Source organism: Quercus robur, chromosome 6 (genome assembly GCF_932294415.1).
Source record: "Quercus robur chromosome 6, dhQueRobu3.1, whole genome shotgun sequence".
Lineage (NCBI taxonomy): Eukaryota > Viridiplantae > Streptophyta > Magnoliopsida > Fagales > Fagaceae > Quercus > Quercus robur.
The window spans coordinates 7,922,569-8,043,434 of NC_065539.1; the positions used below are offsets into that span (position 1 = coordinate 7,922,569).

General features: G+C 35.6%; 7 protein-coding genes and 1 pseudogene across 14 annotated transcripts; 2 read left to right on the forward strand and 6 right to left on the reverse strand.

The window, feature by feature from the left end:
- The first annotated feature begins 3,865 nt into the window (after positions 1-3,865).
- LOC126732567 (transcription repressor OFP7) lies at positions 3,866-5,231 on the forward strand. The gene has a single exon (XM_050435500.1). It carries the CDS (start codon positions 3,945-3,947, stop codon positions 4,977-4,979), a length of 1,035 nt encoding a protein of 344 aa, XP_050291457.1. The 5' UTR covers positions 3,866-3,944; the 3' UTR covers positions 4,980-5,231.
- A 9,013-nt stretch (positions 5,232-14,244) lies between these two features.
- Positions 14,245-17,869, forward strand: LOC126732568 (outer envelope pore protein 24B, chloroplastic-like). Its single transcript, XM_050435501.1, has 3 exons — positions 14,245-14,551; positions 15,050-15,412; positions 17,553-17,869. Exons 1-3 carry the CDS (start codon positions 14,342-14,344, stop codon positions 17,625-17,627), a joined length of 648 nt encoding a protein of 215 aa, XP_050291458.1. The 5' UTR covers positions 14,245-14,341; the 3' UTR covers positions 17,628-17,869.
- Positions 17,870-23,892: 6,023 nt separating this feature from the next.
- On the reverse strand, positions 23,893-28,594 carry LOC126732565 (uncharacterized). The gene is made up of 9 exons (XM_050435499.1): positions 28,361-28,594; positions 28,174-28,222; positions 27,416-27,504; positions 27,199-27,255; positions 26,961-27,023; positions 26,810-26,875; positions 25,144-25,230; positions 24,681-24,774; positions 23,893-24,587 (listed from the first exon to the last, which is right to left on the reverse strand). Exons 1-9 carry the CDS (start codon positions 28,463-28,465, stop codon positions 24,067-24,069), a joined length of 1,131 nt encoding a protein of 376 aa, XP_050291456.1. The 5' UTR covers positions 28,466-28,594; the 3' UTR covers positions 23,893-24,066.
- A 1,619-nt stretch (positions 28,595-30,213) lies between these two features.
- LOC126732569 (splicing factor U2af large subunit A-like) lies at positions 30,214-32,678 on the reverse strand. Of its 2 annotated transcripts, XM_050435502.1 has the most exons (4): positions 32,507-32,678; positions 32,220-32,288; positions 31,877-31,944; positions 30,214-31,038 (listed from the first exon to the last, which is right to left on the reverse strand). In XM_050435502.1, exons 1-4 carry the CDS (start codon positions 32,541-32,543, stop codon positions 30,898-30,900), a joined length of 315 nt encoding a protein of 104 aa, XP_050291459.1. In that variant the 5' UTR covers positions 32,544-32,678; the 3' UTR covers positions 30,214-30,897. The 2 variants fall into 2 exon arrangements, 1 of the variants encoding a protein (XP_050291459.1); XR_007659501.1 differs by lacking the exons at positions 32,220-32,288; positions 32,507-32,678 and having other exon boundaries at positions 30,214-31,160; positions 31,877-32,210.
- Positions 32,679-32,810: 132 nt separating this feature from the next.
- Positions 32,811-34,569, reverse strand: LOC126732564 (pentatricopeptide repeat-containing protein At4g36680, mitochondrial-like). The gene has a single exon (XM_050435498.1). It carries the CDS (start codon positions 34,373-34,375, stop codon positions 33,158-33,160), a length of 1,218 nt encoding a protein of 405 aa, XP_050291455.1. The 5' UTR covers positions 34,376-34,569; the 3' UTR covers positions 32,811-33,157.
- Positions 34,570-45,860: 11,291 nt separating this feature from the next.
- On the reverse strand, positions 45,861-47,273 carry LOC126732563 (uncharacterized; annotated as a pseudogene).
- A 7,172-nt stretch (positions 47,274-54,445) lies between these two features.
- On the reverse strand, positions 54,446-61,739 carry LOC126732562 (splicing factor U2af large subunit B). Of its 7 annotated transcripts, XM_050435490.1 has the most exons (14): positions 61,470-61,736; positions 60,217-60,518; positions 59,282-59,395; positions 58,673-58,729; positions 58,273-58,343; positions 57,567-57,637; positions 57,376-57,423; positions 57,217-57,276; positions 56,981-57,041; positions 56,784-56,896; positions 56,214-56,660; positions 55,908-56,046; positions 55,559-55,626; positions 54,446-54,797 (listed from the first exon to the last, which is right to left on the reverse strand). In XM_050435490.1, exons 1-14 carry the CDS (start codon positions 61,596-61,598, stop codon positions 54,660-54,662), a joined length of 1,818 nt encoding a protein of 605 aa, XP_050291447.1. In that variant the 5' UTR covers positions 61,599-61,736; the 3' UTR covers positions 54,446-54,659. The 7 variants fall into 7 exon arrangements, with proteins under 7 accessions (XP_050291447.1, XP_050291449.1, XP_050291452.1 ...); XM_050435492.1 differs by lacking the exon at positions 58,673-58,729 and having other exon boundaries at positions 61,470-61,735; XM_050435493.1 differs by lacking the exon at positions 54,446-54,797 and having other exon boundaries at positions 55,574-55,777; positions 61,470-61,739.
- A 10,890-nt stretch (positions 61,740-72,629) lies between these two features.
- LOC126732570 (uncharacterized) lies at positions 72,630-103,594 on the reverse strand. Its single transcript, XM_050435504.1, has 15 exons — positions 103,002-103,594; positions 102,843-102,911; positions 102,659-102,766; positions 101,939-102,007; positions 97,953-98,117; positions 91,419-91,466; positions 86,749-86,855; positions 86,129-86,197; positions 83,357-83,408; positions 81,711-82,324; positions 79,839-80,045; positions 78,408-78,528; positions 73,714-73,830; positions 73,110-73,295; positions 72,630-72,936 (listed from the first exon to the last, which is right to left on the reverse strand). The coding sequence occupies exons 1-13, from the start codon at positions 103,419-103,421 to the stop codon at positions 73,759-73,761; spliced, it is 2,121 nt and encodes a 706-aa protein (XP_050291461.1). The 5' UTR covers positions 103,422-103,594; the 3' UTR covers positions 72,630-72,936; positions 73,110-73,295; positions 73,714-73,758.
- Positions 103,595-120,866: the final 17,272 nt, after the last annotated feature.

Sequence of the window (120,866 nt, forward strand, 5' to 3'; positions counted from 1 at the left end):
TTTATTTTTTCTGATAAAAAATTCTATGGTTGAATGTAATATGTGCTTAAGAAGGGAGAGTATTAAGAGTTAAAAACTGTTCATTTAAATTTATTTCGAAAATAAAGCAAATTCAAATTCATTACTAAACTGTATTACATATTAAAGATTGGTTCTTTTTTTCTTTGTCAAACTAACTCGAAGTTGTTTTTAAGTTATTTGATTAACTTATTCTTTTCTCTCTTTTATATATATATTATAACTAAATTTTTATCTCTTCAAAAATCTATACTACTAATTAAAAATTAAATTACATTTGAAATTATACTATTTAATTTAAATAGATAGATTGATTTTTGTTTATAAACTTATAAAAATTAGTTTCACAAATCTTAAATTATTAAAAATTGTATATGTTTTTACTATGAAAGGTTAAGGAAGTTAGTGACCTGTAACAAGGGAGCTAGCGACCATATTCCTGGTCAACAATGGCAATAACTATAATAGTCCTAAGGTAGTGATCTCTTATCAGAAATCAATCATAAACCTGCCAAATCTTCCTTTTTTTTTATATACAAAATTTAGGATTTCATTAAATCGATTTGTAAGTAATCTCAAATCAAGCCATTTGGATTTACTTCAACAAAAGAAGCGTGGTCCTCTTTGATAGAAGAATTTTTCATAAATTTCATCTAAAATGTGAAAGACTCAATTTGATAGAAATCTTTAAACCAAAATCCACCCCAACAAGGAAGTTATCTTGCATGCATTTCATCTAGCTTCTGAAAGACATCATATGCACTGAATTAAAATGGTTGGTCATCCTAAAATTAGGATTCACACCAATCTTACAATGTGATCCAATGGTCGTGGTTGGTGTGGATCCAGAGTGGTGATCACACATTCCGTTGAGAGAGAGAGAAAGAGAGTTGAAAAATAAAAAATGCAAAGTTTAGGTAATTTTGACTATACAGTGTAACTTAGACATTTTTACTAGCGGTAAGTGTGTCGAAAAAAAATATTGATTTGTTCACATGCATTTTCCCATATCCGGTGTTTTGAGGTGAGCTCATGTAACTTACATGTGACACGTGAGGAGGTGTGTGAAAGACTGTGTGTGGAAAAACCAGTGTATGTAGGAGTTTATTAGTAAAATGTTAGATGGACTAATTATTTGGTCCAATGCTAATGCTATGAATTCAGCAAAAAAAAAAAAAAAAAAGGGGCTAATGCTATGAGGAGCAAAAATATGCCTCTAGGCAAATACCATTTCTGAGTCTGGCCCAATTTATAGGCCTTGGCTTATCCTGAGAATAATAGCATTCAAAATTTCAGAAAATCCCTGCCGACACGCTGAGGCATAGGGGTGGAGTGGGGTGATACAGAGAACGCACAATGTTGGAGACATTTGATTGAATAAAAGGGGCATTAACTTTGCGAAAGACCACGACCCAATTTGACAAAGAAAAAAAGGCCAAAAAGATAGGCACTTGCATGCAAAGATGATTTTGTTTCCTTGGATCCCCACCATGTCTTTGAGACACAGAGCGTCATTGGATTGACTTTTCTTTGTATGTCTACCCTGCCTAAAATCATTTATCCTTTGCCAAAAAATGCCAGAACCCTCTCCTTCCTTACACGCTTTGGAAGGGTTACAATATATGATAATGCATTTTATTGAGAGTACACGATTTGCTTTTACTCTTTTTGACAATTCGACTGTTCTTTAGTCAAGAGCAATAGGACATTACTACTCACTAGGCACTAGGGTCTAATAAGGCAGGCGATAGTCTGCAAGAGTTAAATTATTTAATCCAAGCTAAAAAAATCTAGGTCTCTGCCAGGGCCCCCCAAGCAAAACTCGTGCTAATTTATTATTATCCACCAAGGTATAGATTATGTGAAACAGTACAAGTGAATTCTTTGGAGCGGTTCGTAAAGTATTATAAATTATTTAGTACCTTCGAAATCAAAGCAAGAATTTCAGGCCTAAAGCAAACAATCTTGTCACCCCATGTTTGTGGAGCGGTGCAGTGAGAGCGGACTAAAACTGTTCTTTTACCCAGTGTATGTGTGTTTTTCCTTTTTTTCCTGAATTACCCAAGTGTATTTTTTTTGTTTCCATTCCTTGTTGTCAATCCATTATTAATTGGGAGGCAGGCCAGGGCCTGTTAATGGTACTATCTACATTTATATGGTAGTTAAATTTGTATTATAATTTATGATTTTGGAACATTTTTTTAAATCTCATGCAATGTATCTCTGCAGATTCATTAAAAAAAAATGTAATGTATCTGTACAATTTAATCATTACACTCCTTTACATCAGTCTAAGTGTGTAACAGTATATATATTTTTTATTTGTTTATTAACAGAAAATAAGTATACTCTTTTTATGGGAAAAATAAGTGAACTTTATAGAAAAGAAAATTGCTTTACATGAAGTCTTTAGCAATTTTCAGTATTGGGCAATCTATCAATCTGCCAAAGAATCCAAATAAGCGTACGGGCTGTGGATACATGCACCCTGATGATGATATAGTCATTTTTCAGGATCTATCTTGGAATGTCGCTATCTTGTCTATATATTTAGCTTCCCTCCAAAAATAATTTAAGAGAGGAAAAGCTAGTAGTAGTACATTACACAACATGGAAAAGGAAGAACACCATGCTAGCTAGCTTAGTTTATTTTTAGTTTTGAGTATACCAGTGGAAAAAGTTTGGAATACCCGGTTGAATATTTATATTATTGGTGAAGGCTACACCTACAAGTGAAACTGACAGTTTCGACCTGCAAGCATTGGACACGAGAAAGTATGAATTATTTTTTCAAAAGTAGAGAATTCTTACAAGCCTAGAGACGCTCTTGCCAGATTGCTCCATACCATATCAGCGTTTTGTTAGAGATAATTTGAAGTTTTCTTGTGTGTGTCCGAAACATGGTATAGATATAATCATTACATTAATGATTAGTGTCTACTAAAACAACATCAGTGTGTGGTACGTGTGGTGCATGCAACTGGGTTTTTTATTTAGATGTTGTGTTTTCTGAAGGCAAATTAAAGAAAAGAATTTGTCAATGAATTCTAATGAGAATGCAACTGCTTCCTTTCCTATAAAAGAATAAAATTAAAACAAATGATAAAATGGTAAAACTCGTAAAAATTCAAGGCTCATTGTGTGTAGGTGTGATTTGTCAATAACAAAGAATTTAAATATTTTTTAGAAAATACTAAAACTGCTATAAATCTTACTAAAAAACTTACAAATTAATGTGAAAATGGTTGTGATTGATACTACTCCAACACAATAACAAATGAATATTTGAATTAATTGTTGTAATTAATGACATATTAGTTGTAAGACATATGTAATACTCTTATAAATTGATGTATTACCAATCACAAAAAAATAAAATATAATAAAAAGTCAAACTGATATAACAAAAATATGATTAATATCACTTAAACAATATATTAATTTTTCTTGAAAAACTAAATAACATATTAAATGAATATTTAAAATACTTTTTTGTAATATAAAAATGGTAGTATCTTTAAAATTACTCTTTCATTAATTTTTTAATCGTATAATTATAACTAATCTAGCCCAACCTAATGAACCATAAGGAAAAAGAAATAACAAAAAGTTTAATACTACACATTTCACTATACGCTTTATCATAATCTTATGAGATTATGACAATCAATTGTTTTACTTTTTATTAAGTAACAATGATGAACTCGTACAAGATACTTATGTAAATTGTAACAAAATGGTTTTCAGTCTCTAAGAATAAATACCTCGTGAAATAGCTCAATTTTTTTTTTTTTTTTTTTTTTTTTTTTTTTTGTCCTTGTTTTGGGTGAACCAGCTCAAAAATTAGCACCAAGCTAGCTCCCTAGTCCCTATATAAAAACCACACTTTTCTCTCACACACATTAACAGTCGAAAGAAGCAGAAAAATGGCTAAACGTCTCAAGTTCCGAATTTCACGAGTGATCCCATCCTTCCAATCCTGCTGTTCCAAAGACCCCTCCACTCTCCCAGCTAATCCTGTCCCTTCAATATTCTACCGCCCTTCTCCACTCATCAACCTCCAAACCCAACAAACCCCCAAACCCCATCACTCTTCCCTGAGGCGCCACGTGTCATCCGCTCTCATATCCGTCGGCTGCGGCCTCAGATCCAAGCCCACTCTCTCTGATGACGACCGCACCGAATCAACCCTCGAGTTCCACTGGGAAAAAGAAGACGAGTGGCATGTCGTCGCCAAGGTTTACGACGACACCCCTCGCCGTAACAAAATCTACAACTCCTCTGTCTCCGGCGAATCAGACTCCGACGACGACGACGACGTTTTGTCTCTTCCGCCACCACCACCTCCTCCTCCTCCAACAGCGGAAAAGAAAAAACGACGTGCCAAAAAGAAGAAAACGACAACTAAAGTCCGTGTCAGCACTTCTAGCGTAGATAGCGGGTTGTTCAGCAGCGAAGGTTACGATGACGAAGAAACCGAGACCTTAGTTTCATCTTCTAGAAGCTTCTCCACCGATTCCTCGTCCGAGTTCAACCCCAACTTGGAAACCATACGCGAGATGCCACCAATGATGAGGCGAAAATCCACCAGGAAGTCTAAGAAACGGTGCGTCTCGAAGAGGAAGCTGGTGCTTTCGTCGCCGGAGAGCGAGTCTCCGGCGAGGCTCTCGATGTTCCAGAGGCTCATACCGTGCACGGTGGAAGGGAAAGTGAGAGAGAGCTTCGCGGTGGTGAAGAAGTCGAAGGATCCGTACGAGGACTTCAAGAGGTCGATGATGGAGATGATATTGGAGAAGCAGATGTTTGATGAGAAAGATTTGGAGCAGCTGTTGCATTGTTTTCTGTCTTTGAATGATAGGGAACACCATGGGGTTATCGTTCAGGCTTTCTCTGAGATTTGGGAGGCTTTGTTTTGTAGGAGAACATCGACTAGAACTAGTCAACGTGTTTCTACTTCGTAGGGCTCTTTGAATCATTTTCAGAATAATAAAGATAATGCTAAGATAACAAATCATCTTGTTTTACTTTTTTTCTAGTTATAAATATTTTTCTAGAAATTAGTCCCATTATCTTAGCCATAAATGTAGCCCTTGGGGTGTTTCTGCATCTTTATATATCTTCTAATCTAGCTCCTATGGTGGACATATCATTTCTCCTTGATGTAACCATTAGCAATTGTGCATAACCATTCTTACTCTAATACTTTTTCTCAACTCTAATACTCTTTCTATTAGTTTTATTGTACTTAAAATGAGTTGAGTGCGAACTATGGGCCATGTTATTTTAAAGAACCAAAATAATCAGATGAAAAGATGAACTTCTTTTTGATGGTCAAATGTAAAGATGAACTAAAGTTATAAGTAGTTTCCCTTTTAAAATACTCTTTGGAGATTGAATTTTTTTAAGAGTAGAATCCAAAACCAAAAGCGTGTTGCTTTTCTATATTTTCAACATCTTTTCTTCTAAAGAGCGTATCAAATATAATTATTAACTTGGATATATCTAATTTTTAAAAGTTAAACTACAATATATGAGTATTAAAAATAAATCAAAAGCTCTTCATAATATTTATTAGAATTAATAATATTATATTTTAAAAATATGAATTTAGCTTAATATTTTGAAATAATGACACTATTAGAATGCAATCAAATATGGATGAGAATTAATAATTATATTTTTGCCTTGAATAAAGGAAATCAAATAAATTTTAGCAATAACGAGATTAAATTTTTTTGAAAAAAATAGAGCTATCAGATAATAAACTTACATATTCTAAGTCTGTGTAGAATCTGTAGATATGAGACAAGAGTCCAACATTGATCAAACTTTTTTTTTTAAAAAGAAAAACTGAACTATCTTTTAATCTAAGTACTTGTTTGGATACATGTCCACGTCCACGTGTTCAGCTCTAGCGCGTTTCCAGTTTTTCTTTTTTTTTGGTTTCAGCCGCAGTTGTTGACCAATTCTCCTGTGAACAGTATACTGTTCATGAGACCCATAAATTTTAAATTTCAACAATTTTTTCATTAAAAATGGGTCTCACGGTACTATTCACATATTTAAAAATTATTTTGCTATAATGTTTTCAGTTTTCAGTTTCAGTAAAATAAGTTTTATCCAAACGGACCCTAAGTATAGTGCAAAAAATAATGAATATATTTGATTTTTTGGTTAAGTTAGAGAACCAAATTTAGTCACATATGAATTTTGTATCAGGTCGAATGCATTGGACTAAATATAAATAAAAGGTAGCTAATTATAGTTATAATAACATTATTTTCATGCAAGGGCCTTTAGTTTAATTAGTCGGTACTTCTTAATGTTTTATTGTTTTTAGTGGAAACATTAAATTCTCACCCAAATTATCTGTAAGTTAAAATTTTAAAAAAAATTAATTAATTAATTTTATATAAACTCATTATTAGAAGTTTAGAACTACTTTTATGACACATGAAACTAACAATAGGTCACGACAATAATTATGAAACAAATGGTGTACACAAACTTATGGGCCTTGTGAACAGAGGGGAACTATTGGGATTCAATGGAGCTATGTGAAGGTGTGACAACTGATTAACGAGTTTACGCTTTTACACTTTTGGCGGACAAGCATGGTCATTTCAAAGGAAGTACTCCGACATAGTAAGTATAGTAACGCGTGTTTGAAACATGAAAGATTGAGTCGGGACCCAAAACATCATTGATCAGGCATTTCCCATTTGACCAATGATCATAAGCTTTGATCAACCAGACATTGGCGGACGGATTGAAAAGCCGAGTTGCAATCCCCAACATTTTTACACGCTAATTATTTTCCTGCACATGAGATATGGGACTTTTATTCCAAGCTGTGGGGGCCTCCTGTTCACTGTTAGTCGTAAACTATCATGAGTTTTATAGCTATGAAGTAGGATTAGGCCTGTAAAGCTTTTTACGAAGAAGCTAGAGCTGTAGCAAAAAGTGCTTGTTTATGTTTGTTTGTTTAGCAAGTCAATCAAGTTCAAGTTCAAATTTCATAGATTTGTGAGAAGGTAAGACTTTTTAGTAATTGTTTTACTGTATAATATATTAAAAAAAATTAATTAAGTAACTCGTGAATAAGCTCGCGCTTATTTGCCAAGATTATGCACCAACCTTGAGCATGTAATTTAATTTGTTTGGTAATGAACTTGAACTCAACTCGTATTCGAAATAAAACTAAATAAACAAGTCTAAATTTTTAATACACAGCTCAACTCAATTTAGCTTGTTTATAACAAAAAATGCTTAGGTAGTCTCGGAGCACTGCTTCGGGCTCTCACAAAGGGGGTGGACCCCAAACATAGGTCCCACCATAACTCATCCACCTTGTGAGAGCCCAGTGCTTAGAGACTACTTAAGTATTTCCCATTTATAATCCTAAATAGGATGGTGTCTCATTATTTCCGTTTGGAAACAATCTCTTGTTATTGTTATCTTGATTGGAAATGACTATTTCTTCCAATTAAAGGGGGTCTTATATACTTTTTTTTTTTTCTCTATCCAATAAATATTTTGTATAACAAGGGAAACAACCACAAATGGTCTTTACATTGATTGGCTCCTTCATGACTTGTTATACCAAAATTATTTCAAATACAGTCTAGACTAGCACAAATGAGAGTTATATTTCATATCACCATTACACTTAATATCCTCTTATGGGCAAGAAGATTTGAACGAATGTCCCTTATTCAAAACAATAAAGTTGTTGTTGAACTAACTTTTTTTTTTTTTTTTTTTTTTATGAGAGATTAGTTAGTTAAGTTAGAACATGGAAAATCTAGTGTACTAACAGGTCTAATATCACTAACGGTATACTAACAATACGGCCTAAGTCTTGTTAAGGATCTAATTAATGTATATATGTCCTATGACATGCATTAATTATTTATTTAAAAAAAAATTCAAAAAAAATTAGAAAGGTTATCAAAATAGTTAGTTATTTTTTTTCCATTTTCATAAAACATTTCTTTAAATAGTTTATTAATAAAACTCAAAGTATAAAGCAAAATAAACTTACTTATTTAAAGACACACATTAATCTGACCCTAAAAAAAAATCCCTCCGGTGATTATTTCCACATATATAACAGTTAACAATAATCGGGTACCGATATACTGAAATTGGTCTCATTAGGTCACAACACACAAGTACATCGTAGATTATGGAATTCCCAATATCACATCCATTCAACGAAGTCCAACATAATAATACTAGATAACGAAATTGCTCTCATCGTCATTCATAAATGAAGCTTCAGGTGAATCAGGTTGTGCTCGTGTATTGTGCACACAGACATAGTACTGTGCACGTCTATTTGTTTCTTTGTCTCAGACTCAGAATGGCTAACATTAGTCAAGGCCTGACGGAGCACTGCACTAATAAAGGTGAGAGGTGAGACTTTATCTAATACTGTTAAGGGATAATAATGTTTCTCTCTCTCTCTGATATCTGTGACTGTTTCGTGAAGACCACGCCAAAAGTCCCCACAAAATTTACCCTCGGCCAAAGAGAATGAAGAAGTCTTACTGCTAGTGGTAATTTCAGTGAAGCATTGTGCACTCACGGTATCAGAGATTCCTCACCTGTCCAAAGAAAAGAAAATGCTCACTCGCTTCCCAAAGCAATTGAAGATTAGATCTTTTGGATCCTACTTATCTGGAATCTAGCACGCCCACTCTGAATGTTTCATCCTTTTCTTATTGAGTAATCACACGGTCACAGTTGTGAAAGCTCAGAACCACTTTCTTAAAAAAATTTAAAAAATAAAAAGAAAAAAAAAAAAAAAAAAAAAGCCCAAGTACCACTATGGCCCCGTTGGATTTTATCCCACCATACCTCGGGACTTATGAATAATTGTTAAGGTTTTTTTAACCAGGGTTTTTGTTAACAGTGAGTTAGAGCAGCATTTGTATTCAGTGGTGGTTCAGAAATTTTTTTTAAGTTGGTTATTTAAAAACTTAAATTATACAATATTTAATTAAAAATATAGATATATCTCATTATCAATATTACAAGCTATATCTTTTTCAAAATTTTAGTTAAATAAAAAAAATTTAGATTTTTCTTTTTGTTTGTAAAGGCCGACTAAAATTTGACTACTGTGGGATAAGCATGAGCTCACAAGTAAGGTGTACTTTTTTGTGGGAGGAACGAATCTTTCCCCAATCAAGTATTGTTCGCTTTGGGAATAAGCCGAGGAGGTCGATGCCACATGTGTAGTAGTGGTACACCCCATTTGTGACCTCATGCTTATAAGCTGCGGGTGGGAGGCGTTTCTCTCTGATGTGGGATTGAGCAAATTCGTGCGGGTGGTATCGGCCTCCTCAGCCCATTCCCAAAGCGAACAATACCTTATTGGAGAAAGATTCGTTCCTCCCACAACTACATATTTTGAAAATCTAACCGTTGAATTGTGTGTTTTTTTATGTTCTTAAAACAGATGTCAAGTTTCATATCAATCGGATATTATTTACTATTTAATCCATAAACTTATTTTTTGCATATAATTTTATATTACAAAAACTCAAAAATTAAACATTTGATTGATCATAAAAACTATTTATCTTTAATCTTCTTGAAGTTTTGCAAGTATGAAGGATATAAGAAAAAAAAATTAATCTAATTGCAGAATTGTTAAAATTCATATCTAATAAAAAAATATTGAGTAGAATTGTAGCCTTAATCTATAATCAAGTTTGTTGCTAAATTTTGTCCAAAGTTTAATTATATTGGACCTAAAAAAAATTTAGGGTGGTCACACCTTTTTTTTTTTTAAATCAAAAATATTTTAAATTTTATATATAATAATGATTCTTTCCAGGCAAAGGTAGTCCTGTGACCACCCTAACTCTAACGTGGAGCGGCTAGTGTTTGCATTAGACTAATTTAGCTAGTCCTAAGCTAGAAATATAGCCAAAAACCATAACAATGAACTCTACATAGGCTTGGCCTATTTTGTATTTTCATCTTAATATATATGTTTATCAAGTATCAAAAATACAAAAACCTCACACATCAGTTTTACCAAACTAACCTAAAAAAATATAACAATGAATAGTACCATGATGCTGTTCATAACACAAAAATTTATTACTTTTTTATTTCATTTTTTACACTATTTTGTTCTCTCTCTCTCTCTCTCTCTCTCTCTCTCTCTCTCTCTCTCTCTCTCTCTCTCTCTCTCTCTCTCTCTCTCTCTCTCTCTCTCTCTCTCTCTCTCTCTCTCTCTCTCTCTCTCTCTCTCTCTCTCTCTCTCTCTCTCTCTCTCTCTCTGAAAACGTTTGATCTTCCCTTCCCAACACCCAAATCGGCTAGCACAGAAGAGATGGAGGGTGATGAATGATAGTGGCAGAGTCACAAATGGTGGTTGATGACAATGGTTGGTTCCATTAAGGTTTTGGCTAGGTTTAATCGGTTTGGGTTGCATTTGTGGAAGTAGTTGTTGGGTTTTGTAGGTGGAGGTGGCGGTGGCAGTGGTGATGGCGTTGTGGTGGTTGGGGTTTGTGGATTGCTAGGCTTTTATGTGGGTTTTGTTGGGTTATGTTGTTTGGGTGTGCGATTGTGCAAGATAGGTGTGGATTTTGGTATTAAAATCCAACTAGGTATGTGTGATTGTGATGGATAATGGTTGATTTTGAGGTTAAAAATATGAATATGAAGGAAATAATATTTAATTGAAATAGTGATGCAGTGTTAAGGTTGATATATATCTTTGAAAAACATAAATAGTTAAACTAGAAATAGTGGAGTTTCTTTGGGTTAGTTTAGCTAAAATTTTGAGGATATTAATGTAAATACTTTTAGGACATTTGTTAATGAACCAATTTAGGAAAATTTTGACAACACTTTCATGAAAAAAGAAATTAAAAAAAGATAAAAAAGAAAAATCAGTTGTTTTTTACTTTTCCTATAAAAAGTTCATAAAAATATTTCCTAATCCAATACCTTTAAAACATCTGTTAACTTTTTCTTTTTAACAATGTGTGGCTACAAACTCCTCTATATATTTTCATTAGATGTGAATTTTGACAAGTTCATTAGTTTGCATTTTTTTATTATATCCTTAATATTTGCAAATTTTCAGTAAGATTAAATTAAGATAAATATCTATATCATCAATCAAATATTTAAATTTTATATTTTTATAATATTAAATTATGCATAAAAATAAGTTTATTAATCAAATAATAAATAACATCCGATTTAAACAAAATTTGATATATATGTTAAAAATATAATAAACATGCAATTCAACCATTATATTTTCAAAATATGTAATTATGTTAATTTTGTAACCATTATCTACAAACTAGTTTGTAGTGAAACTTTATTTTATCTTTTTTCCCCCCTTAACTTTTTTTTTTTTTTTTTTTTTGGAGAAAGTTTTCCCCCTTGACTTGAAACAATGAAACTGTAAAACTTATTTTAAGGTTGTAGAGGTGTCGCCCAAAGACAGTGACCATGGGCCAGGCTACTTGTTACTTCTTAGGCTGCTAAGGTCCAGTTCACTTTCTGTCTGTATGTTTGGACCATAAACCTGTTGGTCAGAATGGGTTCCAGCAAAGATGCATTTACAGATTCTGTTTTGAAATTGAATGGCTTTCAGCCCAAGAGCAAGCATACAATCGACCTGGGATTGGGCTCAATCTTGGTACGAATAAATTATCAGGCTTACGCATGGCCTTTTTTGCCCAACTGATGAAAGCCCTTCTAGCCAAAAATTAAGGACCCATTTGGCACAGCAGTTTCAAACGGCCCTTTTCAAATTTTTTTTTTTTTTTTTTTTAGTTCCATTTAGTTCAACTGATAAAATCTTTAATTGTTGAATAAGAAATTTGAGGTCAAGAACTGATTAATGTTTTGGCCTGATGATAAAAAAGTAAAAAACATTATTACGAGCAGACATCATAAGTTGAAATTCTCTTAAAAATGTTTTTTTTTAAAAATTTTTTTTTATAAGATAAGCATTTTTTGAAAAAATGAAAAATTAAATGTGCCAAAGGGAACTAATAGTTTCTTCTGCGACTTCGGATACTATAAAACGAGCTTCTTTCATCAGGGCCCCTACTTGTCTACCATTCTGATTTGCATGAAGTAAGTAACACATAAAAGAAAAGAAAATTGTTTTAGTTATAATTTTTATTAAAGGCCGTACATAATTTTTTTTATTAATAATACTATTAAAGGCTATACATCAATTTTTGATTAATAAAACATTTTTAAAAATTATTTGGCAACTAATACTGTTTGAGATTTATACAGGGAAATAGCCTATATTGCCATTTTGGAATTATACGCTAGACAAGTTACATGTTGAAGAGACGAGTTCCAGAAGATGTATTAATTTGGCTAAAAATTTGGTCCACCTAAACATTGTTTATTGAAAAGACGAGATCCACTCAAGGAAGAAATTAAAAGCAATGACTGCGTTGTAATAATTCACGAAGAGAACTTACATTTTTTGCTTCCGCCACTAGTCAAACAATGATATTTACAATCGATATAGTAAACCTAATCCAACATAATCCAACCTAGATCCAGCAAACCATCTGATGATGTGAAAATCGTCAGTAAGTTCGTCTAGATGGATCACCATGAATTTGTCCAAGTTCCTACAAGGTTTAGAAAAAAGAAGAATGGGATCCTCTTGGGGTGGTCATCGGTGTGATGCCGGCCACAGAGTCTCTGATGATAAAGTTAGTGAATATGGATTGAGAGATGTAGAGAACTTAGTAGTAGAGGTTTAAGCTGAGTAGAATGTCTGTACTTTCTCTTGAATTCTGTAAGTCTATATATATTGGCTTTCTTTAGTAGTCGTTGCTCTCCTTAAATGGGGATTTAAGGAGAGTTTGGGTAACATCTCAAGTCTTCAATTTAGCCTTTATTAGGGCCCCAACGGTCTTCACACTGACATGTAATCGTCAGGGCATTAAATGACAGATTTCATGACACTTTATCTTCATCCAGGTTAGTTTCCTAAGATGAGAGTAATTACTTGGTCCATCATCATCCACATCTTTTTTTCTCGTCACTTACCAAACAAGATCCAAAAAAAAAAAAAAAAAACAATTTAAATTCATTCTCGCACTATCCATTGATACTCCCCACAACACCTAATTGTGCCTCTTTCTCGTTGGGCTTCACCCTACCCTCAAATTGTTGTTTGATGATATTGCCTTTTGCTTCACCATTCTCATCCTCAAAAGGTCGTTATTGTTGCTGGTGCTTAGGTTTGGGTTTGGATTCGGGTCTAGTTTTTCGAAGTCAAGTGAGGGTCTATGGAGACCATCATGTTCATGGCCAGAGGATGAGGCTTTGATGAACCAATTGATGGACCACTTGTGGTTCGTTGATCCCTAGTGTTTCGAACCATGGAGGCAATATCATTGCTGCATGATGTTTATTTTTTTTTTTTTTTTTTTTTTTTTTTTAACCTTACTTTTATTCGCATATAAATATATAATATTAATATATTTTTATGCTATTTTTAAAAATAATAAAGAATAACATAAAATAAATAATCTAAGCTTTAATTTTAGAGTGTAGTTAATGGTCCCTTAAAGCATTAGTTAATGGACAATTTTAAGAAAATTTTAATCACTTTTATAGAAATATAAAAAACCTATTAGGGCACGTTTAGTACTTTAAATAGGGATTACAACATGATTGCTAATCTTTATTATTGATAATAATAATATGTTGTAATGAAATAAATAAATATATTCATAAGTTTGGTTGTAAGTTGTAATATTATTACATTAGAATAAAACTTAATATCTATTTTAGGAAATATTTTACTCATACAATATATTTTCTAAATAATAATATTTTTGTAAATTTGAGAGAGAAATGAATTATTTTTTTATAATTTTTTTTTTCATAATTATTATGTACATATAAAAAGTTTGTTTATTTGAAAATATATTAATTTTATAAATCATTACACTTGCTAAGGAATCGTTATTAGATTCTCAAAAAAAAAAATTTATTATGAATAATTATTTCTTATTTTAAAAAGTAGATATCATAAATAATTATTATACTGTATAATAAAAACTAACCATAGAATAACTACTATTGCAATTTACATTCTACCATACATGCCTTCAAAAAAATTTACTATTTTATTTTTTCATAAAAAAATTTATAAAAATACTTCTTCAATGATTGGCATTTTGATTTAAAAAATATTCTCTGGGCTTTGGCAGTTTGGCTGCCATTAAAACCCCCCCCTAAAACCCTCTCCTTGCAATTCTGTCCCTCTCTTTCTCTCTCTGCATCACGTAACAAAAGAGAGATGATGCTTAAGTCTGTTTCCCTGAGACAAAATTACAACAGCGAAAACAGAGGCTTCTCCGGCACCGTCGTTGTGAGCGCCGGAGATGTAGACCTTCGAGCTTCTCTGACCGACGATATCTCCGCCACCAACTGGCCCACCTTAGACTCCCTCTCTCTCTCGGTTGAAAAGCCTGGCTCCTTCACCATAGACTATGATCTCCCAAACAAGGTACTCGTACTCTGTTATTCACTTCTCTATCTATCAAAGAAAACTTTGGGTTTGTAAAACATTTTTCTTATCTCCTTTTGCATTGTAAAACAACTGGAGAGACAGTACGGTTTGAGGGACCTGAGTTGGAAAGTCTTAAGTTGAAGTGGGTCAGTGTGTGTTTCAAGAAATTTCTAGTGTGTGTAAGAACGTGTGTAATAGGTGTGTGTAATTCCAAGTTAGAAATCGGTCACTATTTCAGTGCATTTCTAAATGTGTGTAATAGGGTGTGTACTAGTATTTTCCCATGAAAAAAAAAACTGTGAGGCATGCCTGCCTAGTTGTTTAGACAGGTCTCAGCAAACTATTAAAAAGAAAGAAAGATTTTTTATATTAATATTTTAGAACCCAAAACTTGAAATCCGAGGCATCTAGTTTTTCCTGATTCCGAATTTCTTTGTGTAAAAGACTGAGAATTGAGGATTCTAAAAAGGAATAGAATGGGTAATTCTTGTGCAGGATGTTCGGTTTCAATTCAAAAAGAAAGTGAAGGTGTTGGAGAAACCATTAAAGTTGACTTACACTCACATGATGGGTGAGAACCAGACTTCTTTGAATGGAATGCTTGAGCTCAATTCAGCTAACAAGCTATCGGTTGATTATGCATTTGATTTTGGGGATTGCAAGTTGATGTATAGCTATGCACATGGAGGGATGACATTGGAGCCATGCTATGACTTTGGGAAGAAGTCTTTGGACTTCACTATGTCTCAGAGGATTCTTGATGGTGATTTGATCGGGGCTTCATATAAGACGTCAAGCAAGACTTTGGGATTGGAGTGGTCATCTAATTCCAAGTACAACGAAAATTTAAGATTCAAGGTATGGCATTATCATGTATTATTTATCTTTTTGTTTGTATTGCCTCTTAATGGTGCTATAAGTTTACTTTATCGTATAGTTTTCCTGACTATGGTGCAAAATTTAAATGAACTCAATCTTTATTAACATGAATTAGAATGCTACAAAAATATCCAATAGGCACAATAAATATCCTTAACTGGAAATTTAAAAACAAGAACTTGGCAGTTGCATTCATCTTTTACTTGACTGATTAAGCATTATAACTATAAGCAAGAGCGCTAGAAGGAATCCTGTTTTGTTATACCATGGGCTTTAGAGTTTAGATGACTCCATATGTGCACAAATTTTGCTCTTGGATTGTTGATTAATAAAATCATAAATTAATGTAGCTCAATAAAACTCATTTATCCCACAATGTGGCATTTCAGGTTGGAGCATTAGTTTTCTTCATTTCTGACTTAAACAAGTGGCGTACTTGCTGTAATAAACATTTCTTTGGTTTTTATTATTGTATTTACATTGCCAAAATGGTTTATGCGAAACTATAAACACAGGATTTGGTTTTTATATGTGTGCATGTATTTGTATGTATAAAATATGTGTTTGGCAATATAGTGTATCCCTGAGGCCTTCTATAGTTTTCAGTTTGTGGAGACTAATAATTTTATAGATGGTCTATGATAATGACTAGGGACGAATACAAGTGTTCATTGGAGAAAGACTGTTGATTTCTTTGCAAATGTCTGATATGCCTTTTCTATTATTATTATTGTTTATTATAAAAAATAAAAATAAAAAATGTCGTGCATATCAAAACCTCTCCTTTAAATGCAAATCTTGCTGATACCCTGGGTGGAGACTGCCTAGCAGCATTATCATATTGGTAATTGGAATCAGTTTTTGCAATCTACCCCATTAACCAAAGTTTAGTGAATTCGATCCCCTATCTTATCTTAATGGCCTAATACATTTCCTTTAAGCACACATGTTTATCTCTCAGAAGGGCCCTTTAATTACTTGGACTTGTAAAGCTTTATATATGTATATTCCTGATAACTAGCCATAGGTTGTGTTTACATATTTTTGGTGTTCTTGGCTTCAAAAGTTTGAAATGACTTAATGCCAAGACCCAAGCTCCAAGGAAGTTTGAATTTTAGTTAATTGGGGTTCTTTTTTTTTTTGGTCCCCTCTTGAGCCATGGTTGCTGTTCTGCTTCTGTTCCTCAGCTAGCTTTAGCGCTATTATTTTGTGGCAAATGATATTCACCCATTCTTCTAGCTGCCCCTACATATTTTCCTGCATGATATCCAGAAGGTTTGAGTTGGTTTGAATTTTTAGGATTAATGGTTTAGTCTGATTATTGTATTTCTGGAACCACTTGTGTTACCTTGTCCATGCCATGATGCACATATACATCTGGATTAAGTGACTAAGTTTTGGGGTAACACTTCCTAGTAAATGTTCCACAGCACTGAATATTCACTCATGCTCTATGATGACAAAATTATGTCAAAACAATTTATTTAAGATACAAGTGGACAACAGGGGCTATCTGATCGAGTCTACTTTGAGTCTCTATGTTTCCCACCTAGCACCAATGATCAGTATGTACCCACTGGCTTTTGAGCTATGGGCATCGATCAATGAGGATGATAAATCATGACGGAAATCTGTATAAAATATTTTTCAACTCCAATTATGATTTGTGCCAACTTCTAGAACAGATAAATTGTGCCTTTTGGATATGAATATACATTTTTCCTATTTTACAACAAATCTACTGTTTTTGTCATGGAAAATTGCTTAGCTTGTATTATTCAATTTGAGCTACTTTGGTCCTTGGGTGAATATGAACCTCTTTGACTTGTGTAGGGTATCATCAAATAAATGACTCCTAACAAAAAAGTTCTTTATTTTCTAACTTTTTCTCTTGTGATTTTTCTATCATTGTATTATTATAAACTCTTTCGATTTCTTGTCAAGAATTTTAAACTCCATCAGCTTGGTTAGCAAATGTTTCCCAAGTAAACTTTCTTCTTCTGTAAGGATGTTCTCCATTGTCCCATTGTCAGTGGATATATTTTACTGCTAATTTACATGTGAGCATATCTCTTGTACATGAATTAATCTTGATTTAAGTCTCTGTTTTACCTTTCAGATCTCTGCATCATTCGATTTGGCAAAGGGATTACACATACCGAAACTAAATGCTGAGAGCACCTGGGACTTCTAGCTGTAATGTTTCCACTTATTTGCTGGTTGAGACCCTTTCTATGAAAAAGTAGCTTCCTTGAGTTGGTTATGGTCCAAACTTAAAGACGCTTTTAAATACTCTTGATTAGATTTGAAACAGCTCTTCAGCATTCCATTGAAATTTTGACATGTTAAGTTCTGTTAACTGATGATATTTCCAACTAGCCTGCCTGTATTCTTGTCACCATGCAAATAATCAAACATTCTCAGGAGCTCCACCAATGAATGATTTCTTGGTTCACAGAACTGCAAGCCATATTCGATTTTTGGTTTGGAAGGTAATCTTGCACCTTCTAAGGGTTTGGGTTGGTGAATTTTATTTTGTGTCACCTACATGTGAGAGAAATGTTACATACTTATATATCCCCGTTACACATAATACCAGTTTGTCATACCTAGGAATCTGATTTTTTTTAACCTGTCAAATTTTGACTCAGGCTGATCCAAGTATCTAACATTAGTCAGAATATAATTTTGTATAGAATTTTTCTCTCAGTATCTGTAATAGCTTCAAATAAATATATAAATAAAAATTCTTATCTCTATACATAATACATATAACTTGATTCTCTGCAGTGAATACCACAAATCTTTTCCTGCCACTATTTGTTATCAAGAAAATTGATGGTAAACTATGGGTCCAATTTTATTGCACAACATAATAACTAAAACCAATGAAACATTAAATAATTGTTGGACGAAAGTTACAGAGGTGATGTACAACCTTTTTCATTATGCAGTGTTCAAAGAACTAGTTGAAGTATAATATTTCAAGCCACTTAATTAAAATCTTTCTTGTGTTTGCGCAAAACATCTCGTGTAGCTTAGGAACCTAGCTAGAAGCTTATAAAGACGTAGTTAGATTGAGTTATTGGACCACCACATAGATCAGTAGTTAAATACAAGCATATGAATGACATACATGTACTAGTACTTTTGATGTGGCACTACTTAGATCAATACTTAAATACAAGCATATAAATTACATACATATTGTTAGGGCCAAAAATAACAATTTATAGAAAACATGCTGCATGATAGGGGATGAATAGCTGGAAAAAGAAGGATGATGCGGCAGTCCAAATAAAATAAATTACAGTCAGAAAATGCTTGAAATGCTGACAAGTGGCATTATTTTAGTTTTCCAGAAGGAGTTACAAGAGATTAGAATTAGTTGCCTCGAGCAATTATAGGAGCACATAGATACAACAATGATATGTGCTAATTGACGTAGTCAACATGAGAACAATTGCCTCAAGGAAATTATAAGAGATTATTGAGACCAATTGGCTACATGACAAGTGATTGTGAGGGAACAACACATGAAAAGTCAAACATGAAGTAACTACTACGACCTCAAGTATAAATAGCAGTTCATTCTGCATGAAAAGGACTTTGTGAACACATAAGAGAACTTATTGAGATAAATTCTAAAATCATTTGTACTTATTCTTAGAAGATCTTTGAATCAGTACACTTCAATCTTAAATTTGAATTTATGCTTGCTTTCACTCAATTTGTTGTTAGAATTATGATTTAGGATTTGAGCTAACTTGATTTACTTCAAATAAGTTAGCTTCAAACCAACTCACTTTGATCTACTTTACCTCAAACTAGTTTACTTTGAATCAGTACACTTCAAATTAGTTTGCTTAGAAATGTTTCACTTCAAACCAGTTCACCTCGAATCAATTGACTTTGAATCAATGGCATTGGAAATTACTTAGAGCCTGTTTGGATCACACTGATTTTGAGTGATATCACTTAGTGAAAACTGAGTTTCCAAAACACGTGGGTCCCACAAAAAATCTTGTGTTTGGCTTGGTTTTGAGTACTTGTTTCCATCACTCAAAACTCAAAAATTTGAGTTTGAGTGAATTCAGAAACAACATTTGAGTGTTTTCAAAAATTGAGAACTGATTTTCAATGGGTGGGGTCCACAGTTTTGGCAAAAAGTTGAGTTATTAGAATGAGATATATGATTGAGTTTTTAAACCAAACAAGTGTTTTGCAGGTTTTGAGTGAAAGTGAGATTTGAGTTAAGAGTTATTAGTTTTGGGTTTGAGTTATGAGTTATGAAAACTGAGCTATTTCTAAACCAAACGAGCTCTTAGTCTCTTAGAAATTGTAATCACTTTAGTTTTTCATCTTTCATTGTTACTTGCATTATGACAAAAAAAAAAGTCTTCTTAAGTAAGGCATTTCCAAATCTTGAATCTTAATCCACAAAGTCTTATCTCACTTTGAATTGGGTTTTCAGCTCAAGTTTCATTTCAAGTGACTTGCACATGAGAAAGTTCAGCATGTTTCCGAAACATGCAATACCTTCTCCTTGCACACATGTACTAGACCTTTTGATGTGACATTCTCTTTAATACATTTTCATCAGGATGAAAAAAGTGTCTTGGAACAGGGTCACAATAAACCCTATTTCAGTATCAATATCATAAAATATAGAGGCAAGTTATTCAACTTCCTATAACCCTATTCCATCTCTTTTTTTTTTGCTAAATAAATACTTTATTTCCTGCAAAACAAAGATATAAAATCCAAATTGGGCCTGTGACCATCTTGATCCAAAGCCTGACTAATCACAGGCGACAGATTAGAGATGGGAACTGGCCCATTCCAATTCAAAAGGGCAGCCCATCTAGCTAAAAGATGAGCTACTTCATTACCTTCCCTACAAACAAAAGAAAATTTTACATTATCAAAGCCTTTAGCAAAATACAAAATATCCTCCACCACAAGCTTAGTACTCCAATAAGGCGCTGTCACTTGATTTCTCAGGGGCTCAATAACATTTCATGCATCTCCTTCTATCACAACGTTCTTAAAACCTGCATATGCTACTCTTTGAATGGCCAACAAGGCTGCATTAGCCTCACCAGATAACGGGCTACCTGGACACCTCTGCTCTGCCCAGGCAACAACAACGTTACCTTCCTAGTCTCTTCCCACTACTGCCACTGAAGTTTTTCCTTCTCTAATTGCAGCATCAAAATTCAATTTTATCCAAATTGGTAGAGGTGGAAACCAAGTTTTGTCCTTGGAGGAATTTTTACACTGCAACTTCCAAGCTTGCTTATGTTCCTCAAAGGATTTATACACTTGCCTTGCAAGATCAACAAGGGCTATTTTAGCTCCTTCCACCCAAGCTTTATTCCTACACATCCAAACTTGGTCACACATAATTGCTGCAAATAATTGGAACTCTTTAGAAGCTTCATCGTCTAGATCAAGAAAAGGTTTTGGGTTGATAATCAACTTCGCCCAATCTACTATGGATATAGATTCCAAAGTATTCAACCTCAACGACCATGGGCTTAGGAGCCAAACTTGAGCTGCCCAGTCACATTGCAAAAATAAATGCTCCAAAGATTCTGGAGACTTTCCACACAAGTGGCACTCAATTGATGGGAGGGTAAACCTTCTATTTAGAATCAAAGATGTAGGGAGGATTTCCCAAGCCAATTTCCACAACAAGTTTTTGAGCCTAGCATGAATTTTCATCCTCCACAATACCTTCCAATCCTTGCTTTGCATCACAGGATGAGAGATAGGGGAGGGAGTTCTAATAGCATTATAAGCTGATTTCACAGAAAATTCACCTAAGGAATTCAAGCACCAAAAAACTTGATCATTGACTAATTGCTGAGAGAGGTGAATGCTGAGGATTCTATTGACTATTGTTGGCTCAAAAAGATCTGAAAGTAAACCCATATCCCATTGTCTTGAGTCCTGATCAATCAAGTCAGCCACTAAATAAGCTTCACAAGTAGCTCCACTTCTAACTCGAGGGATTAAACTAGGCTCATTTGGAATCCATGGGTCTTCCCATATCCAAGTGTTCAAACCATTACCTATCCTGTGACATAATCCTTTTTTAATCACTTCTCTACCACCAAAAATACTTTGACAAGACCATGATGCTGCTTTTGGCACAAACATTCTCATAAACTTTTTACTTCTCACATATTTCTTATTGAACACTCTGACCTACATCTTATCAGCATTACTTGCAACCTCCCAAGTCATTTTAGCCACCAAGGCTTTGTTCATGTCTTCTGTTTTCTTGATGCCTAGCCCACCAACACATTTTGGGGTACATATAGAGTCCTAGCTCCTGAGGCAACTACCCCTTTTATTTTCCTCTTTAGAACCCCACCAGAAATTTCTGTTCATGGCATCCAATTTCTTACAAACTTTTTTTGGAAGGAGTAGAGATGAAGCTTGATAAGATGGAATAGAAGAAGCCACAGAAGAGATTAGAGCAGTTCTACCTGCCTGAGAAAGAGTCTTCATCTTCCAACCCTGCAACCTTTGCCTCACTTTATCAATGATCTCCTTAGACGTGGCTTTCTTATCTCTACCTGAAGCCATAGGAATGCCCAAGTATTTTTCTTTTCTATTGGACCTCTGAATTCCAATATAGTTTGCCAACTGAGATCTTACTCCTTGGTTCACATTTTTGCTGAAAATTATCACTGACTTCAAGAAATTCACCTTTTGACCAAACCAATCTGAGTAAGTGTCTAAACATGCTTTGATACTCCCATGTTCTCCTCATCTGCTTGAGCAAAGATAAACAAGTCATCTGCAAATTGAAGGTGGGTAATTGGCATCAGATCAGGAGCTAATTTATATCCAATAATTTTGTTATTTACTGCTTCTCTCTCAATGAGTCTAGCAAGAACTTCAGCTGCAAGGATAAATAAAAAGGGAGAAAGAGGATCACCTTATATCAACCCTCTCTTGGGCTTGAAGAAGCTAAAAGGGCTGCCATTAAGTAAGATTGAAAATGATGTTGTAGTTACACACTGCATCACCCATTGAGTCCAAATACCTGGAAAACCAAAACCATGAAGGACTTTCTCAAGGAAGCACCACTCCAAACGATCATACACTTTCTCCATATCAATTTTTAATCACATCCAACCTTTTTCCCACTTTTCTTCTTCATGTCATGGATAATTTCTTGGGCCAAAAAGGTATTCTCTTGAATTTTCCTTCCTAGAATAAAAGCTATTTGCCATGGAGAAATTAGCTCAGGGAGAACTAGCTTTAATCTGTTGGCCAATAGCTTGGATATGATTTTGTACAAAACATTACATAAACTTATTGGCCTGAATTGGGAAACCATCGCAGCATTATTCCCTTTATGGATGAGAACAATGAAGGAATGGTTTATTTCTCTCAACATGTACCCCTTTTGAAAGAAAGTGGTAATAGCTTCAATGACTTCACCTCCTATTATATTTCAATAAAACTTGTAGAAATGGGCTAACATTCCATCAAGACCTAGTGCCTTACTAGAATTCATGCTGAAAACAACATCTTTAATCTCCTCTAAAGTCGGAATTTTTGAAATCATCTCAATATCCTCCTCAGACAAGCTTGGGCTTATCAAATTTTCCATGTTATCAGGAATGGAGGGATTAGACGTTTTAAACAAATTTCTAAAAAAACTTTTTGAAACCCATGAACCTTGCTAGTTTTTTATAAAGTCAATTGAATTCTAACACCTTCTGATTATGGTGGTGAGATGGAAGAATTTGGTATTAAGATCAGCTGCAAACAGCCACTTTATTCTAGCCTTTTGCCTCCATAAAGTTTCCTCCCTTTGGAGCCATTCTTGAAAATCTAGGGTCCTATATTTAGGGTATATAATTACATGGAAAAAATTTAGGTCCAAATTGACCCAAAGGGTGCTGTTGATTACACACGTGGAAGTCCACACAACCAATCAACCATACACGCAATGGGCAAAATCATGAGTTCAAAACACGATTTCAGTTAAATTGTGAAATCTTGTTTTCAAGACACAATTTCAACAAATTAAAATTACAACTGAAATCATGTTTTAAACCCATGATTTCATCCCTTGTGTGTACGGTTGCGTGCACTTTCATGAGTGCAACAACAATTTCCCTTGACCCAAAAGAGCACGTAAATGGACAAAGGATGATAATTATTAGGATCAAGGGAGTCATCCCATTCCCCAAATTGTGAAGTGCACGTGCGCATTAATCAAAGCTGCTACACCAACAGACCCTTCCGACCTGGGTCTAAATGGTTTCCATGTCTCTAACTCGCACAAGCAGAATTTAGTAATTCGCCAGAATGTTTGACTTGACTTTAACATGAAGGCCAAATAGTGGCCGATGCAGGCAAAAATTACCTAGAATTGGGGATGCTTTAGCAAAGTAATTGCACTTTTTTCTGGCCGAAGATGCAAAAAAGACTATATTCCAAAAATAAATATCCTTTCTAGTCAAAATTATAGCTTGTTTTGTTAATTAGTGTGGTACATATTACAATCTGCATTCTCCTAATTCAGAACAAATAAATTGAGCAAGAAATATCCAAGACCTTATATGGAGTAACAGAGCCTTGCAGAATAATCTCAAGCTTTCAACTTAAGATGAAGGCATTGGAGGGTTATTGGGGTTATTCGGAGGGGGAGGCGGAGGCATTGATGACTGTGGCATTAGGGGCCTACCAGGCTGCTGCTGTAGGGGTGGAGGTGGTGGTGGACGCCACATAGGTGGTTGGCCTCCCATTCCCATTGGTGGTGGGAGAGGCCTTGGAGGAGCTTGACCTGCCTGTGGAGGGGGTGGTGGCATATTCGGGGGAGCTGGCCTGAACTGCTGGACTTGATGCATCATAGGTGGTGGGATTGTCTGACCTGGTTGCTGTGGCTGAACCTGCCAAGGTGGCTGTCCAGCTACTGGCATAGGTGGGAATGCTGCACCTTGAGGTGGTGGTGGTGGTCGGAATGCAGGAATTGGGCCTGGAGCAACAGTGCCATTTGCAAAGGGGCGTGGAGGCATGGTTCCATTGGACTGAGGAACATTTGAAAGTGTTGGAGGCCCACTAGCAAATAAAGTGTGAGGCCTGCTCTTTTGGGCAGTAGGATTGCTCGCAGCCAAAACTCTCTCTGCAATATAATTTTAGCATGTAAACAAAGCAATGTTCTTGATGACAGCATGAATTTTACCCTACTAAAAGCAGCAGCTTAAAAAATCCTAACCTGCTGGAGTACCATGACGCTCCCCTTTAGTATCCTTCTTATATGCATATGACACTGTAATTTGACGGTTGCAAAGATATTGGCCATTCATTGCCTGGAAGAAGATCAATACCAAATCAATTCATAAATAACTAAGACAGGGATGCTAGTGACATGGGTCACTTATGTCTTAGTATATGTCACAAAACTAGAATATCTTTCTCAATGTAATTAAAATAAGCTCATAGAAGACTAATAAAAACAATTTTTTTTTTTTTTTTAAATGTAGATCCAATCGAATTGTTGATCATGTAAGACTAGGCATCAAGCTATAACCTAGTGGACCTCAATTTAGATATAAAAAATAGATAATAAACCGGAGACTGAATAACAAACTAATGATTGATCTAAATCTTGTATTATTAAACCTCATGTTTCTCACACAGATTTGGAGGATATGAAAATATCAGCAAAGTACAAATACCTCAATAGCTGCATCAGATGCCTCAAAAGAGTCATAGCTAATGAACCCAAAACCACGTGAATTTCCTGACTCGGGGTCTCTCATGATCTGGAAAAGGACAAGTGCTAAAGATCAGAATCCTTGTAACAGTCAGAGTTATAATCAGTAGAATTCACACATTAGAAGAAAAATTATGCATTCAGTAGAAATGTTTGAGCCCAACCCTTGTGCCATGCAAAGAGAGGCAGGAAGAGATCGGAACCCACTTAAGAGTTAAGAGGGGTTCACATCCAGTTCTCCTAAAACAAAAATAAACCCAAATAAGAAAAACCAACACGGAGAGTTGAAGGCCACACAAAAATGCTCATCAAGTAGCACTAAGATTTCCATGATCGAATTACCATTAAACTTAACTTCAGGAGGATAATGGTCTAACTCACCAAGAACTTGGGTCATTGTGGTACCAGAACTGGAACAGAATGTGATACACCACTTACCCCATAACTTGGAACACTGGGGATAGGCTAATATACCAAATTATAGATGATTATGTCAGAAGTTAGAAAGTGACAAGGTAGACTTTAAGTAAAAATTTTATTTGTAGTATACCAAAAACCTTTACTTAATATGGTATTTCATCAATAGTAACTATACGGTCTTTCAAAAAATTTATAGGGGAATAAAGCAATACCAATATAGCTAAAGCTATCAAGGAGCAGCTAACAAAACCAGTTTCTGGGACGATGCAAGGAGTGAAAGAAGCAAATGTATAAGAAAATGACTTAGAGAAGACAAAGCAACTCTTCTTTTAAATAAATTAAAAAAAAAAAAAAAAAAAAAAAAAAAAAAAAAAGAAGAAACAGAGAAACTGTTCTCCAATTTTCTACAGATTATAGAATCGCTTCCATGAAAGAAGAAAGCAAGGCCTAGCGAAAAATAGCTGCTTCTTCCATTGATTTACCCTTTTCTGGATTTACCATATCAAGGATATCTGATAGATTCAGTTTCCTTTCCTATCACATGAACCAGACTAACGCTAATTTAGCATACTTTCAAAGCTTCCCCACAATCTCATAAAATGCATGAAGCTATGAAGGTAAAATAATGAATAAACCTACAATTTACAAAACTCTGACAATCTCCTTATAAAAAATAACTGATAGAGAATGGTCACATAAATGACAAGTGAAGTGATAACATACTGGCAGGAAAACTGCATCCTCCATGCATAGGCATATGAGATTATAGATGACTATAAGCTAATGGCACACTCAACAGTTGCATAAAAACAAAGGAATAAATGATATGCACAAACGAGGTTATATAAACTCTAGGGCTGAAAGAAATTTTATTAATATATTTTTTAGGTGGTGGATAAGTGAGTCTTGGACCCTAAGGGGGGAAAAAGGGGAGATTCAAACTAGTGACCTCCACTTCATGAAGTGTGGTTCCCAACTGCTTGTTGTAAAGGGAGAAAGATTTATTATCTTCCCATTTCAACTTTAAAATAAGAAGAATACATGTGGCCAACCCTGAATTTAATTTGTTGTTGTTGTGGTTGTTATAAGAACACCAACAGCCTTGTTAGTGAGTAGCTAGTTTGCATAAAATCATTCTACATTTCTGAAAATTTTAGAAACAGGTAAAAATATTTTTAACTAAGCAAAAGAAAAGCCAGAAATTTAACCTTAGGATTTGTAACAATGACTCCAAATGCACTGAAAGTATCATATAGAAGCTTCTCATCCACATCCTGTAAAGAATATCAATATAAGACAAAGCTATAATCAGTAACTTAGCTTGTGTTAATTGCATAACTCTGATAGAATTTAACTTACAGGGTCAAGATTCCCAATGAAAAGGTTTGCTCCAACATCCAAGCTTTTTTTATCTTGGGATGCCTAAGAAAAATAAAACAAAAACACAGCAATAGTTCATCAAATCAAATAAAACAGATACAAAGATGTCGGGATGGAACAGAACAGTAAAACCTTTCAAATGTAACAGTGCTTCATAACTTATATAGAACACAAATTATAAAAATGCCCTCAAACAGTAGTTGAGGAAAAAAAATACCTTATTCACACGTATTGGCTTTCCATAAAGTTTAATCATGTTTAGCACCTTGATTGCCTGCATGGTTGTTAACAGGGCAAAGTCATTGGTCAAAGACTCAAAAGTAAAGAACTAATGAAGGAAGCTGACAGTAAAATTTTGCAGCTACCCATACAATCTTAACATGAACTTGAAAATTTTAAAGATAGCATGATCACAGTAAGTGATCAACACTTACATAGTCAGCATCTTCTTCACTTCGGAACTCCACGAATCCATATCCTTGATGCAAGTTTGTCACTCTATCCTTGGGAACATAAACATTCACTGACATAGAAAAGAGGAAAGATTATATATGGGCAGTCTTACAAGCAGATTAAAGGAATATATATACAGTAACAAAAATAAAAGAAACACAGAATAAACTACTTGGCAAAGAATACCACCACCCATTTGATCGAAAAGGTTTATCAATAACATTTTCCCCAAAAATGAATCTTAACAGGCCCATTTATAATCTATTCTTCCCTTTCCATTAGGTGAGGCGAAATAAAGTTCCAGAAGAAGATTAGAATAATGGGGAGCTTCACATCTAATGGATGGCATAGAACAAGAAGCACGATGCCCAAAATAACAGTAAAACTATAGGCCCAAGCTAATCGAGAAGTGGATTGGGTTTCTCTTTCTTTGATAATTCAATTGTTACAACAAGTAGGGGGAGGGGGATTTGAACACTGGTTTCCCATATAAAGGAGACCAAAAATTGCCACTTAGCTAAGGGGGCTCATGGCGAAGTAGATTGGTAATTGATGCAATACCAAAACAAGCAAAAAATAATAATAATAAAAAAAAATTATGATCTGGAGTTTCAAATTTACAGAAAAAACAAGGTTTCCCAAAACAAAAGTAAAAACACAAAAAGCATGTTGCACAACCAATGTCAATAATTTCTATAGAACTAAATTAGGAAAAGAAACAAGTGAGGTGGACATATACCAACAGGGCCTGCTTGAACAAACAACTCCCAAAGTAACTCCTCCGACACCTGCAAACATCAAACACAGAAGAAACCAAGTTCAACACCAAAAATTAAAAACCCTAACTACAACCAAACCCAATAAAAAAGCAAAACTGAAATTCCAAAGATGGTAAATAAATAAAAAGGAGAAAGAGAAAGGAGGACCTGAGGGTCGAGATTGCCGACATAAGCAGTGGCGTCCTGGTTTCTCTCGGCAGAGTGTTGACCCAGCAAATTGGCTCCAACTCCGGGAGCTATTCGAGTCGTCATTGCTAGGCTTAGCGAAGAAGCTTCACTCTCTTTGTGAAACCCTCACCCTCTCTCTATCTCAGACTATTTTAGTTGCACACAGAAATATGGACTCTCCCTTGAAAGAGTTGCGAAGGGCTTCGCAGCGCTACCTCTCTGGGACTGGGAGTGATCACTGGTCATAACGTGATGTGCATGATCTGTTGGGCCAGTGGGTGGTGAACCCATTTAATATTGGGCTTACTGGATCACGTCAGCCATATACATTATATACCAAATTATGGACCATCTATCTACTATAGGTTTCTACAATACTTTGAGGTATAATTTTTTTTTTTTTTTTTTTTTTTTTTTTAAGTACGAAGACTCATGGAGCACAAGTGCACAACTTTTGTACCACAAGTTTGATATGATTGACAAAGAGTGATAGATAAAAATAATAAGAGGCCTATGTGAAAGTGATGATTAAGTGATTCACCATTCATAGTCTACCATTTTAACAAGTTGTGCAAGAACTATTTAGTTTTTTTTTTTAATATTTAATATAGAAAAAGCAAACAAGTTTTTTTTTTTTTTTTTTTAAGTTTTTAATATAGAAAAAGAGCGTGTTTTTTTAGTGATTGGTGACAAACTAATACGTCACCAATCACTAAAAAGTAATTCAATATTTATTTAATATGTTGTTAAAATGATGTCGATTACATTAATTGTTACTTCAATTTATAAGTTTTTTATAATAAAATTCTATTACCCCCCCCAAAAAAAAAAAAAAAAAGGTAATCATTTGTTCAACTTAGGATAACAATGTTATCAGCGAAGATACTCATGAATATGATATGATTGGTTGGATAACAATCAATGAATGCAAATAATAATAACAAAAAATAAAATCAGGTATTAAGGTGTGATACCTTGTTTCTCCTCATTTTTAACTATTAAAGATATTTTAAGCAGTGATTAATGGGGAACCATTTTTCTGAGTTTTGTTGTGATATTAAATTACATATAACAACTTGTAACCATTAGTGTTGATTTTTGGTCATATAATTATATTTGTGTTTGTATTGGCTCCTTATGTAGAGATCATTGTTGTTGGTTGACATTAAATGGCTCATTTGATGAACTAATATTATCGAGGTTAAACTAAGTAGGCGAAATGGTTTTGCCAAGTAGGTGATGTGGCTTTGCAACTACTAAGCTGACTAAATGTTTCATGTCGTGACTGAGTAGGGTGGGTTCTCTCTCTCTCTTTATATATATATAATGAAAATTGAAAGCTATATTTTGGGGAAAAAAAATGTAAATTATACCTTCTAAGTTTAGGATCATTTGACTTAGATCTCTATATTTTAAATCTCTAGTGTGGGATTGTTTGTAATTTCATAATTTTATATATATTCATCAATGACAAAGCCACTAAATGCCAACCACACATACAATTTCTATAAATGGTTTACTTAAATCATGCCATGTCAATTAATAGTCCAAAAAACATATAATAGGTAAAATAATCATGGTTTTAAAAGCCGAACCGAAGGCAAATCCAAATTTGCCTGCAATTCCTAGTCAAACCCGATATTTGACCAATTTTGGAGGTTTTTCCAAACCGAACCAGTGGTCGGTTCTCAGTTCAACTAGTCAGACCAATCAATCCGGTCCAATTTTTAAAACCATGAAAATAACTCTATAAAATTAAATAAACTAAATTTTAAAAAAATTCGAAGAAAACTAAGCAAAAATAAAGAACAAGGAGTTAACTATTAGATTGATGTTAGAGATGCTACAAATTTTATTATATAAAGTTTACAAACTGATGTGCCGTGAAGCATTAAAAAACAATTCAAACATACATTAATCCAGTAATTAAAGTTAATATCAATCACAATTATGGACACATTAATTTGTGAGCTTTAGGTAATAGTACTACATTTAGTATTTTCCTAACCATTGGCCACAAAGTGCAAAACCCATTAAGTCGCCCAAGCCATCAGCCACTGAGTTAAGACCACTCAATAACATGGGTGGCAAGCCATATGGCGGGGAACTTAGCAACATGTCAAACCTACACTGAACGAGTTACTCTAGGATCAAAATTTTTACCACACTATTTCCCACAACTATCCTATGTGGTAGACTTAAGTGGCTACAGGCTACCTATAGTTTTCACAAACATTTTTTTGTCCACCACTTACAGATAGCCATATAGGATTATTGTGGTAAAGTGTGGAATAAATTGTAATCCAAAATTTATTCATGTTGAACCAGGATCCATTAGCCCTTTCTCACAACATATGTCCTATCAACCTCAAGCAAGCCTCCAAGTTGCTTAGGTGTGTGTGCGAACAAACACCCACGATCATATCCAATCATCCATCCAACAGCCACACACTGCCATTATTCAAAGGATAGCAAAACTACCTCAAACCGGTTTCCTAAACTAACTGCTATGATACTTATGCAAATTGTAGGATGTAAACAGAGTGCTGCCTTGTACCAGAGTGAACAGTAGCTTCTTTCCCCAGCCATGCTAAACAGACCTTGTTAATGCTGCAAAAATGACATAACAAGATGTTGACGTACAATGCCTGGCAAAGCTGGAGGCACAAAAGTAACGAGAAGAAATAAGCAAAGGTATTGACAGGGAGAAGATAAAATACAACTAACATCAAACAGAGCATTGTGAAGCTCATCAGCATTGACAAAACAAAACTTCAACCTAGGAACAAGAAGCAGGTAAAAACATTAAAAAAAAAAACAAAAACAAAAACAAACAAGCTAGAAGAATTGTGTATTATAAATTATAAGCCCAACAAAGGGGAAGAAAAACTATCACTAGACATTTAATTATATTGAAGCTTTAACACCTATTCACAGCTCAAAACAGCTTCAAATCAAGTTTCCAGAGCCAATCACCAAACTAAAATTGCCAATCAGCATCATCCATCAACTCAAAATTAATCAAATTGAATCATTTGCAGCTATAGATCAAGCTACAAACACATCCAACTCAATCACCAAAACAATAATTCCACAAAAGCTTATGCTGCAGCCTCTTCATCCTAATCAGGATCAGCATCCACAGAAGCCAAACCAAGTTCCTCCTCAACCTTTCCATACATTAATAACGTTCACTGGGAACTTCTTAATTGTCCAGATAAAATATGTTACATAATTCCATTTCAAACATGACAGGTTCACAAAACACTGGATCACAACAGCCCATGGTTTCTCCCTCATCTAAAATTTTGGTCAATAGAAGAAGAAAAAAAGTAGAAACACTTTTCTTTTCTTTTCTTTTCCTTTTTATAATTTTTTTTTTAAAGTAGGAACACTTCATGACATCTAGGACTCCAAATACCAGTAGATTTCCTATCCCATAGTAAAGATTCAAAAGCAGGAAGAAGCAAAATGTAAGCAGGAAACCAAACAAACCTTCCCGACTCCAGGTGATGGTTCATCATTAAGTTGTGGGCATGGGATGATGATTTTTACCAGAGTACCTGCAAATCACATTAAAACTTCAAAATGCATAAAATCTATCAAAATGGACAAAGGAACATTTTTAGGGGAACAAAGATAGAAGGTTATGGAGGCTTCTGTTTGTGTAAATTAGGCCTGATTCTTTAAAGCAGAATGTGGGACTACAAAAAAGCTGTAAAACAGAAAGATATAACACAGAAAATCAATATACATGCAAAGAACCTTAACAGGTGAAATTGACTAAATTTAAAACAAAGACTACAAAAAATAATCAGCAATTAGATCAAGGTTTTACCAAGTTTTCTGCATTCCTCTCTCATGTCTTCCAAGATGTCTTGATAATCATCATCATCTATGAGTTCATCTGTAGAAATCACCGGAGTTAGAGATACAATTTTTGGTGGCCACTGCACCTTGTTGTAACATGAGCTTCGGCAAAACCAAGGAAATTAGTGAATGAACCTATAACTGAGATCCAAAATCAGAAGTTCAATTAAAATAAGATATTATATAAATACACACAAAATTTAGTTGCTAAATTAAATAAATCTACACACTAAGCAAAATCAGATTACAATTCACCTGCAATAAAGTCTGCTGCTGTGCATAAAACAATCATTCTCTCACTTGGGTTTAGGTTGATTAGCACCCTGGTTAGCACATCTAACAGTAAGTTTTATCATACAGAGTACTGCCTTGTACCAGAGTGAACAGTGGCTTCTTTCCCCCACCATGCTAGACAGATCTTGTTAATGCCGCAACAATGGCATAACAAGCTTGTCAAGATTTTGAGACATACAATGCCGGGCAAAGCTGGAGGAACAAAAGTAACGACTAGCGAGAAGAAATGAGCGAAGGTATAGACAGAGAGACAACAATATACAACTAACATCAAACAGAGCATTGTGAAGCTCATTGCCATTGACAAAAAAAGAACTTCAACCTAAGAACAAGGGGAAAAAAAACACTAGAAGAGTTGTGTATTACAAATTATTAGCCCAGCAAAGAGGAACAAAAACTATCACTAGATGTTTAATTATATTGAAGCTTTTACACCTATTCGCAGGTCAAAACAGCTTCACAGAATTAAATTTCCAGAGCCAATCAACAAACTAAAATTGCCAATCAGCATATCCATAAAACTCAAAATTAATCAAATTGAATCATTTGCAGCTATAGATCAAGCTACAAAACACATCCAACTCAATAACCAAAACAATAATGCACAAATGCCTATGCTGCAGCCTCTTCATCATCCTCGTCAGGACCAGCATCTACAGAAGCCAAACCAAGCTTCTCCTCAAACTTTATCCATGTCTTAACAACATTCGGTGGAAACTTCTTCTTAATCGTCCGTATCAATCCTTTTGCCTCCTTCATCTTCTTCTTTTCCACCAAACCTTCAACCAAATTCTTCATCGTTGCAAAATCCGGAATCTTATGCACCTTCACACTCTCCTTGAAAACCTTATACCCCTTCTCATAATCCCCATTCCTACATAAATAATATACCAAAGTCCTAAATGTGGCTGCATTTGGATTACACCCATTTTCCTCCAACCCCTCATAAACCTTCTTGGCCTCATCCATCAACCCACTCTTACAATAACAAGTCATCAAGTAATTATAACTAATCGTATCGGGTTTCAACCCCACATTACTAATCTCATTGATCAATGCCTTCACATTCTCTGGGTCACCACCGTGGGCATACATAATTCTCACATTATATGCCGCGACATCAATCTCACACCCCTTCTTCACCATCACATCCCACAATTTCTCGGCCTCCTCGCTCTTCCCCTGCCTGTACAAAGCATCCAATATGGTTGTAAACGTGACCGCTGTTATCTCCACCCGCTTCTCCTCCATCTCCTTCAAAATCTCAACCGCCTTCTCAGGCGAACCAGCTGCACAATAGGACTTAACCAAAATACCATACGAAATCTTATCCGGCGAAAACCTGTATCTCTTAGGCATTTCATCGAACAGTTGGGGGACTTTATCAAACATCTTGGAATGATTGCAAGCCGCTAGCAAGGCATTGAAGGAAACCGCCGATCTCGGAGTACCCAACTCGTCCATTTGGTCAAAGGTCCTCATGGCGTGGTCAAACATGCCAGCTCGGCCGTAGGATCGAATCAAAGTTGACAAGTAAGGCTCCTCTTTGATCTTAGGGTCATTCTTGTGAGACTCGATGAGGGACTCGATGTCGGCGAAGCGGCGAGACTTGGCGAGGCGGCGGACGGTGAGGTCTTGAGCGTAGCGGGAGGAGGTGGGGGAGGAGTAGTGTTTGGAAACAGAGGAGTAGATTTCCAAGGCTTTGTCAGGGTCGTACTCGGTTCGGAGTTTTGATTTGGCTCTGGAAATGGAGATTGCAGCGGAATTGGTGGGGGTGGGGGTGGTGGTGCAGAGGTGACGAAGATGACGGAGAGGAATGGAAGAGGACATTTTTTTTTAGGGGATATGGGAGAGTTTGAGGAGGGTGGCTTTGCTCTGCTAGTTCAAGTTCGAATATTGTATGTAGCGTAGTAGTAGTGGTTTTTTGTTTGAGGGTTTTGTGTTTTTAGGGTTTAGATGTTGTGTGCTTGTGCTGCATTACTTGTGGAAAGCAGTTCCCGGTTTTGTTTGTATGGGAAACCATTTCCTAGGAATCTGTTTTCCAAATGAAACATAAGGCACAGTGGTTGTAATTAGTTCACTGGTAAAGTTTATTACTAATTGAATGGACAAAACTTATATACAGTAATTTAGATGTTGTTCTTTAGGTTCTCCTCTTAAAATTTAGCTATGTGACGATTGTAAGGACCAGAGAAACTAGCAACCCAAACCCACTTAGAATAGTGGCTAGATCAGTTCAACCGTGGCCCAAAACAAAGAATTTGTAAGAGAGAGAAACAAACAACAAGAGGGAAGCTCTACCCGAGGATAAAAATAAGGAAGAAAAAGAAGATGTAATTAAATGGATGAGCTCACTTCTCAATACAAGCTGGCCTGGGGAGGTCACAATTATACAAGAAATGTTACTATTCACTCTCTTCTCTCAGTGTTCTTTTTGTTTTTTTTTTCTATATCTTGATACTTGTGTCTCAATCCTCTTCTCTGTAAACCCTCTTTTTCTTATATACTCCTCCCTCCCTCACATCTCAACCTTCCATTTTTATCTAACAAATCTCCTCTCCTAACACTTGTCCATTTTTACATCTGAAAAAGGTGGTAGAATGAGTCTGTTTAGCTGTGACTTACATTGTTCAAGTCACTTCCTCATTAATGCAACTGATAAAACTGTTGCCCACCATTTAATGCGGAGGCAACAGGTTACTCCAAACTGGAAACCTCCCTTATGATTACTGATTCTCTTTCTTTAGATCCTTTTTCCCACTTGGAGCGCCTCAGATCCCTTTGACTCACCCCTTCCTCCTCGGGCTCGTGGCATCCCCACACCAATACTGCAACTCTTCAACTTCATCCTCGGTCCTCGAGCACCCACAATAGCACCCTAAAACTTTTGTTATTAACCTTAAGGTAAAAGCAAAGTTTTAGTTATACAAACAAATTACACACATGCCATGCGCGTTCCCGTGGTAACGTCCTTTCACCTATCTCCAGCACACTCCTGACGCTTCGGAATCCAAGATTTCACATTTATGGCGTCAGGCGGAAACTTGTCCCCCACATTCTATGGCTCAATCAAGATCCTACGATCCCTATTTTCCCTCACTTATAAGCGGGAAAATTACCGCTCACTTTTTACCTCTATATAAGGAGAGTTTGGGGCTGGCTGAAGTTAATTTACGCATTCTGGCAATTTGAGTTGAAGTAACCTCCAGAGGAGAACTTTTCCCTTTGCTCGTAGGTGTGTTCATCCTCACATTTCTTTGTTGTACAAGTTTATTCTTTCATACCATAAAACTCCATGGGTAGATACGCTAAGCTAGTAGATACTCCCGAGGCTAAGGCTATCTTTAGTGCACAATATAGGATTCCCAACAATGTTGAAATCCAACACTGTGAATACAGTGAATGGTTGGTCATGAACAGACCTCCTGAATCTGTGATCATTCTTATGATCGCCTTCATTGAAGGCGGGATGGAACTTCCCATGGGAAGGGTCACTAGGGACTATCTAATGAACTATAGGCTGACCCCCACCCAATACTCCCTAAACGTCTTTAGGGTCCTTGGGTGTGTAGACATGTTAAACTCGAAAATGGGGACCAACCTTACCTGGCACGATGTAAACTGGGTATACAACTGCCAAAAGGGGGAAAAAACCAAATATTACATCAAATGTAGAGTCCCCGATGTTAGGTTAGTCTCCTACCTACCTGACTCAAGCAAGGGTATGGACGAGGACTTCCTCATCGTCTCGGGAGACTGGCACGATGGATTACATTGTCCCACCCAAGAAGGAGAACCAAGTAGGGTTCTCGAGGACCATAGATGTGTATAGGGCACTACTTAACTTTTAAAATCTGAAAAAAGCTTCTTCTTCTTCTTCTTCTTCTTCTTTTTTTTTTTTTTATAAATGGCAAAGGTGTTCATAGCATTAATAATAATAACATCATAGATTGTTTACATTCCAATGACGAGGAATTACATTTTCATCCAAATATTCTAAGTAATTAGCCCCATTGCCAGCAATGGAGGTTATCCTATATAACCTTTCCTAGTTAGGGCCGAGCTTTCCCCAGGCGGGGTTCTTTGTTGTCCCCACCACTTTCCTTAAGACCAAGTCTCCTGGAGCTAACGGCCTCAACTTCACCCCCTTATCATACCCTTGTTTAAGTCTCTGTTGGTAATATGCCATTTTTACCGTAGCCACCTCTCTCCTTTCCTTGGCCACATCCAGGCTGTCAAGAAGTAAACGGTGATTTTCCTCAACATTGAACTGCTCAGTTCTCAAAGTTGGGAACCCTGACTCAAGGGGGATTTTACCCCATAAGTCATTGAAAAAGGAGTTTCTCCTGTTAATCTTCAGGGTATAGTATGATAGGTCCACAATACATGGGGCAATTCTTCCACCCATTTCCCTTTAGCGTCATCCAATCTTTTCTTCAACCTAGATACTATAACCTTGTTGGTGGCCTCGACCTGTCCATTCCCCTGAGGATAAGCAAGTGTAGAGTACCTGTTCCTAGTCCCTAGCTCCCTACAATATCTTCAGAAGGCTTTACTGTCAAATTAAAGACCATTATCCGAAATCAGTGTGTGAGGAATTCCAAACCTTGTGACAATATTCCTCCAGATGAACCTCTTAGCATCCATGTCCATAATGTTAGCAAGTAGCTCAGCTTTTACCCACTTGGTAAAGTAATCCGTGCCGACAAGGAGCCACCTTCGGTTCCCCATAACTCAGGGAAATGGTCCCACTATATCCAAGCCCCACTAAGCAAATGGCCAAGGGCTGGATAATGGATTTAGGACTCCCCCTGGTTGATGAATATTTGGGGCATATCTCTTGTTGGGGTTTATGCCCTAAAATCCAATTTATTGACATGTCATAAATAATTAAATTGTTTAATTATATGAGACTATTTATAAATGAACTAATGAGATATTATCATAGTCCTTGAGATGCATTGTATGTGATTTATGTGAAAAGTCACAAAAGATATAAATCACAAGTTCTTTGTAAACTCAGAATTACAATTCGTAGTCGGTGATGAAATTGGGCATTTCATTTGCTAAGACTATAACATATCAACTAAGATAGTTTGTCTTGACCATGGAAGTGGAGACTTCTAGTTGGTATGTTGATATATTTTAAGAGTTAAGACATATTAAACTGGACCGCTGTGAGATTTATTTTTCTCCTACCGACTATCAAATGAATAATAAATCTCACGACTTCTATTTGCATGAACTCTTAATCCTGAGAGAATAATGGACCTGATCATGAGGTGTAGATTACTTTGATATATCAGGAGTGAGATCTAAAGTCACGATCAAAACCTCAGTATGTTGGGCAGTCACATTTAGTGTTGATGGAACATATATTCTCAAGATGGAATTCATAATCTCTTAACGGAGATATAAAATATTCTCTTGAGATAAGTTTAATGGGTTTGGTTATTCAGAGTGTTAGGCCTAATCACTTTAGTAAGGAGTTACTAAAGTATATTTTATGAAATTGAATTTCATAAATATATGATGAATAACTTAAAGGATTAAACCGAGCACTCAAGGATTAAGATATAGTAATCTTCAAAGTGGCAGTCTACATTCATGACTTTGTATTACTATGAATATATTATGAAGGAGTTGCATGTATAATAAAGTCTTGGGATATAATTTATTAATAAAGCCTAGAATGCAATTATATTTATATAGTGGTATTAAATATAATTAATGGTAACTTTGGACTTGTCAAGAGTTGACAGAAAAGCCCAAAGCCCATTGAAGCTAGTGTCTTATTGGTCCATTTTGGTCCCACTCCAAACCACACATTAAAGCCCAATTGGAAAGGTCCAATAGGCCAGCCCAATTAGATAATCAATTGGATATAAACGGAGAAACATACAGAATTTTATTTTTTAAGAGATACATCATTGTGAAATGGTGTGTATGTGTGAGTGAAGCCACTCAATTATTCTCCCTTGGAAATTGATTGAGAGACCACACTTCTTGGGCATAAAGTGGAATTGAAGTGAAGATTAAAAGTGTTCCCAAGTACTTATAATCTTTTGTTTTGAATTTCACCGCACCAAAATATAATGTTTGAACTCGAGCTCATGGAAAAACCCAAAAGCTTGAGCTCAGCTTGGCTTGGCTTGATAAATTAATCAAGCCAAGCAACTCGAGCTTAACATCAAGCTCAAACTTAAGCTCAAGTCAAGCTTTTTTGCTTGTGATCTAACAAAATTGCATTATCAAGTGCTCAAATCTGCTCAAATTTCCAACAATCAAGTAAACAAAAATAAGAAAATAATATATTCATTTGTTCATGCTTCTAATTCCACCTGTAATTAGCAATTTCTCAAATTAAAGCTTTACATAATTAAATCTATCCATTCATACTTCCTTGTCTCTAGCTATAATATTTGTTCAAAATACAATTCACAAATATAATCTTCATACTTCCTTCACAAATATACTTGTCATCTGTGCAGCTATACATAATCTTCAAACAAAAAAAGAAAGACCCTCTTGTCATGGCATTTCAAAAGTATCCATATCACCAAATGCTAAGTTATATGACCATGCCATTAACAAAAAGAATATTTAGTTTTTTTAAAACAAAAGACCATCTATCATTCACAAATCTAGGTCTTTCACTTCCTGCACCAGATCAGAATATATTCCATCGCAAGGTCTTTAGTATGCACCAGATCAGAAAACCAACAACCTGCATACAAAACAACCAAAAATAATAAAAGGATATTAGAAATTATAGGGGAAGATGATAATTATAGTCAATATTCAGTAAATTAAGAGAAAATCAACTTTACATTATTATAGTTGTATTATCAATATGCACCATATCAACATAACATGCCTTTTGCAAATATAAGAAAATCATAGATATAAAAAACCATTGTCAAATAACAATGCACATACCTTACACCCTCTTGCAAACACAAAAAACTAACATCCACAACAAAAAATCCTTCAACTCATTATCCTTCCAACTGCATGTAAAAGCAAATATAAGCTTTCAAGAACATTATAAAAAATAATAAATAAATAAAAGAACTATAAAAAAACATTTAATGAAAGAAAAAAGACACACATATACTAAACAATACACTTAACATAGCATCATTTTGGAAAAGGTATGGCTATCTCCGTGATGCTAGTAGACCCCAGTTCGACCTACAAAAAAAATTAAAAGCTTTAGATTCCAAGTCTTTGTTACAATAGACAAAAATTAAAATAAATTTAAGTTATTTTTTGGAAAAGAATTAATAAATATGATGAACATTTACTTTTGATTGTTTCTTAGTTTTGTAAAGAGGTCGAACCCAATCACCACCACAAAGTAAAGCTTGTACAGTTTTTGTTGATAAAGAAGCTCGATACACATCAATTACTCTACCTCTTGTAGAGAATGCAGATTCTGAAGTTACTGTGGTGATGGGAATGGAAAGTATGTCAGATGCCATTTTTGAGAGAATACAAAATTTTAGGTTGTTAGCCTTCCACCACTCCATAGCATCAAAGTCTGAGTCTAAATCATCCGAGCATAAAAAGACACCTTCTTCCAAGTATATATCCAAATCTAATTTTGCTGGTTGTATGTTATCAGCATTTCTAACAAATTGATCAAACTCCATCCTACCTCTAGTTTTAAACTTTGAATTATTGCCACCAACACTACTACTACCTTCAGTGGATTTAGATGCACTTTGTCCAGCATTGCTTGAAGTATAGTCCACAACATATTCATTATAAAGTTGATATAAGGCATCATGAACACGATCAATGTTTCTAGCTACTTTAAACCCTTGATAGATCTTTGGAAAGGAAAAGTTTATCAAAGTCATTTTGAATCGAGGATCTAACACAGCAGCTATGGCCATTACAAAGTTGCATTCACCCCAATATTTGTCAAACTTTAACTTCATCTTACATGCCACAGCACTAATGTAATCATTTTCATCAAGTGACTTTTCATTTAAAACTTCTTTTATCTTCCAAACCTCAGGAAGGAATATATTTGCAGTTGGATATTCACTTCCTGATATGACATTTATGACTTCTTCAAAAACTGATAAAAAATTGCACACATGTTCTGTCCTACTACCTTCAGTGGATTTAGATGCATTTTGTCCAGCATTGCTTGAAATATAGTCCACAACATATTCATTATAAAGTTGATATAAGGCATCATGAACACGATCAATGTTTCTAGCTACTTCAAACCCTTGATAGATCTTTGGAAAGGAAAAGTTTATCAAAGTCATTTTAAATCGAGGATCTAACACAGCAGCTATGGCCATTACAAAGTTGCATTCACCCCAATATTTGTCAAACTTTAACTTCATCTTACATGCCACAGCACTAATGGAATCATTTTTATCAAGTGACTTCTCATTTATAATTTCTTTTATCTTCCAAACCTCAGAAAGGAATATATTTGCAGTTGGATATTCACTTCCTGATATGACATTTATGACTTCTTCAAAAACTGATAAAAAATTGCACACATGTTCTGTCCTATCCCAATCTTCATTACTAGGTAGCCAATTATACCCCGCATCTCTATCTTTGTACCTAGGGAACACCTCTCTAAACTCCAAGGCAGCAGTCAACATTGCATATGTTGCATTCCAACGTGTGGGACAATCTAAGATCAACTTCTTAGATGGTAATTGCAATTGCTTTGCAATCTCACCAAACTTTATAAGACGAGCTTCTGATGTTATTAGATACTTCACACTTTCACGAACATTTTCAATCACCGTTTCAATCTCACTCAACCCATCTTGTACCAACAAATTAATGACATGTGCACAGCAACGTACATGAAAGATCTTGCCACCCAACATGAGATTCCTTTTGACAGCATCTTTCAAAATTCTTACAGCTGCATCATTGTTGTTAGCATTGTCCAGGGTTATTGTACACACCTTGTTTTCAAACCCCCAATCAAGCAAAGACTTAAAAATAGCATCAGAAATTACAACTCCAGAATGTGGAGGTGGTACATCACAAAAATTTATAATTCGCTTTTGTAAATTCCAACTAGAGTCAACAAAATGACAGGTGAGACACATATACCCAATTTTTTGTTCAAAAGATTTCCAAAAATCTGCATTAAAGCTAACTCCATTGACACTACCAAGCATAGTCTTCAATTTTTTCTTCTCCAACTCAAAAGTAGAAATGCAATCATTCCTTGTAGTATTGCGTGAAATTTTCTAGTAATATGTAGTAGCAGTTTTCATAAAAACATTAAAAACCTCATGCTTCATCATATTAAAAGGGTATTCATGCACAAGGATCATATGTGAAGTCTTTTCTCTGACCTTGGCATGGTCATACTTAAAGTTTGCTATTGTCACCTCACTTTCCACCCCACCTTCATTTACAGCTAACAGTTTTTGCTTCTTATCAGCTAGTTTACGACTTAGACAACCTTTCAAGTGCCTATGGTATTATGTTGTTGCACCATTATTACTGTAGGCAAGTCTTTTAAGGCAATGAATACATTGAACCTTTTTTGCTCCATCAGAAAGAATAATTTCATTAAAGTCATTCCAAATCACAGAAGTCCTTTTCCTTTTCTTTTGTTCAAATGGATTTTCTTCAAGTTTGACATCCTTATTTTTTATAGATTCTTCATTCTCATCAATATTAATTACTGCATCTAGATTTTCAGTAGTAGGAGCATCCATTTGTTGACTCTCCACTTCACAAATCTAAATAAATTAACATTCCAAAACATATATGAATAAACAAGAAATCAAATTTGATATCCAAAAACACATAGCACATAGCACAAAATAAAGCTAAGTACAAAGAAACTATAACATTTTTAGTAGCTAACCGCAGAGGACTCTGCACCTCAGGAAAAGAAAAGCACAGACCCATTCCAAACTACATACCAGACTCCATAGCCACAATCCACTAATTACAAAGTTAAGTTATTATCAAACAAATTCAACCAACAAGATTTTTCTATGTTATATAGAAATTTCATAAACAACCATAACTTGGAAATCAAAACGATTTTGCAATATCAAACAAACTACAGTGCAAACAACTATAAAAATATAAAAAAAAAATTTTAAACATGAAAATTTACCTATGGTGAGAGAAGGCTATGAACGTCTTGGAAGATGGAGGTAGAGAGCGAAGATGGTAGTGATGCCAAATACTACATCGGATCTAGAGCTGTTGTTGGAGCTCTTTGCACACCCATTAGAACCCTTAATTACATGGTGATTCGGTAAACAACAGACTCTGAATCCTCTTTAATAGCATCTAAATCTTCCAAATCTAGGACTTGTTCATTTGTTGCAAAGAGATATAGGGCAGATTTGGTGGAATTTCTTGGCCTCACGAGAGAGAGAGAGAGAGAGAGAGAGAGAGCTAATCAATTCTTTGTCAAAATTTGGGGAAAAGAAAGAAACTGATGGGAAAAGAAAGAAACTGATGATAAAAGAGAGAAAGATTGAAGCTTCTCAAAGAAGCTTCGGACTGTCCAAGATAGCCTAAGAGTTTTAGGCTGTAGACTGCATAGGATTGACATGTACTCATTGAGTGACAGCTAAAAATTTCAGTTAGAATAAAATTGAATTCAGTTTTTTCTTGTTTAATGATAGAGCTAAATTGTGAAGTTTTGGTAGAGAGAACTGAGAAAAAACTAAACTATATTGAGATATAGAGTATTCAGATGGAAAGGAGTAACTAAATGACTAAACTAACACGCGAAAATAATATGAAAAGACAACAAAGGGATAAGATAGTGAAGTCTAGCTGTATATGAAGTATTGAAGTACTACTGTATTAGAGTCTTTAGAGAACTCTAGAAGGTAGAAGTGGAGTGAAGTCCAGCTGTATCCATGAAGTACTACTGTACTAGCTAGAGAACTCTAGAAGGTAGAAGTGGAAATTGAAAAAAGCGTGAATTACAAAGTGAAGTCTTTGGTCTTTTTTTTTTTTTTGCTAAAAATGTTTTTTTTTTAAAAGGGAAAGATAAAAAAACTTAAAGTAATGGTAACTAGAAAGTTATCTCCTGTGGGAAATTTTATTATTAAAATATGTGTAATGTAAAAATATTTAGTTTATTTAGTAAATATATATCAAGCTTTTTATCAAGCTATATACGAGCTTAAGCTTGGCTTGTGTTGTATCAAACCCGATTGTTCATGAGCTTGTTCACGAACAAATTTTTTTGCTCAAGCTCAGCTTGTTTATCAAACAAGCCAAAAACTAAGGCTCAAGCTTGGCCTATTTATAAACAAACAAACATGAACGAGCTTTTTATCGAGCCGAGCCCGAGTTGTTCATGATCGGCTTGGTTCGTTTACAGCCCTAAACCATGGCAACTCCAACTAACAGAGCCTTATATTCGACCTCGTTGTTAGTAGCTAGAAAACATAACCTCAACGACTTCTCCATTATCGACTTCTCAGGAGTGATTAACACAACCCCTACACTTGCTCCTTTTCGATTAGTTGCTCCATCAGTATAAACTTCCTAAGGGAGAACAACAATGGCCGATGTGACCATAACCTCTAAGGCTTTACCTTCCTCAATCATTGTACCGTCAATAAATTCTGCCACAAAGTCTGTTGGGACTTGCCCTTTTATAGCAGTACGAGGCATGTACTTAACATCATAGGCTTCCAACATGATTCCCCACTTAACAATTTTGCCTGTATAGTCTGATTTTTGTAAAAGAGCTTGCAAAGGTAGCTGGGTGAGCACCACCACAATATGAGCCTGAAAGTAATAGGGAAGCTTCCAAGTGGCATGCACAATGGCCAACACTACCTTCTCTAAGAGTAAATAGTGTGTCTCAGCCTCCAGTAAGGATTTGCTGATATAGTAGACGATCCTTTGGACTCCATCCTCATTTCTAACCAAGACGAGACTGACAGCATAATTTATAACGGCCAGGTACGCATACAACACTTCCTCTTTCTCAGGCCTGAAGAGTATTGGAGGGCTTGACAAATACTGCTTGAGATCCTCAAAAGCTGTTACACACTCCTCGGTCCACTAAAAGTCTTTCCACTTGTGAAGAAGCTGGAAAAAAGGACGACACCTGTCCGCAGACCGAGAATGAACCTATTTAAGGCCACTGCCATTCCAGTCAATTTCTGCAACTCTTTGGGATTCTGAGAAGGATGCAAACTGTTAATAGCCTTAATTTGCTCGGGGTTGACCTCAATCACATGGTGAGTAATCATGTAGCGTAGAAATTTACCCAATCTGACCCTAAAAGAACACTTAAAAGCATTCAGGCACAACTTATGCTTTCTCAAAACCGAGAATATCTCCCCCAAATCGGCCAAATGCTCTTCTACTTGCCTACTCTTTATTACCATGTCATCAGTGTATGCCTCTATATTCCTCCCAATTTATGACTTAAACATTCGCGTCACCATTCTTTGATACGTGGATCCTGCATTCTTAAGGCCAAAGGACATTACCCGATAACGGTAGTTCCCATTAGGAGCACGAAAGGCCGTCTTCTCCTGATTAGGCAATGACAGGGATAAATGATGGTAACCTTGGAAGGCGTCCAGAAAACTCATCCGAGGGTGTACCACCATGGCATCCACCAAATGGTCGATTCTAGGGATGGGAAAGGGGTCTTTTGGGCAAATTTTATTCAAATCAGTGAAGTCCACGCAGACTCACCACTTCTCATTCTTCTTCTTAACCACCACAGTGTTGACCAACCATTCGGGATAGAAGATCTCCTTAATTGCTCCAGTCTATTTCAACTTGTTTACCTCTATCCTTACTGCCTCGGAGTGATCTTTGGATGATTGCAGAGGAAGCTGCTTACGTGGCATAGCCTCGGGATTCACATTCAATTGGTGACATATAAACCCAGGGTCAATCCTCGAAACGTCATAAGCACTCCATGCAAACACATTAATGTTAATCTCCAGAAACTTTACCAACTCTAGTTTTTCCAAGGGTGGCAATTGGGATCCTACCTGGAAATATTGCTCTTGATCCTGCCCTATTACCACCTTCTCTAATTCGGATAACTCTCCAAATGCCCCGATCTACTGCCCCCTGCAGGGCCCTTTAGTTGCTATAGGACTAGATCCTTAATCATCCTAATAGGATCTAAAGGCTACCATGTAATTGCTAACACTAAGCATTGCCTAGCTGTGGCCTGGCTACCCACCAACTCTCTCACTCTCCCCTGAGCAGGATATTTAACCTTCAGATGTAGGGTTGAGGACACAGCACCCATAGCATGAAGCCAGGGTCTAGCTAGAATAGCTGTGTAGAAGGAAAAAGCTTCTACCACAATGAAGTTAACCTGCACCTCCTCATCCCCAGCTTATACGGGTAACCTTATCATTCCTTAAGGGACCACCATCCTACCATCAAAACTCCCCAACAGTGAGTCATACCTTTCCAGGTCCTCGGGCTTCAAGTTTAGCCCCTTGTACAAATCAGGGTACATGATTTCTGCTCCACTTCCCTGATCAACTAGCACCCTCTTTACATCATAACCACCAATCTTGATGGTAACCACCAAAGCGTCATCATGTGGCTGGAGAGTTCTTTCCTTATCCTCCTCAAAGAAACCCAGGGTAGGGGTGACCATCACCCTAGCACTTTTAGGAGCCTGATCATCAGCCTTCAAGTCACAACCTCCACCCACGGACATAACCCTGGTACTCAACCCCCATCATTTCCTAGCTTGGCAAAGATCACATTGATAGTACCCAACACTGGCCGAGGAGTGCCATCCCCATGAAACTTAGCTCCTAGATGCCCGAATTGCCCTATAGGCTAATGTAAAAACCGATTAAACTTCCCCGCCTTTACCAATTGGTTCAAGTGATCTCCTAGGGTTCTACAATCCTCTGTAGTATGTCCTTTGTCCTGATGGTAGTGGTAATAGAGGCTCTGGTTTCTCCTAGATGAATCCCCACCCATCTTATTGGGCCATTTGAAATAAGGTTCATTCTTAATTTTCTCCAATATCTAATACACTGGCTCTTTAAACAATGAATTGACCAATTGAACTCCCGTGGATGAAGTTTGATTAGAAAACTCCCTTCAAGGGCGATTACCCTGGTATCCTCCTCCCCGAGGATCCCTCTTCTCTGGGAACATTTTAGCCTTACCATTTTCCTGTATTTGGTCCTCCTCCACCCTCTTATACTTATCTATGCGATCCATAAAATTGGCGTATGTTCAAAGCGGACTTCATCGTGAATGACTTCCTCAACTCGTGCTTGGCAGGGAGCCCAACCTTAAAGGTTCTCACGACCACATCCTCAAAATTCCCATCTATCTCATCATTTGTCTCCCAATTCCTATTTGAATATATCTTAAGGGTCTCCCCTTCTCTCATTGCCATAGACAGTAAAGAATCTACTGGCTTGGGGACTCTACTACATGTTATGAATCTTGCCCCGAAAGCCCTCGTCAGCTCCTCGAAAGACCCCACTGACTCCTCCAAGGCATCAAACCAACACATAGCTACTGATCCAAGGATGGAGGGGAACACTTTGCACATAAGAGCTTCATTATTAGCATGAACTACCATCTTTTGATTAAAGTGGTCAACGTGCTCCACGGGATCAGTCCTCCCATTGTTAATAGTAAAAGTTGGCTGAGAAAACAGATGAGGAAGTTTGGCCTTGTTAATCCCTCTGACGAAAGGTGACTTAGAAATTTGCTATAGGGCTTTACTCATTGCATTATTCCCCATGCCATGGTGGGAGGACCTTTTCTCACGCTTATTACTGCTCTTCTCCAACTTATCCTGGCGCGTAGAGGCTGAATAGGACTCACTGGATGAAGTTCTAAACCTAAGACGATATGAGCGATCCCTACTTCCCCTTAACCTATCACTTGGTAGGGAGGATGGACTCCTTCTATAATGCTCCCTGCGCCTCAGATTCCTGCGCAGGCGTTCTACTTCCTGTTGCAACTTCCGTGTCATTTGATCATATGAAACATGATTCTTAGTCCTAGTCCTTGAGTGTGGTTAGGAATGGCAACGAGTCGGGTTCGGACCGGGTTTCTTTATGCCTAAACCCGACCTGCAGGTCTGCCCTGAAACCCGAACTCGCCCCATTTAATAAATGGGTTTTTTTCTGTACCCCAGACCCACCTCGTCAGGCCCCACAGGCCTCGCGGGCCCCACCCAACCTATGCCAATTCAAGGCCAAATCCATGACCCAATCCCAAAAAAAAAAAAAAATCCCAAGATCATGTTCATCAATCTAGATCAGAAACCCAAAAACAAAAACCCCAAGATCATGTTCATCAACTTTGATCGAAAACCCAAAAACAAAAACCCCAGGATCATGTTCTTCAATCGAACCAGAGTAGCAACTACAACCCCAAACACAAACACAAAAATTTTAGATTTTTTATTTTCCCTTTCAAAATCACAAACACAAATATAGAAATCATAAACCCAAACTAGAGTCTCAAAAAAAAAAATAATAATAATAAACCCAAACCCTAACAATCCCAAAGGTCCCAAACCCTAATGAACCCAAACAAGAATGGCAAAAAAAAAAAAAAAAAAAAAGAACATATTGAAGGCACAGGGAGTAGGGAGAGTGGGAGCGATTGAGGGGGGCGACAGTGAGGCAGTGAGGCCGTGAGTGGCTGTGCGAGTTGGTGAGAGTGACGGCTTGAGGAGTTGAGGGCGGCGGCAGCGGCGAGGCTGTGGCCGTGTCGCTGTGGCTATGGCCGTGAGAATGATTGGAGATTTGAGAGAGGGTAGGTGGCGGCTCAGAGATAAGAATGGGAGAATAAGATGAAAAATGAAATGAGTTAGGGTTGTTTATAACTATATATATAAGGGTAGTTAAGTAATTTATATGTAACCAGGTTGGGTTTGGGTCAGGTTTTGATGAAACCCGGACCCGCTTTGGGTTTTTTGTTTTAAACCCATACCTAACCTTATTTTTAATCAGGTCGAGTAAAACCCGACCCATTGTCGGGTCGGGTCAGGGCGGGTCGGTCTTGGATTGCCATCCTTAAGTGTGGCAAGACTCCACCATAATGCTTAGGATATGTTGTCTATCCCTCCTTTGCTCCAAGTTAACAAATTGGTTATCCCTTTGCTAGCCAACCAATTCTTCCTCATCGTGGCTTATGTTAGCCATAACTACTCAGGACAAATCCACGGCACCTTGTTGCTTCCCACAGACAGCACCAATTGTAAGGACTAGAGAAACTAGCAGCTCAGGCCCACTTAGAATAGTGGCTAGATCAGTTCAACTGTGGCCCAAAACAAAGAATTTGTAAGAAAGGGAGACAAACAACAAGAGGAAGGCTCTACCCAAGGATAAAAATAAGGAAGAAAAAGAAGATGTAATTAAATGGATAAGTTAAGAGCATCCACAGCAGTGGATCTATAATTTTAGCTATTTAGCACCACCAAAACTTATTTTATCTATTTTATCTACACACATGCTGCATCAGTAGATCTATTTTAGTTTTCAACACAATAAAATAATATAAAAATCACAATAAAATAATACAACCACTACAATAAAATAATATATTCCACTACCCAAAAAAAATCCACAGCACCAACCACAACCACCTCTACCATCAGCCACAACCACACATACCCAGCAAGGTAGCAACCACCACCACCACACACCCCAGCAAGGCAATAACCACCACCACCCCACCATCACACACACCCCACCAAGGCAGAAACCACCAACAAAACAAGAAAAAAAAAAAAAAAAAAAAAAAAAAAAAAAAAAAAAAAAACCCCACCAATCACCAACAGACACCAAACCAAGCACAACACCGATTGGAGAAACCACCAACAAATACCGATTGCAGAAACCACCAATTACTAAAACCACCAATTGTAGAAACCACCAACAAACCAACAATCCACAGCCCATCCCATGCCCACCAAACACCAAAACCACTAATCCGGCCACCCAATCACCATACCAACACCGATTCGGCCACCTAAACACCAACCCACAGCCCATCCCATGCCCACCAAAATCCACCAAAACCCACAGCCCATCTGACCCACAATCCCCTCGCCACCACCATCGCATCGCCCGCGACTACCAGAAACCCACAGATCTCGTCTAGGCTAGTGACGTTGGTGATCGGTGGCTTGGGTCGGCTTGGGCCGGTGACATTGAGGTCGGCGGAGCGTGGGTCAGAGACGTTGAGACAGAGAGGTGAGAGTGACTAAGAGAGAGAGAGGCACGGAGTGACTGAGAGTCTGAGAAAGAGAAAGTCTATTTATTATTTTAATCAATGGCAGAATAATTTTTTTTTTTTTTTTTTTGCTCTTAGCTACAATGCACATCTATCTATAGATGTGCACTATAGCAAATCAGCTAAAAAATATAACTATAGCTCCATTGCTGGAGCTTGTTTTTTGTGTGTGAGGAGATAAAATATACCAATATAGCTTTTTAGCACCACTGCTGTGAGTGCTCTAACTTCTCAATAATGTGGTAGGAGTCTGCTTAGTTGTAACTTACACTATTCAGGTCACTTCCTCATCAATGCAGCTGATAAAGCTGTTGCCCACCATTTAATGCAGAGGCAACAGGTTACTCCAAACTGGAAACTTCCCCTATGATCACTTATTCTCTTTCTTCAGATCCTTCTTCCCACTTGGAGCGCCTCGCCTCAAAGTCCTTTGACTCGCCCCTTCCTCTCCTCAGGCGACCTTCCTCCTCGGGCCCATGGCATCCCCACACCAATACTGCAACTCTTCAACTTCATCCTCAGTTCTCGGGCACTTACAACTATTTAACTAAAAAATACATTTCCATCCCATGAGAAAAAATCCACATAGCAGAATCTTAAAAATGAAACCTAAGAAACAACACCTAAGTACTGTACCTAAGTCTTGCTCTAATTGAATATAAGATCTGAAGTTAAATTTCCTTCCTACAGAAAAAGATAGTTGATGTCCTAACCTAATGATAAAGATTAATCACCATACAGCAAACATCATAAATTTAAAATATTATTGTATTTATCTAAAGTTAGATAATGGCATAGTTATTAAATCTAGATCAGATCGTCTAACAACCAATTCATTAGATTACTAGTGAGTTATTAGTTGAATTGCACGGTTAAATAGTTTTTTTAAAATATACATATAAATATAAATAAATTTGAAAAATCATAAAATAATTATGTAAAATTGGAAAGAAAAAAAAAAAGGCATGTCTAAATTATTAATTAAAATTTGGTGTAAAAAACTAGCTACTTAAAGCATTCACATCAAAGGGAAATAATTTTTTTTTAAGAAAAGAAAAGAAAAATAATCTTGTATCACCAAAAAGCTATTTTATCTTTTTTACATCATTAATTTAACAATACACCCTAGATCTCATAATCTGTTCTTTTTGTGAGATTAAAATAATTGGATGCTGAATAAAATAATAGTGTTTAAGATATGGATATTGCTAGCGTGGAAATCTATTTTTAGATGTTAATGTAGCAAATGCAAAAATCTCAATAGTGTAAGAACACCGGATATAGGGGTTTTTTCAAGCAATTGGTTCTACAGTAATATGCAAAATAGCTAAAAACAAGTTTTAGAGCACCGAATGGAATGCTCTAATATAATTCAAACTAAAGGTTTCACAAGTAATAACCCTAAATATAAAATATAAGGATGTCATTGATCTTTGCCCAAATATTTGCTAAGTAAAATCCTATTGCATTACACGTCTTAAAATTCTAGGAATAAAAGCGTATCTCAAACTTCAAAATCACATTCTGTGCATGTTGCATATCTTACTAGTTGCTCTAATCTCATAGCTTACGATTGAAGCTACTTGAAACTATCTATATTGAAAAGTCTAGTACGACCTCATTATAAAAAAATTTGTTTCAATTATCCTGCAAATTCAGAAAACAGTACTATGTAGAACTTATAAACGTTTTTTTCCCCCTCAAAATTAAAAAAACTAGTCCGGTGAAAACAAACCATCCAAGTTGCACGAGTTGCCAAAAAACCGGTTCGGTTTTATTAAGTTGACCAAACTAAATTTGTTGCGGGAGAAAATGTACTTGAATGAAGGAAATTCCTCCTCCTATTGTTACTATTTTGTAAACCTAGTTTACTAACATGATAGCACATTTAGATAGGTTTAAATTATACCTTACATAACTTTTAATATGACTGTGGCCAAGAAGTTCAAGGAGGTTGACAATAAAAAAAAATTTCAAGATCAGGAGCAAGTATATTATCTACGATTTAATCTTTATATATATATATATATATATATATATTATTAATAGGTTATTATTTAGATACAGAAGTTTGATATTTTCAATCCTATGCATTGCCACTTGAACTACGAAGTTCGTTGGGCAAGCTTTTAATATTTTCAACCCTATGCAGTACCTTATCCATCAATGACCATTTGAAAAGTATTTTTTCCTAAGTTATGCCAAGCTTTTGTTCCGCAGTGGTAGAGATGATAGTTTTATATCGCATTTAATGTCTCTGAACCAACGATTTTTGTCCAACCTCATTTAGCAAAATTTGTTGAGTAGAATCATGTGTAGGACTGTACAATGGACTTGACGAATTCCCGGTGTTTTTTTTTTTTTTTTGGTAATCAAAGGATAAATTCATTCAAACAACTAAACGACCAACAAGAACATAGTGTTTATACAACATACAAGAATTATCTAAATTGGGCAAAAGGGAAACATCAATAGGAGGATCCATAAAGATGAGCCCCCATGCTTAGCAAGAGCATCGGCACCGGCACATTTGGTCACCTCCCTATAGGCTATAGCAGTGCTGGATTTTTACTAGAAGGATTAGCCTTAAGACCTTCCCTGCAGTCATCCACAATGGTATCATTTGCATTAGCCAGCTTAGCATATAGTTCTATTTTCACAACAGGTAAGTTTAATGAAAGACAAAGGTTGATGTAGTCCCTTAGAGCTCAATAATTCTGCCACTACACTTGTAGCGATCCCAATAACTCTAGCATACCCTCTTGAGTCTCCGACCCAAGCTTCATTAGCATCTCTAACAAGTCCTTCACTTCAGTGACTTCACCCTCTATAAGACCAAGATTTGTCAGAGACGAACCATCTGAATTAAGCTTAAATGAGTTACGGGATGGGCACCACCATTTCACTTGGATTAGAACATGAACCAATGGAGAGTGTTCATTAAGCCCAATAAAAGCAACTGCATGAGCTTTAGCCACAACATTTGACATTAGATATCCATGCGGTATCCCCGCCTACACCAAAAACCGATTGGTGTCTTGATCTAATGATAAAGAACTAAATCAAGAGTGGACGTTATAGGTTGAAATTCTTACATTCTCACCAAAAAAAAAATCTCCATTTAGTCTACTGGTCTTTCTTGATTGAAAATTACTCTATTTTTATGTAACCATAGGCTCCAAATCCCACGAGAGAAGATAATATACCCCAACCAATATTCAAAGAAGGTAAAGGGGTGGAACTACAGCAATTGAATCTTAGCCAATCAACTAGGTTCAAACCATAGAAAAGGTTGGACTGCATAGGGGAGGGAAAGGAGTTCCAAAACCTTCGAGTGAAAGGGCAGTCTCTCATAATTAACATGCTCAATTGATTCCAAAGGGGCATTGCACATAGGGCAGAATGTTGGAAGGTTTAACTCTCTAGCCACAAGGATAGATCTAACTGGGATGCTATAGTGACAACACTACCATAAGAAACTCCTCACTTTTGGAAGTCTCAAAAAAACCATAGAGCAAAGAATCGACACCCTTTTGAAAACACCAACATGTCGCTATATCAGGTATTACCCGTCTAAGTGCGGAATCCTTACATTGCTTCTGAGTTCTGATTAACAAGGGAAGTGAAAAATAAGTCAATTTTAAAACTCCCCCATATTTTTTAGTTTCAAGAAAAGTAGTTAACAACACACTTTACAATGATGCAAAATCTCAATAAAAATGCAGAATGTCGAGGAAAATATTTTATTTGGCTAAAGGAAAGGTTAATGTTAAGACTTACACGGTTCCATACTTTTCATTTTCAATCATAAAAAGCCTGACACTTTTTTTCTGATTTGCTGTAAAATGCTCTTAGATGAAAAATACTTTACGTTGAAAATATTTTCTATAAAACATTTTCATTTTACGGTGTTTATTAAACATTTTTATTTTGCAGTGTTTAATTGCATAATTGAAAATAATTTGGAAATCATTATTTAGTGTTTGTTTCGTCGAAAAATGAAAGCTTTTTACTAGTTATCAGAACCCACCAAATGCAAGTACAACTGCACAAATCAGCACCGACCACCCAAAAATTCAGATTGGGAGGAAAAAAAGACCCCACAACAAAATAAACAAATTGGCACAAATCCAAACAAATTCACTCCAACCACCCAAAAATCAGACCTTGGGAGGCTGGCACTGCTGGTTGGAGGGGAAGGATGCAGTGGATAAGAAGAAGATGGGTTTGGGCGAGAGAGGAAGGTTGTGCGTGGGTTAGGTAAGAGAAGCTTACAAGTTAAACGTTTTACATTTATTTTTAGCGTAGAACATTTTATAATTTTCTCTATTGGGTTTTACAATCAACTAAAAATATTTTCAAAGTTCGACCAACATTTTGCAACAAAACATATACTGCAAAACGTTGAACGTTAGTGATTCTCTATTAGTAGCTACGCACACTCATCATAATCCATTTTCTAACCTCTTTGACTATTACTAACAATTCCAAACCAGCACTTGATTAATGAAATATTATAGTAAAATCTGTAAGAATATGGAATGTCAAATTTGGAATATTTTCGTGAAATCCCTCTAGTTTTCAATTTAAGACAGCTAAATGCATTACTGCTCAAAGAGAAAAATCCCATCAAGGAAGACAACTGCAACAAGTATCAATCCAAACTGCATTTTGCTATTTGTACCAATTAACATGGACAACACAAGCTCATTGACTTAATTAATTCAATAGCAGATCTAATTTGTCAACTCCACTAAATCAACAATAGGCTGTGTACTAAGTACATTTTTCAACCTTCTAAACTGAATACCTCAGCAAATATTGAACATATCAATGTGACATTAACTAAAATACAAGACAATAACTAGCCTTCGTAGTCCCCCTGGGCAAACTTGTTCTCTGAATAATAGACGGCCACTACTGAATTCCCACCAAATTTTCTTCCATTCAACCCAGTACGAGCTTTTGTAGAACCCTCAATGTCTGCATACTCCAAAAACACCTGATATGAATAGAGATCAGTATTCAGCAATCTTGAATTCAAGCAAATGAACTAAATAAGTTATAGTATAGGTATGGGACAAATGCCAATGAGCTCAAGCTCAATGGCACTTCCTCTACCTACAAAAAGGGGACACTGAATTAAAATTAAGATCCATTGATTAAATTTTAGCTTTTGCTATCAATTTCCCCAAAAAAGAAACACTCTCACTATAAAAAGTAATTATAAATAAAAATCCAACAAGACCAGCTTTTTTGAAAATAAGCTATTTTTTATATTTAGTCTCACATTTGGCAAATAAGGTACCGAAAACTACGGGATACCAAACTAACCCAGGCCCAACTAAAAAATTTTGATCACTTCACAAATTTATGCTAATAATCTATAAATAAATTATAGTTGAAATTATATTATTTGAGTTATTTAGATAAGAATGATTTTTTATAAACTTATAAAGATTCACCAGCCTTGTACTGTTAAAATTTATATATAATTTCTACAACAAAATAGACTATTTACATTATCAATAAATTACAAACAATACTTCGATATCTTATTAAACTATTTACAAACTTACACAATCGAATATGAAGTTTATATAAATATATTTATACTTGATCTAAAATTTTGATAAATAGAAAGAAAAAAAAAGTAGCAATACTTCATGACATCTAGGACTCCAAATAACAATAGATTTCTTATCCCATTGTAAAGATTCAACTACAGGAAGAAGGAAAATGTAGGCAGGAAACTGAACAAACCTTCCCGACTCCAGGTGATGGTTCATCATTAGGTTGTGGGCGTGGGATGACGATATTTACCAGTGTACCTGCAAATCACATTAAAAATTCAAAATGCATAAAATTTATCAAAATATACAAAGGAACACATGAGGTGAACAAAGAAAGAAGGTTATAGAGGCTTCTGTCTGTGTATATTAGGCCTGATTCTTTAAAGCAGAATGTGGGACTACAAAAAAGCTGTAAAACAGAAAGATATACCACAAAGAAAATCAATATACGTACATGCAAAGAACCTCAACAGGTGAAATTGACTAAATTTAAAACAAAGACTGCCAATACGTAATCACGAATTAGAACAAGGTTTTACCAAATTTTCCGCATTCCTCTCTCATGTCTTCCAAAATGTCTTGATAATCATCATCTTCTTTGAGTTCATCGGGAGAAACCGCCTGAGTTAGACACACAACCTTGGTGGCCACTGCAGCAGCTGGTTGTAACATGAGCTTCTGCAGAACAAAGAGAATTAGTGGATGAACCTATAACTGAGATCCAAAATTAGAACTTCAAATTAACATAAAATATTACAGAAATACAAACACAACAAATTAGTTGCTAAATGAATGCATCTCAGCACTGAGAAAAACCAAATTGACAAATAAGATTTAGATTTCACCTGCAATGCAATCTGCTGCTGTGCATGCAACAATACATTCTCTTGCTCGGGTTTAGGTTGATTAGCACCCTGGTTAGCACGTCTAACAGTAAGAGTTTTATCACCCATCTTAATTCCATTCAGAGCTGCACAAGCTATGTCTGTAACTGAAAGATCTTGGTAAACACAAAATGCATAGCCTTTTGAATTTCCCGTTTCTCTGTCTTTCACAAGATCAAAACCCCGAAGTGGCCCAAAAGTCTCTAACAACTCCCTGATCTGTGTTTCTGTGAAGTAATAGGGAAGCCCACCCACAAATATGCGATCAGGACCCTCAAGCCCACCTGCAGATCCCGGTGTTAACCCAACAGCAGCAAGGTTCAGATTGGGATTGGGCTGACTTGGACCAAGTGTTGCAGCAAGAGATGGGTTGTAGTCACTAGGTCTCCTCACCTTAACAGGAGCACCCTGGAGTAAAGAGAATAAATTAAAGAAGTCAATATCATAAAATGTATTAACTTCGCCCGTAATAGGTAGTAGTACACAGATATTAATCCTGATTTGACGTTGAACAAAGTTAAAATGAAATACCTCAAATATAATCCCATCCAAAGCCATTGCATTACTAGCCTCCTCAACAGATCTCATCTCCACGAAAGCAAACTTCTTTTCATGGTTTATGTAAACATTGACAACAGCATCTCCTGCACAGGAAAGAGAGAATCAATAAATTCCAATAAAAAAGCAGGTGATGTATGCAAATTGAGATCAATCATACAATGACATACCTGGACCAGCAGTGTTTCCTCCAATTGCAGCCATAACATGACTGAAAAATGTCGCAACAGACTGCAGTAGAAAAAGTTAAGTCATTACTATTGGGTAAGTAAAATCTTTATAAATGAAAACAAGGTGAATGTTGTCACTGGGGGTGAAAAGTAGGAGAGGACAGGGAAGGGATTATGGATGATAGATTACAGATTACAGATGATAGGAACAATGACAATCAAAGAGGTGGGCAAACCTGTTCATTTGCTGTAGGAGGAAGCCCACCAACATACACTCGCCGAGCATGCCTTGTAGCCTAAAAACAAATCATATTAGATGATATTATGAGCCAAATTTTAAGGTTAAAATATTTTTAAAAGAAAGAAAAGCATTTACTGCATAAGTACTAACAAACCTGTTGAGTCATTGCCTGAACTGGCATAACAGGAAGAGCTCCAAATTGCTGCTTTCCAACAAAAGACATCATTAATAAAAATTAAAGCATCCTCATGAATATCTTTTACACGTGTATGTGTGTGTGTGTGTGTGTGTGTGTGTATGTGTGAGAGAGAGAGAGAGAGAGAGAGAGAGAGGGGAAAGGGATACCTGACCAGTTGCTATAGGAAACATGTTTGGAAACATTCCAGGAAGAGCCGGAGTAGCCCCTGCAATCTGACCTGCAAAAGAAATTATACTGCTACTCAGAAAACAATAATAATACAACCTCTTACATTTATATGTTGCAAAATGACTCTTATCAAGAGTACTCTCCCCATTAAATTAAGTACAACCTAACCTCTTTCAATAATGTTTATCAAAGGAGATGAAAGGAATACATTATATACAAGTTCTGGAGGTAATATTTGTAAGACTACCAAAACAGGCAATAGTTCCCGGTTGAAGACGAACAAGACCCATCAAACCGGTGCATTGTTTCCTCCTTGTACATAAAAGCTACAGAAGTCGGCTCACGCCCATTGTCAGCACAGTGGGGCAAGTAGCCCAACATTGCCTTCTTACAACAAAAGACAAGACATAGAAACAAAAAAAACAAACACCAAACACAACAAAAAACCAGAAACATCTCTCAGTTCCGATTCCAGAATTATGTCACCAATTATAAAAAAAAAAGTACAGTCCTTCCATAGACCACAGCTTTGAAAAGCTATATGTGCAAATGAAAGAGCAAAATATAGCTTACCAAATGACACCATGTAATTTGATACGAACTTTCCACACTATATCCAAAAAAGAAAAAGAAGGCAGTTAAGAAGATCATAACAATCTTAAATACATAAGAGGGTATATTTACCTGTTACAGCAGCTGCACCAGATAACAATGCAGAAGCAGGAGGCGCCATATCAAAGCCACTAATCCTTTTGCTGCAAGTAAATACTGTCAGCATACCAAGAACGTAACCAATATACACGTGTCAAATTCATTTAAGCACTAGATCAATGCATCAGACTTAGAGAAACAACACAAACTAAACTACAAATGATAATGGTAACATCACCTAATAAACCAAATACATTCAAACAAACATAGGCACACATAAGTCAAGATCTTTGTGGCTCAGTGGCAGTACCCAGTATCCCCATGGGAAGAAATTGGTTTGAATCCCCCTCCACCACTTGTGGTAATTAAAAAAAAAGGCACACATTAAAGAAGAGCCTGAAACAACAAACAGCATACCTAACATTTTGTGTACCTTACACCTGGACAAGGTTCTACACAATGTTCAGGACTTTGGCCATTCATTAGTATTCTACAACCAAAGATAGTGCCCATAGAGACCATGGTTTAGTGTGCATTTACACTCACAAAAAATAAACAATACAGAAATATCACACCCTACAAAATAAACTCTACAAATGACAAATCAAACAGAATAATGTATTTTTAATACATTAGATGCATTCAAAAAACTCAGAAACTATCAGCTATTGTTACGCAACAAGTTGGCCAAGCTCTTTTAAAATACAAATGTCGACCAGAGATTAAAATGTCACCACTAGTACTACAAGGCTCCTACTAATAGAAGGTTGACACAACTGATTATAATAGGTCTCAACATGACCTATATAGCAAAATAATGATAGAATGGCTTGGATAAACTGCCATAAATAAATACCAATTTTAAAAAAGAGAAACCCATTGGCAAAAGTTCAATAATTAACTCAATTAAAAAAAAAAAAAAAAAAAAAAACTCAAAATTAGACAACAGTTTCAAAAAATAAAGTCAACAAATATCATGACACCAGTTTAAAGAAAGCCGGTTTTATTTCAGATTGACTACTTAATATCACACATAACCTACCTCTTTGACCGTGACCGAGAACGTGACCTTGATCTGTGCTCTGATCTACCCTTTGAACGAGAGCGAGACTTCCGCTTGCTCCTCTCCTCTCTGTCTCTATCAAAATCCCTTCGTCTGTAAATAAAATAAAGCAATAAATAACCATCAACTAAAGAACCAAAAGTCCCAAACACACTTTGAAAATATCTGAACACACGAGATTGAGCACTAGAGCCACTCAATCCTGTTCGCTAATTTATATGGATGTAGAATCAACTATCAAGGATTTCCAATATACCACACATTGTAATCAAAAGCGAGCCAGGCTCTTGCCTAGGAGCCCAGGTGAGGTGAGGCGCTCGCCTTTAGAGCCTAGGCAAACAAGGCAACCACCTTAAGCCATGAAAAGGTGCTAATGCTAGATCCTCAATTTCTATTACTATTTTTTAATTTAATGTTTTAATCTATCATTAGATTATTAATTTAATAAAAAAACATGTTATAGAAGTTATTGTTAGACAAACTAATTTACAAAAGTTTGTTGTAAAACTCATTATTAAATTAATGAATTTATAGCAGAAGCTTATTGTAAAACCCATTGTTAGAAGAACTAATAGAGCCTAAACCATTTCAATTCTATTTTGAAATCATTTGATTGACCTAATTTCTTCATGCAACACATTTAAAAACAATTCATTATCATATTTCAATACACTAGGTACATATGGTTTAACCATAAGTTCTATACGTAACAAATATTTTTAGAATTTAGTGCCTTGCTTTACTCAGGCTAGCACCTATTTTTCCGCCTCACACCTCAGACGATACAAGGCCTAGATGCCTTAAGGTCACCCTTCGCCTTTGACTACCTTAGTACCACAATCCACAAGTAAATTACAGCCTCAACTCCTAGCAGACATAAGAAAAATATACAAATGCATCATTTTGTATATTACCTGTCATAGTCCCGGCCACCTCGATAATAATCATCATCATCTCTATCCCGGCCACGTTCCCTTCTTTCACTACGATCACGATCCCTGTGGCGATCTCTATGATGACGGTCCCTGTCCCGGTCCCGGTCTCTATCCCTTTCCCTATCTCTATCCCTGTCCTTGCTTCTCTCCCTATCCTTGTCTCTATCCCTCTCCCGATCACGGTCCCGATCTCTATCCCTGTCCCTCTCCTTATCACGCCCTTTTTCTCTATCCTTCTCCCTGCTTTTAGAAGACTCTCTTTCATAATCACGAGACCCATGCTGCAAGCAATCAGTTTCATTAGCAATTCCCATTTCCAATGAATAAATGCTAACAAGCAAAAGAAGAACGTACAACAAGTGCAATTAAGAGTATTTATAGATCCAATAATTAGTACAAAACCTTGAGGGAAACAATAAATATTAACCCAAAATGTGGAAACTACGCCTTAAGTCCATGCATTAAAAGGTACTCTCAAGCATATCTCGACACGCATAGAATAAATAGTTACGTAACACGGTAACAGCAAGGAAACTTCAAGATACTGTGGATGATCAGAAGGGTATGCTGTACTTGTCTCCAAAAGGAAAATGAACAAGCAAGCACTGAAGCCCACAATTTAAACAAAATGTAGAGAAATTCTAACTTGCAGCAATTAAAACATTAACAATAAACCCCTAAATCATCACACATGTCCCCAATCTTTCGATTTCGAAAGAAAAAATTGAAAAATTACAACAATACAATAGAATCACAATGCAAAGTTTTTTTGTAGTTGAAAAACAAAGTGATAAAAAAAGAAGAAGCCTATAATACACTTTAGACCCCTCTGAAGATCATATAAGTAACAAAACCCATAAAACTCATTACAAAAAAAAATCATATCCACTATATATTTAGAAAATTATTCCATTGAAATCAATGTGCCATGGCTGTCTTCTACTTAAAAATAAAACCCTAAATTCATCATGAACCACAAAATCTTACCTTCTATTACAAGTCAAAGCAGCAAATGAATAATTCATCATCAAGACGAAGAGAACAATTTCAAATCCAGCAAAAACCCTAAATCAATCTCTTCCATTCAGAAACCCTAAATTGAACTCCAAATTAACCTTACCCTCAAAAACACCTAACGATTCAAGATCTTTCACCGAAGAACTAGCTAACTCTTCGAATCGATCTCATACACATGAATTAAAAACCAAACCGGATGGAATATTGATTTATACCTGAGACTTGGTGTCGCTGTGATCTTCAGGACCACCATGGCTGCTGCCACGAGGTTGAGGAGAGGAGCCACCGCCATAATTGTCGGCGTCCTCGCCGTTTCCTTCGTACCTTCCTTCGTAATCAGACATCTTCACTTTGGTTGTTATCTCTCTCTCTCTCTCTCTCTCTCTCTCTCTCTAGCTTCGCGTTTGTTTCTCAGGAAATTGGTGTGCGAAAAATGAAAACGAGACGGACTGAGATGAAAATTCTAGGGCTGAAGGGGTGGGTTTATATAATAGAGCTCATAGATAAGTATGTGGAATACTGGAATCGTAAACCCCACCAAAAAGACTGATGGGATGGGTATTATGGTAAACTATAAATAAATAAAAGGTTTTTTGGAAAATAAAATGGAAGCTTTCTTCTTCTTCTTTTTTATATATTTTCTATATATATATATATATATATATATTTTTTTTTTTTTTTACTTTTGAAACTTTTTTTTTCAATCTAATAGCTGAGGTCAAAAGTTATCTTCTTAACTTTTGATCACAATCATTGAAAAATATTACATGGTGCAATATTCTTTTTTTTTTTGATGAGAAATACGTGTATTTTATTATGCAATGGATAAAGCATCCTGAAAAGCAAAAGGTTCAATACATGGTGGAGTTTCCTCAATCCAAGTAACAAAATCATTAATTCCTTTGGCATGATGTGCCAAAGTGTGGGCTGGCTTATTTCCAAGTCGCTTGACATGCTGTACCCGTGACTGTCGAAAAGCTGTCAAACTGTGATGAGTGTCTCGCATGACGTTGTCAATGCTAGTAGGCGCCGTGGATATGTCATTTAGAGCATTTAAAATAGTGGTTGAGTCTGTCTCAAAGATGACGTCTTGGAGTCCAATATCTCTAGCAAAGGAGACTGCTTCATGCATGGCTTTTGCTTCGGCTTCTAGAGGTCCCAAAGGCAGTGGCATGCGCTTGCTCAGAGCTGCCAGAACAGAGCCCTCGTGATCACGTACTACAACGCCAATACCCACAGATTTGGAGGCAGAGAAGACAGCAGCATCGGTGTTGATCTTGTACCATGGAAAGTCCGGTGGAATCCATCTCATATCTGCAGGTTCTGTATGCTGAGGTTTTCCTAGGTGGGCAAGGTGGTAGCTCTCAAGCATACTTCGGGCTTTGAAGATTATATCTTGGCTGGATTGACGTGTGGTCCCATGGCGTGCTTTGTTTCTTGTATACCACATGCACCATGCAATGGTGACCACTAGCTCAAGCAGTTCTTTGCCGACGTGTTGGATGAAGATGAGATGCCAAATGAAATCCACAAATTCCCTGTAGTGTACGGCTTGAGTGTCTATGGGTAGTGCCGCTATATTCCATGTCTCACGGGCTTTTGTGCAGTCCCAGAATATGTGTCCGCTTGTCTCCTCACTTAGCCCACATGCTTCACATAAAGCCTCATCTAGGATTCCACGATGACAGAGGTTGACTTTAGTGGGTAGTGCGTTGCGGCTAGCCTTCCATGCAAAAGTCTTGATTTTGTTGGGAATGTTGAGGGCCCAAATTGTGCGCCAGAAGTGAGTATGGTCAGGTTCATTGGACGTGGTGCATGGGTTTGCATGGGAAGACAAGGATAAAGCCACTTTATATGCACTATTCACTGTGAATGTACCTCTTGGAGTGTAGGCCCAGATTATGCGGTCCCTAGTGGAATTTCGGCTTCTTGGTATTCCCAAGATGGCATCAACGTCAGCTGGCAAGAAGTGTTGCCGAATAATGTCTGCCTTCCATTCACCCGTATCATCATCAATGAGAGTGCAAACCCGTGCATCCTGAGGAAGTGTACCTGTCGGCGAGGTGACTCGAAAAGTGGAGTGTGTAGGCAGCCACTTGTCTAGCCAAATCTGAACCAAGGAGCCATCTCCCACTTGCCATCTGCTGCCCGCCTTGACCACATCCTGTGCAGCCATGATGCTACGCCAGGCAAAGGAGGGTTTTGAGCCCAACTCTGCATGTAAGAAGTCACTGTTTGGAAAGTAACGAGCTTTGAGGACCCGGTGAACTAAGGAATGGGTGTTTGTTTGAAGTCGCCATCCTTGCTTGGCGAGAAGTGCCAAATTAAAAGCCTTTAAATTTCGAAATCCCAAGCCACCATCAGATTTTGGAACACAGACTTTATCCCATGACAACCAGGCCATTTTATTTCTTCCATTTCGTTGGCCCCACCAAAAGGAGCGCACCATGCTAGTCATCTCATCACAAAGTGTATCTGGGAGTTTGAAAACACTCATTGTATAGGCTGGGATTGCTTGGGCCACTGCTTTTATGAGGATCTCCTTTCCTGCTTGGGAAAGCATCTTTTCTTTCCATCCTGAGAGCTTATTGTCTAGTCTTTCCTTTAGAGCTCGGAAGGTGTTCTTTTTTGATCGACCCACAAGTGAGGGAAGGCCAAGGTAGGTCTCATGCTGTTGTATAACCTCAGCCCCAAAGCGTTGCTTTATCTCTTCTTTCAGGTCTTGTGTGGTGTTTTGACTGAAGAAAAGAGAGGTTTTCTCCCGGTTTATTTTTTGCCCAGATGCGTGCTCATATGTCTCAAGAATTTGTTCCAGGTGGTTACAGTCTTCTCGGGTAGCTTGGCAGAAAATAATACTGTCATCTGCAAAAAAGAGATGTGAAATCCGTGGGCCGAGTGGGCAAGCTGCTACTCCTTTAAGGAAACCAGTTGCTGTGGCCTGTTGGAGAAGAGATGATAGACCTTCTGCACAAAACAAAAAAAGGAAAGGAGAGATGGGGTCCCCTTGCCTCAAACCCCGGGAGGGAATGATGTGGCCACGAGGCTTACCATTTAGTTTGACAGAATATGTAACTGAAGTAACACATTGCATCATAAGATTCACCCATTTTTTATCAAAACCCATCTTATGCATGATATCCCGAAGGCAACCCCATTCCACTCTATCAAAAGCTTTACTCATGTCAAGCTTCAAGGCCATCTCCCCTATTTTACCATTTCTTTTTTGGTTTAAGTAATGCATGGTTTCAAAAGCAACCAAAATATTATCAGTGATAAGGCGGTCAGCCATGAAAGCACTCTGGTGTTCACTGATTATTTTTGGTAGGAACCTCTTAAGTCTATTAGCAATGACTTTTGAGGCTAACCTAGAGATGACATTGCTCAAGCTTATAGGTCTGTATTGTGTTATTTTTGTAGGGTTCTTGACTTTTGGAATAAGGATAATATGAGTCTCATTAAACTTGGGGGGAATGATGCTCAAATTTAAATAGTCAAGTACAGCTTTAGTAACACAATCACCAGACAAAGACCAGAAATGTTGGTAAAATAAAGGAGGCATACCATCGGGGCCCGGTGATTTCTTAGGATGCATCTGTTTCAAAGCTCGGTGGACCTCATCTGCTTGGAAGGGTTGGCACAAGAATCTGTTCATGGAGTCAGTAACAACTGGTCTGATTGCTGCAACAACTGCCGAAGTGTCTGTGGGACCATTGGAGTGAAATATACTAGAGAAATAACCCAGAGTAATTTGCTCCATTGATTGGTCATCAGTCTGCCATATGCCATGATCATCAGTTAAACCCTCAATGAAGTTTTTTTGCTTGCGGTTGGATGCTTTTTGATGGAAAAAAGATGTGTTTCGATCACCATCTGTGATCCACATTTGCTTTGCTCGTTGGTGCCACATGGTATTTTCTGTGTCCAACCAACAATCAAGAGCTTTACGGACCTCCTGAATTCGTTCAAGGTTTTGTTGTGGCCGGTGATCAAGTGCTTGTAACTCTCGTTCCAAACGTGCTATTTGGCGTCCAACATGGCCAAATTCTAGTTTGTTCCACGATGTTAAGCGATCTCGGCAACTGTCAAGGCAGTTTGTGATTGGTGTGCCCTCTGTTTTGTAGAGTCCTTCCAGCCATGCATCTTGGACAATTTCAGCACAGCGAGGGTCCCGTAACCACATTGCTTCAAAACGGAATGGAGCATGGGGTTTAGGTCGTCGACGCCGGATTGAAAGGAGAGTGACCACGAGCATGGAGTGGTCCGAGGCAGACGTAGGCACATGCTGTACGACAGTGTTTTGGAAATGTGACTTCCATGCTATGGTGGCAAGTGCTCGGTCCAAGCGGATGTATGTTTGGCCATTCACAGGATGATTTCGAGACCAAGTAAATGGAGAGCCAGTATAGCCCAGGTCCACGAAACCGCAATGGTGGATCACTTCACGGAACCGGTCCATTTGGCGAGTTGGCCTCAAACTCCCTCCACTCTTTTCTGCCTGGCTAATGATCTCATTATAGTCCCCGAGGCACAACCATGGAAGATTATTTGAGTGCTTTAAAGACTCAAGTAAGGTCCAAGTTTCCTCCCTTCTGCTTGTATCAGGTTGTCCGTAGAAGCCGGTTAGCCTCCATTTCAAACCTGTGTCATTGCAAAAAATATGGGCATCAATAAACCACCGAGAGAAATTTTGGACGTGTACCTGTGTATTGGGTTTCCAAAGAAGAGCCAGTCCACCACTAGAGCCATCACTGGACACCACAAGTCCTTGGTTATAATCCCAGTTCTGTTTCATGCCATTCAGTTGTTCAGTGGTGAGTTTTGTCTCCATTAAGAAGACACAAATGGGAGCTTTTTTCTTCAGTGCTCTCTGAAGAGCGTTAACTGTTCGGAGGTTCCCAAGCCCCCGACAGTTCCAACTTATTATACTCATTGTGTCCGGCGGTGCTGCCTAGCAGCTACCGCCGATCCTAAGTTGTCTGCCTTAAGTTTGCCCAGAGCCTTTGCTTCATCATTCAGGCGTTGCTTTTTTTCCGTGAGAATGGCAATATTTGGGTCAGTGTCTTCACACTTACGTTTTGGGCCAAGCACTTGTTCACTGTTTCCAGTAGTGTCCATTGCATGGGCTGGTGGCCCAAGTCTGCGACATGGTGCAATATTCTTAGCTATTGTAAAAGGTAATAATCTTAATTATTGCACCAGATTAATCAAAAATGGTACATATGCAAAATATTATGTAAAGCATAATTACTTTATACTAAATAGAGAAAAAAAAGTATGCCTCTCTTTATTTCATTTAATATATTGTTTAATTTTTAGTGTAAAAGTGTTTACTAATGTTTAAATTTTATTAAATATATTCAATTTTAGGTTTAACTTGATCTAACTTGTTTATCTTAATTCATGATAAAATAAATGAACAATTTTGGCTCTTTCAAATATAAATGAAATGGATGTGTGTGGGATTAAAGTTAAAAATACAAATACGTAAAATAGTTAGTATGGATTTGAACTTTTTTTTTTTTTTGGTCATAAACCCAACCCATTACCATTTTTAAGTATTAAAGTGGATACTATCGACTTTAATCTTAAATTATCCTCACTTTATGGTTTAAAAAAAATTAAAATAGATACTCAAAATTTGAAGTTAAAAAGAGAGTAAAACAATAATTTTAAATTCCTTCGTATTGGTGTATATTTATATCCAAAAATTTTAACAGCTTTGTTATAGTTACAAAATAAATGTTTTATTACAAGATCTATTATTGCATAAAGCATTCCTTTTATGATGTAAAATTAGCCATCAACATATTTGATGCATGTCTACAAGTTAAATGTATTCAAATCATAGCTAATAGTTACACTTTCATTATCTTGAATAGCTAGCCGTTCATGAGTAATAGTTATTATGCTAAATTGAGAAATAGTTATTTCTTACCCAAAAGTCAATATTATCTCTCTCTCTCTCTCTCTCTCTCCAAGGACCAACTTTCAATGGATTCATCTTATCAACATTGAAATATTCATTTTACTGATTGGGATACTCCTTTTTCAATCGTAATTTTCAGCCAAACATTCGTCACCAACAACATTCATCAAATAGGCGACATTTTGAAACACTCATAAATCAATGACAAAACCTTTTATTTAAGAGACAAATCATTTGTTAAGGACAACAACAATGGCTTCACTAATAGTGCTACAACAAGCAATGTTAATGTGATTGAAGCTTTTGGTAATGACACTAATGACTATTGTAAGTCGAATATGTACGATTTGGGAACCAATAACCCATGGTTCAATAACTATAACGAATGCAGAGGAGTTGCTACCTTCTTCTCCAAAAAAAATTATTTGTTAAATAGCATTCGTAACATGGAACTAGTTATTTCAAAAGATGATTTCCATTTTGACACGATGTCTAGTATAGAGGTGGATGTGGAATTTGTATATTGGAGAGATGAGTTTAGTAATGGTACTCATATACCAAAAAAAAAAAAAAAACTGTTTTGCTAAATAAGTTTACAAACGCTGCTATTTTGATTTTTTTCCCCCCTGAAAATGTATTAGCTAACAAAAACGACATGGAAAAACATACGACGTCGATTTCTTATTTATATCATTTTTTTATTTTTTTTAAATAAATTAACTGAATAGAGTTGTCAAACAACAACCTATTTATGACATTTTCACTTCTTTTTTCCCTTTTTAATATCGGAAATGATTGGCCTAATTGTTTAAAAGCCCTCTATAGTTTTTATATCATAGAAATCATAAGTTTTTGTGTAAATAAAGTTAATAATAAAGACATTTCATAAATTTAATACATAATTGGGTCAAATTCGGATACTTAAAATTAAAAACCGAATTTGAGTGGGTTTAAAAAGGTGAACCAACTGCGCACTCTTGGTGCAGTGGTTACTCCACAAATATAAATACTTGTGGGGTGTGGGGGAGGAAGGGACATGATTCAAGTCTCCATAAGGGAGTTTCACATACATATATACTTAGATTAGAATAAAGTAGAAATTCTATCTTGTATCAAAAAAAAAAAAAAAAAGGTGAACCCAAACTCACACCAAACCCATTTAGAAAATCATGAACCCTTTATATTAGGGTCCGTTTGGTTAGAGAAGTGGGAAAGTAGAAGAATAGAAAAGTAAAATGATAGAAAAGATTTAGTTTTCTCTCGTATGTGTTTGGTTGAGAGGGTAAAAAAGTGGAGGGATGGAAAACTCTTTTGTTTCGTTGAGAAGAAAAGTGAGAGAATAAAAGATAAAGTTTGTATAAAGTTACCATTATATCCAATTTAGGTAAAACAGAAATAATACCTTATATTTTTATTAAAAAAATATGTATGAATGATTTTTTCATTAAAAATAAAATAAAAAGAGGATAAGAAGTTCAAGAACCCAAAACCTAAAAAAAAAAAAAAACCAAAACAATTGAAAAGAGAAAGGGTGTTTTACGAACACAAAAGAAAAGTACTAAAAAAAAGAAGGAAAAAAATGAAGAAAAGGCAAGGAGTCAAGGACTTGACTCAAGTCACAAGCACGCAAGTGCCCATAATAAAATAAAAAAGGGAAGAAAAAAAAAACTTACATATAATACATCAACTTGTAGGGGGTAAAACAGGGGAGAAAATGATGTTTTCCCTTATCTAGTTCAGGAAAGAAAACATAAATGATGGAAAATACTGGAGAAAAAAATCCACTCGGGCCCACAAATTTTTATTCTCCCAAATTTGAGAGGAAAATTGGGAAGAAAAGAGAGAAAATTGGAGTTTAGCACTTGAATTACATATTTATCCCTCCCAATTAATGCCTTATATGTAAGTTTTTTCCCCTTTTTTATTTTATTATTTTATTATGGGAACTTGCATGCTTGTGACTTGTGAGTCAGGTCCTTGACTCCTAGTCTTTTCTTCCTTTTTTTTATTTCTTTTCTTTTGTGTTCGTAAAACACACTTTCTTTTTTCAATTGTTTTGGTATTTTTTTTGTTTTTTTGAAAAAAAAAGGTTTTGGATTCTTGAACTTCTTATCCTCTTTTTTATTTTATTTTTTTAATGAAGAAGTCATTCATACATATTTTTTTAATAAAAATATAATATATTATTTTTTATTTACCTAAATTGGATATAATGGTAACTTTATACAAACTTTATTTTCTATCTTCTCAACCAAACAAAAGAGTTTTTCATCCCTCCACTTTTCTGCCCTCCCAACCAAACACATATGAAAGAAAACTAAATCTTTTCTATCCTTTTACTTTTCTATCATCTCTTCATTTTCTATCCTCTCACTTTTTCACTCTCCCAACCAAATGGACTCTTAGAGTCGAATTGGGTTGGAAACCATCAACCTCAACTTATTGCCATTCCTAGTAGATACAAAATAGGAACACTCAATTATAATATTATAGGTGATGATATATTGGTTTCTCTAATTTTTTACAATGAATTTTTAATTTCACAATTTAAATGTGTATGATGTCATTTTTTCAATTAGTTAATAACAATTATCATCCCTTATTTAGTAAAATGGCATTTTAAATGAGTAACACCATAGGCTCTTTTAGATTTGTTGAAATTACATTTTAACTGTAACATTGTCTATTTCAATTTCATCAAAATAAGAAGGAAAAAAGAATATGACTAGTAAAAAATAAAAGAAGAAGAAGAAGAAGAAGAAGACCATAATTAATCCCTGGGGTAGCCTGGTAGGGGAGGAGGACCCTGAAGTCTATTTGGATATTGAGTATGACATCTGGTTAGGCTTTGGGTTTGAAATTGGACAGTTAGATTCCAAAACTTTGGATCTTTATGATAAGCTTGAAATTGGCTTGTTACTATCACAGACACCACTTTTTTTTGCGTGCTAAATAATCATCCACTAAAATATACTATTGGTTCATGGAGTTTACTTAGTGAGTGTAATTGATCCATCAAGTTTTAAGTGAGCGTTATAAATTATTCAAGTTTTTAAAAATGGCATTATTAGTCATCATATTAAGCGTTGTTAGTGTCATTGCTTACATGACTAACAAAGTAGTGGTGTGACATTTTTTTAAATGATGTGACATTTTTTCTCATAAAAAAATTATAAAAGTTATTTGACTTGTCAGAAACCCATAATTACCAAATATTTAACCTAATTCCTAACTAATAATACATAATCAAAGCTATAGGCTTGTGAAGTTGTGAGAGTATTAATTTGCTACATTTTCTCATTCGTTTCAGTTTGAGGATTTCAGATTTGATTTGGTATTACTTGCTAGGAACCAGGTCAAGTATTTGATATTCATGGGTTTCTAATGGGTCAAATAAATTTTATAATTTTTTTAATAACAAATGTCACATCATTTTTAAAAAATACCACGTTATTACTCCATTAGCCATGTAAGCAATGAAACCAACAACAATTAACAAAATGACTAACAACTCACTTGAGGGATTAACAGCGTTTATTTGAAACTCTAGGGACTAAATGCGCTCACTAAGTGAATTTCAGAGACCAATAGTATATTTTGGCCATAATCCTTTTATTAGCAATTGAAGAAGAATTATCTAGAACTGCAAATGAACCAAGTTATTTATAAACATCTCGAACTCCACCTATGAACAAACTTATTTATGTTCATTAGTTTATCGAACAAGCCAAGGTTAAACTCAAGCTCAAGCTCAAGTTTAGGCTTTATTATTAACAAGTTAAGTTCAAACATAATAATGTGTTCGTGAATAAACTCGTGACAAGATATTCAATTTAACTATACAAAACATTGTATTTTTATACGTATACATGTCTACAAATATACATACATAGACTTGAAATTTAATTGTATAATTTTATAAATAGGTTCAAAAGAATTACATTCCACAAAATCCCAACTTGATCCAAGTATTAAATAAAAAAATATACTACGTCTACAATATTTTTCACAATACTTTCACAACAAATTATATGTGGTAAATTGTTATTGGTTCTAATTTGAATCTGCAACTTAAATTACCTTTTTTTCCCACCCATAACAACTAATAACAACTAACCATTTAGAATTTGTTGTAACAATATTATAGACATAACATTTCTCTACCATCAAAATCCCCACACATCAACTCGTTAGGTTTGTTAAGTTGGATGCACGCCGCGTAGCATCACTATAACTACTTTTGGTCAGTAGCGTCACTATAACTACTTTTGGTCAATTACTCGAGTTTTGCTTCTTCTTTTTTTTTCTTTTTTTTTTTAATTATTGAGTGAAGATTTTTTTAATAATAATTTATTTATTTATTTTTAATATATAAGTATTATCTGCAACTAGAATATAATGAAGGCCATTGTATTGTATCAGACTATTACTAAGTCGATGCCACAGTCTTCTTTTTTTTTGGGGGGGTGGGGTGGAACAAATCCTCAAGTTTGCATAAACAACGAGTAGTTTTGGTTTTTGAAAGCACCTTTCAAGAATACTTTCTTTTTTATCCAAACGCTTGCAAATAACCATGTCCAATCCATACCAGCCCGCGATTTAGAAGTAACATCATCTTCTTCTTCTTCTTCTTCTTGATGGAAAAGATTTAAAAGATAGGATGTATTGAATACAGCTTATTTGCTGAAAATTAAAAACTTATTACTAAAAATACTGTCGCAAAATAATTTATATATATATGAATAGTGCTGTAGGACCCAAATTTATATTAAAATCTGTGTTTGAATGATTTTTGTGGATCCGTAAATAGTACCGTAAAACCCACATTTTTTCGGAAAAATGCACAAACGCAGACACAGAACACTTCCCAAACAGACACATAATATCAGAACCTGACAAGGCTTTAGCAATAATATTGAGCAATAGCTGCAATACTTTCTTCCAACCGGTTTTTGAATGCCACAGTTAAGTGACGACTTTGAACAAGCCGCATATATTGGATGCCACGCCATTTTGCTTGAGCCTCCTTCCGCCAAATAGATATATGCTAGAAGGGAGATATATATATATATATATATAAAGAGGATACATTAGCAGTTTGTTTGTTGCATTAAGAAGTTAAGAATTAATTCCACTTTTCATATTTGAAGAGCTTCACGTTGATATGTAATGAATATGGATAATTATTGACTGAACCATAAAATGAACTACTTTAGTTTAAATCATATTTGTGGTTTCTAATTAGCTCAATTAGTAAAGTCTCTGATGATTGAATAAGAAATTTGAGATTCAATTCTCGCTTATACCAAAAACCAACTAGTATCTTGGTCTAATAATAAAGAGTTATCATTAAAAGTAGACGCTATAGGTTGAAATTCTCAAAAAAAAAAAAAAAAAATCACATTTTTGATGTCTCTAGTGGGTGATCTATGGGGGAAAAAAAAAGCCATAGAAGAATATTTAAACTTGATTTTCTGAACATATGCGACTATATCAAAATCCAAGTTATATATGGTACAAGAGACATAAATGGATGATAGGACCATGTTTGATGTACTAAATAGCAATATAGATATCTCATTAGAGCTAAATGGGGACGGCAAGCTCAGTGCAAGTGCTAACAAAATGCGACGCTTTGCCCTTTTAAGGACCTAGCGAGGCGCTTCACCACCAACCTTTCAACCAATTCCAGTTTCTTGTCAACAAGTACTCCAAACTACCAGGTCTGTGAGCACACTTGGTAGACAACAGCATACCTGCATGGAATGACATGTTAATAAACTGATTATTATGACAGAAGCCAAGCATCCAAATAATATCATAATCTAGCAGCAATGAATAGTAGTTTCGTAAGATATATCTATTCATAACTTGAGTTTTGTGCAAGAGGGAAATGATGCCAAAAAAAAAGAAAAGAAAAGGAACTCACAAGAAAACCATGAAAATTTGACGCAACAAACTGTCTATATGTGGTGAGGCGTAACTGCTCTACAAGTGAAATTCCACTTCCAATTACACTGCTGAACCCCTTTTTAATGGAGAAAAGGATATGTAGACACAGTTATCTATTACATTAGCAGCCAATCTTCGGATCCTTCAAAAGGCTAGCAAACAACTGCAAAAGGAAACTTATTGTTAACAATCTTAAGAATTCAAGAACAGAAATGACTGCAGCCACCAGATGCTTCAATCATAACATGAAACATATACCAAACTTCCATCTTATCATAATCCCCAACTATTATAATTTCCAAAAGCTATATATTTTGTCTTAGAAAGATCAAGGTAATGTATGTTATTTTATTTGGTACTTCTTTTTATTTTGAGAAATCATCTAAAAAGATCAATTCACTGGAAACACCCAAATTATCCACAATTATTTAGGTTCTCAACTGGCATGCACCAATAATATCTTAGAACATTTTCAGGCAGGGAAATGGGAGTGCATGAACATTTTCATAACTTGGTATCAAATACTTCAATATAATAAATCAAAATTTGAAAATCCTCTGATAACTTGTTTTTCTCTGTACCTTGTAATAGTTTTTTTTGTCATTAATCCAATGAACAGTATAGGGTCATTTTGAATTTCCATCACTACTTTTCAAGACCCATGCGGAGCCTTTGGAGACACAAATATCACTCATAACCTGCACAAAGACCATTATTATTATTGGGATGAGCTGTAATTGACATAGCAATATGTGTGCATAAAAATTTAAAGAAGAAAACTTTAGTTAAGAACATAAATAACGAGTAAAAGAGGAGTGCAGAAATCTGGGAAGGTGGTTGACGTTGTGAATCTGCAGATGGAAATTATCCTAGGATTCTCTGTGTTAATATTCGAGACAAGCAATGGAAGAAATTTCACCCAGAAGTACAAAAATAGTTATATAGTGTTACTGAATATTAAGATGATGAATCTACCTAAACCACTCATTTCATGTAAGCTGAATTTAAACTATCATCAACAGGGTCTAAATAGTAGTTCTAGTAAGTACCTCTGTAGCATGTTCAAGTGGCAGAATGCAGAAAATCAATCATAAAGTATTTTATGCCTGGGTGATAGAATAACCCCACGAATTTGGGCTAAAGGAATAAGAATGAGAGTAGATTCTGATGATTGTCATATGGGATAAATTTACATGGACAAAAAACACTAGAAGTGGAAATGAGATGAAGAGGATACAATCTTTAAAACCCCATTTGACACTGACAATGAGATTTGGGATAATAACATTCATACCTATCTAAAACAAAACAAAAAATTCATCAATTGCAGCAATAATCTCTGAAATTATCAGATTTTAAAGATCTTTTATAGAAATTTCATTGAAAATAGACAACTTCATGTGTAAAAGACACGAAGTAGCCTAAAGAATTACAAAATGAAGAATTATCTACATATGTAATGACCCTATGAAAGATTGAACATAATTACTATCCGTAAGACCCAAAACAAAAAACCATAAGAACTAGTGAATGTTGCTAGCAATTGAGTTGTCATGCATTCCACATCTTCAAAATCACATCAATTTCACTCCCTGCATATAGTCTACAAACAAACATAAGGAACAAGGTTCCAGATATCTAAAGAATGATTAGCTACCCCATTTTGCAACCCACATAATAGATCAAAGACCTTATCTAGTAATACCCACTGAATCCCAAACGACCTAAATACAGAACTCCACAACTCAAAAGCCACACCAAAAAGAAGGAAACTCTTAGAGGAGCCTTAACCCTCCATATGGCTTTCCAAGGGAATAATAGAAGGGATGGGCCCCATAATGTCTCATGCATAGTGAATTCTCCACTTCTTTTTAGCTTCCATCTCATCCTATCTCCCCCCTCCCTAGTGGGAACATGAGATTCTAACAGTTGGAAGAATGAACCCACCCCCTCTATCTCCCAACCATTAAAATTTCTCAAGAACCCCATACCCCAACTCCTCCTCCACCCCTCATCCAATCTCTCCAACAATGACTCCACAGAAGCAACTCTGTCCATGGCAGTTTCAAACAGTACAAGATACATCATCTTCAAAGGCTGATCTCCACACCAACAACTAAAAAAGAACCAGTACAGGTACTGGAATGGTACAATACGGGATATGGCAATACAACAATTCTAGAAAAACTAGGATACAATACGGCAAGGATAAATGTATTAATTAACTATTAAAGATATTTTTATTTATATATTGTTAAGCATATATTAATTTAAGAGCAATAATGGATAATAAAGTGAATCTATGGCCTTTAAATGACGTTTAGAATACAAATCAAGATAAAAAATAGTAAATACAAGATAACTAGATAAGTGTTCAAAATTGAAATCAATATATAGAAAACATAAATCAAAATCTTCACAAGTTTGGTCTATCTCTCACTATCAGGAGGTTGGGTTATGATCGTATCATGGGCGTATCCCAGACATATCGGCACTTTATCCTAGAGGTATGCGGTACGGATATTGTATCAGATATAGGTACATGAGCAAAACTGGGGTATCCGTGCTTCCGAGACCAAATCAACAGTCATGCCAAAATTGGATTTGGCTACCAGTGCACACATCAAACCGAATGCACTCTAAAGAATGATCTCCGCTCATTCTAATACTCTTCCACTACCTACAACCATGAGTGTCTCAAACAAGTTTCGAACACCATGCACCCCACTCCTCCCCATACTTCATAGTAATTACCCATCTCCACAATCAGTTTTCCTCAAACCCAAACCACCATTACCACTTATCCAACAAATGCTGTTTGAGAGTAGTAAGTTTCCGAATCCCCAACCTTCTGCTAGCCAAAGGAGTACACACCTTCTCCCATCCAACCAAACAATGTTTGAACTCCTCTCCTAAACCACCATAGGATGTTATCAAAGGAAACTTATAAACAATTTTTTTGTAATTGTCATGCTTTAATGTTTCACCATTTACAGGATTATTCCAGGGCACAGATAAAGGTTGCAACAAGTAAATATCATTAAACCTGTAATTTTAGATCTTTTATCAACTTCGATTCCAAAATATGAGCAAGGCATTGCTAGAGGCAACATGCAATGTTGGTGCCTAGATGCAATGAAAAGTAATTAAAGGCTCTGTACCATAAACAACTACAAGTAAAGAATTCATTAAAAATAGTAGGCAGCCAGGTACATAATAACTTTTACGGGTACAGAAATGGAATTGGAAGCATATGATAATGATGATGAAGTATGGCTTTCTAAGTCTACATGCTTCAAGGCATACAATACTAAGAATGGGAAGCTATACTTGATAAATTTATACAGAAAAAAAGAGATAAAACTTCAAATTCTTAATAGCTGAGCAACAAACACATGTTTCATATCATATTTTTCTGATAAGTAAAAAATATATAAATGTTTCGTATCATTAAAAAGAAAAAGAAAGAGAAGTTATATACTTGTATCTAATGGATTTAATGAGAAATGAGGAACAGATGAAACATTCTATTCTCCATAGCATCATAGATGCTTCATAATATAATCTCAATTCTTAGCAGCATATGATGTTATACTAACAAATAATTCTTCTGTGAAAGCAGAAGAAGCAACATCTAAGAGTACCAAAGTTATACCAGAAGAGATCCAATGCATGCATTGACAAATTAAAGATAATGTTTTGTAGGGTATAGATCTGAAAGGAAGATAAATTCCTAATATTCAAGAAAATCCCTCTGCTTCTTCTCAATATGCCTAGCAATGCTAGATAGAATAGGGAATAGAGAGAGAGAATAATTTGGCAAACTAGAGCGAGTACTCTTAATTAGGGTGTGCCTTCCCCCTTTAGACAAATAAATTTTCTACCAACCTACAAGCCTCTTCTCCAATTTTTTTCCAATACAGGGCTCCAAATATATGTGGGTGCGTGTGCGTTCAATGTACTCAATAAATAGATACAATTGATTTATTAAAATATTAAGCTTTTTGAGTGTTAAAAATATGTAGGTTGCACAAGCAAACAACTACAAACAACCTTGGCTTTCATACCATGTTAAAGACAAGAATGAAATAATATAGAGAAGCGGAAGCAAAAAAGAGAGAATAACACAAGGAATTATGTGGTTTAGCTTGATGGCTTACATCCACAAGAGAAAGCCCTAACAGCTATATCTTTACTATATAATAAAGTCAACTATTACAGTGAACCCTTAATAGCGTATATATAGAGACTAGAAGCTAGGGTTAGCCCTATATGGGCATACAACATATTCAGGCCTCTTGGGCCATTATATCAATATCTTTAACATTGAGTATTAAAGAATGTTGACCTTCATGTGTTTTTTTCTCCCACTCTCTTCCCTATTTTCTTCTTCTCTTTCGTGTGGTACCATTCATGGGAACTATTCATAGTCCCCAAACACCATAAATTCTCTATTTTCTTTCTTCCCTACAATCCAAAATCAAGACATTTATTTTATCTATCAAAACCCTAAATACTTTCTTCTACCAAATAACTGATGAAATCACCTTGTGTGCCAAAATTTTCCAAATCTTTGGGTCATTACTCATTACACACCTTGAAGATCACTTTTGTTAAATTTGGAAGTGTAATACTCTTTAAGGATCAAAATCCTCTTATGTTCATGACAAGAAGCATGATTTTTATTGGTGAACTCTCAACCATACAATGTTATATCAGTAAAGTGATCATACAAATATAAATAAGTCCCCATCATGTAGGCAAACGAATCCTGTTGTGGTATAGCAAGATGGCCATTCATTAAATCACATATAGCCAAAATGCTGCAAACATGATTCATATGTTGTACACATGATCATGAGAGGATCCAGATCCATCCTATCAAAGAACTATTCTCTAGAATTTTGTGATACCAACTACTTATAAAGACAACAAATTCCTTTTCTTCTTTACGTTGTTATTATTACTACCACAACTACTACACTCTTTATTTTGTAATAGATGATCTAGTTTGAAATAGCATGATTATTATTAAAAACTTAAAAATGTATTGGTTTTACTGAAAATTCCCTTTAATTAATATTATAAGTGGCATGATTTTTAATAAGAATTTTTTTTTTTCTTTTTTTGAAAAAAAAAGGTGAGTGTAGAAAAGGAAATCAGAGAAGTAACAACTTGCACTTTCTTTTGGAAAAAAAACATGACAATTAAATTGGGACAAAGGGATCATTGTTTATTTTTATGTGGAAGAAGATCAAAAGCAAAAATGAATGACCTTAGTATATTCAATATTAGTGATATCCCTCTTAAGAGCCATCTTGGCAGCTTCAGAGACCTCAGCCCTTCTAAGCTTCACATCAGGTCCTCCTCCACGTAGAAGGTTAATTACAACTTTCCTGCAAGAGAAACACATAATTGAGAAGAAGGAAAATTTCAAATAACCTCAATGCACCACATTTCATACGAACATACTATAAGGCTCCCTTAGAGGAGCATGAAATAATACCACAAACTTTTTTTCAAATTAATAAGGCACCATTAGAGGAGCATCAACACCATTGCTTTCAGTTTCACAAACATTTCAATCATGTCCCTAAGGTTCCCATTCAAACAATCAAATCCTTAAATTTTATTAAGCAAGTAATTATTATCAATTTGACAGACCTTAGTGGCTTAGTGCTATGTGGCATAATTTGACTACGTTTCAAATTCTCAGCCATGTGGGCCCATCAACAATGGCCAGGATATGAGATGGAGATGGAGAGGTTGACCACATGATTTGCACATGCAACCATTCTTTAATATGATATTTGGGAAAATTTGGAGAAAGGCAAACCATTATCATAAATAAAAAATAAAAAAAGATAAATAGATATCTTATCTTTACTATTAATCTGACAACCCAAATTGACATCTATAAACTACCTCAAACCACCCAAAAATATGTTTTGCAACAGGTGCACAACCCATAGTCAACTCAAAGCTCAGAGTCACAAGAAACAAACCCTGACCACCACTACAGCCTTCATCTCACACCATGGCAACCTTGAGGCCATCATGAAACTACTGATAAGTGATAACACACCACTGCACCAACTTGAAACTAATCAGCTTTCTGCCCTCCATCATACATAGCTAACCAACCCTTTCAACTATCAGTTAGTTTCAACTAGACAATTTCATTAGTGATGCTGTGATGGAATTGGTCGATAGCTGCTTAAATCATTTGAATACCTAAAATTACATTTAGAAACACATTTACTTGTTTGCCCCTTTTGTATTTGTTCTTTTTATTTCTCATAATATCTTTTTTACTTGACCCAAGAAAAAAAAATAAAGAATTAGAAAGGCAGTTGCCTATAAAAAGCATATAGAAATGTCCCCTTTCGATTTGGAAAACCAACAATGGCCGAGTCCATTGGCCCATTGACTTGAACATCTGGACTGCCAATGAAGTATTCATCTCTCTCACATGCATGCCATGTTATATTTTTATCAACCAATATGAGAAAGAATACAAGTATACAACACATCATCAAGGCCCATCAAATAGCTGTTATATTGGTGCGTTAAAATTCAAGAACTTGATTGTTCAAATTAAAACTTCATTTAGACATTAAAATTGGGCAGTCAAGGACTTAACTAAATTTCTTTTTAAGTTATAGTTTAGATGAAAGGAAACTCAATTCTTTGAATTTAAAATAACCTCAATGGATCATATTCTGGGTGTTCTGCAGATGACTTTAAGACATAACGACCATGAATCTCTGTTGCAACTTGGTTTATGAATTCCTTCAACTCTTCTGGAGCATCAACGCCAGATGCAGCATCAACTACCCTTCTAGCATCTGCCTTTGGAAGTGTAGATTGGGAAAGTGCCAAATCACGCAGACCTTGGCATATCTGTTGAAAGCTGCCAGGCAATTAACAATATCATTCTACAATCCATTATTGCAGCAAGTTTCAAGAAAAAAAATTGACATTCTTTAATCAATGATTAGGAGGTTAAAAAATTGCATAACATGCAGAATGCTTACCTTTTGTTTTATTAGTAATAAGTTTGTTTAGAAAATGCTAGAATGCACCAACTACACAGGAATTATACTAGATGTACATCGCAGCTAAGCTCTCTAAAAGTAGGATTATCAATAAACTCTAATAAGTTTGAGAAGGAGAAACTTGCTGATGCCAACACCCATTCGAACAAAGTTCTTAGAAAGTGTAGTTTTAGATATATATTTTTCCTCTCACACCCTTCAAAGTTTCTTGCATTCCTTTCCATCCAGATGCATTACATCATGCAATCATGGGTGGCATTCCATATCTCACTGATCCAATGTCTCCCGCTATTGCCTTGCCAGCAAGCTAGTAAGTTGACAACTCTTCCAAGTATCACCAACTGAACCCCAAAAAGAGCAAAAACATATCCCACAACTCCCTTGCAATGAGACAATGCAACAACAAGTAATCCACTATCCGCCCATCCCCCTTGCACATACAACACTAGCTCATCAAAACAACATTTCACTTCCTTAGGTTATCCACTGTAAGGATTTTCCCCAAAGAACCAACCCAGATAAATAATGCCACTTTTTTAGGACTTTAGGCTTCCAAATGCTTTTCCATGGGAAATTCTCAACTCTAGTTGCAGAATGATATAAATATGAATGGAAGAAAATGCTACATGGGTAACATTGAATGATAACATGACCTAAAACATGATAAATAATAATAACCAAGTGGGAAAAAAAATCCGAAGGACTCCAACCTTCGTGAGTTTACCAGTCTCAAAAGCGGAATTTACATTCTGTTTTGAAACTACTAAAATATATTTTTTGATAAGTAATCATTCTATCGATGAAGGGGAACTAGATCATGTACACAGGAAGCATGCATGAGGTAGCCTAAAGAAATAAAGATAATGGAAACTACAAATGAAAAGAGAGAGAATCAAAGAAATCTACAATAGAATGAATATACCACCAGCACCAAATTACCTACAAGAAGAACACTTAAAATGCCACTACAATAGACCTAACACCAAAACTGCCACAATATCCTTCCTGTCCTAGTAAAACCCAACAGACATAAAATTCAAGAAAACAGTTCTAACACTAAACAGAATTTTCAAAAATTGTAAAGCATTAAAACCATTGGTTATCTTTTATTTTTCCACCCTAAAATATTTGTAAGAGGACCTTCAGAGCCATATGAGTGTCTTGCCTTAAATAAAATCACACGTGATCCTTAGAGAAACAAAATAATTATAACCTACTTTACTTGCCAAAACTGATACGCTCTTCTAAGCTACTTTACTTGCCAACACTGATACGCTCTTCTGGCTGTGTCAAACAATTAATTGAATCCAGATAGATGCAAGCAAAAAGCAGTCTTTATACTGTAAAAAATCCATGATAGTTGTCTGGTATGTGTATATAATGAACTTAATCTTGGTGTTGAAAATCAATATAGAGGTAATTAAAAATGACAACCAAGGCTTTTTCTTTTTTACCCACGGACAATCAAGGGTTTATACTACAGTAAAATGTGAAAAAAAATATAAGGTCCAAAACCCTACCTGCAAACCTTGTGAGTTTGAAAAACTTTTGGGAGGACCTTTGGGAGAGCTACTCGGGCTTCTTCTGACATAGTCTTCCTCCCACTGGATACTACACTTGCATTTTTGGCCAAATCTTCATCAGAGTTCACAGTTTTTCGAGGCAGACGAGTCATGATAGGCTTTGAGACAGCATTATTTTCCTGAGCCCTATCTTTTTTTATTCCAATAGCATTATAAACATCTTTCTCCATTTGGGCCCAAAAATCATTTTGGGCCTTAAGAATTTCTGGGGAGGGTTTTATAGATGCATCATCACTAGGCCTTTTGAATTTCCAATCATTAGATTTAAAGGAAGATCTATTGACAGCGAAAGCTTCCAGGAAGGGTTGAAGTTTTTTTATAAATCTCAATGGGAAATCTGATTCTGAAATTGTTAATTTTTCCCTAAATAACAGAAGGGTGTAATTCCTAAAAATGTATGATTCACTGCCCTCTTGGTTTAGCAATATACTTTTTGGAGTCCAAACTCCATGGATTAGTAGAGCATGCTCCTGAAGGACTAGCAAAAATTCTTCATTGGAGTAATCTGGAGCAAAGTGTTTCAGAAATTTGAATCGTTGAACTGGAGGCCCCTATTAAGAAAAGCAGCTAAATTAATAATACAGAAAATCAAGAAATTTTTTTTTTTGAAAAACGGGTTTGAAAGCACAGTCAAGATTCTTTATATAGAATGTGTGGATAAAAAAAAAGGTTAAAAATTTCATTTGAAAGTATCACTGATGAAATAAGAAAATGATCTGAAGTTTAGATTAATGACTACATAAAAAATGTACCCTGTGCTGTGTGAACCTAGGATGCAGAATTTGCTCACGTAGGTGGCAAATTGCTCTGGAATGTGCACAGCATTCACACGGAATGCAGTCCAATTCATGAATTTCGACCAACTTTAACAGCAAATTTGATTACTTAGTCATCTTACATTTAAAAAGCAATAAAAAGATTCTACAATGCGGTATCAGGGTTGGAATACAAACTAATGGACTAGAGAATTGGACTTATTGCCATTGAGCTACTTTATTTCTTTTGATAAGTTAGATACATAGATTTATTTATTTCATTCTATTGTAAAAAAATAAAGTGAAAAACTACTTATAATATAAACATATAGATGCTTTCCATGCTCTCAACCCTAAGATAATTTCAAAACCATTACTCTCTTGCACTTCCTCTTGCTTTACATATTCGTATCCCAGGAATGAACTATATATTGTGAACCAAACGTCAGTAAGAAAAGCAAAAATCCTTACATCACAGACAAGGCAATTATTTATAAAGGGACCAAGAACATCATACTTGATTTGATAGCATTAGTTATTCCGGTCAAGATCATAAAAGCTTAAATCTGGCTGACTGTATCTATTGCACGGTTAAATTTGGTCTTATATAGCAGATGACATATAATCTTAAATTTGGTTACATAACCATTTATTGGATAGCTAAACCAAGGATTTTGAAAGATAAAAAGATTCAAAATTTTATTTTGAATACTGACTTGAAAGGTCCAACATTATCATTACACACACACAAGTGCCCATTACTTTTCAAGTGCCAATACATTATCATTACAAAATTCATGCTAGTAGTGTTAAGTAGTAGCAACAAACCTCACAGAGCAGTTTCTTGATACGTTCTCCCAGAGGAAGTGAAAGCAAAAGCCTGAAATATTATCCATTAAAAAAATTTTAATTCAACATGCAAAGCGGCTACTTGAAGTGTTTCAGTCTCCATTCACATAGCTAGGCAATAAGCACATAAATAAACAGTTTCTGTATTATAATTACAGAGGCTGGGGGCAGCAAAGACCAAAGGGCTCATAAAATTCCTATCAACAAACAGCAGGTACCTCAACAAAATTGTTTTTTTTTTTTTTGGAAAGTAGCTCAAATGCTCAATAGAATTGATATAATTAATGTAGCAGCGGTTACATGTCAGAAATGTAACTGAACGGAAAATGCTGAACTTCACAAGAACAGAATGAGGTGAAGGTACTATAACTTTATTTGATTGTATACTAGCTTATCCATTAATATCTTTGGTGGTTTCCCATCTCCTTTTTGCTGATGATACTCTAATTTTTTGTGATGCTAATATTGATCAAATGCTGATTCTCCGTATGGTGCTCATTTGGTTTGAGGTTGTGTCTAGTATGAAGGTAAATTTGGGTAAGTCTGAATTGGTGGTTGTGGGGGCAATTCATAACATTGATCTTTTGGTGGCTGTCTTAGGCTGCAAGCAAGGGTCTCTCCCAATGAAATATTTGGGTCTTCCTTTGGGGGCAAAATTTAAGGACAAGTCAATATGGAATCCAATTCTAGAGAAGATGGAAAGAAAATTAACAGGTTGGAAAAAATTATATTTACCCAAGGGAGGTAGAGTCACTTTAATTAAAAGCACTCTCTCAAATCTTCCTACTTATTTTCTTTCTTTATTCCCTATTCCTGCTTCTGTGGCCAACCGAATTGCTAGACTTCAGCGGGACTTTCTGTGGGGTGGCCTAGGGGATGAGCCCAAATTTCATCTGGTTGATTGGTCTACAGTGTGTACTCCGCTTTCTTTAGGTGGTTTGGGGATTAGGAACCTGAGAACTTTCAATGTAGCTTTATTAGGGAAGTGGTTATAGAGATTTGGGCAAGAAAGGGATGCTCTATGGCATTAAGTGATAGAGGTGAAGTATGGTTGTGATTGGGGTGGTTGGTGTTCTAGCTCTTTCTCTGGTTCATATGGAGTAAATTTGTAGAAAAATATTAGAAGGGGGTGGCCCTCTTTATCTCGGTTTATTCTATATGAAATTGGAGATGGATCAAAAGTGCAATTTTGGCTAGATCATTGGTGTGGAACATCTTCTCTTGCAGATTGCTGTCCTAAATTATATAGGATTTGTCGTATCAAAGAGGTAAGTGTGGCGGATCTAATGAGGTAAACCAATGAAGTCCTCCATTGGGAGATTCTTTTTTGTAGGGATGTGCATAATCGGGAATTGGAAGCTTTCAAGAGTTTCATAAATACCATTTATAACACTCCTGTAAGGGGGATTGGGAAGGATAAGAGATGTTGGCTGCCTTGTAAGAGTAAGGGGTTCACAGTTAGTGCGTACTACCATCTTCTAGTTGGCCATAGTGAGCAGTTTTTCCCTTGAAAAAGCATTTGAAAGCAAAAGATCCCCTCTAGAGTGGCTTTCTTTGTATGGACCGTTGCCTTAGGGAAATGTCTGACAATTGACAATTTAAGGAGAAGAAAGGTTTGCATTTTGGATTGGTGTTATATGTGCAAGAGTAATAGTGAATCTGTTGACCATCTATTCTTTCATTGCCCGGTTGCTTTGGAGTTGTGGGATATGGTTTTTGGTTTATGTGGAGTTTATTGGGTTATGCCAATGTCTGTTGTTGGGCTATTTGCTTGCTAGCAAGGTCGATTTGGTCGCCATCGTAATGGAGATATATGGAAGGTTGTTCCTCATTGTTTGATGTGGTGTATTTGGAAGGAGAGAAATAGTAGGTGTTTTGAAGACAATGAGCGTTCCATGCCTGATTTCAAGCTTCTATTCTTCAGAACCTTATTGGACTAGTTCTCTATGTGGAGAAACCAACCTTTTTCTTCTATTTTGGATTTACTTGATTTATGTCATGTTTGCTTTTGATATTTTCACCCCTATATACTCCCTGTGTACTTAGGTGTCTCTCTCTTTTTTATTTCAATAAATCCTTATTACTTATCAAAAAAAAAAAAAATACTTGCATGAATATATAGATCATAAAAGCCACCATACCTGATGCTGTAGCAAGACCAAAATTATTTTAGAACTTATAATTTCAAATTTTTGTATTTATCTCATAGGAGACTTATTCAGGTAGGGATTAGATTTGAGATTAAATAGGGATTAGTACTTGAGTTCAAATAGGATTAGTTGTTATCTTATCTCTTTATTTCTTGGAAGCTCTAGCTCTATATAAGCTCTTGGTGTATTTGTATTAGGATAGACAATTGATTAATGAAATTCAAATTGGAGATTTTCCAATAAGTTAGGCGCTGATTCCTAACACCTTAGGTGTTGTTGCCTAAGTTTCTTGCTTGGTGCTAATTCTAGGCAACCCGAGGTGCTAATTCTTAGGGTTTATCTTTTAATTTTCTCTTAATTTTCCAGCATCAAAACCATTCATCAAGCAATATATAATTGCATTCTGCAATATTCACTAAAGCCCACTCAAGAGGAACTCAATATATAGAAATTTGTAAGATACACACTTGCATTTAATAGCTGCAACATTTAGCAGAACATAAAAAAAAGAGCTAACATATCAAAATTATGATACATACGCCTACAATGCTCTTAACATTACTAATAGTATCCAGGAACTGAACGATAAGGACAACTATACCTTGTTGAAGGACCTTTGGGCTTAATGTTGTTGCCTGCCCCAGGACACAAGGAGTCAACATAGTCAGACCTTCAAACAACGATTAAAATTTAGACAATATGATTGGCATAATTGCTTTAAATAGAATAAGTTTAAAACACTTGCAAGACATTGGGTGAAGTAATTGCGACAAAGGTGATGCTCTTTCTATCCCTATATAAGTGCAACATTTGAAGCAGCACAACTATTAATGAAAAGGTAAAGATATACTGATCTTCCTAAAATAACCTTTGCTTTATATTAGAGGTGGCACAGCCTTAATAAGAATCATCTTTTGTTTTTGGGAAAAAAAGTCAAGGGTAATATAGGGAATTGAATTTCTACTTTTGAAAAGTGTTATTTATTTTGAAACAGCCCAAAGAGAAAAGCATATCACTTATATGGGACATAGGGAGTATATATTGTGGATGTTAGCTAGCTCAAATTCCATTAGTAAAGTTCAAATCCCACTGAGAAAGAATACGGGTTTAGAGGAAATGAGAGGACTGCCTCTCGTTATGTAACCCATATGCACAATGGACCCAAAAAAGAAAAAGAAAAAGAAAAGATAATATGTATCAATAACTAAATAAAAGCCATACGGGTTCATTGTAAATTGTATAGGAGAGCCTTCTTGTGCTACCATTCTTTGTAAATATCTGGCAGAGAAATCAGTCTTTGAGCCATGGTACTTGAGAGCAACCCAAGGCTGAAAAACAAAAGAAAGAACAAAATATTCAAGTGGTGACTAATTAGTTCTCAATTTGCCGCAAAGACGTAACCATAAGAATAAAAGCATCCAATAATGTAGGCAGCTGTATGACCATAAATATATCAAGGGAAAGATGACTAGTCCTTGAAATATCCCAGACTGATGGACTAAAATAAAATAAAAGAGCAGTGATTGTTGCACATCAGTGTGTATGGACACACAGGTGTGCAAACAACTGAAAACATGAGTTGAAGACACGATTTCAAGTTGTTGCACACCTGTGCATCCGTACACACTGATGTGCAACAAGTATTACCAAAAATAAAATAAGTTGTCAGAGTTCTACTACACGACAAAACAAACATCTGATTCCAACCAACACACATACGTAGTCAAATTTCAATATCTAGAATAAAACATATTAGTCACAATAAACAAATCAGAAAATAAAATTGTATCATGTGATAAGCAAGAAACTAAATAAAAAGATAATCCAGCCGGAAATACTTCTATGCACATGTCAAAAAGATAACTTATAAGGTCAAAGCAAAAACAATTTGATGGAAATTTAGGCTATCAACATTCTAACATAAACAGTCTCAAACATAATATAACATTGATCTATTATGTTACCTGTGCTCCTGTCTCAAATATAACATGTATCCATTATACATACAGAATCGATTACAATAACTCTACTATTCAGACCCTTTAAATCATTTTAACTTCCATTGGATCAACAGATCAAACCACATAAAATGGCTACTCAGAACACAATGTATAAACATCCAGACAGGGATTGTTCCTACAAAAGCTTTATTTTCAGGCAGATAAGCACATAAGATTTTTTTTAATTATTTTTTTTTATAAATAACTAAATCTTTTTATTAAACTTGAATGCGAAAAAACACCAAACAGTACACAGGACATATACTTTAAGGGATATTCCATTGAAACTGAGCCCCCCTCCAACTCAACAAATCAGCTACAGCAGCATCTTTCTTGTCAGCCAGCCTATATAATCTAGAAAATTTCTCTTTCAGGGCTCGCTCTCCACTCCACCAATCATGCCAATATCAAACCGTAGTTCCAAAACCAACCTCATATCTGATGAAACCAGAAAATTGCTCCCAGCCCTTCATGATAAGCTTCCAGAGGCAAGAACCATGAGCTCCTGTCACAATTTTAGAGCACCAGCCCCCTCCCCAATCACTACCATACCTTATAGCCACCACTCTCCTCCAAAGAGCATCCTTCTCAATGGCAAACCCCCAAAGCCATTTACGCAGCAAAGACTAATTAAAGAGCACTAAATTCCGCACGCCAAGACCACCTACCTGAATTGGTTACAGAACTGCTGCCACTTAACAAGATGGAATTTAAAATCATCTCCCATCCCACCCCACAAAAAGTCCTTTTGCAATTTTTCAATTCAAGCTGCAATAGATGGGGGGAATAGGAAATAAGGAGAGAACATACGTTGGCAAGCTGGAGAGAGTGCCCTTCATTAGTGTTAATCTACCTCAATTTGATAGGTACAGCTTCTTCCAGCTTTTCAAGAACAAATACGAAGCTCCAAGTAGGAGAGGCAGAATACATACACATTTAAGCAATTGACATAAACTGACAAAAATGCTCACTGCCAGGCAGGTCAATCTTATGATTTGTTTGTGCTTACAGAGGACATTATTCATTTCCCTAAAATGTTTGTAAAGAGTAAGGAGTACTTTCGTCACGTAGGAAAACTGCCAATTCCATTGAGTTGGTGCAGGACTTGAACTAGAAATTCATTAACCTTACCTAGTACATGAGAGAGAGAGAGAGAGAGAGAGAGAGAGCAATAAGAGTCCAAGTTCACATAGAACAGGAAAAGAAATCAAATTAGATTTGGAATTCCTGGACAGATGAGTTAGGATTTTGAAGAATGTGGGTTAGGGTTTGGTGGAAAAAGGCCAGTAAATATTATGCAATAAAGGGTTTTCAAAGGTGAAAAGGAGTAGTAGAATTTGGGAATGAAACAAAAGGGAAAATCTAAAGAATTGGGTTGTTTTTCCAAGATTGTGAACAATAACCCGTGAACACTCTGGCTGTTTGTGGGTTATCTAGGGCTATTTGATGGGTTGAAGGATTTGAAGTTTTGAATTTAAGAGTTTTAAATGTGACAAATCGATGAGTGGTTACTAGATTTCAAGCTGCTGGAACTTTAAGAACAAAGATGGGAAAAAAATAAAGGCATCACACCTCAAGAATGTTGTTAAAACTTCGTAGCTTCTGAAAATTTAGATAATTTAATCTTCTCCTCTTGAATAAAAATCATTAGCTTTATATAGATAGAAGACTAATACCTAAACCTAGTGGTTTGAAAATTTAATAAGAGTTGAACTCTTGGGGCTTTTACCACTAAGCCCAAAATAAATAACTAAAAAAAAACCAAAAAAAGCCAATGTACTATTAGTATAGCACATCCCTAGAAACCGTAAACAAATTTGCCCGACTTCAAAACCTCAATAGCACATGTTAAAATACTATTGTGAGTGTCCATATAAATACATTATCAATATATTAATAAACCCATCAACTGCTAAAAATTACTTGACAAACTTTGGAAAGCCGGTAACTGCTAGATATCAGCACAACCAAATACAATCAACTAGTATCCACATACAGCCAAATGTTCATGACAAATGAACTCTTGATAAGAGAAAATTATCTTGTGAGATTGTCTTATGATATCTCGCTCACATGTGGGGATCTCACATGTTCTGAGAAAGCGGTCTCATGAGATACATTCTCCTTTTTGATAATCAATAGTTGGGGGTGGGGGGATTCGAACCATGGATGTCCTCGTTGGATACACCAGGAGGTGCCAACCAGTACACAAAACATTTTTTTATGAGTCAAAGTTTGGACCTAAATCTTAGGCTCTCAGCACTTATCAAATTGCCACTATGTGCTTTAGTAATCTCGTGTATAACTAAAGCCCAGATTTGGTCCACAACAGTATTGTTAAAGGAGTGCTTAATTGCACTTAAAGCTCAAAGCTCAAAGCCCCGAGGTCAAAGTGCTTCACTTGGTTGAAGCAAAACTCATTTAATGAAGTATGTCTCAAGCATGCTCTTTTGGCACTTTTTGACAAAGCACAAAGCACACTAAGGCGTGCTTTCTTTTCTTTTCTTTTTTTCTTTTTTGTTAAAAATATATAAATCATTAAAATTAATTGCTCGATCTTGAAGGAAATAACATGGACGATTGATTTCTTATAAAAGCACTATTCTTAAGGTGCTATATTACACCCCAAAAAAATATATTACATATCAATTGACACAAACCATGATAATTATTACACAAATAATTTGATATCTTATCATCGTTATTTCTTATCACCTTTGAAAAGATAACACTAATGTTCTTATATTTTTTTCTCTTTGATTAAAACTTTGCTTCTTTATTTTTTTCCTACCAATGTATTCCTTTTATAAATTTTAAACATTCACAGACACATAAATGAGAATAGTTTATTAGTTATACCAAAAAGGAAGGCATAAAGAATATTCACCAAAGAAAAATATCTAATAACATTTATATGTAGGGAAGACTTGCAAACTGTAATAACTAATAACTAATATTGCCCCCCTGGCACTACCTTGCTTTTGGATATATTTTGATTGAATATATTTCTTTTGATCATAGCTATCACAAATATGATTTTTATAAGCACAATAGGATTATGGGTGTGTTTGGATACCACTTATTGTTGAAAACTAAAAACTGAAAATACTGCAGCAAAACACTGGACGTTTGCGCTATCCAAACGTTCACTATATAAAATGTTATATTTAAATTTTCTATAACTAGATTATCATCTTATTGTCCATTGATAATTATTTTTCAAATTACTATATAAAATTTTATAAAATTGAAAAAACTTTGTAAAATTTGAACTTATAAACTTTGTGTAATTGTACTATTTATTTTATCTAATAGGCAAAATATATTACTATATTAATTAATTAATTTTTTTATATAATCTTTTTATTTAAAGTTATTATATATTGTATTTAAAAAATGTGTGATTTACTTCAATAAGGGACAAACTTACACATTGCACTTCAAGCCTAGGCTCCAAGAGGTCTATGCGCTTAAGTGCACTAGACACTTTTACCAACACTATCACTGGTCCACGATCCATACAAACTTTTGATCAACTTATACATGCATTGATTTTTCAAGTTATCATTTGATTTAGGGGAAAGGGGGGAGAAGAGTGAGAATAACATTCAAAGAAAAAGGTCTACCCTATTCCTAAAACACTGCATACATATTCTTTCATGCAAGTAATTAGAAAACTTTGGCTGTTCATACTAAACATGGACACATTTTCTTTTTGTTAAAGGTTTCAAAAGAAGAAAAAAAAAAAACACACTAAAGTTAACACCCCCCCCCCCCCAAAAAAACACCAAAAAAAAAGGGGAGAAAAATAACTAGATAAATAATTTTTATTCTAAGCTGAATATAATGCATCAAAAATTAATTGTGATATTTCTTGTTCAATCAACATACCTCTTCATCATCAGTTTTCTTCTCAGTTGAAGGCTCCATCCGCTTGTTCTAAGCCAATGAAAACAAATAGATAAATGAACTGAAAAATAGTTAAATATCAAGAGAAAGGGGTAAATATGCATAAATAGAACCCAATAGGCAACAAAATTGGCTTCAATGAAATGGATTCAGACTTTTTTTTTTGATAAGTAAAAAAGAAGTATATTAAGAGATCTACCTCATGAAAACAGAGGCAGAACAGAAAGAACAGGGAGAGAAACAAACAGAAAAAAGAGAACTATAAAACAAACAGAAAGCAACAAAGAACTAAGTACAGAGAAGAGAGCAAAGGAACAAAGGGAGGGAATCACTAGAGGTGAGTCCCCAAGCCCTAGACCAATCAAAAAGAGAACCACAAAAATAAGCTAGCAACTGGTCATCGGATCGGTCCCTATCCTCAAAAGTTCGCCAATTCCGCTCCCTCCAAATACACCACAAAAGGCACAACGGAGCTAAATTCCAAATGCTAGAAGAGTGCTTTCCAAACCAGTTCCACCAGCTGAAGAGCATTTCTGCAACCGATCTAGGCAAGACCCAAGAAATCCCAAAAGATCTGAAAATCAAGCTCCACAACTTATAAGCTTTTTCACAATGGAGAAGCAAATGGTTCACCGTCTCTCCATTGCAACGACACATAATGCACCAATCAACCAGCTCGAAGCCTCTACGCCGCAAAGTGTCCCCTGTAAGAATCTTCTCCCAAGCCGCCGTCCAAACAAAGAAAGAGACGTACGTAGGGGCCTTAACCTTCCAAATACCTTTCCAAGGAAAAGTAAAAGGAAAGGGGCTTCGAAGCTTGTCGTAAAAGGAGCGAATATTGAAGTCCCCCTTCTTCGACAATTTCCAAGCCATGCGGTCTTCTTGCTCGGAGTGAGGTAAACAAGAATCCAAGGTATGGAGAAAATTAACCACCTCTCCCATCTCCCAATCATTAGGATCCCTAAGAAAAGGAACCTTCCAACTTCTACGATGCTCGGTCCCCAACCTTTCGAGAGATGAGGCCACAGAAGCCTCTCTATTAGAAACAATCCCATACACAACCGGGAAGGAGAGATGGAGTGGAGAGTCCCCACACCACTGATCTGTCCAAAACTTCACTCTATCCCCCACCCCAATCTCAAACCGGATAAACTTGCTAAAAATCTCCCAACCTTTTCGGATACTTCTCCATAAACCACACCCATGAACACCCCTACCCAACTTAGAAGACCAACCCCCCCACTCTTCCCCAAATTTCAAAGCTACAACCCTCCTCCAAAGACGAGACTCCTCAACCCCAAACCGCCATAACCACTTTCCAAGCAAAGCTTTATTAAAGGTAGTTAATTTCCTGATACCCAAGCCACCATTAACCTTAGGAGCACACACCTTATCCCACCCCACCAAATGAACCTTCGACTCCCCCCACAGGAAGTCCCTTTGAATCTTCTCAATTTTATTAGTCACATGCGACGGAATGGTGAAGAGAGATAAATAGTAAGTAGGAAGGCTAGAAAGCGTACTCTTGAGCAGCGTCAATCTTCCGCCTTTTGACAAATACAACTTCTTCCACCCGGCTAACCTCCGATTAATCTTCTCCAATATAGGATTCCAAATAGAGGAGGATTTATGAGACGCCCCCAATGGCATACCAAGGTAGGTCATTGGCAAGGACCCAATCCGGCAACCCAAAATCTCTGCCAAGGCATGAATATTATTAACCTCCCCTACTGGAACCATCTCACTCTTCAGGACATTAACCTTCAAACCAGTCACAGCCTGAAAACAAAGGAGAAGCATCCGTACATGAAGGATCTGATCCACGTCCGCATCACAAAACAAAATAGTATCATCCGCAAATAGAAGGTGCGAGACACATTCCCCTTCACCCCGTCTTCCAACAGCCTTGAAACCCCTAATCAGGCCGGCACCTTCAACTCTTTTCAACATCCTACTTAAGACCTCCATCATGACAAGAAATAACAAAGGAGATAGCGGATCCCCTTGCCTCAGACCCCTCGTGCTCCCAAAAAAGTCAGCAGGAGCCCCATTGATCAGAATAGAAAACTGGACAGTCGAGATACAAGTGCGGATCCAACTACACCACTTCTCCCCGAAACCCATTCTCTTCAAAAGGTCCAGAAGAGCCTCCCAATTCACATGATCATAAGCTTTCTCAATGTCTAGCTTACAAATGACCCCCGGGACATTACTCTTCACTCGACTATCAACGCATTCATTAGCAATAAGAACTGAGTCAAGAATCTGTCTTCCTCCCACAAAACTATTCTGAGACTCAGAAATTAGATGATCTAAGACCAGTTTCAAACGATTCGCCAAAACCTTAGACAGGATCTTGTACATGCTCCCCACCAAGCTAATAGGCCTGAAATCTCGAATATTGGAAGCATCATTCTTCTTAGGAATGAGAACTAAGAAGGTAGCATTCAAAGATTTCTCAAACTTACTATGTTGATAGACCTCCTCAAAAACTGCTAGGACATCCCTTTCCACCACTCTCCAGCAATGGTGGAAAAAGGCCATAGAGAAGCCATCTGAACCTGGAGCTTTATCTCCGGCCAGCTCGTTAACGGCTAGAAGAATTTCCTCCTTCTCAAACCTCCTTTCAAGCCAACCCCTTTCCGACCCATCTATCTGATCAAACTCCAAACCTTCCACAAAAGGTCTCCATTCCTCCGTCTCCTGATACAGATTTTTATAAAAGTTTACTGCCTAGGCAGCCACCTCGGATTCCTCCTCATAGATCACCCCATCCACCTCCAAAAAGCTCAGATTATTATACCTTCTGCGGGAATTAGCCACCCTATGGAAAAATTTAGTATTATTATCTCCCTCCTTAATCCATAGCATCCTTGATTTCTGTCTCCAAGAGATTTCTTCCAAAGAGAGAAGATTCTTGACTTCAGACCTCATCGCATCTCTCTCACAAACCTCAGCATCAGAGAGGCCAAATTCCCCTTCCTTGGCATCAAAGGATTTCAGAGCCTCTAATAAATGAGACTTTTTGCGCCCAACATGACCAAACTCCGACCGGTTCCACTGAATGATATCATCTTTCAAAGCCTTCAGCTTTTTGGCAAACACAAAGCTAGGAGTACCGGAGAAGGAATGACGATTCCACCAAGAATGAACTCTATCAATAAACCCCTCCGACTTTAGCCACATATTCTCAAACCTAAACGGACTTTTACCCCTCGCCATTCCCCCTACCTCCACAAGAATTGGGAAGTGATCTGAAACAGGACGAGGTAAAATCCGTTGGGTCACATCCGGGAAGTGCTCCTCCCAATCATGAGACACCAAAACTCTGTCTATCCTAGACATCGAGGGCTGATCTGAACCGCTAGACCAAGTATATCTCCCACCCTCCAAAGGCAAGTCAATCAAGTTAAGATCCCCAATGAACTCCGAAAAGAGTTCCATGGCCGGAGTAAGACGAGAATATCTCAACCGTTCGCTAGGAAAACGAACAATATTGAAATCCCCGATGCAACACCAAGGGACATTCCAATATTGCTGAACACCAACCAATTCGTCCCACATAAGACCCCTCTCATTGTTGTCAACTGGACCATAAACCCCCGAACACGCCCAAGTGAAACCGTCCCCCACCCCACGCCACCGAACAGACACGGAGAAAGAACCCACCAAACACTCCAACCTCTCTACAACCCTCCTATCCCACATCAGCAAAACCCCACCTGCCGTCTGGACAGCATCTAGCGCCACCCAATCCAGAAAAGGACAACTCCATAAGCTACCAACCAACTGTCTGTCCAGGTCAGCAAGCTTAGTTTCTTGAAGGCATATTACATCACACTTCCAATCACGCAATAAATTTTTCACTATCAAACGTTTCCGACCGTCATTCAGACCCCTAACATTCCAAGAAAGAATTTTCAAATTCATAAAGACAATATCGCCCCCACTGACCAAAAAACTCAGCATCCAGCGCGCTGCCTACCATCATAATTAACTGAGGATTGCAAATTCCTCAGTTCTCTCTTCCCTTTCTCCTTAAAGATGACAACTTTTCTAGTATCCATAGCTTTCCTGTTCAGCTCTTTGGCAGCCTCCGTCTCCCTCTCAATCTTTTGTAACAAGGCAATACATAAGTTCTCATGCCGGCTTAAAGGCAGCCCCACCAGTTTACTAAACCCAGGAAGTCTGTTCTTCACCCATCTAGAAATATCCGACTTGTTCACATACTCCACTGCCTCATTACTCCAATTTAACTCAGCTGCCATAGGGAACCCAAAGGGCGTGATAGATAACAAAGGGGTTAAAAAACTATCCTCTCCCCCCAAACCCATATCTGAGTTGTTCAGTTCTACCTCCACCAAGTCACTCACCCCAGCAACAGCACATAAAGCCTTTGTGGGAGACACCGCTGAACTGAGTTGCACTAATTCAAGGGCAGCATTCGGCTTGGAGATGGCACAACTGTCCCAGCCACCTTCAGCCCCAATGTTGTCCCTCAAGCCCACAAGCCCAGCCCTTGATAAACTCAAAAATAAATCAGATAAAAACCTCTCTGCCGGAGACCACAACGACTCCTTATCTGACTTACCCGGAGACACCGAATGCACATCGGAATTTATTCCGTGGGAGGAAGGGCTGCCAGCCTTGATCAGAGAGATCGGAGGCTCGCCGGAACAAGGACCTGAGCAAAAACCGACGGTGCAGGGGTCGCCGGCCTTTCCCGGTGTCATCGGAAGCTCGCCGGAGCTGAATCCGACCGAGGAGGGGCCGTCGGCCTCCACTAGCAGCACCGGAGACCCGACGGTCCCAGTCGCATCCTTTCCCGGTGACTTCCAGGGCTCGTCGGAGCTGGGACCGGCGACGGAGGGGCCGTCGGCCACCACCAGGGGCTTGACGCTCCGGTCCGGCGCTCCTTGCTGGTGACGAGTCTTGGGACGAGCTTCAGAAGTCAGGAACTGGGCTGACTTACCTTCCCCAGCCAGAGAACACTCACCCAACTCAAACAAGCTTGGGCCTGAGAAAGAGGAGCCCCTCACTGGGCTTGATCCACGGCCCAAACCAGGCCTAAGAGCAACTTGATTAGTTTCTTGAGGAGCCCAGTTAAGGGCCTTAGAAACATCAGAGTTGCCTTCCCTTTCCACTTCACGTGCCAGCCCTCTGTTCATAGAAGCTCCACCTTTCTTTCTAACCCAAGAGACCTGTCTCCTCCCTATCACATCAACCTCTATGATAAGACCTCTCCCTGCCCAACAAGATCTCCTAAAAGCAGACTTCTTCCCCTTTACAACAGCTTTTGAATTCAAAAAGCTTGGGGAAAGTACCCTAGTGTCAGCCAACTTCTGCTGACCCACCTCAGTCACCTCACCCAACCATTGCTCCCTCCAAAGCCTTCCCACCACCTCCTTCCTTCCAGACTTGCTCACTGGAATTTCCCCCATTTTTGCACCTAAGAGTATCAGATTCTCCCCTTTTTTCTCCTTTCCTAGCTGTGTAAACTTCTCTTTGGCTGTGAGACCAAGATGTGGCAGCTGCTTTCTAACCTCAGTTCTATCATGAGAACCTTGCACAACTTCAGCAAAAGTTCTAGAGTCATGAACCTCTAGCTTATGCTTCCGTGCCTGAGGAATGAATTTAGGGGGACCATATCCACCCACTGCATAATGAGAAGGAAACAACAATTTCCTTAGTTCTAGACCAAACACCCTCCAACCAAATCTCTCATTGCCCTCCGGTACAATAATCGATCTCCTAGTCCCACCAGCTTCGAGTTCAGATAACAGCAAGAACTGACCTGAGGAGTTGGAACACCACTGGAGAAAGAAAGCAGTGTCACCCTCTCTAAGAGTGAAAAACTGCTTGAAACTTTTCCCAACAACAAAGTGTTCGATGCAAAACATCAGCCAATGGGCTGCATTCTTGCTCATGAAAACTGATCTCATAGCAAACTTGCCCCTCTCAAATATCCTTAATAAGAAAAAACAACCCCCTTCCTCTACAACTAATTGAAAAGATTTAGACTCAATGAGAAAACTACGAACCCCCCCCATAGGTGTTCTTCTCTAAGAAAAGAAGGAGATATTGGGCACGTGACTTGTTCACAATCACCTTAGAATTTTACCCTTCACTGTAATCCAAATGAAGAAAGCAGCTCTAACATGCCTGAGGGTTCTCCATGGATTCAGACTTCAGAGCATCAAGTACGAAACCACCCCCCCCCCCCCCACCTCCCAAGAAAAAAAGATCTTAATAATACATTATACAGCAATACAACTACTGGGGGCTAGAATATTCTAAAGCACTGATGCTTAATGCTAATTCTAATCCCATATCAACGACTATAGGCTAAAATAATTTACATTTCATCTCTAACTAGAAGGGAAAAAACCTGAAACTTTTGATGAATAATGGACTATATGATGTCAATACATATTTCATTCAAAACTAATATGAACACCAAATCCGTGCAAAGATATTCTTCTACACTAGATGGCTGCATCGAATAAATATATATACCTGCTTCTTAGATGGACCAACAGATTTTTCTTCAGCAGATTCTTCCAATTCAACAGAAACTTCTGCATCACCTGCAACATTGTTCTTCCTTTTTGAGCCACCAGCCCTTGGATGTTTCAATGACGGTCGGAACTGCACAACCGCATGAATTGAATTCAGGTGTAACTGCATGAAGACAAAGAAGACAAAACTTCTGAAAATGGTTATACTACCATTGGGAGCTGTGCAGAGAAAGGGAAAAATAGCAAAATTCCATTGTTATAGAAGGGAGAGAAGAGGAATGGTTAGGGATTTTCTCTATCATTAGAAAACTTAAAACAAATGATACCGTTATCTCTTCTTTAATCAATGAAAGGGTCAATTGGTTGGACTCCATATTATGCAAGGAGACATTGCTTTTGCTAATTCGAATTGAAGGATGATACAAAATCGGTCTATTTTCGGCATCATATCCATAGTTAGCGCATTTTTCACAGTTAGAAGCTCCAACTCTGTATCAAGGTTGTAAAGTTGTGTAAGCTTTTGTTTTATTGTTGATGATGGATGAATATGGCTTAGGGTAGTGTTATCGGTTCATTACGCTTATTTACTCTTGTTCTGCACTTAGTCTAAGTAGAGTAAAAAATCTAGCCGTAATTTTTTTTTTTAGGGTTTGAACAAGCTCTTGTGTTTTAGCACAAATCCGAGCTTTCAAAGGTCATGGTCAATATCATCACTATCATCAATAAGAAACCCCTTAGGCTTGTTATCCAAGAACTTGTTCAAAAATATAATAATGAAAGGAATATAGGAGTTTTCCGCTAGGTATTTGCTAGGATGCAGGGACATTTCATTTGGGGTGCCGTACTCATGTCGTACCTATGTCGTAATGGTGTCCAATTTGCTGTATCATGTTATAATTTTTCAAAAATTGCTCGTGTCACTGTATCGTACCCATACCTGTACCTGTACCGTGTCCATGCATCCTAGGGTATTTGACCAAATAGGATTGCCTAGTTCCTATAGAACCAATCACAAAAATACCCCTAGAGGAGGGATAGGGCTAAGCAGAGCAAAAAAAAGGTTTTCCACTAGATGGGAGATGAAAACTATTAGCCTCACATGAGGTTTGTGAATAAGTGATTATCTGATAATGAGTAGGAAATATTTGTCTTTCTACTAAACAGGATGTATTGAACTCATGATTCATTAGATACTTTTTAGCTCAAATGGCATCTCCCTTCCTTCTAAAAGGGAGATAGAGGATGAGATCATAAGTTAAAGACCTATTAAAAATGCGTGAAACTAACCAATATAAAAAATGCAAGGGTAAGTTGGTCAATACAATAAAATTCAAATCACTTTACTTGCCACTCCGAATCCCTTCCACTTTTAGGAGAATTATAAAAGTGGGCCAATGAAGGAGAGGAGCTCTCCCGTCTCTGCTTCCTTTCCATATCCAAACAAGAAGTGGGAACTTTCCTTTCCACTTTTCCTTTCTTTTTCCATAACTCCTCATCAAATCAAGGCAATAGATATAACTTATATTTATTTTAGATTTTTCAGTAACAACAATAACTTTATATGCTAGTTCCTAACCCAATATATAAACACATTGATAAACATAATTAGCTTATCAAAAAATAATAGCAGAGCAGCACCTACTTAGATAAAAGCCCATCATATTCTAAGAAAAAAAAAGTCCATTATGTTCATAAAAAACAAAAAAAGAAAGAAATAAAACAATTGACAGGCATGAGAAAGTATTAAGATTTTTTTTAAGTAATGACATTTAAATAAAGTGAACTGAAGAGTTCACGTGGTTGATGCACAAGAAACAAAGGGCCCGTTAGGTACATGTGTTTAAACACATGTTTTCATTTTTTAAACAACATTACACGCATTTTCACACATTTTTTCACTCACACGTATTTCCAAAAAATACAAACAACGTTACCAAACAGCCCCAAAGTAACCTAAGAAATGATAAAAATGCTAGGTGGCAATGGCGGACAAACCAGAGAGAGAGAGAGAGAAGAAGAGGAAGAAGGAGCAAAAGGATGATGACAATGTGGCGACAAGTGGGCTTCTGGTGTGGTGGCTGCAATCTACAACATGGAACACATTGGTGCAATTTTTATTTTTTATTTTTTATTTTCTGGCCAAAATCCCCTTCTTTTCTTTTCTTTTTTCTTTTTTTTTTTTTTCCACCGAGACCATGTTGCCGCCTTGTGCTAGCTGTACCCATTATAAAAAAAATGAAAAAATAAAAATCTTGGCTGGGTACGTATAGTATTTGTTCCCATATCCAACCCGTACAGTGTTGGACACAGGTACTTTGCCATTTTTGGCATATCTATGCATCCTAGGATATAAACAAACCAAACTAACATTTCTTTTTTATTAGTAAAGAAGTAAAAACTTCATTAAACGGAAGTTAAAAAAAGTGAGGCCAAAGTACACGAAGTATAGTACGGAGGACTCAAACAGGGAGAAGAAAAAAAAAAAAAAAAAAAAAAAGAGGAGAGAGAAGGTCAACATAGAAACTAGACAAGACAACAAATCAAAACCACAGGGAACGGAAGGAGAGAAAGCCTGGTTCTGTGCAAATAAGTTGCTCATTAACTGCAAGCTTTGTCTTGAAAAACACAAGAATTCCTTCTCTCCAAAGAGTCAACATCAAACAAGATGGAATCGCACCCAAATTGCCAATTTGTCCTTTTTAACAGGAAGACTAGCCTAGCACTGCAGCAAATACTGCACTCGTCTAGGCATCACCCAGTAGACACCACATGAAACCCCATAGATCTCTAACCACCTAACAATGTGAAATAAATTATCAATTGTCTCCCCGTCCAACATACACATGCTACACCAATCAAGAATAACTATGCCCCATCTCTTTAAATTATATGTTGTTAAGAACTTGCTTTCACCATCACCTGAATAAAAAAGCCAACCCAAGGTGGAGATTTAAGTCTCCCAATAAAAAGGAGGAACCCCCACCTGTTCGCAAAGCATGGTAAAAAGTTCTAACATTAAAGCCTGAGCCTTATACAAACTCCAAATCATCCTACCCTCCTAATGCTGGCATAACTGAACAGAGTACAAGTCATCCAAAAATGAATCCAATGATTTCAACTCCTAAACATGCACAGCTTGAATAAAAACTGGGTGCCAATAAGGGATACCACCTGACACAGTCAAACAATCAGCCACCTTTACCTCTTAATCTCTATCAATTTGAAAATTTTCCAGATAACGATCCTTAAAAAGCTCATTCCCCAAAACTGAACTCAGTCCCCTGTTCCAATGTCATATTTCACAAAGTTTGTAAACATGGCCCATCCCTTACTAATATGTTTCCACAGACTCACACCTTTAAGCCTCTCTCACAAGAGCAGTGCACCATCCACCCAATGAAAGCCCATACTTAGTGGCAATCACCCCATCCCACATAAAGTGTCCCCACCACAAAACACCACAACCATTTCCCTAACAGTACTTGATTGAAGATCATCAAACCCCTAATCCCCGAACTAACATTGAGTGGAATAAATAGGAGATGCTGAAGCTAGATAATAACTCAACTCTGTGATAAATAGGGAACTAAGAAACCATTATATGTGCTGCAAATCAAAGAATTTACTTTCATGTGATAAAAAATACATGTGCTTTGCTAAATTTCTGCAAAGGTTTAAGGAGTGTCATTTCCTTGAACCTAAAGAAAGGTTGGTATAATTTACCCTAATCAATTTAAACAAAAAAATAAGCCTGCAAGCTGACTAGACCTTCTGAGATTAATATTCCACGAGAAAGCACCTAAATGACATGGCACCATTGCTAGTCATGCAAATCTTGGAAAGCAGCTGATTAGCCTAAAAACACACGAATGACTGCCTTCTGAAACATACCAGAATATCTACCAATCATAGTTCATGTAATTTCAGCAACACTCAAGAGCATAAATATAGTAGGATAAACATCACAAAACAATAAATACGTACCTTATTACCCATCAGGACACCAACAGCATAGCCAGTATTGAGTGGCACCTTCCACGATGACGACAAAGTCTAAAAAGAAACCAGAAAATATATATTACAGTGTGCACAAAAAAAATTTTGACAGCAAAAAAGCCAGGTTACAAGGACATAACAGCCTCAATAAATGTGGTTTTCCATAAATAAAAAATTCATAAAACCCAACGGCAAAAATCAAGAAATAATGAGAATTATGACCTAACAGAAGTCCCAATTGAACTAAAAAGTAGTGGACTACTGGTCAAAGTTAAAAGAGGCCACGGACTATTTCATGATTGGTGATTACCTAAATATTTGGGATACCACTAACTAAATGAGAAGTTCATTGCAAAAGCGGAACTCTGTGAGGGACCCTGCTAGTAGCTACTTATCAAAAAATAATAATAAGGGAGCCTAGCCAAACTCAATCCATCCTCCAGGAAAAATAAAAAGACTATGCTACCTCGGCTAGTATTATTGAATAGTAATAGTACTCGACTACTCGTTAATTTTTGTGCGATGCACTCATACCAAGGTTGTTAGTTTCCATAATCTTCCACAATTTATTACACATACAAACAAACCAAATTCACAAATTAATCACACACTATCAATTGAAATGTTAAGACTACAAGAAACCCTGCTTTCTTTTCTACTATGTAAGCAAAATAGGTCCTCATTTGAAAAGTACAAGTAGAAACAGACCTGCTTGGTCATATCCAGCCGTTCGCCAAAATCTTTGTCGTAATTCTTCGAATCAACATCAATTTTCAAATCTACTTCCATTTGTGCACTCACAGGTTTCACCCTAACCTACAAAAACAAGCGCAAAATTGAAAATACATAACATTAAGCACCAATGTGATAGAAATTATATGAAATTACGCACCTCTTCACATCGATCATCCAATTCATAGGGCCTCCAACACGGCCGCAATGGATATTGCATAACATATAGCTGAGATAAATATCAAACACATAAATAAGGTATTCTCAAATATAAAAGGAGCTAAGATTTAAGAGAAAATTGAAATACTAGTACACAGACCTTAGTGCCGTCGTCCATGGCAGGATTGAAGAAGACGTCAATTTCGCGAACAACTACGTCTTCGCCGCCGTCGTCGCCACCGTCCCCGTCTTCATCATCCATTGCATCGTTTTCCTTTGATTCTCCGCCGCCGCCCGACTTGCCGTCGATGTCCATTTTCACAGCGCCATCCGAAGTCGATGCCTCGGCCTTTGCGTTTGCATTTGCATTTGCATTTGCCGCAATCGCTTCTTGTTCTTCTTTTTTATTCGGAGCGGTGGCATCGAGTTCCTGTGGTTCTGGTTTTGGCACGGATTCTTGGGGCTCCGGTTTCGATATGGGTTCGGATTTCGGTTTCGGTTTCAGCTTGGAGGATTTCGGCGCAAATCTTGAGGTCCGAGACGGAACTTGGCTCGGTCCGTCTATGTCGTCCAGGTCCATGCTCGCTCGAAATCTCTATGTACGTGAAACAGTCGCTACGGTAACTGGTGAGGTTCAAAAGCGAAAAAAAGAGTAAGGAAAGAAAGGGCTGCAAGGTTTTGCGCGCTGGGGTTTTACTATAACTAAGGGGACCCTGATTTTGCTCTACTTTTTCCTTTTTCTGCTCACCTCTCACACAGCTGATATATATATATATATATATATATCGGCGCTTTCTTTTCTTTTTTTTCTTTCTCTCTCTTTTTTTAGTTATTACGATATTTAAGAGTCATTCGGTATAGCATTTTAATCAATATTTTTCAGATTTTAAACAATATTACACGTATTTTCATATATTTTTTCACTTACACGTATTTTAAAAAAATACAAACAACATTATTGAATGGACTTAAGTTTTGTAGGTTCCAGTTAGCTCAACTAGTAAAGTCTCGGATGATTGTATAAAAAAGTTAGGGTTCAATCTCCACCAATACCAAAAACTGATTAGTATCTTGGTCTGATAATAAAAAGCAATTATCAAGAGCAGACACTATAGATTGAAACTCTCTCAAAAAAAAAATTTGTGTTAGAATTTTAATGATTAAAATCTTATTTGGAAGAAGACACAATTTTAACCATTGAAATAAAACACCATCTAATAAAAAAAAACACTAAATCCCCAAATAATTTCAAAACACTCCCAATTTAAATAATTAAACTTTCTTTCTTTTTTTTTAATGTAAACGAATTCAATCATTCAAGAACAAAGAAAATGAAAATGAAATAGAAATAAAAATAAAAATATATACAAAACTATCTTCTTATTTTTTAGTATATATGATAAATTTTGAATTTATGACATTGGTTTGATTCTGTTTGTTCTTTATGGTCAAGCCATGAAACTATAAGAGTGAGATTCAATTTCAAGCTCATTATTTCAGGATATTCTACCAATTGAATTAATTGGAATTTACTATCCCAAACTTGATTCAGATTTTTTTTTTTTTTTTTTTTAGAATACTAAATATTTTTAACACACACACACGGGGAAATGAGAGAATGTCTTAAAGAAATTATTCATTAGATTATGATCTAAACGTGTTTTGATACACACAATTCACCAAGACCCTTAAAATTATTCATTAGATGTAGACTTCTCTATCAAATGAATGGATGCACAAATTAATATCAAAATTTCTATTAGTTATCTATTTAATATTTATATTTATTAATAACAAATGGAATTCATTTTATGAGTTATTTTAAATCATTATATTTTAAAGGACATTTTAAATCATTATTGAATGGCCATACCAGATTTTTATTTCTCGACATGCTTAAAATTTATTGTTAGAAAAAATTAATTTTGGCCTATTTTCTAAGAATAATTTTGACTTCTTCTCGTTTTAGAGAAATAATTATGGCTTCTCAAATTCTTTAAATCATGTGAGATTCGACTGATCATGGCTTTTGAGTAGAGTTTGTAGTGTGTTTTTATATTAGAACCATTTTCTCTCTCCCTTGTGTGTGTATTTGTTTGTGTCCCAAAACAAATGTGAGATTTGAGTGTAAAATATCTTATGAAGTTAACAATCACAAAATATTCCCCCTACCAAATCTATGTTAATCACTGTCTTCTAGAAAATCACAATTTGTTTGATGTGCTTTTAGAAAATCAATAACCATCATCGTCTTCTCAATAAATCTTCTATAAAATGATAATTTTTATTTGATTGGATTATATTCCCAAGTTTGCATAGTAATAAACAGAAATCTTATGCCATTTGGTTGTATCAACAGTCTTAATTTATTGGGATGATAAGGAGATGTGATGGAGCTCGGGTTATTTATTTATTTATTTTAAATTCATGCACACCGATTAATTTGAGAATGTCCGCTCTTGATGAGATGACTATTTATTATCAGATCAAGAGATCAATCGGTTTTTAGTGTAGGCGGGGATTAAATCCCAGATTTCTTATACAACTATCAAAAACTTTATCAGTTGAACTATCTGAAACTCACATTTTGTTAGGATCTTTAATTGTGTTTTAATATGATTTTTTTTTTTTTTTTTTTGTGCCTACAATATGGAAGATTTTGGTTTCAAGCACTTCCAAGTGGTATATCAAGTGGGAGGAGAGGGCATTTGAATTCAAATTTTTCTTATTGGGAGAATAAGATAATAATACTATTGAATTTCAAGACTTTTGATTTTTTTTTTTTAAATTTACTTTTGATTAGTTTTTTGTTTATGATATATGCACTTTCATATATGCTATAACATTTTAATTTTTATGCATACTTGTGTTACATAATAATGACAATCTTCTTACTCAATGCAGCGGTTGGTCTAGGCCTAAAGCTCCATTTGTCCCAAAATTTTTATAAAATGCTCCCAAAGACCCCCTATTAAAAAATCACTTAAAATTATATAAAATGTTTGTTGTATGATGATAATTAATATGTTTTGAAAGAAAAGAATGTAAGTGGATTTTGCATTTTTTTTTTCTCCCAAAATATTGGGCCAATAAAAATCCAATCAAATTAAAACACCTAAATTGTTTCACCAAAAGAAAATTGTTATGAGTGTAGTGATTAAGTGGATTAGCTATAATAAATTGTAATTTGTAAAAGAGATTGGGCTTTAAACATTATTAGGGTACTTTTTTTACACCTAATTTTATTTGAGTACCACCTATTTATACCGCTAATAAGTTATTGGGTTTTCCCAAATATTTTTTGCTCTATTATTATGTTAATTACAAATGTTTCATATCTCATCATCTAAATTGGGTTATGATATAAAATATCACAAAAAAGTCCAAAAACTCATATTTTATCAAATTTTATTATAATTATTTAGCTAAGCCCAAAAATGGTCCTATGAACCCAATAAACACATTCTATTATAGTTAAAGCCCAAGAATACTTATGCTTGACAATAGTTGAAAAGCCCATGATTTAAGTTTATGGCAAAACAATTTTATCAATGGAATTCAAATTCATAATCAAAGCCCATGATTTAAACCCATAGCAATTTATTTATCCAAAGCCCAATCTCTCATTGGCAACATCAAAACTCAGTTCTCACTGGCAATATCAAAACTCAGTTCTCACTGGCAATATTAAAGCCCAGTTCTCACTGGCAATATTTAAAACCCAATTCTTACTGGCAATATTAAAGCCCAATTCTCAATGGCAATATCAAAAGCCCAACTTACATTGGCACTATTAAAAGCCCAAGCTAACTACTTGGCACTATTTTATCAAAAGCCTAGGATTATTAATACTTGGCAAAATACTATATCATAGTTATTTCACTTAAAAGTCCAATAATGAACAATACTTTAGATTCTTAAACCTATTACTATAATATTACAAGCTCATGGAATTTATTTTCAAAACCCATAACAATCATCTTATAAAAGCTCATGAAAAGTTATGATTATTAGACCCATGACATTTATTTCATATTATAAACTCATGTTCACTATCTATCTTACATCACAACATTCATAATATTTATTACCAAAACTCATGGTAATTATTCATCCTACATGTCCATTATGATTATCTATAGAGTAACTCATGAGAACATCACATTATTCCATTATAGTGTTTGTTACCATATTTATTTAAAACTCATGGTAAATATTATTCTCAAGAAAAATATCGGAGGACCGAGGTCATTATTTAAAAGGCCCCAAAGAAAATATCATTTACAAAGTTATCCATGGCAAAAATTATGAGAAACTATACAAGTTGTTATTTAAAACCCATGAAAATTAATACCCAAAATCTATCATAAATATTTCATAAAAGCTCATGGATTCATTTTATTTCTACTAATAACTAAAGCCTACAAGAAGTAAAAAACTCATGGCAAAGCATGTCTTTAATGCCCATTTTATAGGCCCAAGAATCTCATGAAGTAGGGAACAAGCCCAAGTAAAGAAAGGGCCATGTGACCCAACTAAAAGTACTGAAATGGAGAAGAGTTCCAGCCCAAAAAGGTCCTTAGCAAGAGGCTTGAAAGTGGGCAACCAGCCCTTGTTCATTCCTAACCAAAAAACAACTAGAAACTCCTACAAGAGAACCAAGTCTTTAAGGATGAACTAGGGGCTGTCCCATCAGCTTTCTGCCACCCTCTGCCTGACGTGAACAATGCCCAAGGGCTGTTATATCAGCTGAAGTCTAAAGAGTGATGGAACTCTATCATCTTCCTTAAGATTGCACCTCCAGCAAAATGGGAGCTGAAACCAAATTATCCAAATTTCAACAAATTGATGCTATAAATGTTAAAAACGTTCAAGACATGATTCATGTACCAAGCTCATGAATCCTAAAGGGGAAAAGTTGGGAACATGTGGTTTGGAGGGCATAATAGGATCTCCAGCGGAACCCCCTAAAGTGGACTTAGAGTTTGACACCTGGCTTGGGGTGTTGAATCTTACTTCTTGGGGGACCAAATCTCAGTTTACAACATTATGATTCGTTCTTGATACACACCATAATCATATTGATTCAGCTCAGCCCCAGAAATCATGGCATTAAATGCAAAGCACTCTAAAATCCCATCATTTCCCAAAGAAGCAAGGCAGCCCCTAAAGTGAATCTCTTACTTCTGACCAAAAATTCTCAAGAAGCTTAACCTTGATTCATCACCTCTGAGTAGTCATACGTTTTTTGGATTCTTGTCAATTAATGCTTCCCTCAAGCTCCATTATAAAAATATACACACCTCAACTCACAAGGGGGAAGAGGCCTCTTAAAAAATTTCTGTCATTGACTACACTCCGCAGAAATTCAATCCCTATTTGCTTTCTTTAAGCTTCCCTAAGCTCTCTTGAGCTCACTCACAACCTTTCTCAGCCTATAGTCACCATAACACCAACAGTCACCACCTTGCTTACACCTTCCTACTCCATAAACTTCCCATAACTAACCAAGACAGTCATTCCCTCTGAAACCCTTGGTTTGTTTACTACTTTGCTCGTAGTTTAGCTTTCCTTAAACTCACCACTTATCATCTTTAGCCTACACTCATTTAATTCCAGATATTCTTCTCACCCCTCTACACAACCACAGCTCAAAAATGTCCTCCAACTAGACACAAACAGCCTATTACTCACAAAAAGCTTCAATCTCAGTATTAATTTTATCCCACTCACTCAAAACAGTCCACATTCACCTCGTTCACGTCTTATAAACACATACCAACCAAAATCTTAGCTTAATACTTGCTGTACTGAGCTGGAGATCTTTCTCTCCCTTCATTCCATCATTTTTTTCCTCTTTTATTTGTAACTATGAAGCCTTTAATCATTGTTTAGTATTATTATGATGAAAGCCATAATGTTTTGAAAATTATCTCTTCCCATGGAACCTTTAATTTTTACTTTTTATTTTACGGTTGAAGGATATAATGTATATGTAACGATTGAACTTTTCCCTCACATTGATGTAATGATAGCTGAAAGTATAATGAACTCCCTTAACCGAGACATGCAAGGACCCCCAGGAGTTAACACATTCCTAAACTGATTTAATCATTGACCATTGGACTGATCTATTTTTTCTGGACTAAGTGTAATTTTACCCTTACCACTGGAGGACTGATTTGAACTATGATGCTGTAAAAGGATTAATAATATAACAAACTAACAACGCTAACGTGTTTATTATGCTTTATTGTTGTCTTCTTGTTAGGGTGTAGCCTCTATCTCTTGCTTCGGCGGACTTACACCACACCGATAGCCTTTGGACTTTATTTCAAGAGCCCATCGTCGAGTTTCGGCTTGGCTACCCCATATTCTATTTTGGAACATCAAAATTTTCCCCTCAACAAACATATAATAATTGTTAAGGTTATAATTTTATGTAATTGGTTAATCCTTTGACAAAATACATTTTACTTGTGATTGGGTAGATCTAAGTTGGTTTTAATACATCAAGAAACATATTGTTCAAGCATATCAAGTGTTTGTATTAAAGACATGAAAATTGATCCAAGAAACAAGTGAAGAAAAACTGTTTCATTAAGTCTCGACAGATACTGCTATCGAGACTAAATGAGAAGCTCGATAGAAGCTCGATCTATCGAGAATAACGATTTTTAATTTTCCATATTTGAAATTCGGCCCAAGTTTATGTATTTGTTTAGGGTTCATTTTCTCATAACTATAGATACATATAAGGCTTACTTTAAGAGCCATCACACATGGATACAGAGACCAAGAGTTTTATTTTCTCTGTGAAAAGCTACTACGTTTGTATGCTATAGGGTTTTGTAACAAAGTGTTTCATGATTTTCATTATTGATGAAGTGAAGAACTTTGCAGCTAACAACATTCATTCAAGTTGCTGGAGTTAGTCACGTACTGGGATTTGTGCAAGAGAGTTAGTCACAAATTGGAGATTTGTGCATCAAGGGAAAGAAGACTACTACAAGATCAAGTTCAATTGGGTATTGAAGTAAAGGTTCAACTATAGGTTGATATTTTGGGATAGGCTAGGGTGGTGGTAAAATTCTTTATACTTGTAACCGCTTGATTATTGATTAGTGAATTCTTGGGAGTGATGATTTTAAAATCACCCGATGAGATTTTTGCCTTGCGAGAGGTTTTTCTCATTTGTCAACAAATCATCGTGTCAATTTAATTTCCGCTGCATTTAGTTTAATTGGTGATTTGTTGGTGTCTTCACGATTTGTATGCAATTTAACCTAATTAATCAACTTGGGTAATCGAATTAATTAATTGAGTTCAAGTTATCTTAACCCAACAATAATATAGAAAGTTAAATAAATATCATTTACAATATCATGAACACTTTTGTTTTGTTTTGTTTTTTTGGCTAATACTTCGAGCACAATCTTATATTGGAGTTTTGTATATCTAAGAATGAATTTTTAAGTACACCTATACTTATAATATATTGAATTTGAGAAAGGCTAAATTACTAAATTACTTTGTACAAGCGTCCAATTCTATTATAGATTGGGTAGTGTTTATTATACACACCCATTCTACACGTTCTTAAAATGCACATAAATCATGACTTTAAGAGTGTGAAGTCACAAATTTTTGTGCATTTTATGAGTGTGTAAGAAAAACTAAGAATGTGTAGAATAGTGTGTTTACTAGTATTTTTCCAAATTTTAAAGCATCGTATTGAATTCTTCACAAAACTGAACTTAACTAAGCGTACCTTTTTTCTTAATCTTTTTTTTTTTGGGGGGGGGGGGGGAGGTCCTTTTTTTGTAAAAGAGTGAAGAAACTGAAGAGGATGTTGGTTCTACCTGCAATTGGACATGTTATGTTTATATGTTTGGTAGAGGAGTTTGAGTAATATTGTTTATATTTTTTTGATATACATGTGGGTAAAAAAGTGTATGAAAATACGTGTAATGTTATTTAAAAACTGAAAATATGTGCTTGAGTATACTTACCAAACAGGCCGACACTGGCACTGTGACACAAACAATCATCTTATTAATTACTATGACACAAATCCTCCTATTGTTTCACCTATTAACATAAAACCAGATGTTTATAATAAAAAATTATGCAACTTGTAGGTAACAAATGCTATTTTCTTTGCTAAGAGGTTAGGTGCTTATGCTTGGCTGAGAGAACCGTGGGCATAGGACTTTACTTTGATAAATGAGGAATTTTGTCAAAATGCCTGGCCAACTCTAGACTACTAGGGTCAGTTTGAAGATCATTTCTTAAATCACCTGTACAACTACAGTACAAGCTTTGCCATAATCAATTGTCTAATGCAATTTCTCTGGAAGAAAATTCTGGAATGGGCACGTTGCCTAGCAATGTGACCAGTGTAGCATAATTGGCTGAATCATATGTAGCCAATTAGAAACTTGTGGTGAATAGACCTGCAAAAGTATGAAATAATGACTCATTGTTGCTGCCAAAATTAACTATAATCTCTTTGTCATTGAATTTAATAGTGTCACTGAAATGTAGTTTAGCAATATTGCTTTTATCGTGCGACTCATACGCACTACTATCTTTCCATCACACACACCCACGTGAACCCCCCTTAGGAGAGTACAAGGTATCTGTTTCTTTGAGCATTGCATGTTATTAAAATGCCTTTATTTTATTCATGAAAGGGTAAAAAGGGAGAATAAAATATCAACATTGATACTCGTACTAAGAAAACATTATCAAAACCTTTTGGTGGTTCATGATCAAGGTCCTTCCCAAAAAAAATAAAAAAATAAAAAAAATAAAAAAAAGGTAAAAAACTTACATTGTCCTAGAGTAGTAGTGTCCGTCCTTTTTGTGAGAGGCGAGGGATGGTAATGGGACGGGACAAGTCCGAAAGATGGGGTCTTCGCCTCTACTCCGCATGGCTTTTTCTTACCTCATCTTCATCCCGCATGACGTGGAAAATTTTCTTACCCCATCCCCGCCCCTTGGGGCCCCGTGCCATCCTGTAAAACTCTACTTGTTAATCTGCCCACAACTATTGCAATTGTTTTTAATAAAACCTATTTCATTAATAAAAATATACTTAAAATTAAAAATAAATTTATCAAATCAAATCAAACTAATTTTTAGCAAATATTGAATAATATTATTAAAGTGTTTAACAAGACAATATCGCAACAAAAACAAAAATCTCATAATACAAAACCAACGATTCAATAGTATATAAATTTATTTATAACAAAGACAAAAGAAAATGTTAAAATTGGTACCTTATTTTCAACTTTGTTAGAAAAAAAAAAAAAAAAAAAAGGTAGAAATCCTTGTTGGGTAGAATAAAATAAGCTGATGATATGTTTGTTTAAATAGTATGGTTTTAAGGTATGAAAATTTTACAATTTAACTCTTATTAATGTGGGGCGGGACGGGTTGGGTTGGGTCTAAAAAGTCTAAACCCATCCCATCCCGCCCAGTGGTGCGGGGCTAAAATCTTGCCTCATCCCTACCCCATCACCTTTGTGGGGCAGGTAAAACCTGCGTGGGGCGAAATGGGGAGGGACGGGTCAAGTGGGTTGGGGCAAAATTGCAATCCTAAGCCTAGAGCACTACTCTAGCCTCCAAGACCATGTAAGAATTGCCCCCTTCCAAGGACTTGTGCACACGCCACCATTTACTCACAACTCTTGAGCTAGTTGCTTATGGAAAACCATGTAAATTTGACTTTAGAAAATCAAAGAAAGATAATTATTTACCGAAAAAAGCTAATCACGAGATCAGAAATATGCAAATTTGAGTATTAAATTCAAGTTCACTCTTGGAACCAAATGCCTTGTAGCAATGAAGTCAATTGCATAATCATAACAAGCTTGACCCTTTGTGCTTTGGCCAGATGAATGCACCTATATATTCCTCTCAAATCGCTGTTCTGGTTGAGGTGTAAAGTGAAAATTTCCGGAGTACTACATGACTCTGAATCACTAATTTCCTATATTATTGATACGATATTTTAACATGATTGATAAGTATAGAGAAGAATTTGAACCATTCAATCGTGAGGATTTCCTGGCTGGTGTCCTCGGCGCATTGCGTGGTTAATTGGAAACCTTTTCTATTGGATGTTTTGTCAACCATGATTGACATTCTAGATGTTATTCAAGTTTTCTTAACCATTCCATTTTTTTGTCTCTACTGTTGATCTTTTGTCACCACCACGAGGTTTAATTGACGAAGACACTGGTTTCAAACAAAGACACGCACATAAGGTCCTAAATACAAAATTTAGATAACTTTTAACTAAATTGACGAAGACTGGTTTGCATTTTTTAACTAGACGTTTTACTTTCTCTTAAAAGTTACTATAATTTTTGAGTGAGTTTGTGATTTATTGTATTGGCATGTCACTTCTCCCTAGTCCTAGGTTGATATCTGGCTTATTTAAAAAGGAAAAGAAGATCAACATTATCCCTTCCCATGTTAATTTTGGGTTGAGTGGATACTTCATTCCCATCTCTGTTGAAGTCAGAAAAAAAATAATTTTTTGAGTGGACAGTGATCGAATGGTTGATATGTAAGTTCACATTAGACAACACGTCTGACCCGGTAAACTAGTTCATGAAAGGAACAGGAGAGGGGACCAATAAAAGAAAGAAAGAAATGGGTAATTGTCAGATAGTTGGAAACTTGGAATTTATTATATATCCCTGATGGACTTTTTCTAAATTGTTATCTTTTGAAAATACTTCAGCAAGAAGGGAAAAAAAAAAGGTAATCATGTTTGTCCATGATCACTCAAATGCACATATCCTACCACATTGGTATTTTTTTAGCATCTAACGGAATTGTAGTAAAATAAAATGCTGTGTTCTCAATTTTATCCATTATTATTCATTAAATTAGGCACATAGTTAGCATTCTTCTTTTTGAGAAAATGAAAATGTTAACAGATACCTTAAAAACATTAGTTAAAAAAAAATTTAATTTTTTTATAAGAAAAAAAAAAGTAATTAATTTTTTTAATAACTTTTTATATTTATTATAAAATTAGTATTAAACTTTTCTTTAAATGATTTATTAATAAATAACTTAAGGGCATTCATTAACAGGATCCTTTAAAAAAACACCATTGTTTTTAAGGGTCTTTATTATTCTTTTTCTTCAGCCACAAAGTTCTTCTATTTTGGTGTCTTAAACATTGCTTGCTGGGATTTAATCAGCTTTCATTTCCTGTGTTCCATGAACTTTTTTTTTTTTTGCATGGACATGCATTTAGCTGTCCCGGGTGAATGACGTAGGCTTCTAGACCTTTACTACTCTTTTGGTGATGAGTAATTTTATGACTACAAATTCTTTCATAATTTTTTTGTCACAACTCTGATATGACAAATTATGAGTAGTTAACCCTCTTTTACATATGAGCCTATTATTTTTTCTTTGTCAATCATACTTTGTCACGTCATAACTGTAACAAGAAGTTGTGAAAAATTTTGTGGTCCTAAAATTTTTCCTTGGGTCAACAATTCTTGCCAGTTGCCAGCATTTTGTGAGCCTCCATTGTCATTGCCCCGGTACCTTTCATGGTTAGCCCTTGCTGGCTTGCATGAGCTTGTAAGTTCTCTCCTTTGTGTGACATAGACATGTTGAGCTTGTTCAATAACTTGGATCATTTTCTCCATCATCTAATGCATTTGTTGGTGACAACAGAGGAGGAAGCCAACCAGGGCCAGCTGAACCATAAATGCAATTGATACAATCGTCTAAGGCCCCAAATAAAAAAAGGCCCCCATTTGTAAATAAAAAAAAATTATATATATAATATTTATCTATATATATATTTTAATTACAAAAAAAAAATTAGTACTTTTATTGGTAAATAAAATGCATTAAAAAGCCACATTGTATCATAAAATGTAGAATACTACACAATAACCATGCACGGTACAAAATACTGCACATAACATGATAGGATAAGACTGCACAGTATTAAGTGCACTGTGCAGCCTTGTCCACAAGGCCCAACACATCACAAGGGCTATTGGCCTTAGCTAAGTTGGCCTCCACCGACCCCACAATGAATAAGTTATCACATCTGTTTTTTTTATTATTTTTTTTTAATTACAAAATTTTACTTTATCAATTATTATAAATTATCACACCAAATAAACATTTGATGTATATCAACTTATTTGTATTATAGTGATACTAATTTATTGAATCACTAGCATTATACCCGTGCGATGCACGGTTTAATCAAAATTTATATGTAAATATTTTTTTTATTAATTTACTTAAAATAAATAATAAAAATAAATGAATATTTTATTTTTAAGTTACATAATGAATGCATGTTGTGTGAAACTAAGGTACCATAATATGCATATATATATATATATATATATATAATTGAATGGAAGATGGTAGAGGTACCTAAAATATATATCTATATATATATATAAAATGATTTTCAATAATATATTGAATTTTAAGGCTCAATTAATCACTTATATTTAAATGGAAAACTCTTGAATTTAATAATTAAAAACTATCCGAAACAATAATTGAAATAATGTTTAAGTGAAACCTCAATTCAATAATTAAGAACAATCTAAATTATTAAAAATTTAAAAATTCGAAGTGTAGAGAGACTCACATGAGCATTTAATTTTTGTCCTTGAAAGCATGGAAGAAGGCACTGAAACTCGAGTGAGTTTCACCCTACCAAGTTTAAGTGTAAACTTAAAGTTTAAGTATTGTGCGTTGCATGCTACATGTGTGTGTATACGCATGAAAAATGATCTAAATTTAATATTTATTGTAGAAAAGAGGTGGTGTAGTCTTACCCCTGTCTAGTTAATTCTTATTATAATTCCTTTGTGTAGCATGTGAATATGCATGAAAAATGATCTAAATTTAACATATATTGTAGAAAAGAGGTAGTGTAGTCTAACCTCTATCTAGCTAATTTTTATTATAATTCCTTTGTGTAGCGTGTGAATATGCATGAAAATTATTTGAATTTAACATATATTGTAGAAAAGAGGTGGTGTAGTCTTATTCCTGTCTAGAAAAATAATTTTTTTATTAATTTACTTAAAATAAATGAATATTTTACTTTTAAGTTACATAATGAATGCATGTTGTGTGAAACTAAGGTATCATAATATGCACGCACACACACACACACACACACACACACACGTATATATATATATATATATATAAAATTGAATGGAAGATGGTAGAGGTACCTAATATATATATATATATAATGATTTTCAATAATACATTGAACTTTAAGGCTCAATTAATCCCATATATTTAAATGGAAAACCCTTGAATTTAATAATTAAAAACAATTCGAAACAATAATTGAAATAATGTTTAAGTGAAACCTCAATTCAATAATTAAGAACAATCTAAATTATTAAACATTTAAAAATTTGAAGTAGAGAGAGACTCACATGAGAATTTAATTTTCGTCCTTGAAAGTATGGAAGAAGGCACTGAAACTCGAGTGAGTTTCACTATACCAAGTTTAAGTTTAAACTTAAAGTTTAAGTCTTGTGCGTTGCATGCTACATGTGTGTGTATATGCATGAAAAATGATCTAAATTTAATATTTATTGTAAAAAAGAGGTGGTGTAGTCTTATCCTTGTCTAGTTAATTCTTATTATAATTCCTTTGTGTAGTATGTGAATATACGTGAAAAATTATTTGAATTTAACATGTATTGTAAAAAAGAGATGATGTAGTCTTACCTCTATCTAGCTAATTCTTATTATAATTCTTTCGTATAGCGTATGAATATGCGTGAAAAATGATTTGAATTTAACATATATTGTAAAAAAAAGGTGGTGTAGTCTTATCCCTATCTAGCTAATTCTTATTATAGTCCATTTGTTTTGCAAGGAGGTAGAAAACCCCTCTTATATAAATATATATATATATATATATATAAAAGTTAGCGTTAATATATAATAGCTAAGATATTAATCTTTGAAAATGGTATCTCATATGGATTTGTATTTCAATTGTGGGTTTTGGTAGTTAGAAGTTAGCGCATAGTAGTTAATAATTAGAAAATTACTTTGCAATTTTTAAACCAACCCCTTAAAAAAGTTTTAGAAGAGTTTAAATCACGTTAATAAATTATCTCTCTATTCATTTTTTTTTTTAAATCCTGTTAAAAAAAAGTTACTAATAAAATTATTATTAGTAAACATTTCTTAGCCTTATCTATTTAGCTCTGTTGCCAAATTTATATAAACTCTTTTATTTTATTTTATTTCTTTTTTCCTGAAGAATATAACACAACCAAAAACCTATAAACGATAATTTACATTCAATATAAAGAATATAATCAAAATTATTCATAATTTAAAATTAAGAAATTAACACAAATTATAAATTAAGATATAAATTTAGAAAAAAAAAAAAAAAAAACCTGTTTGTTTTCTCTATCACTTTGAGAGCGTTTTTTTTTTTTTTTTTTTTTTTTTTTTTTTTTTTTTTAACGTAGTAATATAATTTAAATAAAAAAAAGGATTAGATGAAGAGTTTGAATTGTAATCAAATTAAAATTTTTTATCAACTTATAAATTATAATAATAAAAAGATTAGATGAAAAGTTTGGATTGTAATTAAATTAAGATTTTTATCAATTTAGAAATTATAGGAGAAGAAGATAAGTACAAAAAAAAATTATATTAATTTTTTTAAAATTCTAAAAAAAATTCTGCAATTTAGTACAGCCACTTGGCGCAACTACAGCTTCTATACCAAACTTTTATTATATAGTATATGATGTAATAAATTAATTTTTATATATGCAGGTTGCCAGGTTTAGACTTTGAAGTTTTTTAAAAAATCCACTTAAAATTTTCGCTTAAGGCGTCCAAAATTGTTAAGCCGGCCTGAAGCCAACTCTTTGCTCCAATTGTTTCATTTGTTAATCCATAACTTGTCCCTCATCCCAATTGCTATGTACCTAATTTTTTGTTGGTTGCTTCAAGGTAACGAAGGCTTCCAAAATTTTATAAATATAATACTTTTAAAGAGTCCAAACCTCCATGTTAGATTAGAGAACAGTTTATATCTTAATAATTCATAATTATGCTTTATTTATTGTCAACATCTAAATTTATACAAACAAACTAATAGATAATCTAACAATAAAATTTACTAATCCTAAGTTCCTAACCAAACTAATCTAATTTAAAATAATTTATTTAAATAAATAAAACATTTATCTACAATTATTTATCCAATATTATTCAACTAAAGTCACATAACATAAAAAGTATTAAAAAAAATTGCATGACCCGTGTGTTGTCATGTCATCTATCATGCCACATATTATGGTCAGATTTTAGAAGTTGTGATTGTGACCAATAGGAACCTTTCTAATATATATTTTTTATTATTAATTGAATTACAAATTTTCTTACTATTTCTCTGGTTTTTCTGTTTATCAATTAATCAAATATATTAAGATCTATCTATTAAATATTTGTTATAATACACTCCCATGTAAATTGTAATGGGTGTGAGAAGATTTTTGGGTACCCTCCTAGATTTACGAGTCCCATAATGAATGCACAAGTGATAATGCTTATCACATCCCAAAAAAAAAAAAAAAAGGTTATAATGCTTATCACTAAATGTACGATAGAGTCATTACCTAATTATTATTGGGACAAAATCCATAAACCCAATAAAATCCATCTTTTATTAAATTAATGCAAATATCATATCATTTAAATAAAAAGATGAAACATGGAAATTACATGGCTTTTCACAGTTACAAACTAGAGAAAAATTATGTCGCCTTAATTCCTAGTTACAAAATAAAAAAGGTAAATTACATTGGATAAGTAATAAATAATCTTAAAAAAAAAAAACCTTAATTGAAGCTCAAATGCTAGGTGATGAGGTCCTTGTATTAAACCATGGTGAAACAAACGCATAAGGGTTGATGGAGTTGAGTGTTTCTAGGTTTAAATTTGGGTAAGGGTTTGCAATTAATGGATGAAGAATTATTTTATGGGGCTTGTAAGGTGTTTTGATAAGAGGAAATGAGGATTCACTCTCTAAATTTGGTGGCTCTTGAGTGAGAGTTCTCGCTAATGAGTTTTCTCATGAACTTTTAGCCAAAATCATGCATTATTGCATTAAACGAGTAGACTTCTTCTCCTTTTAATGAGGAGGGGTATTTCTTGGAGATAGAATCCTATTAGGAATCCCCCTCTTAATGTTAGCAAATTCATGCGATAGGATGCAAGGAAACATTAAAAATAAAAATAAAAATGAGTAATCAACGTAAATGTAGGGTTTAGGCCTCATATTAATGTGATATCCCAAATTTGAGTGGTTTGGATTGTTAAGTGTGTGTAGTGTGGGCGTGTGTTGAGTTCCACAACAGATGTTTACTAGTTGGATATTGGATTTTTAAGTAAATACAATACATTCTAATTTGAATTTTGACAAGTCTTTTGGCATATAAGTGAAAATAAATATAGTTAGACCTTTCCTCAAGTTGTACCCTGTAAGACATAATGTCAAAATATAGGGTTTGAATGTGCATTAACACTTCACTTTTTATTCAAAGTATCAACCAACAAGTTTACTTATTGTAGGGGGCGTCATAGTCAATTTAGTCCCTACATTTTGGTATGAGTCAATTTAGTCCTTGTTATTTTTAACTTACAACTAATTTGGTCCTTACCGTTAACTCACTAACGGAAAATGCTTACATGGCTAACGGTGTGTATAGTTGACACACTTCATGCCTATGTGGCTTATAAAATATTATTAAAATATTTTAATAAACATTAAAAAATTCCACACAAAGCATTTAAATTGAAAAGAATAACAATTTTTTTTTTAATTTATGTATTTAAAAGATAGAAAAACAAAAATGAAATATCAATCCCAATTTTTCTTACACTTCCTTGCTAACTAAACACAAAAACAAAAAACTCAAACTGATATTTGGACTAGATCTAACAAACTCAGCAATTAACAATGACTCTCGTATGTTTTGCTCACAAATACACAACCAATCAAATTTAACACTAAAACAAATTAAATTTATAAATCTCAGGCACGAAAATCAACCAACAACTAAATCAAATTTACCAAAAACACAAGCAATTTTGAACAAAGCCATATCTATCCAACTAGGTTCGTCTTTACCCAGGATAAAAAAAAAAAGTTTGTCTTCTTCTTTCTTCGGCATAAGCACAGATGGCTTCCCTCCAATGTATCTCTCTCAAAGCCTTTGTAAAAGTTATATATTCTAAAATGGATGACATCCCACCACTATTGGGTTCAAATCTTTAACTTGCTTGGTGAGTTCTGGACCATGTATAGATCAAGACTAAGAGGGTAAGAAACAGAGATGGGAAGAGAGTAAGGACTTTGGCTATGGAGGCCGATCTGTGCTTCAGCCATAGGAGGGTTCAGTTGTGGATTATAGAGTGAGAGCTTTGGGTTTGCAAGTGAGGAAGGGAGATTAGTGAGATAAAGAAAGAGAAACAGACGGTGAGAGGAGGAAAACGAGAACTTTGGGTTTGCTGTTTGTTCAAATCTGGATTTGAGTTTTGTGTTTTTGTGTTTGGTTGACAAGAAAGTACAAGAAAATCTGAAAATGATCTCTCATTTTTGTTTTTCTATCTTTTTAATTCTTTTTTTTTTTCGCTTTTGTTTTTTTTTTTCTTCAATTTAATTGCTTACATTTCATTTTTTAATAATATTTTATAAGCCACATAGGCATGAAGTGTGCCAACTATACACACCGTTAGCCACGTAAGCATTTTTCGTTAGTGAGTTAACGGTAGAGACCAAATTAGTTGTAAGTTAAAAATAACAGGGACCAAATTGACTGCTACCAAAATGTAGGGATTTTTCGTTAGTGAGTTAACGGTAGAGACCAAATTAGTTGTAAGTTAAAAATAACAGGGACCAAATTGACTGCTACCAAAATGTAGGGACTAAATTGACTATGACCCCAAA

Bases quoted from the DNA above. Each gene is read 5' to 3' on its own strand.
- LOC126732562 (XM_050435490.1), bottom strand. From the start codon at position 61,598: ATGTCTGATTACGAAGGAAGGTACGAAGGAAACGGCGAGGACGCCGAC. The intron at 58,730-59,281 runs GTAGGTTATGTG...CTTTGGTTGTAG, and splicing joins TCTCGGTCACGGTCAAAGAG to AATACTAATGAATGGCCAAA. The intron at 57,042-57,216 runs GTTTGCCCACCT...TTTCTACTGCAG, and splicing joins CTCCTACAGCAAATGAACAG to TCTGTTGCGACATTTTTCAG.
- LOC126732567 (XM_050435500.1), top strand. From the start codon at position 3,945: ATGGCTAAACGTCTCAAGTTCCGAATTTCACGAGTGATCCCATCCTTC.
- LOC126732568 (XM_050435501.1), top strand. From the start codon at position 14,342: ATGATGCTTAAGTCTGTTTCCCTGAGACAAAATTACAACAGCGAAAAC. The intron at 14,552-15,049 runs GTACTCGTACTC...ATTCTTGTGCAG, and splicing joins ACTATGATCTCCCAAACAAG to GATGTTCGGTTTCAATTCAA. The intron at 15,413-17,552 runs GTATGGCATTAT...TTTACCTTTCAG, and splicing joins ACGAAAATTTAAGATTCAAG to ATCTCTGCATCATTCGATTT.
- LOC126732565 (XM_050435499.1), bottom strand. From the start codon at position 28,465: ATGACGACTCGAATAGCTCCCGGAGTTGGAGCCAATTTGCTGGGTCAA. The intron at 25,231-26,809 runs GTTAAATTTCTG...GTCCTTTTCCAG, and splicing joins TCATTGTTACAAATCCTAAG to ATCATGAGAGACCCCGAGTC. The intron at 24,775-25,143 runs GTATTTGTACTT...ATCTTCTTCCAG, and splicing joins CATCTGATGCAGCTATTGAG to GCAATGAATGGCCAATATCT.
- LOC126732570 (XM_050435504.1), bottom strand. From the start codon at position 103,421: ATGGACCTGGACGACATAGACGGACCGAGCCAAGTTCCGTCTCGGACC. The intron at 86,856-91,418 runs GTATGTTGATTG...TTTGTTTTTCAG, and splicing joins AGAAAACTGATGATGAAGAG to CCTTGGGTTGCTCTCAAGTA. The intron at 82,325-83,356 runs GTTTGTTGCTAC...TTTTCTTAATAG, and splicing joins TCAAGAAACTGCTCTGTGAG to GGGCCTCCAGTTCAACGATT.
- LOC126732564 (XM_050435498.1), bottom strand. From the start codon at position 34,375: ATGTCCTCTTCCATTCCTCTCCGTCATCTTCGTCACCTCTGCACCACC.
- LOC126732569 (XM_050435502.1), bottom strand. From the start codon at position 32,543: ATGATTGTTTTATGCACAGCAGCAGACTTTATTGCAG. The intron at 32,289-32,506 runs GTGAATTGTAAT...TGATTTCTACAG, and splicing joins AGCAGCAGACTTTATTGCAG to ATGAACTCATAGATGATGAT. The intron at 31,945-32,219 runs GTAAAACCTTGA...TGTGATTTGCAG, and splicing joins AGAGGAATGCAGAAAACTTG to GTACTCTGGTAAAAATCATC.